The 144,179-nt window shown below is 40.9% G+C and overlaps 4 protein-coding genes and 1 long non-coding RNA gene across 5 annotated transcripts; 2 read left to right on the top strand and 3 right to left on the bottom strand.

Moving 5' to 3' along the window:
• The first annotated feature begins 30,223 nt into the window (after nucleotides 1-30,223).
• On the top strand, nucleotides 30,224-41,854 carry LOC117758366. Its single transcript, XR_004613269.1, has 3 exons — nucleotides 30,224-30,485; nucleotides 31,105-31,109; nucleotides 41,845-41,854. It is a non-coding gene; the product is annotated as an uncharacterized LOC117758366 (long non-coding RNA).
• Nucleotides 41,855-55,344: 13,490 nt separating this feature from the next.
• LOC117758231 (zinc finger protein 292-like) lies at nucleotides 55,345-61,344 on the bottom strand. Its single transcript, XM_034579742.1, has 2 exons — nucleotides 57,640-61,344; nucleotides 55,345-57,588 (listed from the first exon to the last, which is right to left on the bottom strand). Exons 1-2 carry the CDS (start codon nucleotides 60,181-60,183, stop codon nucleotides 56,743-56,745), a joined length of 3,390 nt encoding a protein of 1,129 aa, XP_034435633.1. The 5' UTR covers nucleotides 60,184-61,344; the 3' UTR covers nucleotides 55,345-56,742.
• A 140-nt stretch (nucleotides 61,345-61,484) lies between these two features.
• On the bottom strand, nucleotides 61,485-87,830 carry LOC117758232 (zinc finger protein 292-like). Its single transcript, XM_034579743.1, is given in 9 exon segments — nucleotides 61,485-62,052; nucleotides 62,054-62,275; nucleotides 66,870-67,011; nucleotides 67,357-67,493; nucleotides 68,114-68,316; nucleotides 80,943-81,078; nucleotides 81,394-81,472; nucleotides 81,646-81,800; nucleotides 87,487-87,830. Coding segments are annotated over 9 exon segments (1,464 nt in total). The 5' UTR covers nucleotides 87,652-87,830; the 3' UTR covers nucleotides 61,485-61,827.
• A 28,735-nt stretch (nucleotides 87,831-116,565) lies between these two features.
• On the top strand, nucleotides 116,566-117,655 carry smim8 (small integral membrane protein 8). Its single transcript, XM_034580035.1, has 2 exons — nucleotides 116,566-116,796; nucleotides 117,409-117,655. The coding sequence occupies exons 1-2, from the start codon at nucleotides 116,668-116,670 to the stop codon at nucleotides 117,565-117,567; spliced, it is 288 nt and encodes a 95-aa protein (XP_034435926.1). The 5' UTR covers nucleotides 116,566-116,667; the 3' UTR covers nucleotides 117,568-117,655.
• A 596-nt stretch (nucleotides 117,656-118,251) lies between these two features.
• Nucleotides 118,252-131,302, bottom strand: ddx51 (DEAD (Asp-Glu-Ala-Asp) box polypeptide 51). Its single transcript, XM_034580034.1, is given in 17 exon segments — nucleotides 118,252-118,522; nucleotides 118,705-118,839; nucleotides 118,920-118,983; nucleotides 119,111-119,212; nucleotides 119,899-120,015; nucleotides 120,096-120,211; nucleotides 120,323-120,459; nucleotides 120,462-120,514; nucleotides 127,016-127,161; nucleotides 127,839-127,947; nucleotides 128,158-128,264; nucleotides 128,346-128,417; nucleotides 128,526-128,671; nucleotides 128,926-129,076; nucleotides 129,192-129,358; nucleotides 130,390-130,628; nucleotides 131,099-131,302. Coding segments are annotated over 17 exon segments (1,902 nt in total). The 5' UTR covers nucleotides 131,122-131,302; the 3' UTR covers nucleotides 118,252-118,504.
• Between the last annotated feature and the right edge of the window lie 12,877 nt (nucleotides 131,303-144,179).

Genomic DNA, 144,179 nt, shown 5'->3' with positions numbered 1-144,179 from the left:
CGAGCAAGGAGGGGGTGGACATTTTTAGGGCCACACGTCTCTAATCTCAAGAAGAGGCGACACATTGATAAGGGGGTTGGCTATGGGGACACTGCTGATACAATGGCGCCGACGGACAAACAGTGACACCTGATGGGACGACTGGGATGCAGTTCGAGGGAAAAGATGTGTTCCCTGTTCTTCCCTCCGTCATGGTCGTCCTGCCACTGATGCGATGGCATGTGAAACCTTGGCAGGAAGAACAACACCAAAATTAACCTGAGCATCAAGAGAGAGTTCCACAGTGAGAGTGTCTCCAGAAGAAAGGATTTGGAGGGCTCTTCCCATGGGGTGTACTGTGAAGAACACACACAAATAGATGAGATTGCTCTGGAGTTGGAAGATTAACATTTTTAGAGGGGGGCTGGGTTTTCAACTCTTTCTCCCAGTGTTCAGGGCCTCAGGAATGTGGCTCTGTAACATAGGATGGCTTTGGACATGATGCTCGCCAGCCAAGGAGGTGGTTGTCACATAATCAGGACGATTTGTGGCACATACACGTATATACAATTATTGCTCAGGGACTTTAAATTTATGACCTCTTGAAGCCTGAAACTTAATGATGCCTCTGAGCAAATAGTGCATTCCAGGGGTCTTTGTTTTGTAAACGAAGCCATGATGTCCCCACCCTGATAAAACATCAAAGAAGGTGATAAATACCTTCTTTTCCCTTGTGGGAGGGGGGCTATATAAGAACACAACTCTCATGTCTGTTCTTCGCTCATTGTATATGTCACACCAGGTGATGTGTATTTTGAGTCCATCTGCAGATGTAGAATTAAACTTACCGAAAGACAGCTGTTTGACTTTGTGCTTGATTCACAGAAAATTGCCACTACACTAAATACAAAAGAAAATAAATACATAATGTCATAATGGCATTAAAAAGAAGGGTGTCTGGAGGAAAAAACTTCTCTTCTTAACTTATTTTTGCAGATGGTGCAACAATATGGATCTATCATTATAGTCTAAACAAACATTACATTTTATTGAAGGGGGGGTTCTAATCATTTACCTGTGGGTGGCTTTCTTATGAGGTGCCATCTTGTATTCCTCTGGAAACCACCGTCTGAAAATGCCCAGACCAAAAACAATCCCAAATTAATTTTCTCCATTAGACTTGTCATACAGGACGTGCTATACAATTTTTCCATTTCCTGATGTTAGGGATGTCACGATAATTATTTTGGGGCTACGATTGTTGTCAGAGGAAATATCACGATTTTTCACGATTATCGATACAATAGAAGGAAAAAGACACATCAAGCAATATACAGCCAATAATAAAGATAATGAACTAAAATATTTATTATTATCATCAACTATATCCCGTTAGTTAACATAGTCTAACGTTCGGCTATTTCAAAGTAATTTATGTAAGCTATTTTATTTAGTTGCCTTTTGAAGGGGGGTCAGGGGGGGTGCTTCAGAGCTGGTCAGAAACCAAAAGTAAACACAAGGCTGGACACCATAGATAGATATCGTAGTTTTTACAATTTTTACGGTTATGAAACCATGACGTTACGAAACCACGTTTATCATAAAATCGGTTCATTGCGACATCCCTACCTGATGTACTACCAAGTAGAAACACTAATCTCTGAGTGTGGGAATAATCACAAAACCTACTGAGCAATGCAATGTTAAAGTGGGCCTTTGATATTTAAACCCATGAACCAAGAGTCTCATTGGTCAAACTCAAACAAGGCCCAGAGCTGTCACTTTTTATTTGAAATTTAAATATTAATTTGAATGTGGTGGGGTTGGATGTTTATAATTGAAATGTATTTACTTGTTTGAAAACAAGATATACATAGATACAATATAGAAGTGCAAGCGTATTGGAGCGTCTGAAATTGTCTGAATACATTGCAAGAAAATTGAAAATCATGTCAAAGTCAGTTGAACTTGATTTTTGTGAAAAGTAACAGTCCAAACAAGGTCTTAATTAGATGGGCAAGGAAAGGTCCCAATAGGCATGCTAAAATAGGCTAGAAAAAATAATATTGTATTTATTATTGAGTTTTTCTGTATCATGAGGCTACTTAAAGAGGACAGGTGATAGATGAATGTGAATTCAAGTATTCAAATGCTTCTGAAGATGTACTGATCACTGAACACTGACTCTCTCACACACACACACACACACACACACACACACACACACACACACACACACACGACCAACATATTAAAATGATTAACATTTACAACTCATATAGAACTGTGAAATCTATGTGCCCTGTATGGTTTTCTATACACTTTACTTCAAGCCCCTGACCACATAGAAAGCTTACCTTTCCATGATGCTCTTTACACCAGTCGGACATCCCATCAAGCAATTCATCCTGCTGTTTAATTATCAAGTTGGGCCCCTGTCAATCGAAAACAAATGGGTTTAATTTACAAGGCAGTTAGAAGACAAGAGGGTCAGAAGACTTGCTCTACGGGCCCGCGGTGCTGAAACACAGGCCAGACACACACACTGAGTAATACCCTCCTCTCTGCTGGAGGACGGAGAAGCGTGAGAGGTGCGCGCGCTGCGCTCTACGGGCCGCGGTGCTGAAACACGGGCCAGAGACAGACTGAATAAGTCCATGCTCTTCGCTGGAGAACGGAGAAGAGAGAGAGATGCGCGCGCTGCGCTCTCCGGTTCCGGGCTCACTCTACGGGCCCGCAGTGCTGAAACACGGGCCAGACACACACTGAGTAATACCCTGCTCTCCGCTGGAGGACGGAGAAGAGTGAGAGATGAGCGCGCTGCGCCCTCCGGTCCCAAGCTCGCTCTACGGGCCAGCGGTGCTGAAACACGGGTTAAACAAGTGAAGTTTAACCAGTTAAGTTAAACCAGTGAAGTTAAAACAATGAAGTTAAAACAGTGAAGTTAAAGCAGTAAAGTTAAAACAGTGAATTTAAAACAGTGAAGTTAAAATTGTTAAGTTAAATCAGTGTAGTTTATACTGTTAAATTAAAATGGTGAAGTTAAACCAGTGAAGGTAAAACAATTAAATTAAAACAGTGTTGTTTAAATAGTTATATTAAAACGGTGAAGTTAAACCAGTGAAGTTAAAACAACTAAATTGAACCAGTGAATTTAAACCAGTGAAGTTAAAACCGTGAAGGTAAACCAGTGAAGTTAAAACAATTACATTGAACCAGTGAATTTAAACCAGTGAAATTAAAACCGTGAAGGTAAACCAGTGAAGTTAAAACAATTACATTGAACCAGTGAATTTAAACCAGTGAAATTAAAACTGTGAAGGTAAACCAGTGACGTTCAACCGGTGACGTTAAAACAATTAAATTGAACCAGTGGATTTAAATTACTTAAATTAAAGAGTGAAGTTAAAACAGTGAAGTTAAATCAGTGTTGTGCAATAATAGGTAGACTTGATGTTGGCTAATTATTAATCATAAAATATGATTATTAAAATAATAAAATTATTTATTAAAAATAATAATATTATTAATTAAAAACGATAAAGTTATCAATTAAGAATAATGAAATTATTAATGAAAAACAATAAAATGATCAATTAAGAATAATAAAATCTGTAATTATAATTTATAAAAGACGGGGCACCACCCTGGTATCAGGGACCAACAATCAATCTGTAAAGATCAGTCTCATAATCTGAAAAAGTTAAATTAGAAATCTCAATATTTACTATTGATGATTATATAATGAACCGTGAAGGTTTTAATTCAAGCACTGGCTATCATAATCCAGCTGTATTCACATACATATGCACAAACAATCACAAAAATACCGGTACTTTAAATACAATAGAATTTATTTAAGATAATAACATCAATGTTAATTAATGACTACTATCCTAACAAGAACCACTATATCAAAGATAAAACCACAAACACCTATCACGAATTTATAACACACATGCAATACCTGTGTGTAGGTCTATTTGTGTGTGTGTTTGTGTGAGAGAGGAGGGGGAGTCAAGATGGCGTACGAAGTCACGGGGGATGACGTCGTATTACTGAATTCAAGATGGCGGTTGTGGTGGCAGTTTCTGTTTAATAATGATACTCTATTGTATAATAATACACACATAACATTGTCTCTCGGAAAGTTCAACCAAAACACCTGCAGGTGGGCTCACCCCACACAGCCACCTAGTGTGACGTGTATAGAATGAGCACAGAGCACAGGAGAATCACTTCACTTATACAATCAGAAGCCCCTCCCCGCGAGAAGCCAAAAGGTATTCTTCAGTCTCTTGATGTCTGACCAGGTTGGGCAGAGTTCCTGTCTCAGATCTCCGTCTCAGACCCCTGGTGTGTCCTCTATCTTCATTTACAACATCAAAAGACCCCAGTCCTGTATACAATGCAGAGTTCCCCTCACCCATCTCTATCAGACACACTAAGTAACCCCTGCAGTGAAGCATTTGCTAAGACACACATGTGGGGGCCATAAACACTTATAGTCCCCTCTGCAACTTTTGTAAGTCACAGAAACACATTTGTTATCTACTTCTTCTAAATACATATCTGTTCTTCTATTAAACATTACACAAATGCAAAATCTGCCATTACACGGTCTAACCGCGTGGTGTCGTGTTACTGAATTCAAGATGGCGGTCTAACCACGTGATTTGACGTAGGATCGAATTCAAGATGGCGATATAAACTCGTGGTTTGACCAACAGGAAATGGAGAACAAAGGGATGCTTTGGTCTATCTCGTGGTTCAAAGCGCCGAATGGCGTCGAGATGCGATCGCACTATCTAAGTCCCCGAACGGGTATAACACGTGAATTATGTGGATGCAGGTCGGAACGTGTGTACAGGCGGGTTTAGGAGAAAAGAGAGAGAGAAAAGGAAACATGCAAGGAATGATCAGAGGAGATCTCAAACACCGCCAGAGCCAGTTTTGCGGGGACTATACCACTCGGTACCCAAGCGGACGAACTAAGATCCGTCCAGCTGTGTACCGATCTTTTAATGGGTTACAATCTCCGCAAAATAGGTCTAACGGTAAACAGTACGGCAACGTGGCCGGAAATGCAAACGCGTCATGACGCGCTGACACGGGAACAATGCGGACACAGCGGTCCTGCGCGAGCGGCGCGTTCCGAGAAGACAAGTGAATTTGTGTTCGTGGCCTCTACAGCTGATTCGCGCGGTGGCAGCGGGGATTGAGCTGGGCCGGATAGGAGAGAATTCGTCTCGTTCTCCTTGGCGAATGTTTCTTGCCCTTCGTGGCGAATGTTTCTTGCCCTTCTGCAGGGATGAACAGCTGAGGAGCAGCTGTTGTTGTGGATCTGGGAAAGGTCTGGGGAACTCGGCCTGCGAGTGAAAGACTTTTGTCTCTTCAAAATAAAAAAGAAGCTTTCAAAATAAAAACACAGTAACAGGAAGTTCACAAAAAAAGGGAAGAATGAATTTAAGGCAAAAATAAAAATACAAACGTTTGGATGAGTGCTCCCTCTGGGTGGCTGGATCGTCTGGAGTAACCGGGAGAGGTTTCTGGTCTAATCTTCAGCGCACGGGAATAAGCAATGATTTGAAGGGGGGCTCTGTATTTATTACCTGAGAAGTGTCCGGCCTCCCTCCAGGGGGGGCCGTGGGGTCTGTTGGCTCTCAGCCATTAATGGAAGGTCCGAGTTTAAACTCGGGCGGCGGTTAAAAAAACATGGAGGCCCCAAGGGAATTCTGGGGGTTTTGCCTCATGGCGGATACAAAACTCTAGGCAGGCTTCTCAAACCCCATGTAGGCCTCATCATTATCCTTTGTCTGGGCCTGATCCCCAACATCAGTGTAGTTTATATTGATAAATTAAAACGGTGAAGTTAAACCAGTGAAGGTAAACCAGTGAAGTTAAACCAGTGAAGTTAAATTTGTTAAATTAAAGAGTAAAGTTAAACCAGTGAATTTAAAACAGTGAAGTTAAAGCAGTAAAGTTAAACCAGTGAATTTAAAACAGTGAAGTTAAACCAGTGAAGTTATAAAAGTAAAGTTAAAACTGTGAAGTTAAATCGGTGTAGTTGAAATAGGTCAATTAAAACAGTGAAGTTAAAACTGTGAACATTAAAGTTAAACCAGTGGAGTTTAAGAAGTGAAGTTAAAACAGTGAAGTTAAACCAGTGAAGGTAAACCAGTGCAGTTAAACCAGTGAAGTTAACACAGTGAAGTTAAAACAGTGAAGTTAAAGCAGTAAAGTTAAAACAGTGAAGTTAAAGCAGTAAAGTTAAAACAGTGAAGTTAAAACAATTAAGTTAAATCAGTGTTGTTTAAATAGTTATATTAAAACGGTGAAGTTAAAACAGTGAAGTTAAAAGTATTAAACCAGTGATGTTCAACCAGTGAAGTTAAATCAGTTAAATTAAAAGAGTGAAGTTAAACCAGTGAAATTTAAAGTTAAACCAGTGAAGTTAAAACAGTGAAGTTAAACCAGTGAAGGTAAACCAGTGTAGTTAAACCAGTGAAGTTAAACCAGTGACGTTTAAGGAGTGAAGTTAAAACAGTGAAGTTAAACCAGTGAAGTTATAAAAGTAAAGTTAAAACTGTGAAGTTAAATCAGTGTAGTTGAAATAGGTAAATTAAAACAGTGAAGTTAAAACTGTGAACATTAAAGTTAAACCAGTGATGTTTAAGAAGTGAAGTTAAAACAGTGAAGTTAAAGCAGTAAAGTTAAACCAGTGTAGTTTATATTGTTAAATTAAAACGGTGAAGTTAAACCAGTGAAGGTAAACCAGTGCAGTTAAACTAGTGAAGTTAAAACAGTGAAGTTAAAACAATTAAGTTAAATCAGTGTTGTTTAAATAGTTATATTAAAACGGTGAAGTTAAAACAGTGAAGTTAAAAGTATTAAACCAGTGATGTTCAACCAGTGAAGTTAAATCAGTTAAATTAAAAGAGTGAAGTTAAACCAGTGAAATTTAAAGTTAAACCAGTTAAGTTAAACCAGTGAAGGTAAACCAGTGTAGTTAAACCAGTGAAGTTAAACCAGTTAAGTTTAACCAGTGAAGTTAAACCAGTGAAGTTAAATTAGTTAAATTAAAGAGTGAAGTTAAACCAGTGAACATTAAAGTTAAACCAGTGAAGTTAAATTTGTTAAATTAAAGAGTGACGTTAAACCAGTGACGTTTAAGAAGTGAAGTTAAAACAGTGAAGTTAAAGCAGTAAAGTTAAACAAGTGAATTTAAAACTGTGAAGTTAAATCAGTGTAGTTGAAATAGGTAAATTAAAACAGTGAAGTTAAAACTGTGAACATTAAAGTTAAACCAGTGAAGTTTAAGAAGTGAAGTTAAAACAGTGAAGTTAAACCAGTGTAGTTTATACTATTAAATTAAAACGGTGAAGTTAAACCAGTGAAGGTAAACCAGTGAAGTTAACACAGTGAAGTTAAACCAGGGAAGTTAAACCACTGAAATTAAACCACTGAAGTTAAAACAATTAAATTAAAACAGTGTTGTTTAAATAGTTAAGTTAAACCAGTGAAGTTAAAACAGTGAAGTTCAAACAGTGAAGTTAAAGCAGTAAAGTTAAAACGGTGTAGTTAAACCAGTGAAGTTAACACAGTGAAGTTAAACCAGTGAAGTTAACACAGTGAAGTTAAATCAGTGTAGTTTATATTGTTAAATTAAAACGGTGAAGTTAAACCAGTGAAGTTTAACCAGTGAAGTTAAACCAGTGAAGTTAAATCAGTTAAATTAAAAGAGTGAAGTTAAACCAGTGAAATTTAAAGTTAAACCAGTTAAGTTAAACCAGTGAAGGTAAACCAGTGTAGTTAAACCAGTGAAGTTAAACCAGTTAAGTTTAACCAGTGAAGTTAAACCAGTGAAGTTAAATTAGTTAAATTAAAGAGTGAAGTTAAACCAGTGAACATTAAAGTTAAACCAGTGAAGTTAAATTTGTTAAATTAAAGAGTGACGTTAAACCAGTGACGTTTAAGAAGTGAAGTTAAAACAGTGAAGTTAAAGCAGTAAAGTTAAACAAGTGAATTTAAAACTGTGAAGTTAAATCAGTGTAGTTGAAATAGGTAAATTAAAACAGTGAAGTTAAAACTGTGAACATTAAAGTTAAACCAGTGAAGTTTAAGAAGTGAAGTTAAAACAGTGAAGTTAAACCAGTGTAGTTTATACTATTAAATTAAAACGGTGAAGTTAAACCAGTGAAGGTAAACCAGTGAAGTTAACACAGTGAAGTTAAACCAGGGAAGTTAAACCACTGAAATTAAACCACTGAAGTTAAAACAATTAAATTAAAACAGTGTTGTTTAAATAGTTAAGTTAAACCAGTGAAGTTAAAACAGTGAAGTTCAAACAGTGAAGTTAAAGCAGTAAAGTTAAAACGGTGTAGTTAAACCAGTGAAGTTAACACAGTGAAGTTAAACCAGTGAAGTTAACACAGTGAAGTTAAATCAGTGTAGTTTATATTGTTAAATTAAAACGGTGAAGTTAAACCAGTGAAGTTTAACCAGTGAAGTTAAACCAGTGAAGTTAAATTAGTTAAATTAAAGAGTGAAGTTAAACCAGTGAACATTAAAGTTAAACCAATGACGTTTAAGAAGTGAAGTTAAAACAGTGAAGTTAAAACAGTGAAGTTAAAGCAGTAAAGTTAAAACAGTGAAGTTAAAACAATTAAGTTAAATCAGTGTTGTTTAAATAGTTATATTAAAACGGTGAAGTTAAAACAGTGAAGTTAAAAGTATTAAACCAGTGATGTTCAACCAGTGAAGTTAAATCAGTTAAATTAAAAGAGTGAAGTTAAACCAGTGAAATTTAAAGTTAAACCAGTTAAGTTAAAACAGTGAAGTTAAAACAGTGAAGTTAAACCAGTGAAGGTAAACCAGTGTAGTTAAACCAGTGAAGTTAAACCAGTTAAGTTTAACCAGTGACGTTAAACCAGTGAAGTTAAATTAGTTAAATTAAAGAGTGAAGTTAAACCAGTGAACATTAAAGTTAAACCAGTGAAGTTAAATTTGTTAAATTAAAGAGTGAAGTTAAACCAGTGACGTTTAAGAAGTGAAGTTAAAACAGTGAAGTTAAAGCAGTAAAGTTAAACAAGTGAATTTAAAACTGTGAAGTTAAATCAGTGTAGTTGAAATAGGTAAATTAAAACAGTGAAGTTAAAACTGTGAACATTAAAGTTAAACCAGTGAAGTTTAAGAAGTGAAGTTAAAACAGTGAAGTTAAAGCAGTAAAGTTAAACCAGTGTAGTTTATACTGTTAAATTAAAACGGTGAAGTTAAACCAGTGAAGGTAAACCAGTGAAGTTAACACAGTGAAGTTAAACCAGGGAAGTTAAACCACTGAAATTAAACCACTGAAGTTAAAACAATTAAATTAAAACAGTGTTGTTTAAATAGTTAAGTTAAACCAGTGAAGTTAAACCAGTGAAGTTAAAACAGTGAAGTTCAAACAGTGAAGTTAAAGCAGTAAAGTTAAAACAGTGAATTTAAAACAGTGAAGTTAAAACTGTTAAGTTAAATCAGTGTAGTTTATACTGTTAAATTAAAACGGTGTAGTTAAACCAGTGAAGTTAACACAGTGAAGTTAAACCAGTGAAGTTAAACCAGTGAAGTTAAATCAGTGTAGTTTATATTGTTAAATTAAAACGGTGAAGTTAAACCAGTGAAGTTTAACCAGTGAAGTTAAACCAGTGAAGTTAAATTAGTTAAATTAAAGAGTGAAGTTAAACCAGTGAACATTAAAGTTAAACCAGTGACGTTTAAGAAGTGAAGTTAAAACAGTGAAGTTAAAGCAGTAAAGTTAAACCAGTGAATTTAAAACAGTGAAGTTAAACCAGTGAAGTTAAAAAAGTAAAGTTAAAACTGTGAAGTTAAATCAGTGTAGTTGAAATAGGTAAATTAAAACAGTGAAATTAAAACTGTGAACATTAAAGTTAAACCAGTGAAGTTAAACCAATGAAAATAAAACAGTGAAATTGAATCAGAGAAGATAAAACATTGAAGTTAAAACAGTGAAGTTAAAACCGTGAAGTTAAAGCAGTAAAGTTAAACCAGTGAAGTTAAACCAATGAAAATAAAACAGTGAAATTGAATCAGAGAAGATAAAACATTGAAGTTAAAACAGTGAAGTTAAAACCGTGAAGTTAAAACTATTTAAAGAGTGAAATTAAACCAGTGTAGTTTAAATAGTGTTACGCCCAGCCTAGGAGCTACCAGAGCATAACATAAATGGCTTCCCTCTTTCCCCACACAAGTGTAACCAGTGCCACGCAGATTTTGCAGTCCAAACAAACGTGATTTATTTTTATAAATCCATTAGTAAACAAAACATCAGGAAGAGCACAGCCAAAATAACAAACAAAACAATCTATAATAGCAAACTAATTTCCCTACTTCAAAAGGAGACGAAAAGAAAATACAGGGATCTTACCTGCCTACCTAACCAAAAACAGGAGAAAAAGGGTACCAAAAACAGGCCATCCTCCAATCCCCTGCCGGACCTGAAACACAGACACAGGAAAACACAGAGCAGGGGAAACATAACCACCCCCAGGCAGGGAGGGAGAACAACACAAGACACAAACATATACATACACACAATATGACTCAGAGTCCTAATACCCCCCCACTTAAGATCAAACACTTCTTCTCCCAAGAAATGTTTGATACTTAAACCCCTACACGAGACAACACATCAGCTACGATATTATCAGTTCCTTTTATGTGGCGGATCTCAATATAAAAATCTGGCAACAACAACGACCAAGGCATAAGACGCTGATTGTTATTGCGCATACGGGACAGAAACACAAGGGGATCATGGTCTGAATATACATTAACTGGTGCTGAGCTCGAACCAACATAGATTTCAAAATGCTGTAGAGCCAAAAGCAATGTGAAGGCTTCCTTCTCAATTGTGCTATAATTCAACTGATGTTTATTGAATTTCTTTGAAAAGTAGCACACAAGGTGATCAAAGCCATGATCGTCCTCCTGTAACAGAACAGCACCTGCTCCACAAGCGCTGGTATCTACCTCCATCTTAAAGGGACGAGCAAACTCAGGTGCAGCCAGCACAGGCTTGGCAGAATCAAAAAAGATGTTTACAGAAACCACGATAATAAGCACACATTCTCAAAAACCGACGGAGTTGCCCCGCGTTTCTGGCACAGGAAAATCCAGAATGGCCTGGACTTATGCTGACAGGGGGCGCACCTGTCCTTGCCCTACTTGCTTTCCTAGGTAACGTGACCACAGCTTTACCAAACTCACATTTTGCCAGATTCAAAGTCAAGGACGCACCCTCTAAACGACTGAATATATCCCTCGCGGTTTCTAAATGTTCAGACCAAATGGAGGAATAAGCCACAATGTCGTCCAATTACGCTTCACAGTTTTTGACAGCTGACAGAACTGTATTCATCAGCCTTTGGAAGGTGGCAGGAGCATTTCTTAACCCAAAGGGCATGACGGTATATTATAGAAAATGGTCAGGGGTGACAAAAGCTGATGCACGATGTGACAGGGGCACCTGCCAGTATCCCTACAGTAGGTCTAACTTAGTGACATACTTGGCTGACCCTACACAATCCACACAATCATTCATACGTGGGAGAGGAAATTTAGTCTGGCGTAGTAATGGCATTCAATTTGCGGTAATCATTACAGAACCGAGGAGTTTGATCAGATTTCGGGACTTAAAGTGATGGTGAGCTCCACGGGCTGGAGCTTGGCACAGCAAAACTTTTGTCAAGGAGATATTCCACCTCCTTCTGCATAACGGACCGCTTCACTGGATTCACACGATACGTGTGTTGCTTAATGGGCTTGTGGTCACCAACATCTAAGTCATGCTGCAAAACTGTAGTTTGTGTGGGCTTATCACCAAAGAGAGGTGTGTGACGACGGATGAGATGACAAATTCACTCACTTTTCGCCAGCTCAGACAAATACGACATATGACACTCTAGTCTTTCCAAAATTTGGAATTTTCTAAGCGCACACCTGGATCTAAAAAAGGCTGCCCACGCAACCCGTCCTCCCGTAAGACGGGGACACCACAGTCGCCACAGGAGAAACACGTGACACTGGAATCACAGACAACACATTGGAGTCATCACGGGCAAGATATAGTTTCAACGTATTGACATGACACACTCGGGATCTCTGAGCTACACGTCAGCTTTCCCCTCTCCTTCTGCAGTGAATGGGCCAACAAACAGCCCCTTCACCCCCAGCTTCTCAATCAAGAGCTGTTTCAGCTCCTCTTCATTTGTATTTGTCGGCACTTGCACATCAAACACATTGGCCACGAGAACTAAATCTACTTTCCTACATGTATCCAACTGTTTTAATGTGGGGTTTGTAAAGAAACTGGGGGTTTCCAAATCAAAATCCATAATGCTACCCAAGAAGAAATTCTGTCAATCAAAAATATGAAAAAAAAAACAACAACAAAATCAATGCCGAAAATACCTACACAGTAAATGTATCAGAATAAATCTTACTCAAATTTAACAACATTTTTACTCTAAAAAAGACAACATTTGGTCCTAGTCTAAACAGAGTAAAAGTTGCTCTTACTCCAGGGTTAATTTTTCAGAGTTGACTCTTTTTAGTGTTTATATTTAACTATACACTGTATATGATGATAGTTTACTTAATGTAGTTTAAAAAGAAAACAACTCTCCTGCCATTTCACTCAACCTGGAGGTTTATTTCACTCAATATAGAATTGAAATGAACTAAATATGGAGTTTTACTTTACTCAATATAGAATATTGTGCATTATGTGTACAAGTTACTATAACAACTATAACATTGTGATGGCCGCACCAGCAACCACACACTGAAACTCAGTAACTTGGTGGTAACCTTGCTTTAATTTTCTTAGTTTGTTTCTCTTTGCACACGCACCCACATCACAGATAAATAACTGGACACAGATTTTGGTTTCATACAGCATACTTGATTTATTTATTTATATCTTTTTTTCTTTGATAATTAATCAAGTTTTCTTTGAGTTATCAGTTCCTGGGGGTTGCTGCTGGAGTGGTCTGGCCAGCCATCAAATGGAGGCCCAGCTGCAGCAGACAACCTTAAATGGCTTTAAACACTAATTGGACTGCACCATGTCTCTCGTAATCATGGGGAGGGACAGTGTCCTTATTTAGATTTTTAGATGTTAATCTTTGACTACTGTTTGATATTTATGTTATTTTTCCTTAGTTTATATTATATGACCATATACTGGTGTGTTATGTTGTGGCTGTAGTTTGTTTTCAATGTTAGTATGTTTAAGTCTATCCCCCTTTTGTGTTTTGAGTGGCTTGATCAGCATGTTCCCCTGTGTCAGTTGAGGTGCAGTTTTTTTGGTGCTGTTAACTTGTCTTTACTTGTTACCGGAGGCTAGTTTGGTTAGTTGACCTTTTACCGGCCCAAATTTGTGAAGTTTATCTTTTTGCATTTTTGTTAATGAAAACAAAATTTAAATACAATTATTTCAAAGAAACTATCTGTGGCTCTCTGATCTTCCTGCTCTGTCCCTGACATATGGTGGCAGTGGTGGGATCAGCCGGTAGAGAGCACAGACATTTTTTTTCTATCTCGTTACCCCCAGCTCCAGCTTGTGAACAATGCAACGTGGAGGACGGATTGGAAGAGGAAATCGTGTGGTGCCTAGTGAACCACAGACTGGTCAAGACGAGCAAGTCTATGGCACAGACACTGGAGCCTCTGGAGGGGTCACAGACACTGAGATTGAAGATGTCAGAGAACCAACTCTGGCAGACCTGGCAGGTGTTTTTCGTGCCCACATGGACCAGCAAGAGGTCCGTGATGCTCGACTGAAGGAGGAGTCTGCACACCAGGAGCAGCGGTTTAAGGCACTACAACATCAGTTCCAACTCCTGCAGATGGAAGTACAGGTTCGTATTACCCCGGCCCCAGAGCTCATTCCATCTGAGCCAGACACCCAAGGCCTGGAAATCAGAAGGATCAGAAGAATCTGATCCTCAGGCCCAAGCAGTCCTGTCACATGAGGGTCCTCCAGCCAGTCCCTCATCAGGTCGGTTTCGGTTAGAAAAAGAGCCCAGATTAGAAAAGCCTACAGACAGGGATTCCGCTCCGCAGAGGTTGAACCTGACGAAACACCCAAGGAGCTGTATGTGAGACTGAAGGAGCTGTATGGGAAGTGGATCCAACCAGCTGGTAAAACTATTAAAGATGTTGGTGAAATTATTATCTTGGAGCAGTGTTTGGGTATGTTATCCCCTGAGCTTCAGGTATGGGTCAGGGAACGTAATCCTTCAACAGCTGCAGAGACTGTTTCACTGGCCGATGTGTTTGTGGCTGCCCGGCTCAAAAGGACAACCATGGAGCTACACCACCTGGAAGGCTACAAAAGACAGCCGCAGGCCCACATCCTCTCAATACCACCAGGGAGCAATACCAGATGTGGGTAAGGCTCCCATGAGGGAGAATCAGTCAGCAATTACAGCAACAAAGCAGGTTAGCAAAGTTCCTATTTGTTACCTATGCGGACAGGAAGGTCACATAAAACCCATGTGCCCAAATAACCCCCCCAAGCTCACTCAAATATGTGTTTTACCTCGTAAAACTGACCTTAATCATAACAATGACCGATACATGAAGTTTGCAACTGTCAAAATTAATGGGAAAGCACTAACAGCCCTAATTGATAGTTGCAGTGATCAGACCCTGGTGTGCAGGCAGTTTGTACCATCTAATGTTATCTGTACTCTTGAAAGCGTCCCCATCTGCTGTGTGCATGGGGATGAGAAGCCTTATCCAACTGCTGACATTTATATTGAAGTTCAAGGACAACCCTACCTTTTAAACATTGGAGTTGCAGATTATCTCCCTTTCCCAGTGGTGCTGGGTAGTGACCTGCCAATCTTGTTTGATTTGCTACACCAACCTCAAAGTTGTAATGTTACAGTGACCAGAGGCCAAGCCAAGCTAGTAGATGAGCCCTCTGGAACCCTCAGTGCCCTGCCTTTTTATGATGCTGACCTAGACATCCAGCCTGAGAAGCCCAGAGAGTCACGCAAGCAAAGAAGGCAGGACAAATTTCAACTCACAGTTGTAACGCCATCAGATCAGGTAGCTCCAGATTTGCCACCGGGTTTCAAGGAGCCTTCCAACATAGCCCATATGCAGCGAGATGACCCCAGCTTGGTCACAGTGTGGCAGAATACTAAGAACAGTCCTGGAGAGGAGTATTTCCTGCGAAAGGGTATCCTCTACCATCACCATGGACCAGCCAAGCAGCTAGTGATTCCTAAGCCAGCCCGGCTCGCATTAGAACACTTTTACTGGCCTGGTTTGAAGACAGATGTTGTCCAGCTTTGTAGGACTTGCCCTCAGTGCCAGAAGACATCTGGAAAACGACCCTTGAGAGCTCCGCTTCAGCCTTTCCCTATTATTGGTATTCCCCATTGTGCATATGATACATTAAGCGTGACACCATGAAATGGTGTGCCTTTGGGCATTCAATAAATTTGGTTATCAGAAAAAATATTGAATATTAATGTTAAAAATATGAATATTAAATAATAACTTTAATTGATTAAAGTTACCTCGGGCACCACCCTTCAAAGGACGGGAAAAGATAGCCAATTTATTGATTAACTCTCATGAAAGTACTAATTACAAATTCGGAACTCTGATTAACAATTAAATTAATAACTATAACCAAAATTACCATATAGATAGTTAGCAAAGTTGAAGGATATAGAGCTTTTGACAGTGTAGCGGTTGGCAAAATTCACACTTATGCAACATTAATGAAGAAATTTGTTGAAGAAAAACATTTACTATGAAGATAATAAAAGTATAAAAACACAAACTACTAAAAGTGTACTTACTAAATACAGATGTGTATTTGAGTATTTTTGTATTTCTGGTTTGTGGCTCCTGTTTTTGTGGTTCTGCTGTGCGATGCAGCTCTTGTGCTGAAGTTCTTAGGCAGGCTCTCGCGTTGCTGCCTTTGGAAGGTTTTAGCGGTCTGCTCCAGGCAGGCCTGCTTGAAGGTTGGTAGACATTGGGTAGGGAGGAAGTTTCCCTGGCTGGAGAGCTGGAAAGCTACACCTCTCCTCCATGGAGAGTTGAGTAGAAAGAGTTGAGTTGAAAGAAGTCGAAAGAGAGAAAAGACACGGGGTACTGGGCTTATATTGGCCTGGTGACTTCATGGGTCATGGGGCCCAGAGTGACAAATAGTGGTTGTAAGTTGTGTCCAGGACGTGTTTTAACACCTCGGTGTGAAGTTGAAGCACCCTGGGAGACTGAGTTCTGGAGGCTCTGTTTTGTCTCCAGAACAAAGAAACATGTGGTCAGGGTTTGACTACACATGTAGGCCAAACTGTAGTTCATAAATACCAGGTCCCAACATCCCTTTGAACGTGTCGTGGATATTTATCTCAAGATTTTAAATAATGAGTTTCTCAGACCGGAGTTGTCTTAGAGCTTTAATTATTAGCTCTGCGGAGGGTTACACAGTCAGCAACATGGCTCAGAGTGCAACCACGAGTAGATAAAAGGAGGGTTTTATACAATGTGATAAACAGGAAACAAGACAGAAAGCAGACAGGAAATGTCTGCTGTCTGGCATCATTGCTACAGAAAAAGGAATCAAACCCAGCACACAGTTGCACAGATAAAGGTCCACAGGAGGTGACATTACCAAGTAAGCGCATGAACTTTGAGGTTGAATCAGCAAAGTGCACAGAAAACAGACAAAACAGCAGTAAGACATTCATCACAGTTGTAAGACATTGATCAGTGGAATTTTCCATTACAAACGACTTGGTATGGATGTTGTTGGTCCACTTGAAAGGAGCAAGACTGGAAACCGCTTCATGCTGGTGATCACAGACTATGCTACCAAATATCCTGAGGTATTTCCCCTAAAATCTGTTAAAGCCACGACTGTGGCATTGTCCCTAGTTCTTCTCCAGAGTTGGTTTCCCCTGTGAGATTTGAACTGATCAGGGCACTCACTTCATGTCCACACTATTGAAACAGCTCTACCAACTGCTTGGTATCAAGAGTGTGCGAACAACCCCTTACCATCCACAGATGGATGGATTGATGGAGCGGTTCAACCAGACCTTTAAAAAAATGCTACGTAAGTTTGTCAATGACACAGGTTCGGATTGGGATCAATGGCTACCCTACCTCCTTTTTGCATACAGGGAAGTACCCCAGGCTTCTAATGGGTTTTCCCCATGCTATGATAAGACAGCACGGCAGACGACCTTTATCGCGGGTCAGAAGGTTCTAGTCATGTTGCCAACCAGTGACAGCAAGCTTCTGGCAAAATGGAAAGGACCATTTGAGGTAGAGAAACAACTTGGACCCTCCACCTACCAGGTTGCAGCCCCAGGGCAAACACGGTCCAGCAAGGTGCTCCATGTGAACCTCCTCAAGGAGTGGGGGCTGAAAAGCCAGAGAAGAAGGCAGAGGTCATGCTGATAAGGGCTGTGAAAGAGGAAGAAGATGTGGATGATCAATACCTCCCCTCGCCAGCCCTCACTGAACTTGATCTTAGCCATCAGTCAGCTGATCAACAAAACAAGGTGAAATCTTTATGTAATCCTCGTATATTTCAGAAAACCCAGGTCGCACGGACATGGTTGAACATGTAATTGTGTTAAAAGATGAAGCTCCAGTGAAACGTATGAGTTACAGGATTTCAGAGCGTCCCTGAAAAGGGAAGTGGAACTGATGCTGTCTCTGGAGATTATCGAGCACTCATAAAGTGAGTGGTGCCACCCAGTAGTTTTGGTCCCAAAGAAGGATGGCACATTAAGGTTTTGTATTGATTTCAGATACCTTAATTCTGTGTCAAAGTTTGATTCATACCCAGCACAATGTATTGATGACATGATTGAGCACCTGGGCAAAGCAAAATGCCTGACTACCATTGACCTGTGCAAGGGCTACTGGTAAGTGCCTCTTTCTAGGACGTCCAGGGAGCGGACTGCCTTTCGGACTCCTTGGGGGCTTTTCCAGTTTACAGTCTTGCCTTTTGGGCTTCATGGTGCCCCTGCAACTTTTCAAAGGCTCATGGATCAGGTACTGAGTGTATGTGATGGCTATACCTGGGCCTACCTCGATGATATTGTCATCTACAGTGCTGGGAGGAGCATCTCCAGCATCTGAAAAAAAGTTCTGGAGTGCCTCCAAATAGCAGGCCTGACCATTAACCCTCCAAAGTGTGTTTTTGCCAAACCTAAGACTGAATATTTGGGTTTCATCATTGGGAATGGGGTGATCAAACCACAGGTCCACAAGATTCACACCCTCGAGTCCTGTCCCCTGCCTCAGACCAGGAAGCAGTTGAGATCCTTCCTGGGGATGGCCGGCTTTTATCACAGGTTCATTCCCAATTTTTCAGCCAGAGCTGCTCCACTCACAGATATGACTGGATCAAGGTATCCCAACCAGGTCCAGTGGACAGAGGAGGAAGAAGCAGCATTCCGGGACAATCAGCGGTCTGTGGGTAAGAACCCATTTCTCTACAGTCCTGATTTTGAGAAGCATTTTTTCCTTCAAACCGATGCTTCTGAGAGGGGCCTTGGAGCTGTCCTTCTGCAAGGACCACCAGAGGAACACCAGTTGCTTTCATCAGCCGCAAGCTGTTCCCAAGGGAGGTACGTTACTCTACATTGGAGAAAGAAGCCCTGGCGGTGAAGTGGGCCCTTGACTCATTCAAGTACTATCTCCTGGGGAGGGAGTTCACTCTGCAGACTGATCACAAGGCTCTCCAGTGGTTGCAGAGGATGAGGGATACCAACAGCCACATCACACGATGGTACCTGGCCATGCAACCCCTCCGCTTCAGAGTCCATCACATCCCTGGCAGAGTCAATATGACGGCAGACTACCTCTCTTGTTGTCACAGCGATATTTCTGAAGGGGGGGAGTATGTGATGGCTGCACCAGCAACCACACACTGAAAAAAGATGAAAATTGCAATACATCAAAACTCTGATGTTTTATTTTTAAAGCAGATACTTTAGGAAAAATACAATTCTGGCCTCAAAGAAACATGTTTTGCCTCTGTTCTTTCTTTGATAGTAGATGTAAATGTAGAAGCCAACATTGCAATCAAATACATCTGGATTTTAAAAAAATACCATTTTACTGTTTTTAATTCAAAGGAATGGGACAATACATAAACATGAATCATCACAACTGTATGACATCTGTATATCAAATGCTTTGTAACAGAAAAGCTCTTTGACATCAACTACATGAGGTCCGTCTGATGTACACACAACTTTAAAGACATGAAAATGCTCATCATGACATATTGTTTGTAGTGCAAACGTAACCAACAGTAATCTCTCATCTTTAACAACAACAAGATGGATTTTGTGAAAAACTGGCATCTCACACTGGACTTTAAAGGGGACATATCATGAAAATTCCACTTTGTTAGTGCTTCTACACGTAGACATAATCTGGCATGTCTACCAACCCCAAAACTCTGGAAAAAAAACACTCGCGCGTTTTGTTATGGTTCCTCTAAGTCAGAAACGTCATGCTTGAGTGACTGGAATGAGCTTCCTGTGTATTGTGTCGTCACAATACACTGGAAGTCTCCCTACATGGCCTTGGCCCACCCCCCACCTCATCCCCCCCGCCTCCCCACACTCGTTACGCCGGGTTTACACCGGACGCGGAAGTGCCGCGCAGCGCCATTCTCAAGCGCGCAGCCGCCTGGCTGTTCACACAGGACACGCATTTCTCCGCGCTGGTCAGCCCGCGATTCTGCTTTCTCCGCTTGTTGTTGTACCCGTTGAATGTCGGGGTTCGGGGGTAAATGATGGTCTTCATAGCCCCCCCCACCCCTCTCTTTCTCTCTCTGTCTATCTGCTTGTGTGCTTGTAGTGGATGGGCAGAGGGGGACATTTAATTATGTGATTGGGAAAATTAAAACTCCAGGACAACAAAAGGGAAATACAAAGTATGGGATGCATATTTGATAATTTATATCATATAAAATATGTAATTTATATCGTTTAAAATCATGGGGGGAGAGGGGGGAGCTGGCTCACTAGCATTTAAAGGAACAGGCACTCAAAACAGGTCACTCTGTGGAGGGCTGTTTTAGACAGGGTAAAAAGGGTGCTGTTTTAAATGATCCTTGTGGTATTTTGACCAAAGTATGTTACAGACATTTCATTAAGACCCCAAGGAACCATATCAACTTGTGGTAAAATGGGCATACAATGTCCCCTTTAAGACAGACAACTAAGCCTGGACGATACATATTTACATGGGGTTTTACCCATCTAACATTTGAAACCTTGGTGTCAATTGGTACCTGAAGAGTCTCAGCTATCTCACAGCCCCTGTTAATCAAATTTAAAGATAACATTTTACCTGGACCAATCATCACTCTGTTGGGGTCAAATGTCTGTCAATAGCAAATACCAGTGTTGATCATTTGGACAAACTAAGTCTCCAAAGATAAGTGGTAGATTGCAAAGTAAACACCAGGATTGGATCGCATTTAAGTCATTTGAGTCCTCTCCCAACTTCAGGGCAGGTGGTTTGTTGTTTTGCTCCATGTAACCATATGTGGAGGTGAGGGGGCTGGGAGAGCACCATTCACCTGCACCACAGAGGATCAATCAGCACAGGTGAGAGCTGTTAGCTGATTGGTCCTCACGCCTAAAAGGCAGCGTGTGAGCTGCCTCGAGACACTCCCGGACAGAGGACTGACAGGACTCAGTACTTGCACGGACTCTCAGCGACACTGAGCTACTGAGCTGGAGCGCTCAGGGAAGTTTAAGTTTGCGGTTTGAATTTATGTTGTTGTTATTAATAAAGTATGCTTAAAAGCAACAGTGGTGTCTCTGGCTGTGTGTGGGAGAGCCCCGTGGCATGGTCAACTGCCTGACCATAGTTAAAGCTCTTATATCTCCTGTCTATTTCCTTTGATGTTGTATACTTATCTATCAAATGCAGTATCAGCAGTTTAATTTTATACTGTGCCACTCCCTCCAAGATATCATGCAAAAATATCGACAGAGAAATTTTCAAATGTATTGAAGTAATGCAGGGGATTTAGAATACAAGTGTGTTTAACAACCATCACATATGGAAGAGTAGGATTTGTTTCCATTTTTTGGCAGTGTTCTGCATGTAGTGCTTGAGTTCGCATAATGTTCGGTGAATCTTCATTAAATTGGGTCTGAAAGTCCTCTTTTTCATCGAGACAAAAGCGGCAACAATATCTGGCACTGAATGATTCTACAAATCCAAATAAACTGACGACCAAGGTTGTCTCCTGTTACTTGGACTATAGTTCCAAACACTGGCTGATCATATAAGGGGAACCCAATTCCGTCTCTGTATTTTTATATTCTGCACAAGTGGATCAAGTATTTTTGAAAAGCCATACGTTTGGATGTCTTGGGCATGAAATAAAGCGACCAAATGAATATTAAGTAAACTTGAGTTGTACTTTGGAGAAAAATTACGCAAGGTGAAATAGATTGCTCCTAACTTAGGTTTTGATCCCAGAGGATTTGCAGTTTCTAAATCATCATAGAAAAGCTGAATTTTAAATGCATGCTTGTGTTTTGAAAACAGAGGATGGCACTTTAAAAGATCTCCATCACACAAATCATAAAGAAGATTTTTTTTTTTTTTTTTTTTTAGAATTAGTCTGCATCATCTCGTATATTAGGATGTATGTAAATAAACTAATGTTTTCAAAATTGGAATGTAAACAAATTTATCAGTAACAACAACCAGATCATATGCTCCAGTAGTCCGATTGCGCAGAGTCTCAAATCTTGTACCAAGAAGTACTTCCTCTGGGTCTACCCTTCCCTACTTCTCTGTAAAATACTGCCTTTTACTATTCAGAATTTAATTCAACAAAAGGATTTTCCATTTTTCAAAACACTGATCAATATTATCTGTCACTTTTGAAAGGCTCCTGTAAAGTTAGACAACTTTTCACAGATTCTTTTGCGCAATTATGGATATCGACAATCTCTTCAATGGAAATGATCAAAGAGTTAATGGTTGTTTCGCAAACACCTGACACTTTAAGGTCAGCTATTGTTGCCGCGCAGAGGGGTATTGTTCTGAACCATGCCAAGCAAAGATTGGCATGATCCGCCAATCGGGAGGGAGAGGAAGGAATGACGGCAGGAGCTGTTGGTTGAAGACAGGCCACACTACCATCCGTGGGAGCCAATCCTGCACCGGAGGCCTCACAGCCTACTTAGATTAAACAGCAATACATATCTCAAGGCAGCCGTAACACCCCTCCCCTTAAAATACAAACCCAAAGGTATTGTGACCCAAATGCCAATAATAATTACAATCTGGACAGTGCATCAGCCATGACATTCTTTGAGCCTCTTTTATGGCGGATTGTGAGGTTGTACTCCTGCACAATCAGCGCCCACCGCATGAGACGCTGGTTGTGATTATACATTCGGGACAGAAAAACGAGTGGGTTGTGATCAGTGAGAACGACAACTGGTGACGAACTAGAACCGATATTGACCTTGAAGTGTTGGAGTGCTAACAACAAAGCAAGGGTCTCTTTCTCAATAGTGGAGTAGGATAGCTAATGTTTAAGGAACTCGCAAGAGAAATAACAAACCGGATGATCAACCCGCTAACATCCTCCAGGATGGACAGGTTGGGAGCAGCAAGCACAGGAGCGTGGCTCAGGAGAGATTTCACACTCTCAAAGGCATGTTGACACTCAGGAGTCGACAAGAAATTAACTTTCGCACTGATTAATCTAGTCAGTGGGTGGACTACAGTTGAAAAGTTTCGACAAAAACTCCTGTAATAACCAGCCATGCCTAAGAACCTGTGCAGGGGTCTTCTAGTGGACGGGACATGAAACTCGGTTATACTGATTATTTTAGCCTCAACTGGGCGGACTTGGCCTTGGCCCAAATGTATGCAGTAATGTCATTTAAGATTGCTTGTGTTACGGGTCCCAGGATTGGTACCACAGCAACAAAGTATGTCTGTAAATTACAGCATGAATGCAGCAGCAATGAAGACACGGAGCATTCAGTTCATCATCCAGACTGCATCTTATTAAAATTCAACAGCTGCATTTTAAAGTGCATAAAACATACATTCAATTATCCTCTCCTTTGTAATGGAATGTGTTCTCAGTGTTACTCACACTTCTGGTGTACATCTTATGTCTCCTTAATTCAAACAACATCTTAATACACATTATCACTCATATATAAGTGAACAGGGCTACTATAATCACAGTGCAGGTTACAGTGATACTTAACTGTAGTGACATCCGAAATGAATTCTGGACATGCACACTTAATCATAACACAGCTTTCACTCAGGAAGAAATACAAACATTTTCAATATAAACCTATTGAACATTAGCTTATAACTGGTCTTCATAAGGCACAATAAGAATACATGACTTTATTACAACATATGTGCGTTTCGGAGCTGAAACACACACTGTGTAAAGTAAACATACTATAGCGGCCTGCCTGCAAGACTACGCGCAGGTAAAACAAACACCTATACTATTTATTTATTAGAAAAATATTTTTTAAAAAGACAAGTATAAACTATTGTCTTGACAATTAACTTTACATAATCAGGTCATTTACACTAATCAGCTTACTGTGTGCATGTTAACATATTTAATGCATATGGTATTTATAGCTCGCTGTGTCTCATTGCCCTTCTTCCTTGTCAAGTTTTGAATTCCATTCAATGCTAAAACTGTAAACAGTATATATACAGTCTATTGTAATCTTACTATTATTTTTATTTGTTTAATTTAAAAGACTATCTTGCTGTTTCTTTAGCTTACTGTTAACTTTGTATTTTTTCGAATGTAGTCACATTTGTTTTGTATGTACATTAAAAACCTTTCAAACCCAAACGCCTTGTGTGATTGTGTGAACTGCTGAAACCATTTGCTGATGGAATTGTTTGCTGAATTTTATATATAAATTATATGATTTATTTATCCCTTGCCATATACAGTATGTATATCATCTCTATACAGTTATACAAAATAAAAAAGTAAAAATTCAAGTAAGCAGTAAGCAGATTTGCGCTTGTCAACCGTGATGTCAACAGTGTTTTAATTCATTGCTATTACAGAGCACATGGAGATTAACAGTATGTATGACATTCACGCTCACTGAACGACATAACGCATGGAGGATGATTCAAACAGCACACTACGACGTGGTTTACGGCATGGCAGCGTCCACAGCAACCACCATAGAAACGATAAAAAGGTTACATTTCTACAATTTTCTGGCGAGATCTGAAAAAATATTCGGGACAACTAATAAAATATAGATCATAAGCATCAACTGGCTGAAGATTGTGGAAGCAAAGAGCATATTTCTCGCTAGAAATGGTGTCAGAATGTATTTTAATGCCCAAACTATGTTACAAAATTAAATTTTTATGGAATGTCTGCCATGTTTTCGTTTTCGCAGATGGGAATTTGAGAGTTACGTGACGTGGGCACAGGGCAATGGGCAGACAAAAATGTAGGCATCTCACAATTTGAGAGGCATAATTGTGAAATTACTACGTTTTGCCTTGCGGACCAACGTAGCTATTAGACGTTTTGAGATGAGACTGGGTTGTCCTGGGCCAGCATGGTCATTTTGTCCAAATTTTCCCTCATCTGGAGGACACAAGACACAACATTTACAGGCTCTTTGTCAACTTTGCCACCCTCCCACATTTCCTTCAGGGGGGTGAGGGGTCCTCTCACCTCAAGCAATTCAAATGGCGAAAAGCCTGTGGACGCGTGTGGAACTTCCCTATAAGCAAAAAGAAGATAGGGGAGCCACTGATCCCACTCTGAGCCAGTTTCATTGAATAAATTTCGCAAACTCTGCTTCAATGTCTGATTAAACCTTTCTGTGAGTCTGTCAGTTTGTGGGTGATAGGTAGTGGTCCTCAGTCTCCTGATGCCTAGCAGTTGATACACAACCTTAAGCAGTTTTGACATAAAGTTTGAACCTTGATCTGTCAATATTTCCTGTGGAAAACCCATTATTGCAAAGAATTGAATCAGGCAAATGCAACAGTCTTGGCTTTGACTGACTTCAAAGGGAACACTTCTGGTTATTTTGTTGCATAATCTGTGATAACCAGCATGAATCGGTTACCTAATTTGCTCTTCTCCATCGGCCCCACGATGTCCATGCCTAGGCGGTCAAAAAATGATGTGCAGGAACTTCTCTTGCTTACGCTGCCTGCGAGATTTGCGCTTTTTAGCTGGCTGTGCATTGATCTCAGCATTATAAAACGGTAAAGCACTCAGAGTTGGTTCCCCCTCACCTGGCTACTTTGCCTGGGCACGGGTCAGAGCAATATTTCAGCTGTGGGATTGTAACGGGTCCATTAATGCTGGCAGGTCATGACCTAGGATCAGAGAAAATGGTAAATTGTCAACGACACCAACATTCAACAGGTAGGTTTTTCCTTTCACCTTGATGAAGACATCCCACGGGGGGCTATGGTTTCTCATCTCCATGGACACAGATGATGGGAATGGTGTCTGAGGTGCAGATGGACTGTGATAAAACATACCTGCGTTGCACAAGGGTCTGGGTACTTCCCGTATCAATCAGTGCCTTGAGAGTCTGACCATTAACCTCCACAGATGTCTCTTTTAAAGGCTTCATATGTTCTGCTGACTCAAATTTGCCCCTGGGCACAAAGCACATATGAGAGAGTTTAACTGGGTTCTGGGGGCACATCGGCTTGATGTGACCATCTTGTCCACACAGATAACACATAGGGGTTCTACCAGAGGCTTTTGAAACATTTTGGGTTGATTTTTCCCTTGCTGTATACCTACCCGGACTTGCTGGTCTTGAGTCATGTTGGACTGAGACTGGATTCTGAACGTCCCTTTCCCATCCTTTGTATGCCCATGAGAGTTTTTTGCCCCGAGCAGCCACAAATGCATCAGCCAGGGAGGCAGCCTCCGCTGTGGTTTCAGGTTCACGCTCCTTAATCCAAACCTGGAGTTCTGGGGACAACATTCGAAAATACTGTTCAAGTACAATAATTTCATTAATTTCTTCAACATTTTTACCTTGTTGCTGCACCCATTTCCAATAATGTTCTTTCAGTCTTATATACAGTTCTTTGGGTGTCTCTTCTGTCTTCACATGGAGGAAATGAAACCTTTGACGGTGAGTTTCCTTGTTGGTGTCATACTTACGGAGAACAGCTGTCTTAACATGATCATAATCCATTGATTTTTCAACATCCATGTGTACATAGGCACTTCTAGCTTTTCCTGTTAGCAAAGGAATCAAGTGGAAAGCCCAATCATACTTCTCCCATCTACAGGCAACTGCTATTCATTTAAAGGGGACATAGCATGCCCGTTTTACCACAAGTTGATATGGTTCCTTGGGGTCTTAATGAAATGTCTGTAACATACTTTGGTCAAAATACCACAAGGATCATTTAAAACAGCACCCTTTTTACCCTGTATAAAACAGCCCTCCACAGAGTGACCTGTTTTGAGTGCCTGTTCCTTTAAATGCTAATGAGCCAGCTCCCCCCTCCCTCCTCTCCCCCCATGATTTTAAACGATATAGGGGGATGAGGTGGGGGGTGGGCCAAGGTCATGTAGGGAGACTTCCAGTGCCTTGTTACGACACAAAACCCAGGAAGCTCAATCGAGTCGCTCAAGCATGACGTTTCTGACTTAGAGGAACCATAACAAAACGCGCGAGTGTTTTTTTCCCAGAGTTTTTGGGTTGGTAGACATGCCAGATACCCACATTAACGTGTAGAAGCACTAACAAAGTGGAATTTGCATGCTATGTCCCCTTTAAATCTGATAAGAACATTTTCAATATCATCTTCATCACTCAGCTTTTGCAGCTTTGGTTCTTTGAAATAATGAGAATGATCACGAAAAGAGCCATTTGGTTGTGGGTGGGGTGCAGCCTTCGAGGATGAGCCATCTATGTCCGCATAGAACCTCTCTGGTGGTGCAGACCTCACTCTGGGGGGTTGTGGGTTTGACCACAACTCAATTTAAGCTTTCAGTCACAGACTATCCCAGGTTTGTTTGTGTTTGACATAATTTTTGGTTACGGCCCACATACATCATAATAAAAAAAAAAAACAGACAAGTTTAGTTAGGTTTAGTTAGTGTTTATTGGTTTAGTTTTGAATTAATTAATCTGTTTCTTTGTTACTCACCTTTCCCACCAGGTGTTGCAGGATCAAAAGGAGGTAGTGGCTGAAATCGTCCTGTATTTATACCTTCAGTGACATCAGCAGTCTAAATATATCTTAATACTCTTTAGGAGTGTCACAAATTTTGTCTTTTCACACATATATTGATCTAATTATTTACAAAGGGTGCCTTTTTAGGAACTCTGGCCCCTGCCCCTCTGACATCCTCTGCATGTCCCTGCTGTCGACCTTGTAGTGACACCAGACAAACCTTTACCAGCTTCTTTTGTATTGATTCATTAGCAGGCAAAGCTAGACTTGATTATTGTAATTCCTTATTATCAGGCTCCAGCAATAAGTCGTTAAAGACTCTGCAGCTTGTCCAAAATTCTGCAGCACGTGTCCTGACAAGAACCAGGAAAAGAGACCACATTTCTCCGGTATTAGCCTCACTACACTGGCTTCAGGTTAAATCTAGAATAGAGTTTAAAAGTCTACTCCTCACCTTCAAGGCCCTTAATAATATGGCACCATTATACCTTAAAGAGCTGATAGTACCTTATCAACCCACTAGAGCACTGCGCTCCCAGAATTCAGGTTTACTTGTCGTCCCTAAAGTCTCTAAAAGTAGAGTAGGAGTCAAAGCTTTCAGCTATCAAGCTCCTCTCCTGTGGAATCATCTCCCACTTTCAGTTCAGGAGGCAGACACCCTCTGTATGTTTAAGAGTAGGCTTAAAACCTTCCTTTACGATAAAGCGTATAGTTAGAGCTGGTCCAGGCTTGTCTTGGACAATAAGTCCCTATGCCTTATCGTTCACAGATCCAGGGCCGCGACTGCGGCCAGATTGTGGTTAATAAGGATGGATCACGTATCAGAGATCGTGATCGTAATGGCGGATCCTGTATCGTGTTGGCATCTGATAGTGGTGCTGGACCAGGATCGAGGTGGCAGCTGATGGTGGATCCTGATGGCAGCAGTGGAGAATGACTGTGGACTATAGTGGCATCCGATCGTGATGGTGGATCCTGATCGTGGTGGCTGCTGACCATGGACTATGATTACAACAAGACTGCTTGATATATAATATTTCTCCTCAGATACTCGACCATTACTGACAATAATCCATCAATTCATTTACCTTCCATTATGCTACAAAGTGTTTATTCTAATCAATGCTGCAAATACCTTTGTGTTTCTGATGTTCTCCATTACACGTGGCATCTATTGCACTTCTGTCCGTCCTGGGAGAGGGATCCCTCACATGTGGCTCTCTCTGAGGTTTCTGCGTTCTTTTTACCTTGTTAAACATTTTTTTTTCTTCTTACTCTTGTTGAGGGTTAAGGGCAGAGGGTGTCACACCTTGTTAAAGCCCTATGAGACAAATTGTGATTTGTAAATATGGGCTATACAAATACAATTTGATTGATTGAAAGCTATATACAACCAAACATTAATGTTTTATTTATATTGAGTATCACCAAATCATAACAGAAGATATATCAGACCACTTTTCATGTATAGTTTATGTGATGGAGTGGAAGGTAAGAGAACACAGCACAATGCAGATTCAAGATGACAGTGTATGTCTCCATTTAGTTAGATAATCCCTCTCAGATATTGACTTTAAAAAACAATCTAACAGTGATGGAATATGACAGTTACACAACTGTTCCTGGTGTCTCTCTCTCTTCTCTCCCCACTTTTCCACCCACTTCTCTTCTCTCCTTCATTTTTCTCCACTTACCCCAACTGATCGAGACAGATGGCCATTGCATTGAGTCATTGAGCATTTATAAAATCATCAACATTTGGTACAGTAGAGAGAAAAACACTATAGAACATTTTGGTCTTGACTTCACATAAATTAAGTATGTGGACAAAAATAAAAATGTATAAATAGGTGAGGGTTTGTGTGTTTCCCACAGTCTCAACGTCCAGAGTTCAATCCCTATATTTACAAAGTCTGTTTAAGTCTCCACCACGAGCCCAAGACATTTCAGTTAAATCCAGTTGAAACAAGGAAACCGCAGATGTTCATAAACCAACAACTCAGGAAAATTTACAGAAAAAGAAGTGCTGTGTGTCAGTCAATACAACAGTGTTTCTACATACAATATGTAGAGGGCACTCACGGTACTGCCGATGGTCAAGACAGTCAGTCAGTCGGTATACGCCAAGGCCGGCAGTGGAAACACCATCGGGAATAAACAATCCACAGGATTATCTCCTGACTCCGATTTCCAAGACGAGGTGTCTGCTCCAGAGCGGTGCCAACACATTAGACACATTAGAACAGCTTTTGTAAAGGTTAAACAGATGGTCCTCTTAGACTCTCCTCTTAGACTCTCCTCTTAGACTCTCCTCTTAGACTCTCCGTTATTGAATGATTGTTGTTATGACTGTGGAAAACATGAATGAATTGTGGTTGTCATTACAGGTATAATGTGCAATATTTGCTAACTTTAAATATGATGATAATTTTGTGATAATTGAATGTGTTATAGTGTTAATTGTGACATGAAAGATAGGTTTTCCTAAATTAGTAACATAATGAGAGATCAACAGGCTGCACCTGCAGCGGTGGCAGCTTGTGGGGTTGGGCAGGTCTCAGTTTCCATGGACTTTTGGACCACAATTCCAGTCTCGGTTTGAAAATGGTTACAGCCCTAATATATGAGAGGCCTCATGAGAGATAATTCATACTTGGTCTCACACACAGTATTATAATCTCACACACGTACTAGTATACTCTTACACAATCACTACTGTACTCTGTTACATTTACCATCATACTCTCTTTTATTTACTTTCATACTCTCATATACACAACATGTAAGAGATATAAATAGTATATGTTGTGATGGGAGTTTTCTGGACGTTTTTCTGGAAGCTGATGAGAGGAGAACTCAGGCAGCAGCTGATGTCTTATGCAGAAGAGTTTAATGTAGACTTGATGCATCAAGTCTAGCAGAAGAGTTTAATGTAGACTTGATGCATCAATGAGATGAGAAGGTGGAACAATATACAAATGCTAACAGGGTAACATTAGCAATTATCACCCCCAAGTCTAAAGATGTCCCACACAACATCCCAATTTATCTCCCTTAGCTTTCGTCAGCCATTCCAACAGCACATCCACGAAAGGCTAGAATTGCTGTCACCTTCTATGTTACATGTAGGTGTTAGCATCCTATTGGACAGTTAAGCCTAAGGCATGCATACCTAAATTACATTGTCCTTACGTCTTGCCACTGGTTTAATAGACAAAGAGTTGGAGGTGATGCCTCTCTGTCTGGGGCATCTTAATTAGATATGAAAGTCCTTCAACGTAGACACTACAATGTACTGCTGGTTGGCCCTTTATCAATGTAAGTGATGCAAAAATTATGTTGTCATCCAGTCTCGTGGATTACTGCAAAAAAGGGTAGCAGCGGGGCTACATGAGAAAGAGACAACTTTAGAGAGATGCCATGTCATCAAGCACACGTTGGCTTGTAGAATAGGGGAACAGGACATTGTCCATGTATGTTTACCAAGAATTACCTCCTTTGTGGTTAGGGCACATGGTTAGTTTCCCTTACCATGTTTTAAACACACCTCATTTTATTAGTAGAAATACCATGGCTATCTCCCTGTCGTTTGAACAAAGTCATCCTTAAAAGTGTTGCTGCTTGATTTAAATGCTGCTTGTAGCTCCAATTTAGCTTGCAGTGCTCTGAGTGGGTGAATGAGAATTTGGGGAATGAGAATTTCCTGTTTTCGATCATACTAACTTCCTTTTGTTATACTCTCTCACATAGTGGTGTGCGTGTGAGTATGTTGGTGCATGTTAGAGAGTAGTGTGTGTGAGAGAGTATGAGTGTGTACGTAAGAGAGTATAGTAGTGTGTGTGAGAGAGAGTGTTGTGTCAGAGTATTGTGATGGAAATCTGGAAATACAAGAGGCTGGAAACACCAAATTTGTATTTGTGTATGTAGGGGCTTTCTGCAGAAATGATCAACACAGAGAGTCACAGGGATCTCAGAGTGAAGATGCAGGACAGTCAAATACAAGGATCTTATATAGGAGAACTAAGGCTGTCTCTCTGAGCAAGTTCAGACTGGTTCTGTAGGCGCAGTTTGAGAGAGGAATCATAACACATAAATCTGATTTACATATGTTTCCTTTGGAGATAGAGCAGACATAAATTCAGTTCTTTGGAGAGTAAATAAGTGATAAAAAAGGTCATAAAGGTTTCAGGTCATAAAAGTATTTAGACATGTTATATAGGTTTCAGGTCACAAACAGTTCAGGTCATAAAAGTCTTTAGACAGGGCTGCAACAACTTACTTTTCAACTACAAAATAGGTTTCAACCACACTTAGTTAATTTTTCCACTACAGTATACTGGTGTGTGTGTGTGTGACCAAATATCAAATATGTCTCATAGGGCCTCTCATACTCATAAAGGTTGAAGACCTTTAAAATTATATAGAAACCCAACAGTTCCCACAAAGAGCAAGCACCTTGGCAATTGTGGAGAGACAAATCTCTTTGTGTGTGCACGTGTGTGTGTGTGTGTGTGTGTGTGTGTGTGTGTGTGTGTGTGTGTGTGTGTGTGTGTGTGTGTGTGTGTGTGTGTGTGTGTGTAATACAATGGTGCATTTATTTCATTTCTGGAAATCTTATCATTTTAGAAAACTAAGTTGTTTATCTCTCAAGCAAATGCAACTGTTGCATGTAAACTTTACCAACAGCATAGTGGATGAGGCTAAAAACGCCACCTGACAAATCCAGCTCTGACTAACCTGATGAGCTTAAAGTCTTACATTTCAAAGCCTGTGTGTGTGTAAGTGTGCTTGTAAGCCTGTGACCATCTGTGTGTGCTAAAGAAGAGAGTTTTATCCTCTCAACTCGTCACCACTGCCCTGGTAGGCAGTCAGTCCACTCAACAAGTTGCAGGTGTCTTCGCTGCGCTGTTTGACCACTAAGGTTTGAGGAGAAGGCATAAAATGATCGAAGAAATATATGGATACAAACACATGAATGCTCTACCACCAACAGAAAGTTTTTGTTTGAGGATTCTAGAGGACCTTGTCTAACCAACTACAGAGAATACTTATGGACTTTTGGAGGTTTTTTTTGTGTCACATTTAAATTCAAAAATGGGCTGTTCTCCATCCAAAGGGAAGTTATTTTCAAAGCCAGAAGGACCTGGACTTCAAAAAGCTCTACTAGTTGAACCCTCAAAGGACAGTGTGAATTCTAGACCTGCAGAGGAGGTGAACTCATGTTTGAGGACCAAAGAGGAAGATAATGAACTTCCACTACCCACTGAAGAACATTCTACAAAAAATACAGCAGGGTGTCAGTTGGCCTCTGACACATCTGTCCAAAATATACTGGACACTAAAGAAGCAGAGGTGAATGTGACTCACCAAGAGGTAGAACAAAAAGACAAGAGCAAAGGGAAGAAAAATAAAGGTAATAGCAGAACTACTGAAAAGCAGAGGATGCCCTCTATTCTCCAGAAAAAGATGGATTTCCCCCCACCCATGGTAAGGGCTCACCAAGCAGCATATGCCTTCCTGAACCAAAATATCTCCAAATATGAGACCCTGTTAGGCCTGCTGGACCAGGCTGCCCAGACACAGTTGTCTCTCCAGCCCATGATATCTGCTGTGATGTTGCGATTTGAGGAGATCAACCAGGCACTAGAGGAGATGGCTGAGGAGGGGGAATTGATGTGGAAGGAACATGGGGACTACATGGCCATGCCTTCTGGGATGATGACCCCCCCTGTTATGTCAGTTAAACCTGGCACTGATGCAGCCAACTCTCCTGATCCACCTCCAAATCTATTACAACAACTGCTCCATCATTCAACCGAGAAAATTAGGCTTGTGGGGGGCTCAGTCCAGGCAATGGGTGATACCACACTGGACCAGGCAGTGGAATATTTTTCTTCTATTTCTAAACTGATGGTTGAGAAGCTCCAGGCCAAGCAGGACGCAGAACAAAGGTTGACTCATGTGTTGGCACAAGTAGAGGTAGCTGCCATGGGGAAGTCTCACCCTGAGGACTCCACACTGCACAGTGAGGACAGCGGCATTGGGGGAGAGAATGAGAGTCTGCTAGGGTTTGATAGGCACCACAGCTTCCATGGAAGTATATCTAGCCAAGTAGCCCGAAATAAAGATGGTGATAGGCTAAAAAGGAAGAGGTCAAACTCATCACCTTCAAATCTCAGTCAACCACTTCTCTACATGCATGCAAAAAACATGCAGGATAGACAGCCAGCAGTTACACAACCAATGACTGCTATCTCTTTAAACAAGTCTGAACACTCCACCATATGTGTCAACATAATGATGGAGCTACAAAAGAGCCAGAAAGACTTGGATCAGCGAATGAAAAAGATGGCTATAATTGAAGGAAAGAAAGTGTTGGTTGGGCCTCCCTATAATCTGTACAGAGCTGGACTGAGACGACATTCATTAAGCGCATCAGCGGGTGCAGAAAAAGGAAGAATAATTAAATCACCTTGTTGCTTACCAATGTTAGCACCCCAACCTCCGAAGCACCATTCTGTCAGAAGGCTAATAAATACCTTTAGCCAAGGGGCTGATGGGAAACCAGGGCAGAGCCTTGCAAATGTTCCATCTCATATCAGGAGGAACAGAAAACCTGGCATTGTTCTGTTAACTGACACAGTAAAGAGTAACGACAGGTGTTTAGTCATCAATGGCAACAATAACAACAACAGCTGGCCTGATGACAGGGATGATTTGGATGTGGACAACCTACCACCTCCGCCCCCAGAGGTTCTGCTGGACAACTCCTTCCAGAGTACTGAAAGCATACCAAGTAATGTGGAAGGGTTGCTGGGAGACTTGGTTCAGAGTCCCCCAATGATAAACCAAAAGACTGGAGTCTCCCAGCGCTTGAAGGCATCTGTGCACAATGTGGAAGTACTGCCAAACCGAGACAATTTGAGGCACAAATTGACCAGTGTCTTGCCTGCCCATCCTGTCAAGAAGGATGCTATTATATCAGCTCAAGATGAAGAGCAGCAACCAGAAAATGATCTTGAAGCGGCAATGGAGAACGCTAACTGGTTCTATGAACAATCCTGCAAGATCAAACACCTGTTCAATGCAGCAGAATCTCCTGACAAGATAAATATTGTAGAACTGAGAAGTCAAGGACCTCCACCCCATCAAGCCACAATGGGCCAGAGGTGTGAAAGCAAAGAATATTGTGAGGGTGAGATTTTCTCTTGTAGCCTGCCTGTGACCGCACCACCTGTCTCTAGAGTCCGCCTACCACCATATTGTCCCTCTGTCCACCACAGATTTCCAAGCCCTCCTGTGTTTAGACCTCTAACCACCTCTAAGCCCTCTTCTCGCCCAAGTTCTCCAAGAACTGTGACACGTGCCAACGACAGCAACACTAAAAAGATCATTCCATCTGTATCCTTCAATGATGCTCGTTTGGTCTTCTGTCAAAGTGAGTCACAAAACTCTCAGACATGCTTGTCATTGGAAAGTTCTGTGCCTCCCATACCTTGGGGAGAGGTCTCCCGTGGCAGGATACCCACACGAGAGAAAGACAACTCTACCCGCCGCACCCAATCAGAGCAGAGGCCTAATTTGACTTCTCATTCAAATTTTTCCGAAGATGGTAGTTCAGCCCCTGCTCAGGAAAACGGGAGTGAGCCTGATTCTACAAAATATAGGTAATGCTGTGGTTATAGTTATTTCTCTTTTCAAAAAGTACCACCTATCCTTACTTTTTCTAAGTATGACTGAATACGTATTAATACAATCAATAAATCAATATTAATTGTTAAAAAAATACTTTTTAAGTCTTTATTTGAACAAAGAGAGAGTTATTAATGTGGTGTACATAATTTTAGGTCTTTTAGTGTCTAAATTGTTGTCCCAATTTACTCCGAATTGTTAATTGGAAACAAAATAAGGATCAGATAATTGTGGTACAGGCATTATTGGTATATTTGAATTACCTAGTAAGGTTAGTTTATCAATGGGGGGTCATTTACTTTAAATTCACACATGCTCCTGACTCAAAACAGATTACAGCATACAATTGGTTTATCTGTCTGATGCCCAATAACAAAAGTCATACTAAATTGCAACAGTAGCTTGTCTTTTTCTTCAAGATTAGACTAAATGCATCTTGTCATAGTATATATTTTTTTAAATCACCTGACTAATCTTTTCAACTTATGTTGAAACTATATTAAGCACCAACAGGGTAAGACAAGATATACATAGCTTTCCAGTAATGTTTTATTGTAAGCAAGCCCTGGCTACTAATATTGTCTGAAACTGAGAGTATCTAGCAGTTCTCCTATGGAAAAGTGGATGCACTCACTGGCATGTAGGAAAAAAATGAAAACAAATTCTATTTATATACATCCACTTTTGTTCATACTTGGAACAAGGGAAGGATTTTTTTCATCATATATACTGTGCACTTAACTGGACAGCAGAGTAGACTTGGGACCTGAGGTGAGACATCTACTTGGACACACACAAGAACAAACAAAAGCAATAATTGTTTTTTCCAGTCATATGTTGATGCATTTATATGTAAGTCTAGTATGTCCTTATACCTCATGCATATAAATGTATATTCAATATACTTGTATGTTTAAAGACTAAAGTGAATAGGTAACAGGTAGAAAATAGTAAAAAGGTTGGCTAGTTAGAAGATCCAATAAAAATTACCAGGAACTGACCAACAGCACCTAACCCAAATAATGTGCAGCAGAAAAGAGAAAATAAAATAAATGTTTTAAGATGGGGTAGAGGCAATGCTGGATTACTCACTGTTTAAAGCAGGCAACTTCCCTGTACGAGACCCAAGAGTCCCTTGTTTACTATGTGGCATTTGTCAGCATAGAATGCACATTTTCTTTAACACCAAAGTTCAATATAAACTAAGGCATTACAACGTATTTCATTTCCATTAAGCTGGAAAATGAACTTTCAAGAGACAGATTTAAAAAAACAACAGCCAAAATCAGTGCAGAAGAAATCAAGAGTTTTGTTCCTTATCGTTGGTCAGGTTTCATCCTTACAGCATCTTTCATAGGACCCTCACTGTCTTACTGACTTCACAAAACAACTTGTTATGCAGACGTATTGTTGAAACAGCCCAAATTAAGATAAACCTGATGACATTAGTTCAAAATCATATTTTGGTGAGTATTTTCTCTGTATTTTCATGTTTTAGGGAGATGCCCTTCGTGAAAATCTGTTTTATTGTATTTTGTGCTTACTTGGTACGTATTTTTACATAAACCTAGATAAAGCTGTCTCTCCGTACAGAGGTCAAGAGTCTGCTTTATCTCAGGTTAATATTTCAATTTTAAAATCTAAGATTTATATTCTTGTAAATTTGTACTATTGGAGAGATAAAGTGTGACTTATCACTTTTTGTCAGTTCTTATTTAAGTGTTTACACTGCAGTTAAAGCTTTTTCAAACTGTTTTCCTTTTACTCAAATCTAGAGTGGTCAGTTTTATGTTACCTCCTGCCAATTGAGAAACCACGTGGCCTAATCCAGCTTAGATGAAACCTCCTACCCCACTCTCCTCCTCTAAAGTTAGATGAGCTCTTAAACCTGCTAGTCCACATAATCTAATAAACACTTAAAACTCCTTTTCCCCTCCTTTCTTGCTCACCTATAGGCTGATGACGGGAAATGATGCCCAGTTGGACCTAAGTGTGCTGTGACAACAGCCTAGAGCCCCGCTGTGATTGGCCAGGGTTTCTAAAGAGAAATATCATGTGGGAAGAGAATGGAGAAGGGGATTATGGATGAGCGGGGTAATCAAATTTAGCCACTGTCTCCTTTCCTTCTTTTCATAATAAAATAGGTTTGTTCCAACTTTGGTTTAAGATTTTTACGATATTGTATTAATTAAAGCAGTATATAAGGGAAGGAGCATTATTCTTTGATTGATTAGCAGGATTTCTTTGTGTCCTTTTTTAGAAGCATATCTAGTCTATATTGAATGTTAGATCTCTACATTTGATTAGTTTGAAGTTAAAGATACACAAACAAATTCTGCTCTAGCATCCCATTGCAACCCCAAATGTATTTTTTAAATAACATACCTGTCATATGTACTTCTTCATATCTGTGTAATCACATTTTCTACTTTTATTTTGTTCTGATACGAGTGAATATCTGTCCAAAGCCAGTCTTATCATTTTCTTGTTCTTTTTATTTATTTATTGGGGGTGGGGTGGGGGGTTGATTCTGTTCTAACAAAATGATAAAACAGTAGCTGAGAACACTTCTAGTGATGGATTTCTAACAAAACGCAGGAATGGCTTACCTAACAGCTGAGGACTGAGAAAGCTGTTATCTGGTGAATATAAATCAGGAAATTAAGTTTCTAGACAGTAAAGCTACCTTTCTGGATAGCTCAGTTCTTGACACATTAGAGTCCTTGGTCAAAGTAGTAATTGTAATAAAGATGATTTAAAAATCGTTTTTTGGCTACTAAGTGAATGTGTGTGTGTGTGTGTTTGTGAATGTCAATTGTACTGTAAAGTGTTTAGAGTTTTTCTTGGATTTTACCAAATAGTTGTATAGATTATGTAATGTGTCTATATGTTGTGCTTAAGCAGGGGCAGATATTTATAGTATATAGTATGTATATATATATATATATATATATATATACACTTTGCTGGTGCTGGCAATAGGGTCCTTGTGATGTGCTGGGCCCTTGTCACCTGGCTCTCTGACTGGATATGATCCTTCCACCCCTCCTGAACAGTCTGTCTCCTAGAGGAGAAATAATGTGTTTTCCATACTCATAACTACACAGTTCAACACAACAACAAGACTAATGTCTTTACTTTTCACAAGTCTAAATACGAGAGGGCTTTTACATCATCATTACTCAGAGACAAAAACGAACAAACTTACCTGAGAGTCTGTGCCTCTGTCTGACTGTCCCTTCCTGTCTGTGCCCAGCTCCTCTCTCTGAGTTGCCTTTGCCTGATGACACATTTGTGAAACATTTCCATAAGCACTTTATCACTTTCTTATATCAATTTGCATTTGATATTGATGGGGTTCTTTAACTTTGTTGTTGTTTTGGTGCAGTGAAAAAGGATTGTATATATTTTCTTACTGGAAGTAAAGTTTTTTACTGGAGTAGTAGAGAAGAAACATTATGAACATTATGAAGCCTTCCAGACACTGAACATATATAACAGCGTTTGTTGTAATTTGCACCATGGCAGCAATTTTATATGCAATAAGAAAAGATAATGCACTTAGAACCTATGTGTTTTGGGTAAGTTAATCTTAAATATTATAGAAATATTACACCATTATCCTCTACAAAAGATCACATGTTTTTAAATGAAAACATACATATGTATATACACAGTATATATACACATCTGGCATTTATAACAAAGCAAACAGTTTCCTGTCTTACATGTGTTGTAGAAGAGGCAGCTGCACGTACCAAGGTGGCCCAGGTTAGATTCAAGATTGTGAGTTAAAACAAACATAGTCCCATACTCCATACTCCCCTGTCCCCCCCAGGTAATCTGCTCTGAAGGTACATTGCTTCAACTGGAGCACAGAAAAATGGGGAAGAGGGGAGAGGTGGGTAGAGAAGAGGGGAGAGAAGAGAGAGAGAGGGAGAGGGAGGGGAGAGAGGCCATATTTATAACTTAAAACGGCCATATTTAAGCTCAGTCAGACTGGTTGTAATAATGACAATAATAATAACAACGGTATTTAGAGATATAATGATATCATTAATGGTAGCAGCATGTGTGAATAATATTAACAATATTTGTAATAGTTGAGTAGAGAGAGAGAGAGAGAGAGAGAGAGAGAGAGAGAGAAGGAGAGAGCACAAAAAAAAAACATATACTCCAGGAGGGCTGAATGTGCAAATGATAATATCTGAGTAGGAGCCTCTGGACTTTAAAACTAAGTTCAGGTTAGCCCTGTACCAACCCTAACTATAAGTTTAATCAAAAGTGAACATTTTACATTCAATCTTAAATGTAGAGATGGTATCTCAGGTGTCAAAATAATGAAGACCTCATGTTTGGAGCAGCCTATTTTGTGCCATTCTTTAGGATGTGGAGGAGAGAGACTGGATAACAACATCCTAAATTCTTTAATGAGATGTGATGATCATATCAATAAAACACCTCCAGTTCAGCTTCCTCTGATGAGATGACAGTACAACAGAACTTTGTGTGGGATTCTTTATATTCTCAGGTTCAGTTTCTTTCCATTTACTTTAGTTTCTGCTGTTTTTAGAGGTGGTAGTAAAATTTTTAAAACATAATTTGAAAACTATTAAATTAGAATTAGGTGATGTATCAATTTCTGCTGTTAACACTTCAAAAGATAATATTAGATATACAAACTCTTAAGGGTTTACTTAAGCTCTGATACAGTTTATGTGATTGAATAGTTTATGTTTAACACATACCCAACATGATTTAACTGTACTGAATACATTTTCCATTGACTACAGAAGACTTGCCTGGTTTTTGCACATTTTACTTATAATTAATTAAACATGACATTTTGGTGAATTAATGTTTTGCGGTCGTCTCTTTACCATAAGAGTTAAGTCTAAAGCCTGGGTGGAGGAACAGAAGCTGCTCTTACAGTCAAAATGTTTAACAGTGTGTAGTTTGACTGTAATGACAGTGGTGGAGGTCAGAGGCAAACAGTCCAGGAGACATTATTCATCACAATCCATGTAGCAGCTCACATCTGTTCTAAAATCTCTTCATGTTCTGCAGATTAAAACACAGTGTTAAAAAATGTATTTAGACAACACTATTTAACGTAAGCGTACACTCTAACTTCAGCAACTCTTTACTCCTCTGAAATATGTGGACATGTGTACCACTGGCTTTTCAGATTACTTAAACATTACGAACTTTACTTTGTATGATGGAAACTAACTGTGTTTACTAGCTGTTCTCAGCACAGTCGGGAGCTTTGTGTAGTCAGTAGTCGGTGTAGGTAGGCGTGTTTATAGTCCTGGGTTTCAGAGGTCTGACCCTCCTCTTTAGATCATCCTTTTTCTCCAAAACCTCCCTACCACATTAAGTGGAAGTTAATGTGTTGAGTTCAGTTCACTCCATGTGTTGTGGGTGGCGCGTGATCAAAGTCAGTGTTCATGAGGTCCAACAACATCTGACAAAAACCTGACCTACAAAAGGTCATGAGGAATAGTAATACATAAATAGTTCAAGCTTTGTTGTACAAAATTAGTAGTACAAGTAGTTCAAAATCTAATTAAGATAAGTAAAGATTATTATTCAAACTAGGGTGCAGCACTGTGCAGGGCGGAGCACTTGTGAACTCTGGGCGTGATGCAGCCGTGGGGCAACGAGCGGACAGGGACCGGACGAAACGGATCTGTATTGCGTGCGTTTTGCGCGCCGCAGGAAGGATAAATGCGTAACTTTCTTGGTCAGTCATGTGCCGCTGGATCACCCCCACTAATCATGCAATATGGTCCATGCCATCAAGTGTAACCCACACGGTGAGAATTTCATGTTAATATATGAAAGTTGTCATACGATGCTTATTTGCTGTTACCAGTAGGTATCACTATAACTAAATAAAGACTAATAGATTTGTTCAGGTCAGGGCTCTGATGAAGCGTGACAAATTTTGGCCGATTGGACAATGTACAGTGGAGTTACAATAACTTCCTTTTCATGCCAAATCAGTAGGTGGCGCTATGACCCTGAGTAATTTTGACAAATGGATCTTTTCAGGCTGGGATTATACTGTAGGTGGGAATTTTGGTGCTGATTGGACAATGCACAGTACAGTTATGATAACTTTGTCTCCTTTGGCAAAGGATCTACCTTCACCGCACCTCAATGTTTACATAGTTTGAGGAAAAGTCACAATTCTAACCATGAAGTATCATGTATATTGTAAACCAGCCAGGAGCAGTGCATCAAATTATAAAACACTTACTGTCGCCAGCATGTGGCGCTATGACGATGAGTAAATATCGACATATGGATCTGATCAGACTAGGACTTTGATCGTGTGAGAGGAGTTTAGGGCTGATTGGACAAAGCACAGAGGAGTTATAACAAATGCCTCTTTTTTTGGCAAATCATCAAAATTTGATGCCACGCCACAGTCACAGTGTGACGAACAGTTAAACTTTGACTTAGTTTTAATCTCCATGGAGTTAAGAGGACACACTTACTGAATTTAAAGTTGATCGGATTAAAGCTCTAAGAGGAGTTCGTCAAAATACAAAATGTAATTCAAAATGGCTGACTTCAATCAATCAATCATCAATCAAATTTTATTTGTATAGCCCATATTCACAAATCACAATTTGTCTCATAGGGCTTTAACATGGTGTGACATCCTCTGCCCTTAACCCTCAACAAGAGTAAGGAAAAACTACTAAAAACCCTTTTAACAGGGAAAAAAAGAACGTAGAAACCTCAGAGAGAGCCACATGTGAGGGATCCCTCTCCCAGGACGGACAGAAGTGCAATGGATGTCAAGTGTAAAGGAGAACATCAAGATAAAGGTTTTAGCAGCATTGATTAGGTTAAACATTTTGAAGTATAACTGAAGGTCAGTGAATTGGTGGATTAATGTCATTAATGGTCAAGTGTCTGAGGAGAAATACTATGTATCGAGCAGCCTGTTTGATCTTGTTCCTAATGACATGACACATGTCCCTACAGATTTTTGTGCATGTCGTGGGAAACATGGTGCTGGGGCTGCTCTTTAGGGGGCGTTTTTGAGCCCTTTTGCCACGCCCATTCCTTAAAACCGTATTAATGTCTTCGGGGGGGGGGGGGGGGGGGGGAGGGGTCTGTTGTTACACACATGAAGTTTAAGGGAGATTGAACAATGTGCATTGAAGTTACAGCAATTTACGCCACGAACACGATGTTTGATGAAAACACACAGTTCTCAAACTGTTTCATCATCAATGTCTTGAGGTCCTTCTCACAAAGTTTGACATGGTTGTGGTCAATGGACGAGAAGAAGTATATTAAAGTGTAAGATGTGCAAAAAACAAGACACTTCCTGTTGTCACCAGACGGCACTGTGATCATAAGTCAATATTTCAGTGTAGATGTCGTCAGGCCAGGACTCTTGTCATACATGTGAAGTTTGGAGAAGATTGGACCATGTATGTCCGAGATACAACAACATTGTGTTTTCATGGGGAGTCATACAAATTTGACGCCACGCCACTGGTCATACCGTGTGAGGAAAACTCACAATTTGAGTTAGATTTAATCTCCAGCTTGCTAAGATGACACTCACTGATTTTGAAGTTGATCTGATCAAAGCTCTAGGAGGAGTTTGTTAAAATGTGTCAAACGGCCACTAAATTCAAAGTGGCCGACTTCCTGTTGCCTTTATCATACAGAGAGAGAGAGAGAGAGAGAGAGAGAGAGAGAGAGAGAGAGAGAGAGAGAGAGAGAGAGAGAGTGAGTTCAGGTAAGCCCTGTACCAACCCTAACTATAAGTTTAATCAAAAAGGAACATTTTACATTCAATCTTAAATGTAGAGATGGAGTCTGCCTCCCAAACCCAGAGTAGGAGCTGGTTCTACAGGACAGGAGCCTGGTAGCTGAAGGCTCTACCTCCCATTCTACTCTTACAGATTCTTGGAACCACAAGAGAGCCTGAATTTTGGGAACGAAGTGATGGACAATATGGTGTTATGAGCTCTTTGATATATAAAGCGGCTTGACTGTTAAGTGCTTTATATGCGAGGAGCAGGATCTTGAATTCTATTCTGAATTTGACATGAAGCCAATGCAAGGACAGGAGTAATATGATATCTCCTTCTAGTTCCTGTCAGCACTCGTGCTGCAGCATTTTGTACCAGCTAGAAGCTTTTCAAAGACTTACTATGACATCCTGATAATAAAGAATTACAGTAATCCAGTCTATAGGTAACAAATGCAAGGACGACTTTCTCAGCATCCTTCTGAGACAGGATGTTCCTAATTTTCATAATATTGCGCAGGTGGAAGAAAGCTGTCCTAGAGACATGTTTTATATGTGGGTCAAATGACATGTCCTGGAGCTAGGGGCCAAACTAACACCATCCAAGTTTATCTGAGATGTTTAGGGCCAATTACAACAAACTCAGTTTTTTCTGAATTTAAAAGTAGGAAGTGTTGGGTCATCCATGCCTTAATGCTCTTGAGACATTCCTGAAGTTGAACTAAGTGAACTAAGTGACACCTGGGTGTCGTCTGCGTAACAATGGAAGTGTATGTGGTGCTTTCTGATGATGTTGCCTAAAGGGAGCATATATAAGGTGAAGAGTATCGGTCCATGGACAGAACCATGTGGAACTCCACGACTAACTTTTGTGCATGGAGGAGTCATTGCTAACATTAACAAATTTAAATCGATCTGATAAATATGATTTAAACCAGCTTAATGTTGTTCCTTTAATCCCAACATGTTGTTCCAGTCTCTATAACAGAATCTTGTGGTCTATGGTGTCAAATGCTGCACTAAGATTCAACAGGATGAGTATAGAGACAAGTCCATTATCTGATGCCATGAAAAGGTCATTAGTAACTTTTCATAGTGCTGTTTCTGTTCTGTGATGGATTCTAAATCCTGACTGAAAGTCTTTCAACAAACCATTACTATTTAAGTAATCACATAGCTGGTTAGCAACAGCTTTTTCAAGGATTTGGGAAATGAAGGGCAGGTTTATTATGGGTCTATACATAGCTAAAACCTCTGGATCAAGAGTGGGCTTTTTAAGCAGAGGTTTAATTACCGCTACCTTAAAAGCTTGTGGTACGTAGCCGGTTGACAAAGACATATTAATCTGATTTAATATGGAACTGTCAACAAGACAATAGACAAGTCGTTGGTTTAGAAGATGAAACTAGTGAGGTCAGTTCAGGAAGATCAATTGAAGAAAAGTGGTCCAAATATAGATCTGGTGCCAAAGGTGGTTCTATGGTTTCTAAGGAGGCTGAGGATTTTCTTCCTTGATGGTTATAATTTTATTTGTGAAGAAGTTCATGAAATCATTGCTTCTCAGATTTAGAGGAATAGATGGATCAGTAGATCTATGACTCTCTGTCAGTCTGGCTACAGTGCTGAAGAGGAACCTGGGGTTGTTCTTATTTTATTTCTATTAATAATGAATAATAGGAGGTTTGAGTGCTTTCTTGTAATTTATCAATGAGTTAGGCATAGCAGAAATGTACGCATGTGTTGGCATGGATGTCAACCATGAGGGGTTTGAGGGTTGGCAAGTTTGAGCAGAACTATATACTAAATATATTTAAATATAATTTAAAAGCTCTCATATATGATTGTTTTTTGCTACCAATAAATCAGTTAAAATCAGCTACAGTTGTGGAATTTCATGGCACTATATTGTTGAAATTGACCGATGAATTATAAACCAATAAACAATTTAACGAAAGCCAAAACTGTTATATTTCAATATGAACATTATCATATACTCTATTGTCAACTAAGTAATCTATCTCAACTGTTATAGTTGAAGAATTTATGACAATAAATGATGAGGATGAAAGGGCATTTTTATGGTTATTTAATACATTTGGTAAATGCATTAGAAAATTAAATTATTGTTGTCTAATAAAGCCTATTTTTATTTAAATAAATGGAGTTTTAATATATTGTGCTTTAAGTTAAAAGGGTGTGTGTTTACATTTTCTAGAACAGCCGGGCACAGCCTAGTGATTAATTGCTGACGCACTGTTTGTGAATGAGGCCCAGTGTGAGGTCCCTAACCAGTAGCACAAGGTATTCAACATCTTTTCCTGTTTATAACTAAAATTAAAAGGTTACAAATGTAACTGGTACCTTTTGATCTTCAAACAAATTGATTATTTCTTCCGAGACACCACAACCTCACAAGAAATTGACAATATCTGTCAGTTGTTCTGCCATCATGGACCTGTAGAGTACTGTAAGGGTTTTGTATTCTGTATTCTTTATTAAGAGTGTTTTCTGTTTTGTCATTACCTCGTGTTTCTTGATTTCCTTGTGTTTATGTTTGTCTGAGTTGTTTCGGTGTCCCTGTGTTCGGTTTCCTGTTTTATTTTGTAGTCTCTGTTCATAGTGTGTTTTCTCTCGTCACTTCTTGTTTTATTTTGTTGTCTGGGTTCTTGTGTCTAGTGTCTAGTTTTACTTCCTGTCTGTGATTGTCTGCACCAGTCCTCATGTGTTTCACCTGTGTCCAATTGCCCCTGCCTTCCCTGTGTGTGGATATAAGTCTCTGTGCTCCCCTTTGTCCTTGTCGGATCGTCGTCATTATGTCCTGTCCTGATCTCCTGTGTTTCTGTATCCTGTGTCTCCTGAGCTCCCGTCCTCTTCTCCTGTGTAAGCCTCCTGTGTTTTCTCCCGTGTGCTTTTGTTTTTTTCAGTTTGACTTTTGAGATTCCTGCGTTTATTCTTATTTTTTCTGTTGGACATTTCCATTAAAAATACTCTTTTGTTTAAACTCTGCATCCTGGGTCCATCTGCCTCACCTACCCTGACAGAACGATCCGACCAAGAATATAGACCCAGCAGAGATTCGTTTTTTTTGCAAACAAGTTTTTTCTTTGGATGCCCTGGTTTACAAGCTTTGTTCACCGGGCAACCAGCACCAAGCTGAGACCCTGAAATAAATCTCAGTTCTTCAGGCATGGCTGGAGGACCGACCTTGGGTGAGCCATTTTGTCCCGCACCTTCTGGTGGTGCAGACGTTGGAGAGGGGGCGTCCACAGCGGGAGCCTCTCTCCTCTGAAGCAGGCTCACAGGCACCAGCCCCCAGTCCTGGCTGGGTCCCAGTCTCCTCCTGTCCGCTCCAATTCCGGCGTCGGGGGTCCCGGCTCTCATCACTCCCATTCCTGTGCCGCGCCGGAGGGTCCCGGCTGACGTCACTCCAGTTCCGGCGTCGGGGGTCCTCGCAGCGTCTACTCCAGTCCCTGTTCCGCGCCGGAGGGTCCCGGCAGACGCCACTCCTGTTCCGGCGTCGGGGGTCTCGGCAGACGCCAATCCAGTTCCGGCGTCGGGGGTCTCGGCAGGCGCCACTCCAGTTCCGGCGTCGGGGGTCCCGGCAGACGCCACTCCAGTTCCGGCATCGGGGGTCCCGGCAGACGCCACTCCAGTTTCGGCGTCGGGGGTCTCGGTAGAAGTCACCTGTTCCGGCATTGGGGGTCCCGTCAGCGGCTACTCCGGTTCCTGCCCCACGTCCGGGGCTGAGGTCTACGCCCCTTGATGTTTCTGGACAGCTGCAGAAGCGGCTATCTCCTGAGTCCCCGTGCTGCGTCCCTGACTGGCCTCCGGGCCGTCCGCCTGAGTCCCAGTGCCTCGTCCCTGATCGGCCACAGTGCCGTCCCCCCAAGCCTCTGTACTCTGTCCCTGATCGGCCACGGTGCCGTCCGCCCGAGCCTTTGTTCTCTGCCCCTGACCGGCCTCCGCGCCGCCCGCCCGAGACTCTGTACTCTGTCCCTGATCGGCCACGGTGCCGTCCTCCCGAGCCTCTGTTCTCTGTCCCTGACCGGCCTCCGCGCCGCCCGCCCGCCCGCGCCCCTGTGCTCTGTCCAGGATTCCCTCCTCCGGATCCCCCCTCCTCCCTCCCGTCTCTGTTTTCGCTTTTTGGCCGTCTAGAATCCGGCTCTTGAGGGGGGGTGGGGGTTCTGTAAGGGTTTTGTATTCTTTAAGAGTGTTTTCTGTTTTGTCATTACCTTGTGTTTCTTGACTTCCTTGTGTTTGTTTGTCTGAGTTGTTTCTGTGTCCCTGTGTTCTGTTTCCTGTTTTATTTTGTAGTCTGGGTTCTTGTGTCTAGTGTCTAGTTTTACTTCCTGTCTGTGATTGTCTGCACCAGTCGGATCGTCATTATGTCCTGTCCTGATCTCCTGTGTTTGTCTCCCGAGCTCCCGTCTTCTCCTGTGTAAGCCTCCTGTGTTTTCTCCCGTGTGCTTTTGTTTTTTCAGTTTGACTTTTGAGATTATTTTTTCTGTTTGACATTTCCATTAAAAATATATATATATATTTTTTTAAATATAATTTCTTTGATTTCATGCTTTCCACCATGGGGTTTGCTTACAATCTTTAACCAACAAAATGATATGATAGTACCATGGCATCATGAGTCAAGCTAAATTAAACATTTAAGTTGAGTTTTTATAAAAAGATTAAATGATGGATTGTGGAGCAATATGGGCTACACAAATAAAATTTGATTGATTAACTTTATGGTCTATAATCTGATAGGGTGTGACCCTCTCGTCCTGGTCTTGGCATCACATTAATAGTTGCTTGGTACATTGTTTGAGGGAGAGCATGATGTCTACATGCATTGTTGATTACATTTAAAAAATAACTAATTAAAAATTTTAATTTAGAAAGGGCATTGGGTTAAAGGTCATTGTTATGCCAGATTTATATACATTTTCATAATATGCTGCAAGTTTCTGATAATTTTTTTTCATTGTCTGTTTCCTTCAATGTAACTGTCTTTTTTACAACTTTTGACTGAGGTATTCAATTGTTTATCAGTTGTATTTGCCGAAATATAGGATATTTTATTTGTATTGTGCTTAAAGTCTTGAACTTTTTTAGGAAGAGATTGTCATATTACAATTTCTAATTCATGCAATTTTTCTAGGTCATTCTCGGCATTGGTTTGTTTATGAATTTCTCTGAGACAACTGATTGATTTTTCTACTCTGTCAATCTCTTTATCTAGCTTCTTTTTCACTGAAAATGACACCATGACCAGAATTGGATTATGACAATAAATGATGAGGATGAAAGGGCATACATTTTTTAAAAAAAACCCACGATTAAAGACCCACCAGCTCACGTTTCAAACAGATTCTCTCCACTCAACGATGCACCCGTTGAGAAGCAAACTCTGATCATTGGTGACTCGGTTCTGAGAAACGTGAGGTTAGCGACACCAGCGACCATAGTCAATTGCATTCCAGGGGCCTGAGCCGGCGACACCGAATCCAAACTGAAGCTGCTGGCTAAAACTAAACGTAAATACAGCAAGATCGTAATTCACGTCGGCAGCAACGACTCCCGGCTTCGCATGTCGGAGGTCACTAAAGTTAATGTGGAGTCGGTGTGTGCTTTTGCAAAAACGATGTCGGACACTGTAGTTTTCTCTGGACCTCTTCCTAAAACAACAGGTGATGACATGTTTAGCCGCATGTTCTCTTTTAACCGCTGGCTGTCGAGGTGGTGTCCTGTAAACGGTGTGGGCTTTGTAAATAATTGGCAAACTTTTTGGAGGAAACCTGGTCTTGTTAGGAGAGACGGCGTTCATCCCACTTGGGATGGAGCAGCTCTCTTATCTAGGAATATTACCCAGTCTATTAAATGACAACCCAGGGTTGGGACCAGGACGCAGAGCTGCAGTGCTACACACTTCTCTGCGCTCCATCTGGATCAGTCACACAACCACAACCCCATAGAGATTGTGTCTGTCCACCGTCCCATTACATTATTTAATTCAAACAATAACAGAGGTAGAATTCCACACAAAAATCTAATACAAATGAACACAACCGCTGCAACAACTCAGGAAACAAAGACTTTTAAATGTGGTCTTTTAAACATAAGATCATTATCATCAAAGGGTATTTTAGTTAATGAAATAGTCTCAGCTCATAAAATAGATTTATTGTCCCTCACTGAGACGTGGCTGCATCCTGATGAATGTCAGTCTAAATGAATCTACCCCCCCCCAGTCATGTAAATACACACGTTCCCAGAGAATTTGGTCGAGGAGGTGCTGCTATTTTTAACTCCAGTCTATCAATTAATCCTAAACCTAAACTAAGCTACAACTCATTTGAATGTCTTGTTCTTAGTCTTCCACGCCAATCCAAGAAACACCAACAGCCAATCATATTTGCTGTAGTTTACCGTGCCCCTGGGGCTTATTCTGAATTTTTAACAGAATTCCCTGAGTTCTTATCAAACCTAGTCCTAAAGACCGATAAAATTATTATTGTTGGTGACTTTAATATTCATGTTGACAATAATAAAGATAGCCTTAGCGTAGCATTTATTTCGATATTAGACTCAATTGGTTTCAGTCAGTGTGTACACCAACCTACTCATTGTTGTAACCACACACTTGACCTTATATTATCATACGGTGTCAAAATTGAACATCTAACGGTACTTCCGCGCAATCCAATTCTATCAGACCATAATTTAATAACCTTCAATTTTTCACTATCAGAATATATGCCACTAATAATAAACTAATTTTCTAGATGTAATCGGAAATAATTCCGATTACATTTAAACCCGTACTATCCGTCGATATAAACAACAAATTCATTAAAAACCCTAGCTCCACTGAGATTGACCATCTCGTCGATAGCTCTGTAGACTCATTACGATTAACATTAGACTCAATAGCGCCTCTAAAAAAGAAACATATAAAACATAGTAAATTAGCTCCGTGGTATAATTCCAAGACACATGAGTTAAAACAAGTATCAAGAAAACTAGAAAGGAAGTGGCGCTCCAGCAACCGTGTTGAATATCTCCTAGACTGGAAGAATAGTGTTAAAGCATATAAGGAGGCCCTCCACAAAGCAAGAGCTGCCTACTATTCGAAACTAATAGAAGAGAATAAAAACAACCCCAGGTTTCTCTTCAGCACTGTAGCCAGGCTGACTGAGAGTCACACCTCCACCGAACCCAGTATTCCTCGATCCCTAAATAGCAATATCTTTATGAATTTCTTTAATGATAAAATTCTAACTATTAGAAATCAAATCAAACATCTCCTGCCCTCAATTGGCACTAATACCCCATCAAGCACAGAAATCTCAGAAACGGCTGAGAATCCTACCGATTATTTAGACAGCTTCTCTCTGATCACCCTTGATCAGCTGACCAAAATATTCAGCTAGACCATAATGTTCTAAACCAACAACTTGTATCTTAGACCCCATTCCTACAAAATTACTTAAAGAAATTCTGCCCCTAATTGATAGTTCGTTACTGAACACAATACATCTGTCATTATCATCAGGATATGTACCACAGTCTTTTAAAATAGCTGTAATCAAACTCCTTCTCAAAAAAACCACCCTAGACCCAGAGGTTTTAGCCAATTACAGACCAATATCTAACCTCCCCTTCCTGTCTAAAATCCTAGAAAAAGTTGTAGCCAATCAGCTGTGTGAGTTTCTCCAGGAAAATAATATATATGAAGACTTTCAGTCGGGGTTTAGAGCGAATCACAGCACAGAGACAGCCTTGGCAAAAGTCACTAATGACCTTCTAATAGCTTCAGATCAGGGGTTTGTGTCTGTCCTCGTTCTGTTAGATCTTAGTGCAGCATTTGACACAATTGACCATAACATTTTATTACAGAGACTAGAACAGTTAATTAGCATTAAAGGAACCGCCCTAAACTGGTTTAAATCCTATGTTTCTGATCGCTCCCAATTCGTGCAAATTAATGATGAGTCATCTGTGCGCACCAAAGTTAACCATGGTGTTCCACAGGGCTCTGTGCTCGGCCCAATTTTATTCTCATTATATATGCTTCCACTCGGAAACATTATCAGGACACACTCTGTAAATTTCCACTGCTATGCGGATGACACCCAGTTATACTTGTCAATAAAACCTGAACAAAGTAATCAAATAACTAAACTCCAAGCATGTCTCAAGGACATAAAAACCTGGATGACCCGCAATTTTCTCTTATTAAACTCAGATAAGACAGAGGTTCTAATACTTGGCCCTAAACACCTTAAAGATACATTATCTAATGATATAGCTGCGCTAGACGAAATGGCCCTTGCTTCCAATGAAACAGTCAGGAACTTGGGAGTGATCTTCGATCCTGATTTATCCTTTAATTCTCACTTAAAACAAATTTCTAGGACCGCCTTTTTCCACTTGCGTAATATCTCCAAAATCAGACATGTCCTTTCTCAAAAGGATGCAGAAAAACTAGTCCATGCCTTTGTTACATCCAGACTGGATTATTGTAATTCCTTATTATCAGACTCCAGCAGTAAGTCGTTAAAGACTCTGCAGCTTGTCCAAAATGCCGCATCACGTGTCCTGACAAGAACCAAGAAAAGAGAGCACATTTCTCCAGTATTAGCTTCGCTACACTGGCTTCCAGTTAAATCTAGAATAGAATTTAAAATTCTCCTCCTCACCTTCAAGGCCCTTAATAATATGGCACCATTATATCTTAAAGAGCTGTTAGTACCTTATCAACCCACTAGAGCACTGCGCTCCCAGAATTCAGGCTTACTTGTCGTCCCTAAAGTCTCTAAAAGTAGAGTAGGAGCCAGAGCTTTCAGCTATCAAGCTCCTCTCCTGTGGAATCATCTCCCACTTTCAGTTCGGGAGGCAGACACCATCTGTACGTTTAAGAGTAGGCTTAAAACCTTCCTTTTTGATAAAGCTTATAGTTAGAGCTGGTCCAGGCTTGTCTTAGACCTGCTCTTAGTTAGGCTGCTATAGGTTTAGAAGGTCGGGGGATACATGACACACGGAGCTTCTCTTTCCAGCTTCTCCTTCCTCTTCTCAATCGTTATCACATCAAAGTAATTCATATCCCATCACTACATGTTACTGACTTGACTTCTTCCCCAGAGTCCCTTTGCCTTATCGTTCGCAGATCCAGGGCCGCGGCTGTGGCCACATCATGGATTAGGATCTATGGATCACGTATCAGAGATCGTAATGGTGGATCCAGTATGGCGGATTCTGCATCGTGCTGGCTGATCGTGATAATAAAGGCAGATCCTTTATCGTGTTGGCATCAGATAATGGTGGTGGACCACGACCGAGGTGGCAGCTGATGATGGATCCTAATGGCGGCAGTGGACAATGACTGTGGACTATAGTGGCATCCGATCTTGATGGTGGATCATGATCTTGCTGGCTGCTGACCATAGACTATGATTGCTGCAGGACTGCTCGATACATAGTATTTCTCCTCAGACACTTGACCATTAATGACATTAATCCACCAATTCACTGACCTTCAGTTATGCTTCAAAATGTTTAACCATTATCAATGCTGCTAAAACCTTTATCTTGATGTTCTCCTTTACACTTGACATCTATTGCACTTCTGTCCGTCCTGGGAGAGGGATCCCTCACATGTGGCTCTCTCTGAGGTTTCTACGTTCTTTTTACCCTGTTAAAAGGGTTTTTAGTAGTTTTTCCTTACTCTTGTTGAGGGTTAAGGGCAGAGGATGTCACACCATGTTAAAGCCCGATGAGACAAATTGTGATTTGTGAATATGGGCTATACAAATAAAATTTGATTGATTGATTGATTGATTCTCTAGAGGGTAAACAGCTCAACTGTTTATGGCCCTGGCCGTATTGTGTTTTATTTCTATGTTTTTGTGTGTCTGTATTTTGGGGTGAGTCTGTGTTCCTTTCAGGAGAAGACCTTTGTAGTGCCACCGGCAGGTCCCCTCCTGATTGGCTGGATGGGCTGATTCTTGCTGGGAGCTGTGCTCTGCTGATTGGCCCCTCCGCAACAGGCTGCAGGTTAAAGCATCCAGGTTTCCCAGTCATCAGGAGGACAGCGACTTGACAGCAGTGGCCTTGGTTCTGTCCTCGTCTTTTGGTTTATGTGTTTATTTCAATAGGGTTATCCAGCAGTTTACTTTGAAGGGAGAGATTCCTTTGTTCGTTGTTTTGGGCCTGGGTTCACCCTGAGTAATACTTGTTTCAGTTTACCTACACTTTTCACTTTTGTGTGAGTAATAAATTATCTTGTTATTGGATTATTTGTGTGTTCATTCTGGTTTTAGGGACAGGGAAGAGAACCAGTTTTTGTATACTTTTATGCTGCACTCCTACCCTAGACGGGAGCGTAAAAGCAACAGTGCTACCCAGTGGTGCATAAAGGCTACTACCTTACATCCACCCTATCTTTAATTGATGGCATCCCAGCCATCATAACAGACAAGATAAAACTAAGACCAGTGACAAAGAAACGTGAGATGAAAGAAGGACCACGTGGTATAGAAAAATGTATGCGTTTAGCTGTTATGTAGGTGAGTGCATTTTTGCTTTAAATATGTCCCACAGCTTGGGCATAAGCCTGTGACAGACAGTCATGTAGAGTCTAGACATACTCGCTGTATCCACATGGCTGGTCATCATGGGGGAGCGTGTGTGTGTGTGTGTAGGTGCCAGGTTAGAGAAAGTAGCTTGCATGCAAAGAAAGACTGTGAAGAGCATAACATAACTATCATTAACTTTCAAATAACTTGTAACCAAAATATCACAGCAACACAAATCAAACTTATAAACATCACACGGAATCGAATAAACAGTCTTTGCTTAGCCTAGTATAATTATTAAGCCCAGTTGTGTTACCTGTCCATGGAAAGGGAAAAAAAGGTTGGTCTCCAGAACAAAGAAAAGCATGTGGTCAAGGCTTTGACTATACATGTAGGCCGAACTGTAGTTCACAAATACCAGGTCCCAACAATCCTCATCTACACAGGAAGGGGTCAAGGTCAGAGTTACTCCCAAGTGCCTTGGAGACAGTACATTTCTTCTGCTGGGTGAGGTGAGAGGTGGTAACTACGAATGCCTCACCTTATGGCTGGGGGGCAGTATGGCAGAAGGGGTCATTCCAAGGAGTTTGGAGCCCTTAGTGGAGAGGGCAGCACACCAATGTCATAGAACTCTGTACTGTCTACTTGCCTTCAGCTCTGGGCATGGCTATTGAGAGGGATAAGCTGTGAGCCCTCAGTTTGTTCAACCATCAATGAGGATCGTTTGTGGAAACGGTTGGGCTGTATTTTCTTCATGGTTCAGAGATGGTTCCATTACCTCCAGATTCTATTTGGCTGCCTGTGAAGTCAATATCGTTAGGGTCACGTGTTTGTTTTGGTGCCTCTGTGGGAAAAAAGCGGTATGTTCTAATCTTCTGTCTGGGTCTGACAAGCATGTGCACATGGTACACAGGGCTGTTCGGTGGGTGTTAAGCAATGAGGTAATGTATCCCCTTTGTTGATTGATAATTTTATGACATTATAAATTTGTGTTAGTACCATTCATACACTAACCTTGCCATAACTTGTTTCGTCTGACCTTGTTGGTGGTCCGAGACAACTTTTCTTGAAAAAGCCTATTTCTTCCTAATTGTCTCTTTTGCTGTTGCAGGGAAAGGAGCTTCAATGCTTCCCAACATATCTCCTTTAACATAGGAAACATCAGAAAATGCCTATCCACAATTCGTTTTGGCAGCAACATTTAAAGCAACGCAACCTTGTTGCGTCATCTGGTCACACCCACTTAATATAAAAAACGTAGCGGCTGTTTTATTAACATGACATGATCCAGAGCTGATGTGAATCCTCACGATTGTCTGAGCACCTGATTTCTTCTATCTCATCTGTCCAGTGAAAAAAAAACGATTGAACTTATAGTTCACAACATCACCAGTCCTTTTTGTTTTTTCATTTTCAATTAAATCTGTTAGATTTCCTGTGAGTAGGTAATGATTAAATATCTTCTCTATATAAACTGACATCTTATCTCAGGACGTGTCATTCTGTTTTGGACAGGAAACAATTTTAACTGTCAGTGCACAGGCTACAGCACATAGTATGGTACAGTCTGTGCAAAAAGTTTTCTTTTCTTTATTTAAAAGATGAGTGTAAGTGGAGTCAGACTTTCTTGCCACATGGTTCTCCTTTCCTAAAACCTTACTGCTCCTCCTTCACAAGGAAAGATGTAGTGGTGGTTAGGAAAGTAGATTACATAACTCCAAATGCACCCCAAGTCTATATGCTAAGATGACCTACCCACTAACGAGATAAGTATTTTCCTAAATGTTTGCAGTATTCCTTTGAGAAAGATTCAACATTTATTAGCAGTAGTGTATGTGGTATTTTAACTGGTGAGGTATACAAGTCTGTACATGAATAAATGCTGGGCTCAATGAATTGGTAAACCTGCAAAATTACCAACAAAATGCAAAGATAAAAAGGTTACTGGTTCAGCTCATTTGTTTAAAACAACTTATCCATTCAGTTTGCATGCAAAAGTGTTAACTGAACTAAATGGTAAATGATGGAAAACAAGTCAAATGGTTAAAAAAAGTCCAGTTTAATAATAAGACTGTTTGTGGCAGTGGGTGGTTTCAAGATATATACACATACACATAACATCTTTGAAATCACAAAGTATGCACAACAACACAATCAAGTCTGGAAGTCCCACAGGGATAATTAGGAGACCTAAAGCTGATATCGGCTTTTCATTATCAGCAAAACATTTTTTAACAATCTATAAATAAAACATGCTATACACATTTTATAAAAAAAAGACTAATTGTACAGATATAACTGTGTCATGTTAAACAACTGCTTTTTATCTGGACATGTAAATAACGTTTCATGTGTAGGGCTCCAGTTGCAGCAGATTGTACTCAATCAATTCCTGAGATTCTGCTTTTAAGAACAAAAGTTAGACTATTTTTTTTAATACCACTGTGGTCTGCATGGTCTGTAGCTGTTTCAACAGAAGGTCTGAAACACTTGAAAATGCAGCATCTATAATAATTTTAACCTTACTAAGTGATTTCAAATTCTGATGGTTACTGAACCTGACACAGATGTCACTGGTGTTAATACCAGCTGTTTTTCTCCATGCTTGTAGCACATCAGCCTTCCTCTTGAGGCCATGTTGAGATTATTTGACTGTTTCCAGAAATTTTAAGAACGACATTTCAAATCCCATAGGTTTAAAGGAGGCCAGTGGAGCGCTCTGTTCAGCCATTTCCTCTTGCAGTACTGCAGGGCAAGATGAGTCTGATTCATCGCCCTCGCTGTAAACTATGTTGATCTTTGTCGTACGTGGTATTTTCTTGCGCTTCACTATTTTTTCGATTAGTTTTCGTGGACGCCCTCGTTTGCGTTTGATCACCACAGAACCATCAGAACTTTCCTCATTAGATAATTTGCTCTCTAACAATTCAGTAGGGATTTCTGCAGTGGTCCTTTTGCGTAGGACAGGCTTTGAATATCCATATTCTCCTCCCTTTAGTCCAGCATCTGCTGTCAGCTCATTGTCTGACATATCAGAGGTGTTGTCAGATTTTGAGTCGTCACTCCTGATGGACCGGTATTTCTGCCGGGGAAACTTTTTGCAGAATATAAAGTGACTCCTTTGTTGTTCCAGGTACTTCTCTGAGAGCCCATGCCCCATGTAATGTTTCAATATACCCCGCTCTGATTTCATGACTGACTCACAACCTTTGATCATACAAGGATATTGTAGAGGGAATTTCTTAGTGCATATTGCAGATGCCTCCAATTTAGATTTCAAGGAGGGTTTTCCATACTTTGTCCAGTGATTGGCTTTTGACTTGCCAACTCTCCTTATGTCACTTCCCTTCTGTAGGATCTTTTTATTGCTCTCAATATTTTCCTTTCCATTACTTGTCTTTGTAATTTGGTGATGCAATGTTTTTGAGTTCTGTTTCATTCCATCCTCTTAATCAGTTGATTTTTTAGTTTAGGCTGGTACAAGTCCTGGTGCTTTTTCATGACATGTCTGAGAAGGTTTGACTTCGTTGCATATGAACGGTCGCAGCCTTCAATTTCACACTTGAACGAGCCATTTAATTGTTCAGGTTTGGCTAACTTTATATCTTTGTGCTTTTCTTTGACATGCCCAACATACTTCCAGAAAGCAGTGAAGGATGCTGTGCATCCTTGATGGCCACAAGTAAACTTGCCAAGCTTGATGCTAGAAAATAGATTACCAACCTTATCAAGACTGAATTCATGCAGCTGAAGGTAGTGCTGCAAAAGGTTGGGAACCTCTTGGAAAACTCTAGAGCAGTCTTTGACTTGGCATCTGAATTCACAAATTTGGACGATCTCTGCCTCTAGATCCTCCTCATCATGTTCCATTATTTCATGAAGTCCCTCTCCTGGGTCCTGCTCCTTGTTCACCTCCAATGCTGACAAAGCAGACTGATGAACAGCTCTGTAGTGGAGGATGAGATTATGCTGGATAGTGAAGGCTGCCAAACAGTGTTGATGAACGCAGCGATATGGTCTGTATGAACTCATGGCATCATTTGAGTTTGACTTGTTCTCTTTTGACTTCTTGGTAATATCTATGCTTGGCTTCACTATTGGCTGCCTGTTGATAGATAGTTTGTTTAAAGGCTGAGGTCCTGTGAAGGTCTGGGCCAGTACTTGTGGATTTGGATATTGGTTGTGCATAGGGGCGGTTTGTAAGGGATGAATGACTGTGGAACGGTTGTCATTTTGAAATTTCTGTTTAGTTATGTCCATGTTAATATGTGGCAAACATGCATGTGATGAAGAATAACATTTTGCTACATCTTGGGGCGAGCACAGTTGGGCCCTGTTCACCAATGCTGGATCAGTAACCACTTTGGTTTGAGCCAAAGGGGCCTGGTTGGTATTAACAGGACACTTTTGAATAGCAGCAGATGCACATGCTTTGTCCTGCCTGCGCTTCATATCTAGATCTGCAATTTCTTTAGCTGATAGGTTGTGAGCTGAATGATAGTGAGAGCGAAGGTTTGAGTTACGAGTGAATGTTTTACTGCACCTTTGGCATTTGAAGGGAGCATATAGGCCATATCTTTTTTTCACCAAATTCACCATCTCAAGTGTGTAGTTGTGAATTTTGGAAAGGTGTTTCCATAGCGATTCACTTGACATTGAAGTAAATGCGCAGGTTTCATTCTCACACGTAAACGGTTTAACATAGGGGGACGATGTCAAGCTATCGGACCATGGGACCATTGCAAGTTCTGTCTGGCTGTTGACAGTATTGGTATTTTGCTTCATGGAAGATGACATCTGATCAGATATTTCTTTGACCAAATTCAGCCTTTCAAATGCACTTTGAATTTCTGTCATCCATAGTTGCTGGCTGGCAGATAACTTCTTGGGTTCCTGATCTGTATCATTTTCAGCAATTCCCGTGGGGCTCAAAACCTCCTGTGGCAGCGTGGAGGTCTCTCTGAAATAAGTAAAGCTGTGCATGTTTAGTCGTATTTTGCCAGAGGGTTCTGGGATGATTACAGACTTTTCTTGAATTACATGTCCTGTGTCACTCTTTGCATTAGAAGGAATCTGATCAAGTACAGAGTCATTGAAAGGGCTACACATTTGACCAAAAGACATGAGATTCTTTGTATCGGCATTGGGATCAGTATTGTCTGAAAGACATGAGCTGTTTCTACGTTGAAAGTCACCGGCCAGAATCTGCTCCCGTAGTCTCTTTTTAATATTTTTCTCTGTTGTCTTCCTTTGTGTCTCACACTGCTTGCCACTAAGCTGACTATTAGGTAACTCTGTTTGCATTATTGGGTTTGAATCTGTATCTAGTGACTGAATGGTTGTCCCAGAGTAATAGACTTCACTGTGGGTTGGCCCAGCAGTTACGTAGTTTGTGGGAACACTGCCAGAATCAGCACGGTTTTCTGTGAGGATTGGAGAAAGAAGTGGGTCAGGGAATTCACTTCCACCAAATGTATCAATGGTTGGCTGAGGATAATGAGCTGTACTATACGAGTTGACCTCCTGCCTCTCCTCTCTCTTTAGCTGGACATTTTCTGTATGCAGTATGACTGAGTTTTCTGGCAATTGCTCATTGGCTCCAAAGCTAACACAAGGGTTTTGAAACAATGGCTGAGGAGTAGGTGTGTGAACAAAAAGATCAGCCATTTTTGATTCAGTCATGATTTGTTTGAGAATGTCATCATTTGACTTACCATTCCCACATGCTGTCAAATTATCTTGTCGATAACTGGTAGTAGGGTAATCTTTTGTGGCAATTGTAACTGACTGATGAGGCTTTTCTTGATACAGAGCAGCCTGATTATAAGAAAACTGTGGCTGAGCGGTGCTAACTGTTTGCTCTGAATTAAGGAGGTCAAGAAATGATGTGGGCATATCTGTGTTCAGCTGCCCCTCTTCGTACGGTTTGCAGATTGTACGCTTTGACAAGTGGCCTCCAAGGGATTTGGGACTATTAAATTGTCTAAAACACCTGCAACAAACAAATTTTCCATCCTTCATAATGGCAGGCCATTTGGTTCTTTTGTTTCTTCTGGCTCGTTTTTGACTTTCAGTGATGACCATACCATTTTGAGGTTGGTTGCTAATGCTTTTCTGGCTTGCAGAGTGTGGAGAGAGAAAATTGGACTGTGCATTATTTTGCATCGATTTATTTGCTGCCTTGGAACCTGAGAATAAACTGCTTTGCACCTTTGATGTATATGCTGGAAGACTGTCTTCCACTTTCAGTGACACTTCATTTGCAGCATCTAAGCACGAGGGGAAAACAGACTGGGACCCATTTTTCATAAGTGGTGACTGCAGGAACTCAACTGGTCTGTTAATGGTTGATCCCATCATTGAGGAAGTTGGCAGAGCCACACTGCTAGAATTTACCTGCAAATTAGATAGATAAACCTGGGAAGAGCCACTACTTTGAATTTGTTCACTTCCAAGGACTGAGTGCCAGTTTTGACTACCTAAAACTTTGGACTGCATTGTTATTGGACTTGTATCACTTTCTAATTGAGATAGAACAATAGGATTTAACACATTTTCCATCAGGAGTGAAGCATTCTGGCTGGGGGCAGATGAAGAACGGGAATGCGGAGTAGTATACTTTGTGCCCAGGTCAGTATATGGAGGTGATTGGATAACATTCTGCCTCTGAACTCCATGAACTAGTGCTTGGTTGCTGTCCTGACTGGGAAGTGAGGTGACAGAACTCAGATGTCTAACAGATGATGTGTTTGGTGCTGAAGGGTGGGTTAACTTGATTTTAGTTCGAGCGACTTTCCATTGCTCATAGAAATCAGGGTGAACCGTTTTCATGTGCTTGGTAACACTTCTGTATGAGCTGTAGTGCCTTGTACACATTTCAAATGCACATTGAAATCGTTCCCTCTCTCCTGGAGCAGGACCTGTGGTAGTGAAGATGACACAGAGTTCACTGGTCTTTTCTCAATCAAGTGGTTGGGGCAGTGATACTGATAACAGGCTGCTGCTGCACATTTGATGTTGCTGTCCTGGCAATGGTAAGCTGCAGTCAGAGTTGCAACCTTACCAATTCATTATTGACATTACAGGGAACATTTGTGGTGGTCCTGTAAATCATGTGTATTACAGCTAAGTGGCACATTACCCAAATTATGTTCAAATACATGTATGGGTTGATTCTGCTGAGGTGGTGTAATATAATCCAAAATAATGACCACCTGAACCTTCTCTGTGTCCATAGGATCCAAAATGTGGGAATCAAAGGCTCAATCACAGTATGGTGTAGACTCTGTGTCTGACAGCTTGAAAAACCCCCTCTGTCTTTGGGAAACCACTCTGTGCTCTTCTAGGGTTTCCACAGGTGCTTTGTGAAGATTTCAGGCAAACTTTCAATTGACACTGGCAGCGTTTCCATGATCTGGATTAACTGCATTTTCAGTGTTCCAGTTCTCTTGGGAATTATCTTGTAATTGTGCAGTTGTGATTTGAAAGCATTTGTTCAATGAGGTGAAGGGCCAGTCTGCATATTTTGTGAAGTCTGTTCAGAAGCTGTATTGTCCTCTTCAGTGTCATGCTCATCTTGGTGCAAATCCAGCTGCTTTTGTGAATGGAATACCATCGCACAGTCCACAACTTTACAAGTGAAAGTATTATAATGCTGTGCCTCATGGTCATACAGTCTGAAGGCCTCATTGAAAATCTTTCCACAATTGGGAAACATGCATCTAGCCTTGAAAACAGAATGTGTTTTCCTGTGGATAAGGAGCTCAGTGTTAGACAAGAAACTTGCCTTGCAGTTCAACTGTATACAGATATAAGGCTTCACACCCACAGTGGACCTGTAAATGATCGTTAAGATGTGTGACATAACAAAGTGGCGGCGGCAGTACTGGCAAATAACCTTTTTCCTTTGCAATTCAAGGAAAGTCTTGCTTCCTCGTTGTCCCCATGGGCTTTTACATGTGCAATGAGGATTTTTGAAAAATTTAAAATTCCTTCTGCATTTTCCAATAGGGCATACATTTTCTTCACTTCTCTCTGTGCTACATCTGTCCACTCTGGCCTGAACATTATCAACAAACCCCCCCATTTTGCCCAAGGGAGGCACCTTTATCATAGATTGCATTTTCTGTCTTGGCCTTTAAATCTGCAAAAACAGGAGAGGCCATTTTAAGATTAGAAGATTTCTTGTTTGTTTTTAGTGCAGTTAGCCTTTCCTTGCTCGATTGTTTAACATGTGATGTTACATGGGGAATCAATAAATCTTTTGAGGAAAAGGTTTGAGCACATATAGGGCAGCTGTATACTCCACTGCTCAGATGAGTCTGTGCATGGCGTACGATCCTGTGGCCAAGAAACTCTTTGTCACAAAGCACACAATACTGCATATATGCCTGCCAGTTTCTGAACCTAGCTGAAATGAAACCCTTCTCCCTCATTTTCTTCATTTCTCTGTTCTTCTCTCTCTTGTCTGTGACATCTTTTAGTTCATAAGTGCCACTAACTAAATGGTCTGGCATATTCTTAGACAACTCCTGACTGAAAAAAATCTTCTTCTGGGCTCTCTGTATCATTCAGCAGGTCAATTGACGACACAATTGAAGCTTCTTCACCCATTAATGCAAGACAATGACGCTTCAGTGCTTTCCAGTCCCAGAACTCCGGGTCAAAAGGCCACTGGGTTTTAAAAACCAGTAGGAGTTCGCAGCGTAGTGAGTTGGGAATGGGCATATATTCCTCCTCTAGTTTTTTGATCTGGTTCATTGTAAAGAGTCTCAACAGCGTAATATGAATCCACTGTGGGCTCCAGGAGGAACTCTGTCAGCTGACAGGCTCGCTTGACTTCTAGGTCAGTAGGAAGCAAACAGGAAATTGTTTTACACACTGTGGCCTTGGTGTTTCCATCATCTGATTCCATTTGTAGAGCCCTTATGCACATTTCAATGCATACTGGGAGTCCAATGCTGTCAATCTATAGAAAAAAGGAGAAAGATTTAAGTCAAGACAACTATTCAGAAACACTTTTAAGACTTTCATCATTGTTAAAGCAATTTTATATTTGACAAGAAAAACAATATAAATTGTAAAGGATTATATACCTTGTTCAGCAAAGCAAAATTTCCAGCAACAACTTAAATAACAGCTGTTTATTGATGTTAATTCCTCAAATCAATAGCATCAAAGTTTTGAAGCAAGGTCACCCTACTGCAAATAGCATGGATTAATCAACAGCTGTCTGTGGCTGCTGTTGACTGAAAGCCTCATTTATGCATTGTGCATTTAGTATAATGCAAAAGGGACTTTAAAAGTCTTCAGATTGCACTACAGTCCACACTACATGACTTTCTGTCATGTGATTGGGAGTCTGTCACCAGACTACATTTGATCACGAAAACACACAAGTAGTAACACAGTGAATCAGAATGCTCCCTCTGGTCTTGTGTTCTGCTAAAGTGGTGCATTACAATCAAAATAACAACCACCTGAACCTCCTCTGTGTCCAATAGGATCAGAAAGGTGGGAATCCCTAGGCTGAATCCCAGAATGATGTAGAGTCGGTGTCTGACTGAGAAACCACTCCATGCTGTCCTATGGTTTCCTCAGGTGCTTGTGAAGATTTCAGCAAACTCTCAATTGACACTGGCAGCGTTCCATGATCTAGATTGACTGCATTTTCAGTGTTCCAGTTTTTAATGGGAATTCTCTTGTAATTCGTTGGTGTGATTTGAAAGCATTTGTTCAAATAGTTAAGGGCCAGCCTGCATATTTTGTTAAGGCTGGTCACTAAACTACATTTGATCACCAAAACACACACAAAGTGAGAGGTTGAGTCCGGCTGATCCCCCTGGGCTTCCGTGTCATTCTACTCACAGACTAACACATTACGCTAGAAAAGGGGTTCCCAAACTTTTCAGCCTGCGACCCCAAAAATAACTTTGATTAATTAATACAACACAAAAGAACAACAGCCTTACAGCCATGATATTATTTTATAGTACTTTAAGAAATAGAATATAACCAAAATAGGGGGGAATCTCCTACACACACCAATACAGTTTTCCCAAGATAGTCCCTCTTCTTTTAGTTTTATAAAAATGTCCTCATCCGTGCACGTCCACTCCAGCGCGGAGCAAAACAGCATTACGTTTTCCATCAAAACTGTATCTGACGAAAACAAGCAGCTGGGCAGAGTTTAATACATCTGTGGATTCATCTAACTGTAAAGCATATTTCCCTTTCTTAACTCTATCAACCAGCTGGCACTTTATGACCTGGGCCATGTCGGTGATGCGCCAGGCAATAGTCCCGTTAGACAGCGGCACTGATTCCAGCTCACGGGCTAATTTATCCCCATGCATGGCCCGATTTATAGCTACAGCAGCGGGTTTAATTAATGTTTCGCCGATTGAGTGTGGCTTTTTTGGCCTGTGCAATTAAATATTCCACCTCATATGATGCCCTTTGAGCTTCGGCTGGGATGTCTGTTTGTTTAGTATAAGTACTTTCTTTTAGCCTTGCAACTCTCGCTCCTTCCGCTAATCCGTGTCGTAATAACCTCAAGGGTCAACAAAGAAAAAGGAAAAAACTGATGGAAATGTTTTATTTGCATGGTTTTATTCTAATTTCAACTCATATTTATGTATATATTTATACAATAATGGGTTCAATATTCAATTTTAAATTATTTTAAAATTTTATATTTTTTTTGGACGGCATCTCGCGACAGCCCCTCTGTGTCTCGCGACCCCCCGGGGTCATAGTATACATAGTATAGAGCGTCTTTGGCCACATTTTATACCTCGGTGGCGTTGACAGCCAGTGGCTGGAGGCATTTTGCTATCGGGTTGTCCGTCCCATTCTCGTGAATGAGACATCTCAAGAACACCTTGAGGAAATGTCTTCAAGTTTGGTAGAAACATTAACTTAGACTCTGGTGGTCAAAGGTGAAAAGGTCAAATGACCACACATTGTTGTGACCGTTATATATCAGGAATGACGAATGGGATTTTTATTACGTTTGGACTTAAGGATGACCTGATTAGATTTTGCTGATCAGGTCAAGTTTTCTTGTCACGGTAATACGGAACGCCTTATGCGTTTTTGCTGTTAATAGTGAGTGTTTGGGTTAATTAGGACTTTTTACAACTTTAATTAATTTACATCAAATTTTCACTGTGTGGTTTATACTTGATGGAGTGGACCGTAATGCGTGATTAGTGGCCGTGGTTTGGTGTTGCATGACAAACACAGGTAGTGAAGCATTTAGCCTTCCCGCGATGCACAAAACGCACGCAACATGGAGCCGTTTCGCTTAGTCCCCGTTGACCCTACCCCGCGGCCGCATCTGTTCCCGAGTTCGCAAGTGCTCGGGCCTGCACAGTGCTTCGCAGCACTAGTTTTACACTGAAATTGAGCTCAAAAATAGATTTTGTTGTACAACAGAGCCAGTTTTAGGATAAAAGTGATTTGAATCATGAGAAATATTATTTGTTTAGCCCATATTCACAAATCACAATTTGTCTCCTAGGGCTTTATACCTGTCTATAGGTTACGTTTCAGTAAACGACGGTATGGTGAGCCAACATATGGGTCCTTGAGAAGGATCATACAGACAATCCACTGAGGATGCTTCTTCTTCATTTCACGCTGCGGTCGGATGGAGAACAATATTAACATCGATTTGGCCCCAATGATCGATCCACTGAATTGACACTTAAAGAGTGGACTCATGGACATTAAAGGGCCCATATTTTACACCTTTCTGGGATGTAATTTGAGGTATTGCCTCTTGAGCCCCTCCTCTGATTGGCTGACTGCACTTTGAGTGACACGCGACCAGGCCTATCACCGGTCTCATTCTGGCGCATTTACGATCTCTGGCTGTAACAGAATTTCAACACCAACACGGCACGTCAGAAGAAAGAAAGCGTAACCGCTGGTCTCGAACAGTAACTTTCTTAGGAGGAATGTGCATGGACACATTCTCTTCCTTGCATCCCTCCACGCTGCAGTGTTTCTTCAGTGTTGTTTGTTGTGGTGAGCCTGTAGTAGCTAACAAGCTGCTAGCTCAGCAAAATGTCTGCTTGGTGTCGCGTTCGGTGTGGAGGGGTGGTGGGTTCAGAGGCTGGACTGGTACCGGCTGGTGTCGGTGGGGCTGAGAGACGAGGAAGGAAGTACGAAACGAGACGTTTGGATAACTTATTTCTTAGAATGGACTGAGTGAAATAGTCCGCGGAGTGACTGTTTTCATACTTTGAGGGTACCTACTGACCCCCCTCAAGTAATTACGGATAGTAAAAGCCCAGAAAATGTATTTTACACAATATGGGCCCTTTTAAAGGGTTAATTTCAATAAAAAAAATTCCTAATCTTTCTGATACTGGTCCACACTATCTTCTTTGTCATTTCTTTAAAGTGTAACCAGGGTTACACACACATGATTATTATTGCTTGTTTTCCCCGTTTAAAGATATGTTGCTGTGTAAAAAAATCCGTTGGCACCTCACTGCTACATGTGTCATCACCAGCTTGTCCTATGCATTGATTGGCTGAAGTTGTCGCCACCACGTCTAGATATTTAGCCCGCTAGAAATCTAGTCACAGTCTGTAACATGTCGGCAAGCCCACTCTAGTCTAGACGATTCCATTACGATATAGCAGTCAATGATTCGATTCACAACGATGCATCGATTCATCTCGATGCATTTCAATGTATCACAGCCACAATTTTCTATATCACTGCATTTGGCTGCTTTTTCATCAATTAATACAATCAGTCAGACAAACATGAACTCCGTTTTATGAGGAAAGTGCTTTAAAAAGTACTATAGACTGTTGCTGTTATCACAATTTTGCCGTAATTTAAAAAAAATATGGTTTTCAATTTAAAAAAAATCAGACAACAATTAGTCTATGACAGCGGTCAGTGCTCTCCAATCTGATTTGACATAAATTCAGTTTAGACTTGTGTGCTGCACCTAAGGCTTAAAGGACAACCTCTGATTATAGCCTGTACTGCATCAAGGTGGCTCCGCCTGGCCCCCCTTAGCAGCGCCACTGCACTAAGGCACATTACTCCGCTGGTCAACAAGTGACTCTCCTACTCTGGTTTTCTAATCATCGCACTTAGAACTGATCCATATAAAAACCTGCTGTATTCATGTTTATGGATAAACGGGGCGTCGCTTCTTCTGCAACAATGAAGTTAAAACACAGCGGTGTGTGGTAATCTGCTGAAAAAACTTCTCTTCTGTTGTCAGGAGTGTGTCTGTGTGTCCCCGCTCGTCTCTGGCCCTCTTCACACACGAACTGATAATCACATGTATGTAATTATTAATCGATGTCGGATCATGACTCCGGATCGTCCCTCTGACTTCAACACTGATGTCGTGACTTTGTGCGTCACATTACATTACATGTGTCTCATAAACTCTAGAGCGACTCAAAAAAACACAGTGGTTGTGAATCCTATATACACATGATAATAGAAAGGTAAAAGGTTAAACGTTATGTTTTATACAGGACCCACACTTTGATAATTCCATCACAGTTGACTGTTTACTGACCTCTGATTGGATGACCTTGATGAGGAACAGGATGTGGTACACAGTTTTAGAAAGTAGGGATATCTGGCGGCATTTGTCAAGGAAAGCCTGCTCTGATGGCTCCAATCGCTTCAGCAGCTTGCTCCAAAACAGAGTCAGCTCCCTAGCGTGAAGAAGGAGAATTCACAGCCCAATTATTGTCCCATCATTAACAAGAGGCATGCTCGGAGAGCTCTTACCTCTGCCAAAGCTAATCCCCTTCCTATCATGTTAAGGAGTGAACAAAATCCTGGATCTGCCCAATTCTGCTTACTGGTGTAATTCTTCATCAATTCCTGATCAATTCTCTGTGTGTAAAATAATATATGCCCTACGCAGTTTTAAATATGGAGGTAAATTATATAATGTATGGATTCTGGGACTAATGCCACATTTTTAGGGTTTGGTCTGAAAAGGAGTTATCTTTTTTCTCCCTCCACGAAACAAGGAAAATGGGGGGCTTTCTTACCAAGCACAGTATGTATCTCCTTGAAGAAGCTGTCGGTTGAGGAAGGCGGAGCATAAACTGAAGGCAGCCACCTCATCGCCGTCTGACTCCAAGTTGCAGATCATTTCCAAGGCATCACGACAGTCCTCCTTTGAAAGCTGTAACAGATTGATGCCATGTATACATTGAGTTTCATGCATTACGCACTTAGTCACACACACGCACTCAGTCTCTCACACACACACGCACTCAGTCTCTCACACACACACACACACACACACACACACACACACACACACACACACACACACACACACACACACACACACACACACACACACACACACACACACACACAAAGATATAGGACGAGATGGTGAATATCCCTTGTACATTTGAAGGTCTTCTGCACAATTTAAGTAACCAACTACCAGTAGATAGTTAGCAAGTGTTAGTTGCCGTCAGGGGATGTTAGAGACATACAGTAACCTTGGTTGTGTACCTTAGCGTCATCAAGTGTTTTGGCCTTGTAGATCAGACATATTACCAGATTACCTCTATGCCTTTTTTAATTAAACGCTGTACCATTTTAGAACATACAACAAGATGGAGAATATCCAATGTATGTTCTACCGCACTCATTAATCCCTACCACCAGTTGATGTTAGCGGATGTTAGGGACATATCTTCAATTGTGTACTGTCATCAGGTGTTTCTGTCTTTTAATCACAAGGCAGGCCTTCTAAGGCAGGCCCACCACAGATTTGTGTATACTTACCTCTTCCATGAGCTGATCCTGTTCAGGGCTGGAACAGAGGCAGACAAGGTACATCTGCTTGAAAGGCCCCTTCCCTTGGAAAACAGAACATTCAGAGCACGTCTTTGCTAGCCGTGCAGCCTCTCCCAACTGCTTCTCCTTCATCAGCTGCTTCACTCTCATCTCCAACAGGACCTGCCCCTCCTGCACCAGGAACTCCTCAACTGAAAAAAAATAGATGGATGGATAGATGTAGATACTTTTTGATCGCCAGGGAAATTTAGGAAATATAATTATAGATTATAATTTCGTTCTGACAAAATTGTGTTTTAATGTTTTTAAATGTGCAACTCTGGCTAAATGTAAACAAATACTGGAAGTGACACACAGTCTTCTTCCTAGCAGCAACTACAGACCTGTTGATAAATAATATTTTCGCTCAATCAAACATAGAAATTAATACCAGCATTTCACAGGTTTTTCCAACAGGATATGGAGTAGCCAACAAGTAGGAAAAGGTAGTCAGCTAGGGGGTTCGGGGACATGCCCTTTGGAGAAATATTTTGGCCACACAATTTCAAATTTGGTGCATTTGGGACATTCCAATGGCACTATTCTTTTATACACACCAAAATTAATTTTCTTTGTGATTGTGAACATGCATTGAGTTATTCAAATGAAAAATCAGGAATTAGGAAACTAGGAATAAACATTCACTTTGTTTTACACAAAACAGGGGAAAATAACAAGATCTCCTAATGGAGACAAAGATGTAATGGAGACAAAATTGCAAAGCATAGTGTACAATGTTCAGGACATACATGAACATGGCACGTCTGCATTGCTGTGTACATCCATCTCTGGCTGGAGAGGAAAGGAATGGCTGGAACTAGGTACAACATACTGCATACCGAGAATGTGCTGAAAAACTTCCAATAGAATGTATATTTCCTACTGACTGGACTGACCATACGCCACATGTCAGTAACTTATAACTGTGTCTGAAACTCTCAAATAGCCATGAGGTACCCCTATCAAATGGAAGAGGGCCATTATGCCACCAAATTCAAAGTTGGTCTGAAACGCATGTGTCAAAATTCTTTTAGGAGTGTGAACGCAAATCTGTCCTGGGCCACATATGAAGGACTTCCTAGTCAGCAGATGTCCTCTGACCCGCTGCAGTTTCACTATGAATTGAACGTATTTTTTCTCTTCTCATTGATTTGATTGTGACCACCGCCACAATATCAACACTGATCACCATATAATGATTGATACTTTCCATAAATTGTTAAAATCTTTCTTCACAGCGGAGCAGCACGAGATTCAAACTCGTCTCTCCATGTCTTTCTACCACTGTTGCTCTCTTTCTCACATACACACACCTTCATGAACAGATATGACATACGTGTTTGGTTGTATCGAGCAGGACGGTGAGATCCGACCTAAGACGCTTGTGGTGCCACATGTTAATACCAGGTGTGTAGACAATTTAAGTCTCCTTCAACATTAAGATGACCCTTCGGAGAGCTGATAAGATAATCAGCTAAGATGCGTTCGGTGGATAAACATTTACAAATGTGATGTTCTGATTCTGTGAAAGTAAATTTAATACTATATATCTCCCCTCATGGTCTGAATGTACATTGGACAGTTTAATTGCAATATTTTTCAAAGTTAAAATGCTTACACCTCCATTATTCTGGTTAGCTGTAGAGGAGAAATGGGTCTCTTCTAACATAGTAATATGACATTTAAGCGATTTGAGATATGTCTGAATTTTGTATGTTTAATAGGTTCCTGGATGCCATTTACATTCAAAGTCACAAGCCTGACACGATTTAACCGTGAATCCATCTAGGGTGTAAAAGAGATTGTTCAGGCCCCAAGCTTTCATTAACCCACAAACGGGGATGGAGGGTGATTAAAAAAAACATCAGAAAAAGTCACAATAAAACAATTGTCAAAAGACCTGTCCGGCAATAAGGCCAGACAAAGACGTGCAGTTGTTGGAGCAACTTAAGTTCATCGGCACACCCTAGTAAAAGAAAAACAAGGCGCATAAGAAAAAAGTCTCTCACTTAAAATTGTCTGCTAATATCTCCTAGAGGCCCACTAGCTATGTGTGCGCTGGAGAAAAAATCCTCAGGTTGGGAGGAGCAGTGGGAGCAATACAGAGGTCTCTGAAAGTGATTTTTGATTTAATGTGGAAATATCACCTATTACACCTCAAACAAGACAATGTAATCATTCCTCTGCCTCCAACTAAGGACGACCTGGAAAAAAAAAAGACCTCAAATAACGTACATTGCCACTGTTTCAAAATGAAATAAATACTGTTAGCCACTGGAAATGCTATTTTCACAGTTGCACTCCATATGCTAACTGCTTAGGAACCAGACTGCAGCTAACCAAAGGAAGATGACAAAATAATGAAAGGGCAAACCCCACATTGACATCAGTGTGCCAGTGTAGAGACCACTAGAAGTTGCCTCTGGACTGCGGCGACCACACACTGGTACGTAACGTCCTCCAAGCGGGAAGCTGCCAGTCAATTTCACCAGTGGTACAGAGGTACTGTACAATTATTGTCACAACAGATTCTGATGATTTAACATTTATCTTATCTAAAGATAATGCTAATGTCTATGGTGGCTAATTCCAACTTGTTGAGATCAGTAGTGCACCATGACAATGCATGAATGAGGGGGCTGGACCTTCTGAAGAAACAGTGAGGGGAGGGGTGTACTTGTTTTCAAACATCATCATTCCCTAAAATGAATAGCTCCATCTTTAATTGTTAATATTTTCACAAATTAAAGCCTTATTCTCTTAATAAAAAAAACAATCCAAAAATTATTCTGACATATCAGTCTTTTCATATATACTCATTATATCCCAAATACCAGCTTACAGCTCTATAGTACGCAAAACTAGGGTTATGTAGATCATACTCTTAATGTCAAGATTTATAATATTTTGGGACCCGCTTCCTCAGGTCTTTTGCTGCATTATCTCTGGTAAAACCAAAGGTCGCAGTCCGGACGATAATACGCAGAGTGATCTGGTCAAGCGGTAGGATTGGGGAATGGTCTGAGGGCAGGGTGCGCTCCATCAATATCTGGGGGTCTCTGGTCCAGCAGTATCTGTTGTAGCAGGTTTGACAAAGGTGAATAATATGGGGTGCCAATCAGAGTCAAGTCTGAGAAAATTGAAAGAAAAACCTTTTGTTAAACCATATAAAATAAGGAGCAAATAACCCTTTATATTTAATTGAAAACTGCTCCGGTTGCGCTGTGAGATGGCTGCACTGACAAGAGCTCCGAGCCAGTTCAGCATACTTTTGTTCTTTAACTTTTTCGCCCTGGCTCTTTTTGCACACACATTGCTCTCACACATTCACTATGGCCGTTAATCAATTTTGGAGTTACGCTCGTCAGCCAGTTCGGACTTTAAACCGTGTTTTGACACCGCGCACGACAACTCCCTTGAGTCTTTTGTTTACTTGCGGGACGAAGGAGGAAAACAGAGGGGGAAGCGTGTCGGGACCCGACAGAGGAACAACAAACGACTGGAGAACAAGCTGGACGACCTGCACATGGATTAAACACCAGCGGGACATTAGAAGCTGCTGTGTTCTGTCGTTTACAGAGACCTGTCTGGAGCCCAGCTTACCCGACTATGCCATCACTCCGGGGTGTGCTTCATGGTTAACTCTTTGAGGGCCACGGATGTCAGTGTTTGAACAACGCACTGCTCTACCGTTCTGGAGCTGCTAATTATTAAAGTTCGACCCTTCTATCTACCCAAAGAGTTTAGCTCAGTCATCCTAACAGCTGTTTACATCCCTCAAGTGGACACATTTTTAGCCCTGGAGGAGCTGTATGGGATGGACTGGAGAACTCACCCTGAGGCCATTTTCATTACTTTGGGAGATTTTAACAGGGCCAACATGAAGCTAGTTCTCCCTAAATACTATCAACACATCGCCCTCCCACCAGGGGACAACAAACACTGGACTACTGCTTCACCCCAATCAGAGAGTGTTATAAACCTATCCCCCTCCCTGCTTTTGGCAAAGCAGAGCACTGCTCCATTCTTCTGCTGCCCGCATATAAACAGAAACTTAAACATGAAAAAACGGTTTCCAGGGTCATCCACAAATGGAACAAAGAGGCTGATGAGACTCTGCAGGACTGTTTTGAGACAACTGACTGGCAGATGTTTGAGGGTGCAGCTGGTGGAAATATCAGCGAATACTAGGACTAATGGGTGCATCAACAATATTGTTTCAAAAACTACCGTCCACATCTTCCCCAACCAAAAACCATGTGACCCATGGTTTTTGGTCAGGAAATCTGTGCTAAACTCAAAGCACGGATCACTGCTTTCATTTCAGAAGACCCTGAAGCCTACAAAGCAGCCAGATACGACCTACGCAAGTGTCAAAAAGGACTACAGAGACAGAGTGGATGTGGTCTTGATTACGCTGCATCACGGACTACAAAGGGAGGACCAGGCTCATAGCTGTGCGCTAATAAAGTAGCAGAGGTGTTTACCAACATCTTCAACCTCTCCCTGAGTCCGTCCGTATTCCCCACCCCCTTCAATGCATCCATCATTCTTCCGGTCCCCAAGAAGCCAGTGGCCTTATGCTTAAATGACTGTCACACTGACATCAGTCATCATGAAGTGCCAGTCAAAATCCACATCTGCTCCTCCCTTCCGGACACCTTGGACCCTATTCAGTTTGCCTACAAACCAAACAGGTCCACAGACGACACCATCTCCTTGGCAACCCACACAGCCTTCACTCACATGGGGAAAGGGAATACATATGAGAGAATGCTCTTTGTTGGTTACAGTTCAGCGTTCAACACCATTATTCCCTAAAAAAACATCTCGAAGCTCAATGATCTTGGCCTGGAAAACTCTATTTGGGTGGGTTCGGAGGCTGGAGTGGTACCAGCCTCGGTGGGGCTGTGTGATTCCAAGATGACATCATACGGAGAGGAAGTAGAAAACGTAACGTTTCAATAACATATTTCTTAGTGAAAAAGTCCACGGAGTGACTGTTTTCATACTTTGAGGGTACCTACTGACTGAAAAGCAAACTCTGGTCATTGGCGACTCGAAACCCCACTTGAGAAACGTGAGGTTAGCGACACAAGCGACCATAGTCAATTGCATGCAAACGGCCAGAGCAGGCGACATCGCATCAAAACTGAAGCTGCTGGCTAAAGCTAAAAGTAAATATAGTAAGATCGTAATTCACATTGGCAGGAACGACTCCCGGCTTCGTATGTCGGAGGTCAGGCTTTAAACCCAAAATGACAACCCAGAGTTGGGATCAGGACGCGGAGCTGCAGTCCTACACACTTCTCTGCGCTCCCTTTGGATCAGTCACATGACCACAACTCCATAGAGACTGTGTCTGTCCCCTGTCCCATTAAATTATTTAAATCAAACATTAACAGCGAAAGAATTCCACACAAAAAACTAATAAAAATGAACACATCATCTGCAACACCACAACAAACAAAGACAATTAAATGTGGACTCTTAAACATAAGATCACTGTTGTCAAAGGCTATTTTAGTAAATGAACTAGTCTCAGATCACAATATTGATTTATTGTCCCTCACTGAGACCTGGCTGCATCCTGAAGAATATCTCAGCCTAAATGAATCTACTCACATATAAATACACACACTGCCCGAGACTCTGGCCGAGGAGGTGGAGTTGCTGCTATTTTTAACTCCAGTCTATCGATTAATCCTAAACCTAAACTAAGCTACAACTCATTTGAAAGTCTTTACCTTATCCACACCCATCCAAAAAAATCACAACAGCCAATCATATTTGCTGTAGTTTACCGTGCTCCTGGGGCCTTTTCAGAATTTTTAACGGACTTCCAGAGTTTTTAATCAAACCTAGTCCTAAAAACAGATACAATTATTATTGTTGACTTTAATATTCATGTTGACAATAATAATGAGCCATAGCCAATTACATTTAACTCCGTAATATCGGTCGATATAACCAACAAATTCTTTAAAATCCCTAGCTCCACTGAGATTGGCCATCTTGTTGATAGCTCTCTAAGCTTATTACAATTAACATTAGACTCCATAGCACCTCTAAAAAAATAAGCTTGTAACACATAGTAAATTAGCTCCCTGGTACAATTCCAACAAACATGAAATTAAAACAAGCGTCAAGAAAACTAGAAAGGAAGTGGCGCTCCAACAACTGTGTTGAAAATCACCTGGGGTCTCAATTATCACCGTTGCGTACGCACAAAACGGGGTCTGAAACGTGTGTACGCCACTTCTCACGCAAACGTTGGGATTTATAAAAACAAACATGACGGGAAAATTTGCGTATTTCCACGCAAACTCTGACCCATGTGTACGAACGTTTTGGAGACGGGAAAGTGGCGATGCAGACGCGAGGTGGTGAACTGAAGCCAGATTATTGATCCAATTCATCATTTACATTAAAACCAACAGCTTAGTTTTGCTCACGCGACATTTCTGTTCCACACAAACCTTTTAATTAAAAAATATATAAAACAACTTACAGCAAATTACGTTTAGATTCCATTAACAGCGGAGTTACGGAGCCGAGTCATTAATAGGTTTTAATAATATCTTCTAACACTGTGCGTGTATCATCAAATCACTGCAGTGAACGGGACGGTTCCATCAGGCGCACAGAGGCACAGCGCGCACAGGAGATCACTTACAAGAAATGAAGAAACTTTCCAAATAATATCCCAGAGTGGAGGTTAGGATCCACTGATGTGAGGGAATCGGTCCGATGCTCTAAATAAATAAATACTGCCGTGACACTGGTGCGGGGTTCTGCGTGATGTGTGCATGCGAATGGAAGGATGAGGAAGAATAGAGGGTTCAGCGATGCCTGATCAGCTGATATAGATTCTATTGATCTGTGATCTTTTTTTAAACTTCAGGCTCCGTTCTATCGTCTTCACTCTCACACGTATTATCCACAGCAGTAGCAGAGTATCAGTGTATTTTCTTTATTAGTGACATCACTGCTGTCCCATAAAATCGCTCTTCACCTCCACCTCGATGTCAGTGTCAGAAAGTTTTGCTTCCTCTTCTCATCGCTTGATGCCGTCAGGACTCACGGTGGAAACCCATTGGTCAGCAGCATAATTTAATATTCATGCTGTGCTTTGCATTGACCATTTATGGTTGAAAGTGGGCATGTGGAGGGCGGATTTGGAGGCAGATCCACGTACGAACGTTTCCAGGTGGACTGTGATTTATAAAGCGAACATTGCGTTCAGGTGTGCGTGCGCACGGTTTTATAAATCGGAATTTCCTTTGGCGTACGCCATTTCCGGCTTTTGGGCGTACGTACACTTTTAGTATGAATCCTACGCAATGTTTGATAAATGAGACCCCTGGCCTGGAAAGATAGTGTTAGAGCATATAAGAAGGCCCTACTCCACATTAATAGAAGAAAATAAAAACAACCCCAGGTTTCTTTTCAGCACCGTAGCCAGGCTGACAGAGAGTCACACCTCCACCGAACCCAGTATTCCTCAATCCCTGAATAGCAATATCTTTATGAGCTTCTTTAATGATAAAATTCTAACTATTAGAAATGAAATCAACCATCTCCTGCCCTCAGTTGGCACTAATACTCCATCAAGCACAGACATCTCAGGAACAGCTGAGAATCTTACCAATTATTTAGACAGCTTCTCTCTGATCTCCCTTGATCAGCTGACCACAATAATCTCATCATCTTAACCCACAACTTGTATCTGTTATACATGTTTCCACTGGGAAACATAATAACAAATTTCCACTTCTATGCGGATGACCCCAGTTATACATATCAATAAAACCGGAACAGTGTAATCCAGGAGTCTTCAACTAAAATTGAATGAGGTCCAGAAATCAACCCTCCTCCCCTTCTGGGGTCCGAATAATAACGTACAAATAAAGGACCATGCTTTTTACCAGACTAACTAAGTTTAATTAACATTTTTATTGCACAAAGTTGATTTTGTAACAATCAAAATCATTCTAAGACAAACTGGCAAAAATACAATGCCTTTGCTGGACAAATAAGAAACAAGGTGCAATAAACATTTTGTCTTGGAATTTGCATAGGCCTACATTTATTTTATCCATACAGATGTTACCTCCTCTGGTGTGTGTTGTAAGTGCTGTGATACCTAAGATGTCCTCACAGAAGTTTCCTCTCTACCTCTCTTTAACTGAACTGCAATGATGTCCCTGCCTGTGACTGTGACACTTGACAAATAACAGTAACTGTACATTTTCCACAATCCCTCCAGCTTATAGTATTTTTTATTCTGCTTATAGTTTTATTAAATTTTTAAATGAAATTTTTGTTTCCTGTTTTTATATTTTCTATATTTATAATAGCACAAACACACCACAGCAAATTCCGTGTATGTGTAAACTTGCTTGGCAATAAAACCCGATATGATTGTGATTCTGCGGGGTAAAATATGACATATACCAAAAGCTAGGCATTGTCACTAATATCAGTCGGTTCATCAACTGCTTTATGTTTATGTTCCAGTTCCTTACCTCGGACTGTTGCGGGTAGGAGTCTTCAAAGTGTCTGTGTTTAGTTTCGTAATGGCGTTTTAAATTGCCACTTTTGACAACCGCAACAGACTGAGCATATGAGACACACCAGTCTCGTTGAGCTCACTGCAGGAAGAATAACCGCATACTTTTCTGTCCACTCTGCTCGGAAGACTCGGGTTTCAACATCAACTTTCCTGATTTCGCTTACATATACGAGTGTCTCCATCTGCGTGCTTCTCTCTACTTAGCAACCTACATCCTTTATCGTGTTGTCATCTGATCGTGGATAGTGGTGGTAGACCATTATCGCGTGGGCAGCTGATGATGGATCCGGATTGCAGCAGTGGATCATGACGATGGACTCTGGACTATGGTGGCATCCGATCGTGATGGTGGATCCTGATAATGGTGGCTGCTGATTGTGGACTATAAATACAAGCTGAGACAGCTGTGATTGTCCCCAATCTATAAAATTTAACAGAATTATTTTTGTATGCTTGTGTTTGCACTGAGATGGTTCGGTTCTGTCGGGTCAATCTGTATAATACTGGATTCAGTTCAGCACAAAGATCCAAGATCACAGATCTATAGAATCTGTATCAGTTGATGAGTCATCATGGGAAAAAAAAACCTTTGTGATAGCTGAACCCTAGTTTCCTCCTCATCCTTCCATTCACGTGCATCCATCGCGCATTACGCACAAATGTCACCACAGAATCTATATATTTAGAGTCGGCAACCAGCGGCTCTTCAGCCGTCTGCAGCGGCTCCCTGTACAGTGTTGTGCATGTCGCGCATATTTTGCGCAAACGGTTAACTTAACGAATCAGTTTTCATATGCTGAACGTGAGTGAGGGTCACGATTAACGTGAGTGAACGTCACGTTCACTTTTTAAATCATCATCGTATCAGGCCAGCATGAAATACCAGGAGCGGGCGAATGTGTGTGTGTGTGTGTGTGTGCGCTCCCAGACAGTGCACACACAAACAGGCCCCGCCTCCGCCCCCCGCCCCCGCTCACAAAGATACACACAGTGAGATCATAGCTCGTTCACGTACTTACCGGCTGCTTCTTATCTGTGGAAACACAGAGTTTCTCTGGTCACAGCTGCTCAGAGATCAGCGCTGCAGCTTCTAGATCAGAGCAGAAGCTGCAGTTGGTTTGTACCGAGCTTCAGTTTCTGTGTGTGCCTCCAGTCTGACCTCCAGTCTGACCAGCCTTAATATTTCGTCAACTAAAATATATCTTTATAAGCTATTAGGCTGTAGCTATATCTTTTTATTTATTTCTAAGTGGACTACTTCTTATTTTATACATTTCCCACAAATATGGGGAGGACTCTAATAGGCCCGCATAGTTCTGTGTTTAATTTATTTTAAAGTAGGCCTTCACATTGCCAGTGTATTTTGTTCTCCTCTTAAGAGTTTGGTGTTTTCCTTTGTTGTAACAGTTAAAAATAGCAATAAAATGTCAACAGTTTTCTTTATTGTCATTCTATAATTTCATAAATGCAACAAACTAGAGTTTTAATATATATAGTATAACTATATATAAAACTTTATAAGCTGTGTTATCAAATATGTTTTGCGGCTCCAGACAAATTTTATTTGGGGGAAGAGGGGGCAAAACGGCTCTTTTGATAGTAAAGGTTGCCTACCCCTGATTTAGAGCAATCGGACCAATTACTTCACACATCAGTGGACTGTAACCTCCATTCTGGGATATTAGTTAGAAATAGAAGTTTGAAAGTGAATAGTTTCTCTTTATTTTTTGTGAGTGATCTCCATTGCGCTCTGTGCGCCCTGATGGCACAGACATGTACCCTGCAGCGATGTTACACACATTTGTCCTTGATGATACACGCACACTGTTAGAAGATATTAAAAACTATAAATGACTCAGCTCTGTAACTCCGCTGTTTAAATGGTATCTGAACGCAATTTGCTCTAAGTTGTTTAATAACTTTTTGAATTGAAAGTTCGTATGCAACAGTTATGTCGCGCGAGCACAAATAATGCTAGTTATAATTTTTTGTTAGTTTTAATGTTAATGAAGTGGATCAATAATCTGGTTTCAGTTCACCACCTCACTTCTGCATCGTCATTTTCCAATCTCCAAATGTCAAGTACACATGGTTCAGAGTTTGCCTTGAAGTGCACAAATATACATTTGTGTGAGAAGTGGCATACGCAAGTTTAAGGCCTTGTTTTGTGCGTACGCAACAGTTATAAATGAGGCCCCAGATTCTTATTTCCTCCCTTTAGGATCTGGGTGTCTCAGACTCTGCTCTCTCCTTGCTTTCATCATACCTCAAAGATCCTACCTCTGCCTGTCTGACATATCTCAGTGGATGTCAGCACACCACCTGAAAATTAACCTCAACAAGACCAAACTACTTTTCCTTGCAGGGAAAGACTCTCCCACCCATGACCTCTTGGAACCTGGGTGTGACACTCCACAGTCAACTCTCCCTAACTGCAAACATTGCTGCAACAACACGCTTGTGTAGATACATGCTGCACAACATCAGTAGTATACGTCCCCCTTCTCACTCAGAAGGCTCCACAGGTTCTGGTCCAGGCCCCCTGTCATCTCATGCCTAGACTACTGCAACTCCCTCCTGGCTGCCTGCTAGTGCTTACCGACCCCCACACTCATCCAGAATGCAGAAGCTCGACTGGTCTTTAACCTACCTAAGTTCACTCACACTACTCTGCTCCCTTCACTGGTTACCAGTGGCTGCCTCATCCGTTTCAAGACACTTGTAATTGCGTATCTTGCTGTGAACGGATCGGGCCCAGTCCACATCCAGGACCTGGTTAAACCTTACACCCCAGACCGTCCACTCCGCATCTGCCAATCAGCTTGCTGCTCCCTCACTGCGAGCTAGCCACTCAACAAAATCACAACTGTTTGCTGTTCTGGCTCCTAAATGGTGGAACGAGCTCCCCATTGACATCAGGACAGCAGAAAGTCTCCTCATCGTCTGCCGCAGACTAAAGACATATCTCTTCCGACTCCACCGTGGTAAAGAAGATGATGTCTAATAAACCTACGTCAACTCTAGTGTTTATATTTAAAAAAGTATTAATAAAAAAAAAAGCTATATATATATATATAGCTAGCTCTGGAAAAAATTAAGAGACCACTTCAAAAGGATCAGTTTCTCTGGTTTTGCTATTTATTGGTATGTGTTACCTATGAAACATGAAAATGTTTGTTTTATTCTATAAATTACTGACAACATTTCTCCCAAATTTCAAATAAAAATATTGTCATTTAGAGCATTTATTTGCAGAAAATGACAACTGGTCAAAATAACACACACACACACACACACACACACACACACACACACACACACACACACACACACACACACACACACACACACACACACACACACACACACACACACACACACACACACACACACACACACACACACACACACTTTGGCTTTGTTGGGACCTAGTATGTGTGAACAATAGTTGGGCCTACATTTGTAGCCAAATTCAGTTGTCACATGTCTTCTTTGTTCTGGACACAAAGGAGAGCTTCCAGAACTCAGTTCTCCAGGGTTCTCCATCTGATTGGCCAAATACTTTGACATGCAGAGCGTGAATGCGTGCTGCATGGAACACCATTCATCGCAGTTTTGCCATCTTTTGCAAGTATCGCGTATGAAACTAAAGCCAGACTCAACCAAAAAAACACAACACGCAATATGCCAGTCCTGTAGCCTGCATCTAAAATGTAGCCTCATGGTGACTGTGGCAACTTTGATGCCGTTTGTATTTTTCAGAAAGCTGTTTTAGGTCTCACTAAACAGCAAACAGGGGAATCAAGAGCAGCAGAAGCCCCGGGTGTAAACTCGTCATCACTTGCTGCTGAATCTGTAAATCAGGTTGGTCCGGATTAAGCTCCTTTATCCTATTTTTATCTTGTGAAAGATTGTTTTTGTGTCTTCCCGCAGATTATCACACAACTTTCAGCTGATGCTTTTATCCAAAGTGACTTACAATAAGTGCATTCAACCACGAGGGTACAAACCTAGAACAACAAGAATCATGAAAGTAAAATTTGCTTCAAAAAAGCCAAACGCAGTGTTCCTTTAAACTTAATTGTTACAGCAGAAGCAAAACATAAATATTAATTATCAGGGATTTATAAAGACCAGCTCTACATGCAGGTGATTAGAAGAGAGCAATAAGGGGTGGGGATAAAAAACAGTGCAGGAACTCACCTTGTTTTGTCGGTAGATTTCCGTTGGACAGAAGGCTTTGCAGGACATCATTTGTCCAAACACCATCATACTGGCCAAAAGCACACAGCAGGGACAGCTGAGCGAGTCCATTCTCCTGCAGCTTACTGTGAGCAAACTATGGATACCAGGAAAATTCCATTATTTAAAGTCACATGGTTTTGCGACAGTCTGATTTTTGAGGCTATTTAGTCAGACTTAGGTAGACTGTGTATTGCCAAAGAAAAGTAAGTGCAAGTAATTAGTTAAATTAAAGGTTGTGAACCATGGATATGATAGTTCGAAGTTTGATTTCCTTAGCTTTGCACAGGTTCTGGACAATCTAAGACATTTCAACTCCATACACTTTCATACACAAAGGAAATTATTGGGTGGAGTGATGCCTAGTTTTTTAGGGCCATGTCTTTCCCAAAATAAGAATCTAAATCTTTACCTTCACAGATGACTTGAATTTTTTCCATAAACCATCTGGGATGCTCTCCTTCAATGACAACAATAGTTCCACAAAACTCCTGAAGAACAGACATAAAATAAACAAAATTGATACTGGTTCTGCACTTCAAATTTGAAAACATACAATGATAGGAAATATGTACTGTAACTTCTATTTCAGGGTTTCATTCAGCATAATAATAATTTGACCCCATATATTGTATGAAGTTTAACATTTCTAAATAGTACTTACAGTGACAGCCTCTCAACCACAAGAGGAACATTTTCACACTGCAGGGAGAGGTACGGAGAGGCCTGGGCATAACTCAATAAAGCGACGATGTACACTTCCACCAGTGGTAGAGGCTCTTCTTCTATCTTCCAACGACCTGCGTACTCCAGCAGCATCTACCGAGAGGTAAGAACATTTACTTCAAAAATAACATTCAAAGAGTGTTGTCCTGAGTCAGTGATAGAGAAGGCTGGCTGGCCATGATGAGGTTACACCACCCATTGGACTTTCTGCCTGCCTGTCAGGAATTACATGTCTCTCACAGGAACATGCACAGCTGAAGCTGCAACTACCAGTATCATAAGTTAACCACAATGTTGTCACAGAGCGTGACCATTTTGGTCGTACATAAAAGGTGTATTATTCATGTGCCAAAAGGCACAGTGAAACATTTTGGGTGCACCTGAATTATGTGCTGATGCATCTAAATGGAAAAGTTAGGCACACCGGTGCAACCTATGTAAGTTAGTCTGGAGCCCTGTCAGCAGCCCAACAGGAGAGACACAGTGCAGACTCAAGACTCAATCATTTTATACGCCCATCTGCAATCCAGCCATATACTGTTTTTACCAAGTCCTGTTTGAATTCACCTTTTTTGGAAATATAATTAATCTTAGATTTTAAAAAAGGGGTTTTATATCTTAACTTTCAGGGCTATAAAATTGGGTTAATTAATCAGATATTCTTTTGGAACCAAGTGTCCCGTCTTTTACAGTGTTGCATTAGGGTAGTTTGGGTAGGGTTCCTTTATTATGTTGCTTGGCTAGTGTTTTTGTGTCCGCCTACAGTAAGTAGCCTTTCAGAGTTACTCAACCGTAAGGCTAGTTCACACATGATTTTCAAACGGATCTGACGCATTGCACACAAATCTAATTTCCAACCTGCCGGAAATCTGGTCAGAGTCATTGACAACTCCAGCTACTCAGGGGGCAGTACAATTTGAAAGTGGTCAAGGGACATCCATACATAGTTTAGGAACCAATTGGGGCTTTCTCTTAAGCTGCATTAATTAGAGGATTGCATCTTCACTAGCCTCACGATTCAGCAGTCAATGATTCGATTCACAAAGTTTTCAATGTATCCCATCCACAATTTTCTATATTGCTGCACGTTGGTGCTTTTTCATCAGTTAATACAATCAGTTTAAAAGTGCTTTAAAAAGTATTATAGACTAACTGTTATAACAACTGTGCTGTAATTTACAAAATAAGGTTTTAAATTCAAAAATCTGACTACAACAGTAAGTAAATGACAGTGGTCACTGCTCGCCACACTAATTTGACATCCATTCAGTTTAGACTTGTGTGCTGCACCTAAAGCTTAAAAGGACAAACTCTGATTATACCCTATGCGGCTGGTCTTCTATAGCTGTATCCAAACATAACTTGACTTTCAGCTGTGTTTACCAGAGAGATCATCACTGCGCCAGAATGAGTGATAGGCCTGGTCGCGTGTCACTCAAAGTGCAGTCAGCCAATCAGAGGAGGGGCTCATAAATAATTCAGGCAGGCAAAACAGCCTTTTCTGTCTGCAGCACCAGAGAGAGGCAAAACAGTGGACATAGAAATACACATTGCAGCAGTTTTTTCGACTTTAAAACCACTGATATATCATCTTAGGGGTACCAATACTTCAAATTAAATCCCAGAAAGGTGTAAAATAATTTTAATCGGCCGTTTAATCGATGATGTTGTTGTCACTTTAACCCCGATGTCCTGGCTGTCTCGTATAGCAAGTTTAAACATGTCTCACAAACTAAATCAAACAAACACAAAGTAATTGTCAGTCCTGCACGTGTCCTGATAACATGTGATAAGTAATCGTGTTCATTGTTAAAGTGTACGCAGGTCAGCGGTAGAGTGAGGAGGAAGCAGACTCTGAAAGAGACTCAGACACGTACAGGACGACCAGACTTTTAATGTGCATCTGTCCTGGTCTTGAAGCAGCAGTAGTTATAATTATTCAGTGGTGGAAAACCCGCCGAAACAATGAATGTAGCAGAAAGCATGAATGGATCATGTTCAGTCACTGCATCCATGCAGAGTGGTTCACCTCTATGCAAGAGCCCACACATTAGCAAGCCCAGGGCAGAGTGGGCACTGCCCGTCCACTGCGCCACCAAGCCCGGGGAAGACACCCAGGTAGCCATGCATAGCTCCAAAGTAATTTACTGCGCCTCTCTGTGACTCTCGTTCTGTGCACTGCCAACATAAACGAGTGCGCCCCACCATCTCCTCCGGTTCTCCACACATTGACTGCTAGGGGTGTAAGGGTACACAAAAATCACGGTTCGGTACGTACCTCAGTTTTGAAATAATGATCTATTAAGGTGCAGCATGTAGATAATTAATTCTACTTAAACTACACCATTAATGTATTGTATGATTATCATTATTTAATGTATGTATTTTTATTTATTTTTATTCCAAAAAATTTACTTCCACATACTTTGCAAAGAGGGTGACCCCCCCCTCCCCACTAAGAATGTGTTCACTGTGGAGAATACGCTCAAGCTAGGGACAGAGGTTTATAAGCGTGTGTTTGAACAGCCCTTATTTCCAATGTCAGTGGGACATCACTCAAGTGACTCCGTTGTAAACAAGTACTACCAGCAACATATTCGATACCAGTTGCGCAATGTGGGCTTTTGTTCGATCCACTTGTCTTTGTCCGTCGTCATTATATTGACTGTGAAACTGAAGTGTTCACACATTGTGGACTTTACTCATAAAGAAATGAGTCGATCATTATGTGGTTATCAGTGGTGATATTGATGCGTCATATCAAACATATCAACATTTAGTGGTTTGAGTTTGAGGAGCAGACTAGTTTGTTTACGGCACGCTCGCAGTGGAACTTCCAAAAGGGGACCCGCCTTACAAGAGCATTGATGTGTCAAAATAATAAAAAATAAATACATCACTATCGATTGTATTATTTATTAAATGATTTGTTTGTCATTATGTTTTGGGATGGGGGGTGCCGGCCTACCTCTGATGCTAAAAAAATCCAAGAGGAATGCTAAACAAATATCGTACAGTTAACACTGTACCGTGATGATTTGGCTGATACCCCTAGGTCAAAGGTAGGCAACCTTTACTATCAAAAGAGCCATTTAGCCCCCTCTTCCCCCAAATAAAATTTGTCTGGAGCCGCAAAACATAGTTGATAAGACAGCTTATAAAGTTTTTTATATATATATATATAAAAATATAAAAACTATAGTTTGTTGCATTTATGAAATTATAGAACGACAATAAAGAATACTGTTGACATCTTATTGCTATTTTTACCTGTTACAACAAAGGAAAACACCAAATGCTTATGAAGAGGAACAAAATACACTGGCAATGTGAAGCCCTACTTTGAAATAAATTAAACACAGAACTATGCAGGCCTACTTGAGTCCTCCCCATATTTGTGGGAAATGTATAAAATAAGTAGCCCACTTTGAAATAAATAAAAACATATAGCTGCAGTCTAATAGCTTAAAAAGATATATTTTTGTTGATGAAATATTAAAACAAAAAGTGAGAGCAGGTCAGACTGGAGGCGCGCACACACACACACACACACACACACACACACACACACACACACACGCACACACGCACGCACGCACGCACCAGTAGCCAGTCAGATTTACCTTAAGCCTCAACGTACCCTCAGGTTCAGCTTTTAATGTTATTGCGGTTAAAAAAACATAAACACCTCACAATAATATGAATTGATATTTAGAATCACCCCAAGGTTGGAGTTTATTAGTATCTGTGTGACTAACGTATTTTTAGCTCCCTTCTGGGTTTGGATGGGGCCGAAGACGAGGCTTAGAAAAGGCAATCAGACCGAGAAAGAACCGAATAAACTTTCAAACGACGCTGCACCTGACGAGAAGCACATGGCTGCAAAGCCAACACCTGTGAATCTCCATGCAGCCGTGCCTCAGCCTACACCAATGATCATATTAGCTGCTATAGAAAATCAAGGTATGGAGATGAGGAAGTTGATAGAAGATACCAGACACTCCATTACTACCCGCTTGGACTCCCTTGAAAACTCCCTTACTCTCGTGCAAAAGGAACAATCAGCCATTGCGGAGAAAGTAGAGGGGCTGACCAGCACAGTAACAGAGCAGGACACCTGCCTGGAAACCATAGAGAGGGCCTGCCAGGACCTACAGGCTACAAACAGCGTTCTCCTGCTGGAAGGTGAACGATTTAGAGGGCTGCTCCAGATGGTTGAATTTGAAGTTTGTGGGAGTCGCAGAATGCGTGGAGAAGGGACATCCTACGGCCTTTGTGTCTGAACTGATCATAAAACTTTTCGGCCAGACTGCGTACTCCAGGGTGGTGAAGGTGGACAGAGCCCACCGTATTCCAAAACCCAGACTGACCTCAGAGGGAGAACAACCAAGGACAATTATTGCAAAAATACACCGCGACCAGGACAGGGAGCTGATATTGCGATTAAGTCGGGAGAGAGCACCCTTGTATTATGATGGTGCTGAGGTGCACATCTTTCAGGATTATACATCAGAGTTCCGTAGGCTAAATGGTAGTGTTGTAAATCACGCACTCCTCCCTACTCACTGTATTAGGAGTTCCATGAAGAGGTCTATATAGTGGGAAAAACCTTTTGGACACAACTCAGAGCATTTTCTCTGTGTCGGTAAGTACGTTATTATTGTCACACAATTGAAACGTGCCATATAAATGTCAATCTGTAAAAAGGTATATGGAGCATATTATTCCAATAAATACAATATTTGGTGAATACTACAACTTTCAGTCTCCTTCAACATAGCCTTTTCAATTTGCTGCTACTTTCTTTAGCATCACATCTGGGGATTTGTTATCATTTCTTGTTATTCAGACATGACAATTTTTTGTTTTCAAACAGTGCTGTCCTCTTTTCTGTCCCTCGTTTTTTTCTCATTCAGGGAGAGCGCAGTGCATGATGGTCGGTTAGAGACCATCAGTCGTACACAGATTTTCCAAATGAGTTGTGAAAGGCAATGAGTCCATGTAGGATATTAAAAAACATTCGGGCAACACTACAAAATGGGGAACTAACTAAACAGTGGACTATATGATGAGACGTGAGTGATTTCGGACACAGAGACAAATCCTTCCCGTTCTCCCATGTCGTCCAATCAACTTCACTACATTTAACACAAAGTTTAACGCAAAATTAAAATGTCAAGCTTTTGAATATACCTACATTTGTGGAATTAGTTACAACTAAAAACTTATAGGCGGTAACCCGGGGGCTACGTTACAATCGGAGACAACTTTGTAAAACCAAGTCTCACGAGAAAACGCACGTAGCCACAGGAGCTAACATTGTGCTACCTGCAAGATGATACAGCTTGGTGGTGCTGGCTAACTTGTAACTGGAAATTGCCACCACCTGGGGGAAACTGTCGTCTGTCTGATACTGCAAGTCTATCAGAACCATTCAATGAGCGATAACTATAATGGTAACTTAACTGTTTAACGAGGTAACATTTGGGTTTAACTGGACCCTAAAAACACTACCATGCGCTAGCGTGTTCCAGAAGCTAGCTGTATAAGCTAGCCATGTCAACGGTCAGATCACTCTAAATTTCTGAGTTAAACCGATTAATTTTCGTCGTAATGACTGGGCCTTTTTTTATTACTAGTTTAAGGCAACAACAAGGTCGAATCCACTGAAACATAGCTTGGCACTAACTCAAACATCCACTGGATTCTCCAGAACGAAATGAAATTACGAGTGCAAAATGGCTAGCTTGTTGGTTTAAGACTTGAAGGGGAAACTCACCCGACAAAACTCTTGGCAATACTCAGAAGATGACTGGATCGGAGACTCGCCTCGTTCTGTAACTACGACTTCCTGAAGCTCTTGCAACCGTTGTCTGAGTTCCCATAACGTTCCATTGATACCGTTCTTGGGACTACGGTCCTGTTCGGCCTCCTCGTCCGCCATCTTCACACTCAGCTCTAGCGCGTACCACTACCGCGTCGCTACGTAACAGCTTAAAATACGTACATAGTGATGCAAACGTCTACCACTGGGGAAACATCCTCCCGCAGAGCCGGATAGCCCTCATTGTTCCAGACGTACGCATGCGCGAATCCCCCAGCCACCGTTTCAGACATACGCACACAAATTGCTTAGCAACCGACACTGCCAATGGCACCGTGCGTTCAGGCTGGAACTAGAGAACTGCGCAGGCGGGCTGGGCGCTTTCTCATGGGCTTGGTGGACTGCAGTAAAAGTGAGCCGTCATGTGTGAATGTAGCCGCCCCTTGGATTTTTGTTGCGCGTCTACTTATGCCTTGTACGGTAAAGCGGTATAGATGGTTGGAGCGACCAAAAAGTACGAAAACATAACTATCTTTTAGTCTCTCATTTGATATATACTTATCTTCATAAATTTTCATGGCTTTTTACTGCAGAACAACTGAGTAAATTTAAAGGGCAAGTCTGTGAAAATGGCCCAATGTATACATAATGTAACCATATTTGGAAGCTGATTAAAATTATTCCTTGAGAGTTTATGAGTAATTCCCAGTGGATTCTTGTTCGTGGTGTCTCTGACTATGCAATTTCTGGATTAGAATTGAGAATTTTCACACACTCATTCCACTTCAAAATGATTCAAGATTCAAGATTCAAGAGTTTATTGTCATATGCACAACAATTACATTTAGCAGTCGCTGGCAATGAAATGCTTGGGTCACAGGCTCTCTTCTAGCAATGCTCAGAATATTACAAGCAAAACAAATATTGAATAAAATAAATACAAAATAGAATATCAAAAAATGTAAAATAAAAATAATATATATATATATATACATCTAAAATATATATATACACCTAAAGAAAAAACAATAGTGCAAATATGCTAAGGTGCAGAGTTAGTGGAATTATTGCAGATTGGAGGAGTTTAAAAGTCTTATGGCTTGGGGGATGAAACTGTCTCTGAGCCTGGTGGTGCAGGCCGATGGTCTCCTTGATAGTAGACAACCTCTGAGTTTTACTGACATATCAGGAAAGACTGATCTCAATAATCAAAATTAAGCTCCTTTACACTGTAAAAAGGCTTTTTTTTAAAAACAATTATTTATTTGTAAATGAATATCATTTAAGTGTCTTACCTCCATGTTGTTTGATGTAATCTCAAAAAAGCATTTCCAAATACACCTACAAGGATATGAGGTGGAGTGTGTCAGCTTTAGATTTGTCAAATTTGATTGCACTAGTTGAACTTGTTACCCACATTAATGGTCTGCAAGAGGAGCTACAGAGACAGAGTGGAATAAATAAAATGCAAAAGAAACAATTAAACCACTTGTTTGTCACTGTAGATATTCAGTTTTTTAATCACACTTCAAAAATTGCATTTCACACTGCCCTTTGTTTCTTTATCACAGTAAATAATAAAATAAATCCTTAAAAAACAAAATAACAAAATACATACAAATATACACTAATAAATAGAGCTAAAACTACAATCGTTTGCAGTTGTCACATTGAATCTATAAAATGACAATCTGGAAATCTCAAATATGATTTTCAGAGTGTTCTCTCACATTTAAGTGTAAATTGACAATTTTTCCCAATAAGAACTGTTGAGATTGTATGGACACCGCAGGGAGGCCACAGACCCAGTGGCAGATAGAGTTGCATTTTAAAAGCAGAGACTTAAAGGGAACCAATCTAAATCAAGATGGTCATTTTTGTCCTTGAAGTTGATGTGTTGTAAGCAGGAAAAATGGGCAAACGTAAGGATGTGTTGGTTAGACGACTGGGTTAGAGCATCTCCAAAACTGCAGCTCTTGTGGGGTGTTGGTCTAAAGTGGTAAGTACCTATCAAAAGTGGTCCAAGGATGGAAAACTAGGAAACCGGCGACAGGCTCACTGATGCACGTGGGGAGTGAAGGCTGGTCCGTGAGGTCTGATCCAACAGAAGAGCTACTGTAGCTCATATTGCTGAAAAAGTTAATGCTGGTTCCGATAGAAAGGTGTCAGAACACATGCATTACACCTGAAAATGCTACTATAAATGCTACATGAGTTTTAAGGCAATGGAACTAAAATGGCATTCAGTTTAATCCTACCCCATTTTCCAACTTGAAAAACCTAAAAGCAGCTTGTTTTGTGACACTGTCATTGTTATTCAAAAAAAGCATCAATCAAAACAATTAAAAAAGAAAAAGAAATTAAAATACTCACCCAATTTCTCAATGGAGGCCCTGATCCAGGAGGTTTTGCCAGAGCACAATAATTGGCCAAATCAAACACTAAAATATAAGCACAAACTATATTAAATTAGAAACACCAACATGTGACATTTATTCTTAAATGCAGTAGTGTATATACTAACACCTCCACCCCTTGTTTTGTAAGTAAGTATAAGTACAAATAAGTTCTAGAGGCAGCATTTTTACATTATGTGGTAAACATAGTTCTTAAAATAGTCCATTGTGTGCTGTAACAATAACAGTCCTTTTAAACTGTATCAGGATTTAACCGGATGTCCTTATACATCCAATTTGTGTTGATTTGTCTTTGCCCTGCAATTTTGTCATTATAGTTCTGTGTGGTTGCTCGGTGCAGATACCATTAAGCTTGTCTGACATGCCTGTATCCATTTACTGGTTTCTCCTATTCCACACTGCCTCACTGCTCCCCAGCTAATCATCCAATACACTTAACCATTGTGTAATTACAGCCTCTTTGGACATGTATTACACCTCTGTCTTGTGGTCCTAGACTTCCCTGTGGAACTTTTTTATGCACTTCTGTAGGATATTAAGATCTGTGCCGATGGACAGTATTTCACATTGATAAAAAAGATGGCCTTTAAGAAGCTATCTTTAACTTACTTGTTAATTACAATACCTGACAACCTCAATACACACGAGTGACATTGACATAAATTGTTAAAGTGACTTGGCAAAAGGCATATTGACAGATTGAATCAGACTGTAGTGTTATTTTTACCTGGAAAGAATTTCTGGAGCTTTATTCACCTTTGTTGTCACCCAGACCTATGGAGTATCATAGCCCATAACTAAAGTTTGTAGGCTATCCTTAATCAAAAGCTACATTGTAAAAGCACTGAGTGTATATCTTCAGAGGAGATTTTATGACTGCTGTGAACCCTCCCTTTGCTCTACAGTTACTATCAAAATCGAAATGTAACGTTTTTATCGTTGCTATGGTGGTTGCTATGGACGCTGCCATGCCGTAAACCACGTCGTAGCGTGCTGTTTGAATCATCCTCCATGCGTTATGTCGTTAAGTGAGCGTGAATGTTATTCACGTTATTTGATATTACTAATTGATGATAGATTACACCTCTAATTCCACGGATCTAAGAATTCCCCGCAACTACATTCATACAGAGGTGGGCGAATGCGCATGCGTGAGCGGATCTGTCGTCTTGGACGGCTTAGTATGGCGAGTGCACATCTCAGTTTTTTACAGTATATATGCCTATTGTGTTTTTGATAAATTTGATATGGACTGATGATGATGAACATTAAGAATATTTTTCGTATATCATTAATTACTTTTTTATCATTACTTTTTCTTATAATTTTGTATTTGTATTTCTGCTATGTAAAGAGTTGTTTTTACATACTGTTAATATTCATGTGCTCTGTAATAGCAATGAATAAAAAATGAAAACTCCCAGCATACGGTTGACATCACGGTTGAGAAGCGCAAATCTGCTGTGCACAGATTTATTTTGTATAACTGTATAGAGATGATAGACATACTGTATATGGCAAGGGCTAAATAAATTATATAATTTATATATAAAATTCAGCAAACAATTCCATCAGCAAATGGTTTCAGCAGTTCACACAATCACACAAGGCGTTGGGGTTTGAAGGGTTTGAAGGGTTGTATGTATGGGTACCATACATACAAAACAAATGTGACTACATTCCAAAAATACAAAGTTAACAGTAAGCTAAAGAAACAGCAAGATAGTATTTTAAATTAAACAAATAAAAATAATAGTAATATTACAATAATATTATTAATATATACTGTATATATATACAGTATATATATACTATACTGGAGGACAATGTAAAAACAATAATACATCTTGTTTATATAGAGCTTTACTTCGAAGTGCAAGTACTTCATTGAGGGAAACCTAATAAAAACAATATAAATATAAATTTAAAAAAAATGTAACTAACTAAATGACTTACATTTCTGGGTGTGATTTGAGGTTTTGACTTCAAGGAAGACGATTTTAGACTTTTTCTGAAATATGCAGGCCTACATACCTCAACACCATCCACTGTTCATACCTGGACTATATCTTAACTCCAGGTGGTGGGACAGCCTCACATTTGGATGTAAACCAATTTTAGAACATATTTGCTTATACTGGAGATCTTTTAAATTAATGTCCCAGAAATAGCAATTTCTGATAAAACACCTGCCTCTCTACAGAATGTAATGGGCCCATTATACTTCAAATCCATTTGATCCTTTTGTGTGTTTATTTTGCTTATAGCAGGGCATAAATGTTCATAAATGGTTAATCCAGTATCATATATATATATATATATGATACTGGATTAACTATATATATAGCAACTATATGTGCTATATATATATATATATATATATATATATATATATAGCACAAAAAAACTCCTCATTGGAACCTTGTGCAGGATCCACGAGATAAACAGTCTGGTTGACTGCATTTATGTACTAAAAGTTAGAAGATTAATTCAATTAACTAAATATTTAATAGACCTTTAAAGTAATACCAAAAATCTACAGGGTTATATAGTAAGTTCACATACTTACCAAAAGATTCCAGTGTACATTTGCAATATTTACAAAGGAAACAATGCCCTGGAAGTTGTCAAAGTTCACCTGTGAAAGAATAAAAACATTTTTTTTAGTTTCAGTATGAATCGTCATTAAGTATTTTTTACATATTTACAGTGATATAAAATTATGCATTTCACTATTCAAAAATAATACACAACAATTCTTGCCTTTATTACATTTGTAATACCTAAATACTAGGGATGCACCGATATGGAAATTTTTGGCCGATACCGATATTTAAAACAACAATCTAGCCGATAGCCGATACCGATATTTGTTTATTACTTGCATGTGGCCTTCTTGGTGTGTAACGCCGGGTTTACACCGGGCGCTGAAGCGCCGCCCCGCGCCGCGCAGCGTTATTCTCAAGCGCGCAGCCGCCTGGCTGTTCACACCGGACCCGCATTTCTCCGCGCCGGTCAGCCCGTGATTCCCGCTTGTTGTTGTATGTAACCCGTTCAATGTCGGGTGTCGGGGGTAAATGACGTATTCTCCAAGCAAGCCTTTAGCCCCCCCTCTCTCTCTTTTTATCTATATGACTGCTTGTGTGGCTGTAGTGGATGGGCAGAGGGGGACATTTAATTATGTGATTGGGAAAATTGGGAAAATTAAAACTCCAGGACAACAGAAGGGTAATACAAAGTATGGGATGCATATTTGATCATTTATATCATATAAAATATGTCATTTATATCGTTTAAAATCATTTTCCAGTCTGTTTCCTGGCGCGATACGCTCGCTCGCACGCCGAAACCATCGGTGAAGGGCGCTGGCGCGGCGCGGCGCATCGCAGCCCATGTGAACCGCACAAAGGTTTAACAGGGGGGGGGGGATGGGAGGCGCCTGGCTTTCCTTGGCGCTGCGCTGCGCGGCGCGGCGCTTCAGCGCCCGGTGTAAACCCGGCGTCAGTGTACCATAATCTGGATGCCAGATTGGCAGGCTGCAGAAAACATACCAATGAATATCGGCCAATGTTATCGGTGAAAGTCAAGTTTATTACCGATACGCCGATAGCAGTAAACGAGGCGAATATCGGCCGCTACCGATATACGGCCGATACATCGGTGCACCACTACTAAATACCTATTGTAATATTACTTCTTTGGTCAAGGATATTGTGTAAAGTATTTTAGGATAAAGTGGGAACCTTGTTTCTTAATAAATTGCTTATTGACATTAATTCTTACCTTCTTTCTTGACCTTTCCATGTCAGCATACTCAAGCAGAAGAGCATCATGCATTTTTTGGTAAATTTGGACAAAGTCGTCCAGTCTTGAGAGTTGTCTCCTTGTAACTTTATTGCCTTCAGGTCCCACTGACTCTTTTCCATGATGCCCTGTGTATATATATATATATTTATATATACAGAAAATCATATCATATATATTGAAGACATAGAAATAATGGAATGCTAGGTTTTACCTGTGTCTTTGACTGCCTGACCTCATTGTGGCACTGACTGAACTGCTGGTATGCTGGTGCTGTCCCATGACGTCCTAGATCACATAAAGGCCATTAGGACATTTAATATTTAGAGGTCACTGTTAGCATGAGATAATTGACATTTAGCTTCCTTAACTCACAGCAATAGTTTACAACTTTTATTTAAACTAACCTAGCATCAGTCCAGACCACAAGGTGGCATGTGGGAGGAAATGCTTTGCCAAACATGGAATGAAAATTGGTGCATAGTACATGTTCACTTCACCAGTGAGATCAAGTGGTGCCCTATCTATAGTACCTTGGAAGTGTCATATCAAGGGTGTGGTTCCCACATCCAGCTATAAGAGAAAACATTCACATTTGACACAGTCAATCAAAAACTTTTAGGATACTATTTCATGGAATACCACATCCACCACAGTGTATTTAATATCAACAATACATTTAAAAAATGTACTTTTAGAGAAATATTTGATCATAAGTACAATGTTCAAAGTCGTACATATTAGTAGACATCCATTTATGCATTCTATTTGACACTCCAATTCACGGACATATACTCGAGGCTGTCTTTTGTTGTGACACAGAATATGTCCTGGACAGGTCTGCATTTGATGAGATAACCTTACTGGTATGTAGACTCTGTCTGTTTAAAATTGGTACCACATCGCACTAAGGTCTATGTCTTTTTTATCACCCAGCATTTATACCTGTCAGCTTTATCAGGTTATTGTCAATGGGTTGCACTCAGAAGAACCTCATCCAAGTCTTTAAGACTTGAACTACACGCAAGTAGCCCAAATATGTGCATTGCCAGCTTGTAGTGTTTTGGATTCCTAGAAACACAGTATAAATAAAAAAAGTTATTATCATCAGTAATTTCTGTTATAAATTCCTTATTTATAAAACAATAACACATACTGTTTTTTGCAGAGATCCTTGGCATTCTTCATGATGTGACTGAGACGTCGATGAAGAATGGGCAGGTCCATCTTGTCAGTGGGATGTTGTCCAGTGACAATTCTATAGTACTTCTGCAAAAGATCTTCCAGACTTGACTTGCAAAATGTCATTGCAAGCGATTGCAGAAGTACCATAGAGCGATCACAAACAATCATCACAGTCCTTTTGTTTGATTTCCCCCCGTACATCCTGACAAGATCGGTCTGAAAAGCTTGCAGGAAGTAGATCACGGATGCTGTGGTGTGGTCACATGTGACATATGATGCAACAGGAAGAGGTGACGCCCCCTTGAATGGGTTTCTCACCACTAACTTATACACATAGTATGGATGACTTTGTGAAGTTTCTTTGCGGATCACACTTCCTGTTGCATCAAAGTAGACAATGTCATCCCTACATCTTTTGTAAAAGATTCAGTGTCTTCTTGGACCATAGCATCACTCCTTCGGCATGCATGAGGACCTTCTGCAAACCTGATTGTCTGTCTGTTGTTGTTCCTCAATTGTTTTTTGGAGACTTAAAATCTCATTTGAATGAGGTCTATGCAGCTGTCTTTGGGTTGATGATATTGTTTTCAAAACATCTTTTGTTGGGGCTTCAGCCCTGCAACCAGATTCAATGACCCTTTCCGATATTGTCAGCATTGACTCCAGATAGACACTCCGGGGCAGTTTAGTTTTAAGAACCTCTCCAGCAGACCTGCGTGCAGCAGCACGCACTGGCCTTCTTTTGAGCTCCCTAACGTTGTGAAAAACATCTCCCCAGGAGAAAACAACAGTTGCCTTCAGGGTGCTGTCGTCGTTCAGTTCCACATTCACAGCAACTGGGCAATCCTCGAAACGACAGTGGCCTTTGCACTTGAAAATTGATGCCTCAGTCTTTGACAGCAGGGTTTTCACAGAGTGTCTTTTGAAGCCAAAGCTGCAGTATGGATGAATTGTCCTGAGTCCTCTGGCAATTACATTTGTCCACTGCAGTCCTTGGAAAAGTCTGCCCTTCTGACTTTTCCTCAACCCTTGCCATTCGTTTCTGTCAATAAAAAAGAAACAAGGCTGCTGTGGCAAACAACATAGAAATAATCTCTCCTCTGTCTCTCTGCTGTCTGTGGAGTGACCTGGTGAGTCAGTGCAGTCCAGTTCCTTGTCACTACCCTGTAACATGGGAAAAATAGGAAAAAATATCATAGCATCATTGAGCGAATTCTAGATGTTTTTGCTCAAAAGAACAGAGAAGGTCAGTCTGACAAAATTAAAGGCATGAGCATGATCAACGAGTAGGTTAAAGACGAGCAAAGACGAGCAAAGTCACCTTATCTAGTTTGATTCAGTTTAAAGAAGTAATGAAACTTATTTGATTGTCACAAAGCCTACAGCATTTCAAAATTTGCACTCAAACTTAGACACTGTGTTCCACGTTCATTGGATGTGAAGGAAACTGAGGATATTTCAAATAACTTTAATCATGATTGCTAAAAGATATGTTGAGTTGTGAGCAAATATGTGTGAAGCTTCCACTTTCACTGATCAATATGACGATATTGACTAATCCTAATAATATTGATTGGCACAAGTGATTGTGCAATTACCAGATTCGGACTTAAGATATGTACTGAGATTACTGATTAGATGGGATAAATTAGATAAATGATCAGCCAACTTCCTGATATGCCCTGCCCCATAGTGATGTTTCTTTGAGGACCATTGTTTTCAACTGCTGTTGTTTATATATAATGAAAATGTGTTCAAAAATGGGGGTAAATGTATCAGAGCAGACTTTAACAATCCAATGATCTTTTTGGTAGATCACATAGAGATGAACTTGAGTTTGAAAAGTCAAGTAAATTGGACTTACTTGTGAATGGCTTGGGTTTATTAAATTTGAGTTTCTAGACCTCGATTGCAGTGCTACCATGAAGTCATTTGAACTCATATTTCCTAGAAAGCATATGGACATTATTTGCAGTTGCTTGACAGATTTTCCTGTTTTTATGGGTCGAGTGGTGTCGATTGGCTCTCGTGACGACTCTGGCTTGTGTGAGAAAACTCCGACTGTGCATAATTAGCTGTGATGCGCTGTACACCATGTGAGTCTGCTCTGTTTCAGTGGTGCCTAAACATGGGTCACTACGAGAAGAATGAGTGCACAGTGTGCAACTTTGGAGGCTGGCTGTAGACTGCCCATCCAATCAGTAGTTAGACATGGTAATAGTATTTTGTGTGCTTTCTTTCATTGGCTAAACATTTTGCCCTTGAATTCATTGACTGTATGGGCAAGACACCCGTGTGCCTGGGCTTATACCCGGACTGTCACTATGTAAGGTTAACATGTTGGTTACAAAAACACATGCAATTATACCTTTGTACATGTGGACTGTAGCGCTCACCTATGTCACCAATGATGTCACATTAGTGGGAATGTCATTATCAATGTCTTTCTCCACCACTTCCTGGAAAGACAGATGGGGTGGGATCATTATTTAAAAGACTACAAGGAAGTGCATCGAAACACATTCGAAAGTTGAATGAAAAATTACAGTTTCATCATCTTAAGGTTCTTATCTCTCAATCAATTTAAGTGCATATCAATCATACACCAATTGCAAAATAGACCTGCTAACATGATTCAGTTTGCATGTTACAAAGTTCTCTGTAAAACATTACTGGATAGACCTATTTTATAAAAAGTACCGCCAAACACAATAGTAAAAACTTTACCCTTTTTACTTTCGATGAAATGTAACAATACTTACCAAAGAGGATGTTTCCTCTCCAGTGGGTCTCTCCTCTACACTGCCATCCATCACTTGGGTATTTCCTGAAGTGCTCTATAGAATGTAATACAAAATAATTGTATAAAAAAATTACATATATTACACATCACAGTTCAATATTCTATTAATAAATTAAAAAGTGTTGCATTCACTTGGGCCCAAAAATATATGTTTTATTAGTAGGAGTAAAAATTTAAGAAGAATTACCTTCTGGTCATCCAATACTGCCTTAAGGAGCTTTACGCGATTAACAAGTGTATTGGAAACCTCAAAAACCTTGCAGACATTTTACCAAAAACCAGCTGGACTGTGCACACTGTAGTCCTTCCAGGCTTTTATTCAGTCGTCGTGCCTTTGAAATTAAATAAAGCAATAAGCATTTGTATGAACAAATATTTTGAAGCACTAATGGATGTTGTATCAGTGAAATATAAACAATTTACAAACATATTGACTGTTAATGCTATAGTATTATTAAAAGTAAGATCAAAAGTAAATACTAGTTTTATTGTGTGCATGTATTGTGCTTAAACACTTGCCTTTCCAAAGGTGGCAAAAGTGCAGAATCTGAAAACAAAATAAATAAGTAAACAATAAATACTTAATAAAAACAGGAGAGAAAAAATTATGATGCATTGAGCATGTTTAGGACTGTAGCTCATATATTATTCTAAGAGATATATTACACAAACAAATCAAAGACACAAAATCATATAAGTATGACAAACAGGAATGAACCTGAATCTCCAGAAAGGACATCCTCAAAATGTATTTACATGTACCAAAATAACTACAAGGTTGAAAATCTTAGACAGCATGTCAAATCTACCAGACAATAATCACCAGTCCAGCCATTTCACTCACAATCACAAGACAAGAAAGAGGGTGAATCATTCTAAAGCAATGTATGAATCTAGACTATGGAAGCGTCATCCGAATCCACAGGTAGCATTTGGAAAACTAATCGCCTACTTATTTTATTTTCAATTTATCCGACATTACTTTTGCGCCGCACCTGAGGAGCAAGAGCTACCATGTACAACGTCAGTATATCATCTGATGGCGTCCACCATTAGCCTATAGCTATAGGTAGTGGACGCTGGTAAATGTATGGCTACAAACAGAAACTTCGGAGTGAAATAGCCACATTGTTTTCCACTGTCGACTCGGCTCTCCCTTCACATAAACTTTTTCTGTCACAGGGAGTTATTTTTGAAAAGACACAGCTGATTGGATTCTTACCTGTCCTTTGCAGTTGGCCTACTCATCCTTTGAGAAGGATAGTAGCCTACTTGCTCAACAATTACTTGAAACGTTTAAAGGTAATTGTCTAGATGCATATACTGTATTAATCAGTCAATATCCAAGCCTACTGTTGTTTTCGCAATTATCCGCCACATGAGTCCTCACCACTAATCACTCAGGGTCAGCGGACTGTCGCGATAAGTGATTGATTTAGCCAATCACATTCTGTAAAAGACTATCACCTGCAAAATTGGGCCGTTCCACTACTCTATTTTTTTTAGATCAAGCGTTTATCAAATTTGTGCAGGGGAAAGCTACACCAAGGTACTGAAACATGACAAAGTCACGCTAACTGTATATCAGTGCAAGCCCAGGAGAAATGTCGCGATCCTGAGCACGAAGTATGAGCATATGACCATCTCCACGGAAAACAATAGGAAGCCAGGAACAGTGACATACTACAATAAAACAAAGGTTGGGGTTGACGTGCTTGACCAAATGGCTGGCCATTACTTCGTGAAAGGTTATTATTATTATTATTATTATTATTATTATTATTTAATTCAAAGGTGCTTTATTGGCATGAACATTTTCAAAAGCATAAAAAATTATTATTCTATAATCTCTCTCCCTCAAGGTGGCACCCGTAGATGGCCCGTTGTAGTATTCTATAACATGCTGGATTTTTCTGCCATCAATACATACTTACATCAATACTGTATCAGAGCTGCATGCGTGACAACGGCCCTAGAAGGGACTTCATGCTTCAGCTGGCCCAAGAGCTGTGCGCAGAGTGTATGGCACCGCTCATGTCCCTGCCCCTTGCTGGTACAGAGAAGCGGAGGAGAATGACCTGCATGGTGAAGGCACATTGCTGTTACATCCAGCCCTGCGTACTAGTTAAGTTGGCCTTATGTTTATCGTTTATTCTTCTGTTCTGGGTTGTGATTGGTTACTCATCTCTCCTCTCGTTTCAGACTCCTCACTCCCTGCCTTGTGTGTGTGCTCCACCTTGTTGATTGTCTGCTCCTCCCCGATTGTTTGCACCTGTTCCTCATCACCTAGTGTATTTAGTCTGTGTGTTCCTGTGTCGTGTTGCCAGTTTGTCTTTGTTTCCCCGTGTTTCAAGCGTCCCAGCGATTTCCATGTTAATTAAGTCTCTAGTGATTCCGACCCCGGTCTGTGTAATCGACTCCGCTTTTGCTTCCTCCCTGTCGGTACCTCTGCCTGTTCAACTTTTGTCTACCCGTGTACCGAACCTGGACTGGATCTTCACCGAACCCTGCTACCGCCTGACCCTCATTGAAATTGTGTGTTTGTTATTGGACTGCCTCACCTGTGTATCGAACCTGGACTGGATCTCCTTCGACTTCTGCTGCTGCCCGACACTTATTGGAATATTGTGTTTGTTACTGGACTGCCACTCCGTGTACCATAACCATACAGTAAAAGTTATTCTTGATCATCTCTGTCTCCGAGTCGAGCATTTGAGTCCAACACCTCTCAGTACATTACACATTGCTAACAAAACGCCATCCAAATATGCAAATATTTTCTTTTACGGGCCTTCAAAGCGAAAATAGTCCCATTTTTCGATTTTTGTTTTTCACTTCAAGAGCACTGAACAACACAAGGATAAACACAAATTAAAAAAGTAGAAATTAGCTATCAGCTGGGCATGTGAGCGGTCCTCTGACTTCATGATCAGTATTGTGTTTAACATATAAACTAACCATTAGCCTCCTGTGCCACTTTTGGTGTCAAAGAACTTGATCAAGTTACCTCCATGTGTGCTGAGCCTAAGGATGAGACTGATGAGATATATACACATACTGTGTTACATGTACCAGACAAGAACATTGAAACCGCTGATATGCTGTCCAGAGCACCAGGGTTGTAGCTGGCATGTGGAGACAAAGATTAATCTGTATGCACATCAAGTGACGTTGTGTCTTCCAGCCACAGAGTGAAAGCTAAAATAAAGAGCACTAAGAATCTAAGAAAATCATTCTTCTTGAATCGAGTATAGTCAGAGACACCACGGACAGGAATCCAATGGAAATTACTCATAATCTCTCTTGGATTTGTTTTAATGAGCATCCAAATATGATTTCATTATGTATAAATTGGTTAATTTTCACAGACTTGCCCTTTAAATTTCTGAGTCATTCTGCAGTAAAAATACATGAAAATGTATCTGAGTATAGTCAGAGACACCACGAACAAGAATCCATTGGAAATTACTCATAACCTTTTTTAATGTGCATCCAAATATTTGTAAAGACTTGCCCTTTAAATTGCAGTAAAATCCGTAATCAAATGAGAGACTATAACTAAAACATAGTTGTGTTTTTGTCATTTTTGGCCGCTCCAACCATCAATACCGCTTTACCGTATCAGGCACAAGTAGACTAATTGAAAAATTCAAGGGGCGGCCTGCTTCACACTTGGTGGTGCTGTGGCCAGGCTATGCGCACTATGGCTGGGCCAGTTGAGCTGTCCAGGGTCCTTGGTTCCCTGCCTCGGAATTAAATGCAGACGTATTTTTACCAACATTGATAATTAAAATATATTTCTTCTGTTTATTTTATTAAATGAGATTCCCCTCTCAAATGCTTATGTGTGTGCGTGTGTTGCTGTGCAATATACACTGTCTGCAAAGTGTTGTGACATTTCTTTGGATATGTGAGTGTGTCTATTTGAACAGTTAGGGTTTTCTTACAAATAAAAAATTATATTTATAAAAAAAAATATTTACCCAAATATTTATTTATTTATTTGGCTGGGGGAACCACAGAGCAATTATGCCTAGGGCACTCGAATTGCTAGCACCAGCCCTGCATATGGTGCTTCTATATGCAGCACTTTCACTATCACACATCATTTATACACTGCCGGCACAGCCTTCAGGGGTAATTTGGAGTTAAGTAGCTTGTCCAAGGACCCTTTGGCACACAGAATGGGACATACAGGGATTGAACCTGATGTGGAAAATCTGCTGATCAATGTTCAGCTCATCAGTGAAGAAAGTGTTCAGGAGCACTCTGATGTCTTATGCTGAAATAATTATTGAAGCTTGGCCAAGGAGAAAATCAGAATCTATCAATACAACAACTGTGCATGATGTCCTCTCATATTCTCAAATCTGATCTCCTGTGGTCACACTTTAAACCCCTAGAGATCATTTGGTCTATTGGTTTTCTAGTTTCTAAACAAGTAAATGTATTTTCTAGTTCTGGAGACAGTATTGCCTGCTTATGCAGTGTCATATCTGTGGTGTCTACGGAGTGAAGCCTTTGACCTTGGCCATGCTCAAACATGAAAGAAAACTGCACTATGTCTCAAGGACAGGAGACAGTGTCTCTAAAAATTCCATAACAGAACCGTTGATCCTCTGGTCAGAGGACGCCCATTGTGCATGTGAGTTGATTTTGTGTTAGGAACTTTGTGTTATCTTCATTTGTCTTCCTTTTATTTTCTTTGTGGATTCCTACCACACCATAAGTACAATGGAAATCTCACTTTCTCGTAATAGGCTTTGACTACTACAACTACAACTATTAATACTACCAAGAAAATGTATTTGATCTGTAAACTACTTTTCAACACTCTAGAACATGTTTGACACAAAGCAGGAAATTTAAAACTGATCATAAAATCATTGGGTTTTATGATAGAAAAAGAAACCTGACAAAGCTCTCAGATAAAATTGTGTTCACTTTTTGATAACTTTAATTTACAATAAACTTGTTTCGGCATAACTTAGTTGTTGTTTGACTCCTCTATGTTTCTTCCCTTGAGCCGGGTCGTAACATATTGGGGGCTCGTCCAGGATAAATTCCTAGTTTTGTAGTTTTTTTCTCCTAGATTGTGTAAGATTGAGTTAGTGGTGTGTTGTCTTAAAAATGCGGCTGTAGGCTGCTGTGTTTCTGCTGGTGAGTATATGGTGAATATAGTGTCTGAGTGTTGTTGATTTGAAGATGTCAGTGATCTCCGTGGTTAGTTAGGGGAGTGTGCCAGCTGGACTGATTTATCTGTCCTTCCTTCGGTGTACTCATTTGTTTTTTTGCCTTTGTTACTTTTGGAGGTAATCCTTGGTGGAGACCTGTTTCTCTGGCGGGGGTAAGCATTTCAGGTCCTTGGTCGTATAGCTAACGTTTACTGAAGTTTTGCTTTTAAAGACGCCTCGGGCCCGGCACGCCTCTGAAGACACTTAGGTTTAGTGAAAGTTAGGCAGGAACCAGGGGGTTTGCTTTAAAGGGGACATAGCATGCCCATTTTACCACAAGTTGATATGGTTCCTTGGGGTCTTAATGAAATGTCTGTAACATACTTTGGTCAAAATACCACAAGGATCATTTAAAACAGCACCCTTTTTACCCTGTATAAAACAGCCCTCCACAGAGTGACCTGTTTTGAGTGCCTGTTCCTTTAAATGCTAATGAGCCAGCTCCCCCCTCCCCCCTCTCCCCCCATGATTTTAAACGATATAAATTACATATTTTATATGATATAAATTATCAAATATGCATCCCATACTTTGTATTCCCCTTCTGTTGTCCTGGAGTTTTAATTTTCCCAATCACATAATTAAATGTCCCCCTCTGCCCATCCACTACAAGCACACAAGCAGACAGACAGAGAGAGAAAGAGAGGGGTGGGGGGGGGGGCTATGAAGACCATCATTTACCCCCGAACCCCGACATTCAACGGGTACAACAACAAGCGGAGAAAGCAGAATCGCGGGCTGACCTTATATATACAGTCTATGGGGCTGACCAGCGCGGAGAAATGCTCGTCCCGTGTGAACAGCCAGGCGGCTGCGCGCTTGAGAACGGCGCTGCGCTGCCTCGCAGCGGCGCTTCCGCGTCCGGTGTACCCCGGCGTAACGAGTGGGGGGGCTCGGTGTCTTTGTGCCGGTGTTACAGTAGTGCTGAACACTGCGGAAGTCTTCCACACTGCTGGCTGTGTGGCGCTGACACAAATTCCAGCTCACGCATGGGAGAGCGAGCGGTCGCGCTCGAGCAACTGCTGCAGCCTCCCAGTCCCAACGATCCAGACAAATGCCACATGTGAGTGAATCGCGGGCTGACCAGCGGAGAAATGCTCGTCCCGTGTGAACAGCCCGGCTGCGCGCTTGGGAACGGCACTGCGCTGCCTCGCAGCCTCGCTGCGTCCGGTGTAAACCTGGCGTGACGGGGGGACGGGGACGGGGGGATGAGGTGGGGGGTGGGCCAAGACCATGTAGGGAGACTTCCAGTGCCTTGTTACGACACAAAACCCAGGAAACTCAATTGAGTCGCTCAAGCATGACGTTTCTGACTTAGAGGAACCATAACAAAACGCGCAAGTGTTTTTTTCCCCGAGTTTTTGGGTTGGTAGACATGCCAGATACCCACATTAACGTGTAGAAGCACTAACAAAGTGGAATTTGCATGCTATGTCCCCTTTAACTGTCACTGCACTCAGAGGCTTGCTCACTGTGCTCACCAGTGAGTGATTTGATAAGTTAGGTGAGTTAAAGTTTGTGCTTCATTGGGCACAACTGTGGTAATGTGTCCAGGATCCTAACTTTGTAATGCAGTTTTTGATTTGTCAATTGATGTTTAACTTGACTTTAGAGTTTTTAGTTCTCCTGTAGTTGCCTTATTGATTACAAGCAGGTTCAATTGTGGTTATGGGGTTTGTATGGGTAATATCTTGTGGTACTCTAGTAGCTTGATGGGTTGTTTCTAGGCCTATTTGTGATTATGGTTTTGGAAGCCATTCAGTAGAGAGCATTTTTTGACTTAGCTGTTTTGTGTTATTGGATACTTTGTGCTGTGCATACTGGTTTAGTCTTATGGAAAGACATTTGGTGCATCTCAGTTTGCTGTGTTGGATGAATATTCTAGTATGGCAACACTTGATGACTTTATTAGTGCACCTTCAGAGGAGTTGCTTGGTCAGTTTACAAAAGACCAGCTTCTTAAACTTGCGAGTTATTATGACATTTAGATTGTGAGCAGTGAGAAACGAATTAACGATAGTATTAAATATGCTCTTAAAGCTATTCTAATAGAAAATGGTGTCATCAAGCCATCACGATCACAAGCTTCTCATCAAAGTCCAGGTCATAAAATGTCAGATCCTGTGATTGAGTTGATGTTAAAAGAACTTGCTTTACAAGAACAGGTGCACCTAGAACACAAGCATTTCAATAAAGAGCTGGAATTCAAGCATGCTGCTTTTGGCTAGTTTTATGTTGCTTAATCTGAGTTTAATGCCGTAAGGAACATTAGATTGGTACCTCCATTCATAGAAAGAGATGTTGAAAAATATTTCCCTCATTTTGAACGTGTGGCTACCATCTCAAAGTGGCTTAAACATGCCTGGACGTTACTTTTGCAAAGTGTTTTGGTAGGAGAAGCACAGGAAGCTTACTCAGCTATAAGCATTGAGGATAGCCAGGAGTATGAAACAGTTAAAGGGGCCATCTTAAGAACTTATGAGCTAGTTACCGCCAACGCTTTAGAAGCCTCATTAAGCTTAACACTCAAACTGATGTTGAGTTAGCAAAGGAAAAGGAGACCTGTTTTAGTAGATGGTGCAAGTTACAGACGGTAGAAACTAAGGAAGACCTTACACAACTAGTCTTGCTTGAAGAGTTTAAAAACTGTCTGCCAAAGGTTGTTTTCATTTATCTCAATGAGCAAAAAGTGACAACTCGTGACAAAGCTGCTATTCTAGCAGATGAGTTTGTGTTGACACACAAGATACATTTTGATAGTGGACAATGTGAGCAAAAGGGAAGATCTATGTTTAATAGAGCTTGCTCTTCAAAGCCTCTTCCCACTGTCTCTACAGCTTTCACTAAGAAAGTCGGCTACTGTAAGAGCTCGCTCAGAAAAGGCTTGTTTCTATTGCAAGAAACCTGGTCACCTGATTGCTGATTGCCCTGTCTTGAGCAAGAAACAAAAGTCTTTTAAGCCTGTTGCCTTGATAAAGACCGTTAACTCTGCTGTAACCCAAGATATGGAGCGTTCAACCCAAAAGTGTGAGTTGGCTGGCTCTTCATCTTTCCTTATGGATGGTTTTGTTTCTCTTGTCTCTCATTCTACAACCAGGTGTAGCGTGAGGGAAAGCGGGGAAAATGAGGGATTGCAACAACGTCACCTGGGGAATTTCACCTCCAGGAAATAACTAAACTCTTGTGTGCAACAGCACAGTTTCGTTTATATCACGGGGCAAGAGACGTGTTTTACTTGTAGAAAAGAACTTTAATTTAACTCAATAAATGCATCAACAAAAAGCACAATGCAACAAACAATCAACAGAACACAAATTAACACATGAAATTAAACACTTTAGACAAGAGCAAAAAGGACAGGGCTGGGACTTACATGGCGACGAGAACCAAAGGAAAAAGAGAAGGATTAATAAACTAACCGCCTGTGACACTGCAAACCAACAAAACGGGTCGTGAAGAAAACGCCACCACCAGGGATTGGGTCGCCGCCTCAGGCCCACAGCACCTGTCCAACAATAAAAAGATAATTAAAACATGTCACAGGGTTAAATCAAATGCTGGTAAAAACAAACAAAACATACAAAACAAAATAACAAAATAAACCGAATCCAAACCAATATAAACAACAATTTAAATGGAATTAGAATGTTAATAAAAATCAGGCGTCCCCCTGAGGTGGTCACTCCACGCTTCAACTCAAATGAGCGTGGAGAGCCACAGTGAAAGAGAGAGATAGAGAGAGAGCACTCCATTAAAAGCGGAGCACTTCCTTAAAAGCCCAGACCGTTCTTTACAGCCAGAACAGTTTCTTTATAAGCCAGAACAGTTTCTTTATAAGCCAGAACAGCAGGGTCGTCCGAAGCGTGGTGGCCAATGGCGGCTGACGAAGGAGCAGGGCCTCTAGAAAGGCGAATAAACAAATTTAGTAAATAAAATGACAAATACAGAATTGTCCAAAAGTCCAGATGAGCTTGAGAAGCAATATCCTGAGACTTTTCCGGTTTGTGTTGAGATTGCACTTTCTGACACATTCTTTACAAAAGATGAAATGTTGGGTTTTGGTAAAGTGTTCACCTCTTGTGAAGAGCTAAAATGTGAACAAGTGAAAGATGTAACCTTGTCCTCCCTTGTTTCTGATGATAAAATTACAGCTGTCTTTATTTTGTGAACAATGGCGTGTTAATGAGGAAGTGGACTTCTCCTGAGATGTCTTGTCAGAATGATTGGAGTAGTGTGTTTCAGGTTGTTGTTCCCAGTGTCTATCACTGTGATATCTTGCATTTGGCTCATGATCATTGCCTTGCTGGACATATGGGGATTAAAATAACATGAGAGATTTTTTCTGGCCTGGTGTAAAATCTGATGTTGCTGGGTACTGTAGAACATGTCATGTGTACCAAACTGTTGGTAAGCCCAACCAGAAAATCCCACCGGCACCGTTTCATCCTATTCCTGCTATAGGAGAGTCCTTTGAGTGCATCTTGATTGATTGTGTTGGTCAACTTCCTCGTGCCAAATCAGGTAATCAGTACTTACTGACCATTATGTGTACAGCTTCTCGGCTTCCTCAAGCTATCCCTCTATGCAGCAGTTGTCCATTGAGCACTGCACGTCATCTGCTCACCACCCAGAGTCTCAGGGAGTCCTAGAGAGGTTTCACCAGACTACTGTAAAGAGTTTGAGAGAGATTGGGATGATGGAACCCCTTTACTCCTCTTTGCAGCTAGAGAGATGACCCAAGAGTCCCTTGGCTTTAGCCCAGCTGAACTGGTGTTCGGCCATACTGTGCGGGGCCCTCTGAAACTGTTGAAAAATGGTTGGCAAACAGTCTACTGCCACTCATCTGTTATACTTTGTTTGTCACTTCCGGTCTAAGCTTAGCAGGGCATGTGAACTGGCCAAGCAGAACTTGGGGGAAGCCCAGGGAAGAATGAAGAAGTGGTACGACAAAAAGGCAAAGCATCGAACGTTTTCTCCAGGTGATAGGGTGTTGTTGCTGTTGCCACTTCCTTGTGAAATCTCTGCCTTTGTGACTCCAGATGACTTCTGTCAGTACACAGTTATGGCTTTCGGGATGCGGAATGCACCTTCCACATCCTACCGTCTAGTATATAAGGTGTTAAAAGGAGTTACTGGTTGTGAAGCATATCTTGACGATGTGGTCATCAACAGCTCACCCTGGTCTCAACACATAACTCAGCTGGAGGTGGTGTTCCATAGGCTTGCTGCTGCCAATTTGACTTTGAACCTTGCCAAGTGTGAATTTGGACAGGCCACTGTCTCTTCCAGTCAGGACCTGGTGCTCTACACACACCATAACCCAAACCTTGTTTGTGTCAGCAGGATGAAAAACTCCAATCACCGTTTAATGTGATGGAGTTTGTTTTTGCAAGGGTTTAACCTGAAGATCCAGCACATTTGTGGAAAGAACAACGTGCTGGCAGATGTCCTTTTCAGGTCGTGAGTTTACTCCATTGTAGCAAATATTCATTCATCTTTGTTTCATATTATCTTTGTGTTATTTTCTCTCCCCGCGATGCCGTCCCTGAGAAAGACCCTTCTGCCCCTGCTGCCTCCTCTCTCTCACTCTCCGCCCAGCCTCCACGCCTCATTGAGCCGTTCATTCCCACACCTAAGCGTTATTTAGGGGAATTGGGGGCTTGTGGTCGGTTCTTGCTCCAGTGCTCCCTTTGTGTTTCAGCAGCAGCCTGCGACTTATTCTAGGGATCCATCCCGTCATCGGATTACTATCAGGTAAGGCAGCTCAGTGGGCTACAGCTTTATGGGAGAGAGGCTCATCTATTTGTAGTTCATATTCCTCCTTCATAGCGTAGATGAGAACACAAGAACCACGGTCTTCTCTCCACTCATCGCCAGATTGTTCAGTCACCTCAGTCGTATACTCTCTCTCGATTGAACTACTAATGAAAAGTTTATTTGTATGCTTCTTGTGAATCACCTAATGTTAATCTTCTCCTGTGCCTCATGATCGCCAGAGCCAACTCGCCTGCCTCTTCTCCAGCTCACAGGATCCCATGCACACCCTCAGCCAGTCATTGGCCTGCCTTTGCTCAACATTAAAAACTCTTATCCTTCACACCAATCCCTCTCTGTGTCTGCTGTCTGGTCCAGTTAAAACTAAAACGTCACACTAAGCCCTCAAATGTTTTTAAGATTTTAACAATGTCTCTGCCCCAGCAAATCCATATTGAACCCTTAATTGAAAATAATTAAACTCTGTATTGTCTTTCTCTGCCTCAGAGTCTGGTCACTTTTCCCATTGTCACCATTATCTTTCTGCCGCATTCTTCAAGCCTTAGTCGAGAGGCTTTTCTGTTAATAAGGAGGCTGAGGGCAAGGCTGGTAGTTTAAACATTGACACACTTCTCCATTATGTTACAAACTGTTTCTTCTAATTAATGTTGTAAATACTGTTATCTTGTTGATGCGTTCAGTTACATGCAACATACATTGCACTTCTGTCCATCCTGGGAGAGGGATTCCACACATGTGGCTATCTGAGTTTCTGCATTTTTTCCCCCCCAACTCTCTTCTTTCCTTACATTCAAAAGCACTTGAGCATGCTATCTTTAATCAACTCTCTTCCTATCTTCACCAGAACAACCAGTCTGGTTTCAAGGCAGGCCTGTCAACTCCTTGCTGTCTCTGAGCCACTTCACACTGCTAGAACAGCCTCTCTCTCCTCTGTCCTCATCCTTCTAGACCTTTCTGCTGCGTTTGATATGGTGAACCACCGAATCCTTATTTTCTCCCTTCAGGATCTGGATGTCTCAGTCTACTCTCTCCCTGCTCTCATCCTACCTCAAAGACCGCACTTAACTTGGAGAGGATCTGTGTCAGAACCTTTTTCTCTCACTACTGGGGTCCCTCAAGGTTCCGTCCTGGGTCCTTTCCTCTTCTCTCTGAACACCAACTCTCTCGGCTCTGTTATTTACTCACATGGCTTTTCCTACCACAGCTATGCAGATGACACCCAACTAATTCTCTCTTTTCCCCAATCTGAAACACAGGTAGCAGCACGAATCTCTGCCTGTCTGACTGACATCTCTCAGTGGATGTCTGCTTACCATCTGAAATTAACCTTGACAAGACCGAGCTACTTTTCCTTCCAGGGAAAGGCTCTCCCATCCATGACCTTACTATCTCCATCGACAACTCCATGGTAGCCACCACCCAAACCGCTAGGAACCTGAGTGTGACACTCGACAGTCAACTCTCCCTTACTGCCAACATTGCTGCAACAACCCGCTCGTGTAGATACATGTTGCACAACATCAGGAGAATACATCCCCTTTTCAATCGGAAGGTGGACTTCAGACAACTCTTGTGATTCTTCCGATCAAGATCAGACTGATTCCCAACGAGCAGAAACCCAGCCAATAGATGCTCGACCAGTGGGTGTAAAACCAGCAACAATTGCAACCAAGCCCTTGAGGAGTGAGCAAGAGTTAGATTTTCAGCCCATGGAGGTGGGAAAAAGATGAAGAAAACAAAACATGACCCGATTAGAGAGTTTGCTGTACAGCTTCTTCCTTTCCCTCCAGAGGCTAAGCAGTTTACTCACCATAATTGAATAACTGTATATCATTTGATCAGAAGCCCTTGGCAGATTAACGGAGATGGGTTGGTGGTTTTCAAAAATGTGGATTTGAGAATTCACAACAGAAAGTATCACCAAGAAAAGGACGAAAAGCGGCTTGGACAAGTTCGCACACCCAAACAGGAGAGGATGGCGAGAGTAACCAGTGGAACTTATTATGTCATAATACAATTATCAGTAAACTGCTTTGCATAGGGGGAGTTGAATGACAATCACTAGGTGGTGATATTGGAGGCTCTAGAGAGAGGATTTTTGAAAGTGAGAGAAATGGCATGTAGGAGAGTTATAATCTATGTCGACGGACCGAGAACAAAATCCCTGCCCTGGAAGGAGGCTGAAAAGGCCTTTGTGGCAACTCTATCTGAGAAAGCCTCGGTTCGGGGGCAGTAACAGAGAGATTGTGATCATTACTGCTCTGGAACCTGATGCAGAGAGACAGAAAAGAGAGATGATCAGAGCAGGATTGGCTAGATCGAGGAGCAGGTCAGTGATAGACCCAGGCAGAGATCACAGACTGTGAGTAGAGATGAAGGAATACAAACAGAGCCAGAAGAACTCCCACAGATCCCACGAAGCAAAGCCAACACCACCACCCTGATGTCAACGCAGGGACAACGATGGTACATCCAGCGTGACCCTTCAGAGCGGTGGATGACGACAGGCAACACAGATGGGAGCTACCTACACCGGGAACATTGCACACAGTCAATGCCAATCATCAACCAAGTGCCCAGCAGAACCTAGACTGGTCCTACTGACTGAACTACGAGTCAAAGTGAGACGATGGGGAGAAGCTATCCTCCTGTCCTGATCCAAGATGTAAGTGACTCTGAAGGGGAGAGGGATCAGTCCAGAGGGGATGACGACTGTGGCAGTATCCTGTCCCCTGCATGTCAATCCGAAGGTGATTACAGAAACCTCAGAGATGGATAGTGTAAGGGTGTGAAGAAGAAAGAAGAGATTATGGACATAAAAACTGTCTTAGAGAGATTTGCTAGAGATGTGCATTTTGGTCCCATAGCCACCACAGATAGGGGAGAATTTTTCATTCCAGAAGCTGGACAGACATTGTAGATATTCCTGGAAAGTGGCTATAGCACACTGCTTCCTAATGATATCCATGTACCATACTCTGGTTGAACATCGAGAAATGACTGGTAAATTTCGACTAGTTTATGTAGGGGGAGTGCATGATGTTATGCTGGGAAGATTAAATAAAACTGCTTTTAAGTATTAACAAGCAGTTATAAAAGAAAGAATTGAAGAAAGAGACAGAGACTGAGTTTTTGATGATGAACATGTCGGTCAGCCACCGACATCTGAGCTTGACGGCGTGGGGACTGATTCCACCCCCAGCACCAGCAGCATTGGGTATTATGCCAGCACCTTCCCCTTTTCCAGCTGTACCTGCTCCTGTGGATCCTGTTCCACCACCGGCAGCTGGTTTGCCACCGGCCTCAACTCCAGCTCCTGTCGCCGTAAATGAGCGGCAGGAGTTCAAGAAACTCAAGACCATGATAAGAGACCAGAGGCCTGGGGAAATCATGCAGGAATACCTGGGTAATGTGTGGCCAATGCTTGAAAGAAGTACTAGATGTGATGCAGCTAGGAAACTATGGTTGCAGTCTACAACATTGCATGCAATCGAAACTAATGAGACTGCTCAAGATTATCTGGACAATGAAGATTGCATACCTACAGCGAGCCCAGGCCAGACTGGATCAGGGAGCTATGCTGACTCAGGTGTGGAGAGTGTTAAAGTCAGCAGTAGAACCTGCCAGATACGTGAGGGCCCTATGGGCCATAACTCAGGGCTGACGAGGAGAGGTAACTTTTGCAGAGCAGATGATGAAGAAGAGAATTTGGAGAGGCTGTAGAAATTGATCGAGAAGATAATGGAGGCAGGTTTGAAACTTAACCTGAAAAAGTTTTGGTTTGGACAATTTCAAGGGAACTATCTGGGGTTTCAGGTCTCAACTGATCTGGGACTCTTGGAGGGTTACAAAGAGAAGCTGGAACAAATATCTCTGCCAACATCTCAGAACTAACTGCAGAAAATCTTGGGACTGTGTCACTATGTGAGAGACGATGTAACGAGTTACCAGAAATATGCCAAGCCATTGTGTGCATGTCTAAAGAAGAGAGAAGGTTCTAGCAAAGACTGGATATGGACTGCTACTGATCAACACCATCTTGACGAGTTGAAAAAGGCCATCAACAAAGCTGTATGCTTGGAACCAAGAAGCCTAACCACCAGGCTTATGGCAGAGCTCAGTTGTGATGATGATAATGCTATGGTGAAGGTGAACAAAAAAGGTAGGGTTATTGTAGCTATGTGGAGCTATATGCTGTCCACGGTGGAAAAGAAGTATCCACCGGAGGAAAAAGAACTGCTGTCCTGGCTAAGTACTGGAGCGCCCTGAAAGATTGTGATGAAGTGTGATGACTATCCTGAGGAAAGGAACCCTAGAAACCACCAAAGCTACTAATATGCGGTGGGGGAGATGGGAAGACATCATCTTGGAACCTGATCTCGAAATCGGACTGGCACACCACCCACCAAAATGCCAGTGAAACCACCTGAACCTGAAGAAAATCCCTTTGAATGGATTCTTTACCCTGATGGATCAAAAAGGGACATGACAACACGCAGGTGAAGGCATAGCTGTGATGAATTGTACAAGCGCAAGATAAAGAGAGCCGGAGTTATCACAGACAGTTTTTACTGTTTTCAGGCTCTCAAAGAAGACCTGTACACTTGGGTTGAAATGGTTTTGAGGGTGCCAAGGGAAGAATGGTTGCCCATCAAGACATGTGGAAGGAAATTGCTGAGCTACGGCTTAATATGGATCTAGATTTAGTGGTAGTGGTGCAGGCTGTATATGAAGTGCTAGGCCAGGGGTCGGCAACCCGCGGCTCTGGAGCCGCATGCGGCTCTTCAGCCGTCTGCAGCGGCTCCCTGTACAGTGTTGTGCATGTCGCGCATATTTTGCGCGAACAGTTAACTTAACGAATCAGTTTTCATATGATTAACGTGAACGTGAGTGAACGTCACGTTCACGTTAATTTTCTAAATCATCATGAAATACCAGGAGCGGGCGAATGTGTGTGTGTGTGTGTGCTCCCAGACAACGCACACTCAAACAGGCCCCGCCTCCGCCCCCGCTAACTCCCTCAGAGAGATACACAAAGTGAGATCATAGCTCGTTCACGTACTTACCGGCTGCTTCTTATCTGTGGAAACACAGAGTTTCTCTGGTCACAGCTGCTCAGAGATCAGCGCCACAGCTTCTAGATCAGAGCAGAAGCTGCAGTTGGTTTGTACCGAGCTTCAGTTTCTGTGTGTGCCTCCAGTCTGACCTGCTCTCACTTTTTGTTTTAATATTTAGTCAACTAAAATATATATTTATAAGCTATTAGGCTGTAGCTATATCTTTTTATTTCAAAGTGGACTACTTCTTATTTTATACATTTCCCACAAATATGGGGAGGACTCAAATAGGCCCGCATAGTTCTGTGTTTAATTTATTTCAAAGTAGGCCTTCACATTGCCAGTGTATTTTGTTCTCCTCTTAATAAGAGTTTGGTGTTTTCCTTTGTTGTAACAGTTAAAAATAGCAATAAAATGTCAACAGTTTTCTTTATTGTCGTTCTATAATTTCATAAATGCAACAAACTAGAGGTTTAATATATATAGTATAACTATATATAAAACTTTACAAGCTGTGTTATCAAATATGTTTTGCGGCTCCAGACAAATTTTAATTGGGGGAAGAGGGGGCAAAACGGCTCTTTTGATAGTAAAGGTTGCCTACCCCTGTGCTAGGCCATGCAGGTACTCCAGCTACGCGGAATAAATTGGAAAAGCAACAACTCTGGATTTCTGAGCGCCAAATCAGTCACCATAAAGGGCACCATATCCTGGGGATCAGTATGAATGGAGCAAGAAGACACTGGAGTTGGGGATGGCCCTGAATGACAGGCATCGACCTGATAGGCCCTCCCCCTCAGTTGAGCTGAATCGCCAACAGTTTGTGTCTCAGGAAGTGGGGCGGGGTTCTGGTGACAGGAAGACAAACCAGACCCCAAAGTCCCATTCCATGTTGGACAGCAGGTATGGGTGAAGGCGCATGGCCACCCTACGGACACTGCAGTTGAAGCCAAGTATGATATATCTGACACAATCGAACAAAATGACATCAGGCTGGCCAATGTTAATGGGGCAGTTGCCCTGAGAAGAACAATTTCCAGGGTCTCTGTAGGAAGAGCTATAATGAGTCTGAATTTTGCCAAGAAAGGATATGTGTCAAATGATTCTGAGATTTCTACATGGAGACAAGCTAAGAACACTTGTCTACTGTGTATGGCACCCACCACACTAAGCATCCAATGGAAACCACTGGTGATCCTGAGGGCGAAAATTATGGATGCTTATTTTTGTGGCAAGAGTAGGGTGCCGATAATGCCAAGAATCGTCGTAATCCAATTGGAAAGGCCAATGTACACCTTCACAAACACAGTGAGAAGAACGCACACTGTTCTTTACCTGTTGATTAAGTGTACAACGTTTCAGTCCCGTGGACCTTCATCAGGCAAATCATGTAATGGACATTTTTTCATTTGCGAATGTGATATTGCATGAGCAGACGTGTATGTGGAAGACTGACCAAATTGTTTATCTAAAAGGGCAACTTTAGGGTTACGATTATTTCTTAGAGACTTTAACTTTAAGCCTAAACGTTATGGTATCTCTTGGCATATGGTTGGGATCTCACATCTGGGGTCGTCCACAGAACGTGAAGTCAGGATGTCTCCTCCACACTGATAAGACATCAGGAGGGTAATAAATACCTTTACATACCCAATGGGAGGGGGCTGTGGGTTATAAGAACACAGATTTCTCCTCTGTTCTTTGCTAATTTGTACATGTCATCCAGAGTACGTGGATGACATAGATAGAACTGTTGCTATCATTAAAAACATCTTTACTTCCATAAAGAAGTCAGTTATAGCTGAAACATGATGGTACACAACTGTACCTGATCTCTCTCTCCTCTCTCTACTTTCCTTATCATTTGGCGCATGTAGTCTTTTCTAATTAGTTTAATGGAAACAGACTGTGGGTCTGAGAGCCTGATAGTTCCTTCTCTCTGATTGGCCACTCTCAAGAGGTTTAGCTTATATATGTGTTGGAATATCCTTTGTCTCACTCTTTACCTGATGAAGGTCCAGAGGACCGAAAGGTTGTACACTTAATAGTTTTTTTTGCAAGTACTGGACAGTGTGTGGGATTTCTCTTCTCTCACCTGCTCCAAGAAGCAGTATCTACGCACAGAAAGGACTGAAGGCCTAAAACATAAAAATTAAAAGAATTGTTTTATTTTATTTGTTTGATTAAATGATGTTAAATGTGTTTATATGTTTGTTTTGGAAAATAAATAAAGTTAAAGGCTCTTTTATTATTTTTTGGTAATTGTTTAGTTATAAACTCAAGACAATTACGGGTCGGTGTGTCTTAGCCATTTATGTTAATTTTTGGCCATTTTGTTTTGGTTATTTGGGGAAATATTTTGGTTTGACTTACTTTTGGACACTTGGTGGCAGTCATTAGAGGCACTGGGTGATATAAGTCGGGCATAGGTAACAGGAAGTGTAGGACGCAGGAACTGGGAGAGCACACAGTTATCACCAGAGTACCAGACAGAACAGACAAACCCTCAGACTGACAGATAGTCATACTAAGAGTGAATCTCCACAGATCCAACCATAGATCATCTAACTGCACGCCAAAGTTCGCCTCATCAATATTTGTTATTTCAGTCCATGATTATGAACACATCACACGCATTAGCCACAATGGAAAGAAATGTGCCAGCAGTGGGATGTCTCTCATAACCAGTCGGGGGCGCTGTGACCGTGCACACCACGTACTCTTCTCCTATCGTGCCCTCTCATTTTAGTCTTCCCTGACTCTGACGCATCGTTGTGCACAAGAAGGCGACATAGTTCAGTCTATGTGGTCCATGATCATCTAGGTAACCAAAGAGCTGTTGTGCATACGTCTGAGCAGACATGTCACATAAAGAGGACTGTAAAGCGAAGGAGAGTCCCGTGGAAAAAAGCTACAGGACGCCAGGGCTTAGGGGTGCTAGGACTACCACACTGTTCCGAGCGGTCAACCCTGAGCTCTTCATCAAACCTGTAAGACGCAGTGGCTGTGTCCGAAATTACTAACTAATCAATATATACTTAACTATATAGTGAATTCGCCTTTTTGATAGTAGTTTCCGAATGTTTAGTGATTTTTTTATTCCCTATATAGTGCACTCAGTGTTTCACATAATGCATCATGAAAAATAGTGTACAACCGATGCGGAGAGACGAGAAGAGTGGGGGCAGCAGGAACAGCCCAACCTGTCAGACAAATGTAGCAGAGCATCACAGCACAAACTGCAGCAAACAAGTTTATTCCTACATTTAAAAAAGTCAGTTGCCTCATCACGAGACAAATAAACATCAGATTCTCAAAGTCAGCCATGTTTGTTAACGTTTGACGTCATGCCCTCAGTGTGCATTTGAACGCTGGGAAGTCGGAATATCCGACTTGCATTGAATGTAGCATTACTGTTGTTGTACGTCATAATCCTGCGACAATGACGTCATTATCGGTGCACAGAAAATGCGTTTTTTTTTTTTAATGGAACAGTGAATTATTTTGGATTAAGCACGATTAGCATTATCACTAAACATCAGGCTGATGGATGATTCCACTCCAAAGCCGTCTTTGTAACATAAAACTATGTTGTTTTGTAGAATAAACCAGTGATGATGTTTGGACTGGTGACCATCACTCTATGTATTGGATACCTGGGCTATCTGCACGCAATGAAAGAGAATGACCAGCAGCTTTATGAAACCATCAACAGTGAAGGGGAGAGATGCACGAGGAGGAAGACGTCCAAATGGGAGTGATGGCTCATCGTGTTCTAAAGTACTCTTGAGTGTGTTTGTGGGTGTGTGTTGATGTGCTGTAAGAACAGTGAATTAAAACCTGGCTTGACTGAACCAAGGACATGTCTCTAAATGCTTCCATCAAACAAAGTTCACACAAGCTCAAAGCGTCTGATAAGCTCCTTTACTGTTTGTCATGATAAATCAAACATTGTTTCAAACTGTAGGCTGGATAAAACATGTCTTCTGGCAACTTGTCAAGGACAGTTGTCATTAATTAAATGTATGTTACAAGTTTACTAAAAGTTGATTCAGATGATTAATAAAAAAATATTTGCAGCCTTAATTTGTTTAATTCGAACCTGAGCAGTGGTCTGTGGGTATGCAGAAGCCACTATAATACATGTACAATTTTAAATACTAATATTGCATTTAGCCTCACTGAAGAAACCAGAGCCTGCTCATTAACATTACTTCTAGTTCATTGTTTATTAATTAGCAGATGCTAAATCATGGAGTAAGAAATTCAAAAAAATACTTTGAGAATGAATTACATGAATCATAGTATATCACTCTCCAATCACAAAAACACTGACATATCACTTCATATTTATTGAGTTCTCTTTATACACAAACTGTAAATTGTTAGTTTGTGGATTCATTATTTGGGGCTTATTAACTTATTTGACTTAAATTATGTTTTTCTGCTGCCATTGATGAACTGATCAGTTTGTCGATTGACAGGCTAATGAGCCATTTCATGGACTGCATGGTGAAAATGACGTCAGCTCCTTTCCAATTGTTGAGATCTTCACATGGGAGCTGTCAGTGTGAAGCTAAAATCAGCAGCTTCACCATACAAACTTCATGTTTTATTAAACATTAGTAACAACCAACAGCAGATAAAATGCATGGTAAGGCACAGATGTTAACAGCAGAAAATGTTGGTGTTGATCCATTATTTGGCTCTCTCATCCTGTGGAGTGAAACAAAAGGCAGTGATCTGAGATTGTGGGGCTTCAAATGTCATAAGCAAAGGGCCTAATATTGACTGCTTGGTAAGTACATGAAAATAAAATCATTGCTATCCATGAAATTTATGATTGAAGATTAATTAGTTTTATTCAATCATACTTTTAAGTTTGTCTGAGGTGGTACCTTAATAACCATAGCCAGCTCCTGCAGTGTTTGTTCATATCGGGGTTCCATACTCTGGAGGTTCTCAGGTTTAACAATCTGCTTTTGAATCCCAGGGCTTCCTGCTTCCACCACCATCTGAAGGAAACTCTTCTCCTGAGAAGGCCAACATAAATCTCACTTTGCACTGCCTTCATAGTTTGTTTATAATGCTTATTTATGTACAAGTGTTTCACCTGAACTCGGAGTAGAAGGGTGAAGGCCAGGCCTGTTTTTCCTGCTCTTGCTGTTCTTCCAATCCTTCAAAAAAAGAAGTCAGGACAGATTCGTTACACACTGGACAATACGAATGATCTCTTATTCTACACACGGCAGTGCCTTAAAAAAAATAGTAAGCAGTTAAGTACCTACAAGAGGGACAGCTCACCTGTGAATGTATGTCCTGATGTATTGTGGTGCATCGTAATTCACAACACATTTGACTCTGTTAATGTCAATTCCTCTGGCAGCTGCATCGGTGCAGACCAACCTTTGAGAGGACACAAGTCATTTATCCTTTATGCCAAGGAGTTCATCAACGGTTGACAACAAGCTGGATTCAAAGTATCAATATTCCATTTAGTGTTCTTTATACATTTACAACATTGAAATTAAGGTCCTCAACTACTAATGTGTTTACTTAGAACCTCCCAAATGATATTTGTTTCTTTGTTTTATAATGTTGCCTTAAATTTATTGTTCAAAGAATTGTGACCAAGACATGTAGTAAGTGTTACATTTTCCAGTGGACTAAGTACTGAATGGACGGTTTCTAAGTTACCAAAAACATATTTTTGACATTACAATTATTTTCACAACAACATTGTTTCTTAGGGAGAGTGTTCACTGCTTAATGTACTCTGTCCCCATGATTCCTCTCTATCTGTTGTCAACTGTCACATGCTTTTATCACTCAGATCACACAGTCTCTCTGGAGGCCTCTTCCCAACGGATTTTGCAGCTCTAGAAATTGTGAAATAGCAACAAACCCTCAGCATTTTTGTACTATATGTTTCATTGAATTATTGATTTTTGGGGTGTTCCTCTAACATACACAATCCTTGAGGAGGTTGCTGGACCAAAATATAATTATTTGCAGCATTAGTGTACAGGAAGTGATCTTTGATACTTTTGTGATCTACTATTTTCTTACACAGCACACACAAGTACACTCACAGTTGGATTTTTCCTTGTTCAAATTCTTTCAGCTTCTTCTTTCTCTCTCCAGGAGAGAGGCGTGAGGAGAACTCGGCAGCATTGATTCCACCAAAGAGCTGTACTAGGAGGAACAGTCTGAGGAGGAAAGAAGGGCAAATAAAAAGTATGAACAGCCTTGAAAATTCAAAACAATTTACGCAACAGCTCTCTCCCACCTGTGTGCAGTCTCTCTGGAATTGGTGAAGCAGAGGATGGGGCTGAGCTTCATTCGTAGGAGGAAGTGAAGGATGAGAAGGGGTTTGCTGCTTAACGTACAGGGAACATAGTGCTCCTAAAAACACAAAGGTGCAGGTGTTCAAAAGGTCACATATTTGCTCCATATTTCTCTCCACTTACATGTTTGCCTGTGCTCACTCCTGAAGGTTAATTTGTCATCTCTTACCGTCAGGCCTTGGGGGAAGTCAAACCGCTCTTGTTTGTGGGTGGGGACTGCAGGTGTGGTGATGTTGCTGCATCTGTGGAGGGAGCTAAAGAGTCTGGGCTGGTGGAGGCCAGCTGCTTGAAGCTTTTCTGGGTTTGTGTGAGTGTGGCAGAAAACAGCAGCTTCTGTAGTGGCATCTGAGGTGGAGACAGACTGAGAGGAGACATGGGCAAGGTTACTAATGTCTACAGCATGGCTATTAAACAAGTGAGCTGCAGGCTTGATAATGCCTGTAAAAAATTGTTATTGCCTGCAAGACTGCTTATAAATCAGACTGGCATGTTTGTGACATGCAGCAGAGCGGCAGTGGACATGGACGTGGTGAACCAGATAGAGTTAACGAGTTCCAATGCTCCTTAATATTTTTTGCAGTAAAAAGTAAAAGGCAAATTAAGATATGTATCAAACCATCCATTTAACAAATGCAGTCTGCAGGTGACATGTTTTACATAAACACAGTGCGTTGGTTAAGGTTATTAGTAGGGCTGTCAAATGATTAAAATTTTTAATCAGATTAATCACAGGGTAGAGATATATATATATATATGCGTGTGTATTGTTTGCAAGTATTCTGTGTGGCCCACAACCCCCCAGTGATGGGTTAGGGGCGCATTGGTCAGGTCCCGTTTTCAGAACATCAAGGATATGGATGCTCCCTCTAACTTTTTCTTCAACCTGGAGAAAAAGAACGGGCAGGGGAAAGTAATCCACACAGTGCTCTCTGACACGGGGCAGGAACTCATGTAACCAAGCCAGATAAGAAGACGAGCTGTGAAGTTTTGCAGTTCTGCAATGAACTGCCTCAGGTCTCCAAGGAGACCAACTCACAGCTCGAGGCCCCCCTCCAGATGCACGAGCTGCTGACCGCTCTGCAGGGCATGCATGGACACCTTGCTCCTGGCATTGACGGCCTCACAAGCAAATTTTATAATGCCTTCTGGGACATCTTCGCAAATTACCTTTTAGAGGTTTTTAATGAGTCTGGCCTCTGGTTCTATGCCAGTGTCTTGCAGGAGGGCAGTCCTCGCACTGCTGCCAAAGAAGGGGAACCTGGAGGACATCCAGAACTGGCGCCCTGTGTCATTGCTCTGTGTGGATTACAAACTCCTGTCCAAAGTATTGGCCTCCAGGCTGGGAAGGGCTATGGAGCAGGTCATCCACCGGGACCAGACCTCCTGCGTGCCCGGCAGGTCCATGGTGGACAATGTCCACCTAATTCGAGATGTTTTGGATGTCTCTAGTTCATTGGGTGTAAATACTGGTTTGATTTCCCTAGACCAAGAAAACGCTTTTGACCGCGTTGAGCACAACTTCCTGTGGAAAGTAATGGAGAAGTTTGGGTTCAGCACTGGTTTCATAGCTAAGATCAAGGTACTGTACAGTGATGTTGAGTGTGCTAAAGTTAAACGGCAGTCGTTTTAGAGTGTGTAGAGGCGTCAGGCAGGGCTGTGCTCTGTCAGGGATGCTCTACGCACTCTCCCTGGAACCTCTCCTCCACAAAATACGTTCCAGCCTTCAGGGTTTGTTTTATCCTTGTTTTATTAAGAACATGATTTTATCTGCCTACACAGATGATCTTATTGTTTTTATTAAAAGCCAGATAGATGTAGATCTTTTAGCAGACATCAAAGATTTTAGCTTAGCCTCGGCAGCGAGGGTTAACTGGAAAAAAAGTGAAGCCCTCGCTGTTGGTAAGTGGCGTGACAGTCTCCCAGTTCTCCCCCAAAATCTGGAGTGGAAAAAAGATGGAATAAAGTTCCTGGGGGTGTTTTTAGGAGCTGACGACATAGTAAAGAACTGGGAGAACGTCACAGAAAAAATAGAAAGCAAACTCAAAAAATGGAAAAGGCTGCTCCCTCACATGTCTCTCAGAGGTAGAGTACTGCCTTTAAACAACCTTGTGGCATCCCAACTGTGGCACCGATTAACTTGGACCCCCCCAGGCTTACTTGCTTATATACAGAAAAAATGGTGGATTTTTTCTGGGGAGGTCTACACTGGGTGCCACAAGAGGTGCTGTTTTTAGCCAGAGACGAGGGGGGACAGGGCCTCGTCCACCTGGCCAGCAGGACTGCCACTTTCAGACTTCAGTTTATTCAAAAGTACCTCACACGTCCGGTAGATCTGGTGTGGAGAGATGTGGCCAGCAGCACCCTTAGGCATGCCAATAACCTGGGGGTTGGATGATGCTCTGTTCTTAACCGATTCTAAATTTCTAAAATTAAGTGGGTTGCCTCCTTTTTATCAAGGTGTTTTTAAATCACGGGCCCTTTTTTACCATAAAAGGTGCCCAAAAGCTGACTCTCTGTACTGGTTGTTGAGAGAACCATTAATCCACGGAGCAAGACTTGACGTCAGCAACCAAACCACAGCCAGCCTGATGAGGTTTGATCACTGACCCGGTCTGGGACTGTGACCCTGAAGCAGCTGGTGGATGCAGTGGGGCCAGCGCTGGGGCTGGGGCTGCTGTCTACCCGGGTGGCCCAGAGGATCCTGGAGCTCTGGACCCAGAGGCTCTCTGGGAAAGAGAAGGGCCTCCTGATGGCCTACCACAGCAAGGAATCTGAACCTGATGCTTCAGACCCCTACCCTGAGATCATCCTGAGCCCAGGGCTGGGGGAAAAGACCGGCCCCCTTCGTACTGTAGTGAATGAACTAAAACTGACCCTTCACAGAGGTGATAAGGAAACCCTCTACAGCAGGGGTCTTCAACATTTTTCAGGCCAAGGACCCCCAAACTGATAGAGCAGGAGAGATGGAGCAGGGACCCCCTTCTATATATATTGTATAAAATTGTGTTTTATATTAAACTGGCCCTAGTGCCATGTATAAACATAGCTACCCTGTTATTGTGCATTCAATACTAAGCTATTCAAATAATACACAGGTTCATATATTCATGTTTTTATTATTGTGTCGCTGAATGTGTGCATTGCTGACTGAAAGATAACGTCTTCTGCCTCCATTTATCCGTTCGCTACAATATGTTGGATTCATGTTAATGTGTATTTAAAGACATTTAAATTTGTGAAAAAAAAATTGGTTGACATTTTTTTATTTTTATTAAAAAAATATAAAAATTTGTCTAATCAACCAAAAATTTCGCCACCCCCCTGCAGTACCCCCTGTTGAAGACCTCTGCTCTACAGGAACTGTGTGAAGAGCATCCACCAGTCCAGACTAAGCAACAGGCCCCCCTCTGTGTGGTCACAGAGGTGGGGCGAAAATGGACCCAGCCCACAGTGGAGGATTTTATATAAACCTCCCCTCAAAAAACGGACTGGCGACCTCCAGTGGAGAATTTTACACGGTGCCGTTGCTTCCAACGCTTTTATTTCTTTTCTTAATCCAACTGCTCTTAATAAGTGTCCATTCTGCAACCTGCGTGAGACCTGAGTGCAAGACTAACAAGTCTTTTTCTCTCTTTTAACAACGGTTTTTAGTCTCTTTAACATTGTTTTTACTGAGTCTCTCTCTCGCTCTCTTCCATGGTACACAAATTATGTTTTTTGTTGATTCTGGTGCTACAAGCTCCCGATTATACACACGCAAGATTATTTCCCTGTTACACCCAAAGAAAGTGCTTGATTCACACACTACATTGGTGCTTCTGGCAAAATTGTTAAAGAAATATATATTCTGTTCCTTTAACTTCTTCTGATGATGGAACTCATGACAAATTCAGGGTGTTGTCCTATTAATTTATAAGGACGAGACCTCATTTGTAGTCTAGGGATAGGATTAACTTCCAATCCTGATGGCCTGCAGGTTGAAACAAATTTGGATCAACATCAGCCTTTGTAAAATATGACCCTGACCTCTTGCTGAATGTTTATCAGTGGAAATTGCCAACTGGAGTAGTAAGTGGTGCTCTTCTGAAGGAATCCAGGAAATACACCTCCACTTTGCACACACACACACACAATACATGCAAGAGGAATCTCTGCATTGTACATTACATATGGAAAAACTTTTAAAAACACATTTGTGCAGGGAAACACACCAATGTGCGAGTTTAGTTTGCTTATCAGAAAAATGTCTAAAATGTTTCAAGTCTCAGTCTCCAGCCTACATATATCACTCATTAAAGGAGAAAAACTACAATGGGGTGCATTGCTCCTCTGATGTTTCACATGTAAAATTGATCTTATAAAAAGCTGCTGAATTCATATGGATATTCCTGGATAAATAGGGCATCGCTTTCTTTGCAACAATGAAGTTAAAGCACTGCGTTGCGTCTTAACCCCGATGTCCTGTCTGTGCACATCACGTTATGTCTTATGTTGTGTAGCAGGTGTCTCATAAACCCTAGAGCGAATCAAACAAACACAAAGTAAACATCAGTACTGTTTGTGTCCAAATAACTTCTGATCAGTGATGGTGTTTATTGTTTAAAGTGTAAAGTGAGCGCAGGTCAGAGGGGGAGTGAGGAGGCAGTAGACTCCGACAGAGACTCTGACACATGTCCTGTATGTGTATGGCTGGACGTTTAATGTTGCTAAAAAGAACATGAATCGATTATGTCACTGCATGGAAATGTCCACTCTAGTTCACTCTAGCTCTAGTGCTCACCACTGAGCAGATGTTGAGAGAGGAACTGTAGAGAGGCATTGGAACGCGACAAAGTCTAATCTATCAAGCTGATATTATTATTTTTTATGCAATCAGTATATTTGTTTGACAGGGAAGCTGTGCACAAATATACGGATTCATAAATTCATTTATTTCAACATCAAAAAAAAAAGCACCCCAGAAAAAGGGCACTTTGTCGCAAGGAAGAAAAAGGGCAGGGGATCAAGCCCCTTTTGATTCTATGTGTACATGTGCCAGCTCTTAGCTATGCTGCTATAGGCCTAGATTATTGGGGTATACTCACATATTCTACCATTACTGGCAATAACTCCTGCATTTCAATTGTCATAGCTATCTATCAGACATTTTTGGATTAATGGTCTGTATTTATGTAGGACAAAATATGTTTTGTGAGGCCACCATGGTCTTAAGCTTTAACACTCACAAGTTGACGATGTCGTATAAGACATCTAAGGACATAGCACACAAAAGACTAAATATCTCGGGAACGATTGATGGTAGAGACCTTTCAGAACGTTTTTATACTTTTAGACTCCTGAGGGTTAACTTCCAAAATGTAATTAGTTAATCTGTGAGTCTAGGCCAGGAATCGGCAACCCGCAGCTCTGGAGTCGCATGTGGCTCTTCAGCCCCTCTACAGTGGCTCCCTGTACAGTGTTGTTCATTGAACGCGTTCATCTCTTTCGTGAACGATGAATTGAACGAAACAGTTTTCATATGATGAACCTGAACGTGAGTGACGTTCAGTCCAGTGAGAGTAAACGTCACTCACGTTCACTTAAAAAAATATTATTGTATCAGGCCATCATCTGAAATACCAGGAGCGAGAGAAAATGTGTGTGTGCTGCCAGACAACGTACGTACACACACACACACACACACACACACACACACACACACACACACACACACACACACACACACACACACACACACACACACACACACACACACACACACACACACACACACACACACACACACACACACACACTCGCTCACTCGCTCGATCAGAGTTCGTTCATGTGAAGCAGCCGGTAAGTGACTTTGTTGAAGAACATAGTTTCTCTGGCCGCCGCTGATCAATGATCAGAGCAGAAGCTGCAGTTGGTTTGTACCAAGCTGGAGTTTCTGTGTCCTCCTCCACTCTGACCTGCTCTCACTTTAACTAATAAACACTCATCACTAGTTATCAGGACCTGATCAGTACATGAAGTAACTTAGTGTTTGTTTGATTCGCTCCAGAGTTTATTAGACTGCATTTACACATCATGAAAAATGACATGTCAACATTTTGTGCTCGGTACAACACGAGACGTGATGCTCACAGCCAGGACTCGGTGTTAAAATGAGCAGAGCGACACGCAGACATGATCTGACACCATCGATTTATAACTAAACACATGATTTAGTTTGTCACCTAAATTATCCCAATAAAAAATTGAAAAAGTTAACATGAACTAGTTAATTTCTGGAACCGTGAACTTAGTTAGAATTTTTTGAATGAACTATGAACATGAACTAGTTCATTTTCATCTGCATGAACTGAACTTTGAATTAGTTCATTTTAAGTGTGAACTGGCACAACACTGAGTATAACTATATGTAAAACTTTATAAACTGTGTTATCAAATATGTTTTGTGGCTCCAGATGAATTTAATGGAGGAAGAGGGGGCAAAATGGCTCTTTTGATAGTAAAGGTTACTGACCCCTGGTCTAGGCAAACATTTTTGTCAAATTTAACAGGATTCTCTCAAAGTGTTCTAAAAATAATGTGCTCACCAGTCAAAAAGGGTTTTGTGAGGTCACCAAAATCTAATTCAGTTAATCTCCGAGTCCAACTGAAGATTTGAAGAAATTCCCTCAAGGCTTTCATGTTCACAAGAATGGGAGGGCCGGACAGACGTGTGTTGCTAACATTGGTAGAGCAGATAACTGTACAACCCCAAAACATAATGCCTTTAGCCACTGGCTGAATGACAATTTCTACTGGTGGAAAATCAGTTTCACCACTAAGACGTTGGTCTTGATATTAATTGTAAGGAGACAATCTGACTCACCTGGCTGCTGTGATGTATGCAGGTTCAGTTCTCCTGAAGATGGACATTGCTCTTTGTTCACTTCCTGATCTGAAAACTGCCCTCACCACATGATTGAGCCAAGACTGGTGCATGCTTTCAATCATCCTATCAGCCTCATCAATTATCTGCGTTGGATGAAAGAATGAAATCCACTTTAAAGAGGACACTAATGATAAATAGCAAATTCACTTCACTGTACATTATATCTGCTGTTGTTTGTGAACATTAGAGCAGCAACTAACAATTATTTGATAATAGATTAATCTTAATCTCTCCCCGTTTCCAGCTGTTCCAGATGCTTCCTGTCACCAAAATACCAAACAGCACAGTCATGCTCTCTGCGCAATTGGTCATTTAACTTGCTTTGTATGGTGCATCATGGTGCACGGAAACAGGCCACTACGTTATTGTCTAGTAATTGCAAACCTTTCCACCACAGTGTGGCCTCAATTAGTCCCTGCACACAGCGTATGTCAAACTAATGCCCATTACATAGGCTACATCATTTGAGTAAGTGAAACTTTTCATATCTCATCCAAGAGGCTTCTTCAGTTTGGTTCGCCAGGTCTTGAACAGTTTCATATCTCATGGCCACTCTATCTTCTTCCTACGACTTATTATGTTTATCTTATTCCCCCCGACTTCAGAATCCAGCCACCATCGGAACTCGTAGCCACAATATATATCACTAGAGGGGCTCCATAGTTGCCAACAATTTATTGATTATAATTGATTAAATCAAGTAGTTGTTGCAGGCCAAGTAAAGATATTGGTTCAAGTTACATAAGTATTAAGAACTCACAAGAAACCTCAGATGTTTCAGACATAAGCCTGAATTCTTGTTGATGTGATCAACCAGTCGACCTGGAGTGGCCACAACAATGTCTGCTAAACTGCGTCTTATGCCTCCCCTGGGGAGAAAAAAACAAATTCAGGATTAAAAGAAATCTTTAAAAAGGGACAGTTCACCCAAATATCAAAATTCACTCATTATCTACTCACCACTATGCCAATGGAGGGGTGGGTGAAGTCCACAAGTGTTTTGTGGACTCAAACACTTCACCCCTCCATCTGTATAGTGCAGCAGAAAGCACAAAGTGTTATGTTCTTTTTGTACTCACCTTTGCTCAGAGAGTGAAGCCTGCTCTGCAGCAAAGGACCTCTGTCCAGCCAGCATCACCACTTTCAGAGTTGTTCCCTCAGCATATGATGTGAACACTTTGCAAACCTGCCCAAGAGAACATGTCCGCTTAGCTTATTCGTAATCTACAGCAAACACACAAGGGTTTGAGTTTGAAGACATTCTGACCTGCTGAGCGAGCTCTTTGGTTGGCAACACAGCTAAAGCCCGGACTTCACACACCACCCGCTCCATCAACATCTGATGGTGGAAAAATCTTACCACATATTACACATGCTTCAATCATGCCATATAGGTGTACATACATGTGTACTCAAAGGTACTTATTAGAGAAAGCAGGCAGCTTACCTGTATGACAGGTATCACAAATGCAAGAGTCTTGCCACTGCCTGTAGGCGCAGACACACAGATATCTCTCGGCTTGTAGCCACCGCGTCCAATAAGCAGCCCTAGCTGCATGCTCTCCAAGATGGCCGGAATGACCTCTGCTTGCACTGTGAAAACATCACAGTAACTATTCACAACTTTTATTCTGTAAGTGTATAGTCACTACAGTCATGGTTCAAAAACATGAGGGCCTTAGAGCGCAACAGAATATTTATCTATTATAGGGCCTTTTTTTAAACACACAAATATAACATGTGGAATTTATGAACTAATATCAGGATTCATGAATAATACAAATTCTCAAAAACGTAGAACTTGAGAAACTATTGAATACACGGATTGATTCAGCAAGTGTCATTACCAGGAAAGAAGTGCTGAATTCCATTATTCTGTAGTTTTTTCACAAGTGGCGCACACAGTTGGGAGATGTCAGAGATGGGGACCTGGTTGTTTTTAATGTCTCTGTGAATCACATCAGGCTGAGCAAGCCACTGTGGCAGGACTCTTTGTATCTGTAAACACAGGAATAAACACTATATATGATGTACAAGCGTATATGGTTCCCAGATGAGCACTGCTAATCATATTGTTGACTCCTACTTCAGCACCATCAAAGTAACACCTTACCTTTTGGAAAGGTTTGTTTTCAAATCCTCCCACAACTGTGAATCCAATTGGAGTGGAAGGCATCTCTGTGGTTTGCTTTAATAGGTCATTTTCTGCCTCTGCTGCTTCACTCTCCGGTCCATCTCTTCCAGTCACAGGAGGCTCTGACAGACATTGAGGTGAACTGTCTAACAGATCCAAACAAAGATTTTTACAATATTGAATCAAATTCAAGCATTTCAAGTCCAGTATAGAAATGTGTTAACTTGCAGCTTCCCAGCAGCAATGGAAGTAAGTAAAGTCTTGAAAGACAATGCAAAGATTTCCTACAACTTTTCTTGATTATTTTGTTGATGACTTACAAACGAGTAAAAGAAAAAGACATTCATTCTACAGCAACATCAGAGTCATCCTGACTCACCCACCCAATAACCACAAAACATGGAAAGAGCAGATTAATTAGACAATAATACAGTGATCAATGACTTGTCGGAGCTGAATAATGACACTCACATACAGTATGTTAACATGAACTTAGATTAGAATTAACATCTTTCTAATGATGGGAGGCACATTATATACAAAACGAGTGCATGATATTACTGACTGTTGGGTGCATTAGAGGATGACACTGGACAGTGACCCTGAGGCAGCTGTGTGAAAGAGAATACGTCTATACGAGTCTCATTTCAATAAATTTTGGCTTCTATTTTCAGAAATTGAATATAAAACAATCCCAGTGATGTTTTCACTTGTGTGTAATAATCTACATTGTACAAATTATTGTTTTCTTTACTTAGAATGAGCCCTTTATATTTAAATACTTCATATTTACATCGGGAGCGGGTCCTCTCTACAGAAGCCGCCATGTTTTTTACAGTATCCCAGTCAGGATAAACTAAACACATTTCGAGTTTTTATGACAACTGAAGGCTACCATAAGTTTTCCTTAATGCTTGGAAGGGGGAGGGTGAGGTGAGGGGTATTCAGCTGCAACATGCAACCTCACCACTAGATGTTACTAAACCCCACACACTGAACCTTTAAGAGCAGTTCTTCCATGAGACCCAATAAGGTGAAAGACAAAAAGCAGAGAGGGACAGCAGAGTCTGTGTACACACCTGTAGGATTCTTTTTTTCTTTTTCGGTCTTGCATTCCACACCTTTCTTATTAATTTTCTCTTGACAGGCTCATCATGGTTTGCAGAGTTCAACTCACACAAAGGAGCTACTTCTGAATTCCTCTTTTTATGGTGTTGAGGCTCCTGACTGCTGTCCTTGTCAGCTCTTCTTTTCTTTTTGTCAACCAGCTGTAGTGTCTGCTCCTCAAACAGGTCTGGTCTCTGTTCTGTCAAACTCTGTTTCTGCTTCTCTTTAGCCTTCTGCTGCAGTTTAGCAAGCAACGCCTGAGACTGAGATTCTTTTGAGATGCTCCCATCTTCCTCCACTCCAAGATACCTGTGAGCAACAAGACAACATTTTTCAAAGCCCATATATCTGTAAAACAGAAAAGGCTCTAGTCTCCAACATGATTTTCTCTATTTATTCAAGAGGGTTTTCGCCTTTGAAGGGTCAGTCACTGCTCTGTGAGGCTTTGAAACCTCAAATTTAAAATCATTTAAAATTAATCAAATATTTTGTGAATGACTTGTTAAGATGCCGTCAAAACGAAAGTCATTTAAAAAAATGTCTGAGCTTTAACCGTGTTCACACAATGTGGTGGAAAAGCAGAAATGAGACCAGAAAATCTTGTCGACGAACAGGACAGTACATTCAACTTGAATCTACCAGATATAAAACACAATCAAAATTTTGATAGCTTTTCGAACTTCTTAAAAAAACCTTTAATGTAAAATAGTTTTAACCGCCAGTATCATGCAGTAAATGATCTGAAAAACAAGCGATGTGAGCACAGAAAACAAGCCTACCTGTTCACAAGAAACAGAGACATGTCTGAAGCGAGATGAAACGCTCCTAGTGCTTGTTTCAATTACTTTGAAAGATTAGTATTGACTAAATATTCTCTCCGTCCAGATTCGAAGTCTTTTAAGTTCTGTAACAGTCAGCCTTCATTGCCCCACATTTCCTCGTGTGTTGGGTTGGTTCGCTGACTGCGCAGCATGCATTTCTTCTTTGAGGTTTATTGGCTGTTGGCAAATAACGAATTGGTGCATTACCTCCACCAACTGGTAGGGAGGGCCTCATGCGGTTGATGCTGTTGATGTTTTTTTACTGGGTGCGTATGACTTAAGGTGGTTCTCCGCATCAGGTTAACATCGGATAATAATCATAATTATTTTTGCTAAATAAAAACGATAAAAACATAAATCTGTTCAAACCAGAATTGTCAAAATTGGTTCTTCCGTTCGGGGTGAAGAATAAAAGGGTCCTTTTTTTTCATTTTAAACCATAGGTGAAATTTGTAGTCACGTGATCTTCTTCTTCTGCTGCTTCTTTTATGGTGGTTGGCAATCAACATTTAAGTGCATTATTGCCACCTTCTGACCTGGAGTGTGGATCAGAATTGTTTTAGTCTACACTATATTCTTTTGATTAGTCTTGGTCAAGATAAAAAATACATTAAAAAATAGCCTTAAAATCAAAGCAAATCAAGTTTATTTATAAATCAAATTAAAAAACAACCAGGGTTAACCAAGTGCGTACAATCAAAATAACTTTATTATACCTGATATGCCCTGAGTTCAATGTCAGCATTTCGTCCATTTGTATGCTGATATAATTTCCTGAAGATATTGATGGCAATGAATCATTAGATGTTCTATGGATGTACTCACAATTTTCGGTATCATGTTTACCCATTATTCTTAGTGTGCTTTTTAATCCTGTGTGTCCAAATCTCATTTCGCTTCGCAGAAATGTCACTATAAACTTCCAAGGTCCCATCTCTTAACTCTAACCAATACAAATCTGTGTGTTCGGCAAATTCTTGGGATTCTCACGGTCTCTTTATTTCACAGATAGGACTAGTTTTTGAGTAAGAAGCAGTTGTTCTAGGACTGCGCTAGAGCATAGAGCTGTCTCTTCCCCATTGGGTCTAATGTTAATTTTGAGAGGAAATTTCTGGAAGGAGCCACACTTTTCTAATTCACTCCCACGGTCAAACGTTTTGGCTCTAACCAATAAAAAATATATCTCTAGGTTCGGCAAAGTCTTGGGATTCTCACAGTGTTTTTATTTTACAGATAGGACTTGTTGTTCGAGGGCTTTACTAGAGTGTAGCTTTCTCTTTTCCAGTGTGTTTAGCCAGGAATGATTCCTTTGATGTCTTAGATGTTGCGATTCAAGCTTGAATCTCTCTCTCTCTCTCTCTCTCTCTCTCTCTCTCTCTCTCTCTCTCTCTCTCTCTCTCTCACACATATTACTCACATGATTATGTGAGTAATACATGGAGCTTTAGCTACAAACAGACACCGAGCTCACCTGGACCCGAGCACTGGGGAGGTGTCTTGTCCTCAACTAGAGGTTTTATTTAGACAGCTGCAGCTTTTACATCTCAGTGGGGGATCAGACAGGTTTTATGTTCACTAGAGGAGGACGGTTCACTGGTCCTTCATTTTTAAACTCCGTTTGTGTGTGACATGTAGTTTTCTTTTGTAAAATATGATCTGATTGAAGTGTTATTTATAATTTTTTTGCTGATGCTACTATTGGAAAGATCATGAAATGTTATAAATAAAAGTTATCTTAATAGTCCAAAAAAAAGTCTCTCTCTCTCTCTCTTAATCCTGGTTAACTTTGAAGGACGCATTGGAAAACTTGCTCTACTTTTCCTCCCTTTTTATTTTCAATCCACTTAAGTGAAAAATGGAGGTTTGATATTGATTGTAGAGTTTTCACAGTTTTTGTTTTTCAGGGTTAATGAGAGTTTTATTTCAGGTTGATAACCTTTAAACACACAAATAAATAATGCTCTCAGTTTTAACTCAACACCTCCCACTTGAGCTCCTGGTTCTTGAACCCAAGGAGGTCACACCACTCTAACCCATGTCCTGTTGTTGGAAGGGCTGAGCTAAATCCTCTTTTCCCACATCCTCTTCACCATCTGTAGTCCCTGCATTATTTTTGCTCTTCTAGAGGTAGCAAGACAACTACAAGCCCGATGTCTCTGTGAAGAACTGTAGCAGGGATTTTACTTGAAAGCTTCTTTTTTTGTTTTGCCAACCTTGCTCGTGATGCTTTCTTGGACAGACATCACAGTTGAAACTGGGCAGAAAAAAAAGAAGAAAAGAAAATACAAATACAAGTTAAATTCGAATGCTTCTTATATAGATACTACTTATCCGTGTCTTTTAATTTACCAAATTACAAGGTTGCCATTCTGTTCGCAGCAGAGGAGCATTTAATCAATCTTTCCAGATTCATTCTCTTAATCCAATATGTTTTCCAAATCTGTAAATTCTAGATAATTGAGAAAAGGACCCCAAGGTCCACTGGATAGAATAGGTGATTTTTTCTAAGGGTATACATGCAGACAATTCTTTCAACCATTTACCAGTACTTAGTTTATTTACATTTTTCCATGATAGTGCTATCATCCGTTTTGCCTGTAGCAAACATAAATCCCCAAAAATGTGCTTTTCCTTCCTTAATTTATGTTCTTTTGAACAGCAACCTAAGATGAAAAGCTTGGTCTCCATTGTTAATTGTATCGACAAAATAACTTCGATATATATTTTACCTCTGCCCAGAACTTTTCTATCTTATCACATTCCCAGACACAATGAAAGAAGGTTCCCTTGGATTGTCCACATTTAAAACATCTGGCATATTACTATTAAATTTATTTAGTTTTTCTGGAGTTATATGTGTTCGCATCAGCCAATTATATTTTAAAAGCCTAACACGGGTGTTTGCTGTTGTTATGATCTGTTTCTTGCGGACCCAAAGTGCAGAACACAAACACAGCAGATAGGTGGTAGTAAACAAAAAGGTTTATTGCTCGATAGCTGGAGCTGGGCAGGTGGTGGCAGGCAGTGGAGATCCAAGGGTGCCGGCAGGGTGAGGCCGGAGCAGATTAAGGTGAACAAATGGGCGAATGCTGCGCAGCTGGTTTTCTGGCAAAAAAGGGAGCACGGGGTAAATAAGCAGTAAAAAGCAAGAGAGGTTAACAGCTGTTTGTGTTTGAGCTGCTTTGCAAGCATTTTCCCAATCATCAAATGAAATAATGTCATGTAAGTCCTCTCTCCAAGCTCTGAGTTTAGCTTCAGAAGATTCAGGGGACCCAGATATGAATAAATCATAAAATCTAGATATTAGGTTTTTCCCAGTACTGTCTTTTAAAACAGTTTTTATCTAATGGTGAAAAGGAAGGAACAGCTAGTGATTGTTTTTAGTTTGCTTCAATAAAGCTTCGGAGTTGCAAACATTTCAAAAAGTGTGTCCGTGGAATGTTGTATTTACTTACAAGCTCCTCAAATGACATCAGTTTATCATCATTTAATCATAAATCCTGCATTTGCTGTAGCCCCTTATCTAACCAGGTCCTAAATCCACTATCAGCTCTACCAGGAGTGAAATTATCATTTCCCCAAATTGGACTAAAACGTGAAATACAAAGTGGCTCATCCAAATCTTTCCTTACCTCATACCAAACATTAATCATGTTCCTGGTTATGGGGTTAGTGGTTTTACTTCTGAGTTTCTTTAGACTGGTAGTACATATATTCAGGAAGGGATAGTTCTAGGGATTGAGAATGCATCTCTCGCTAGACAGGAGAATTATCATTTGTAAAGTAGAACACAATAGTTCTTAGTTGAGCTGCCCAACAGTGCAGTACTGAATTAGGACACTGAAGCCCCCGTCTATCATAGGGTGAGAACAGAAAGAGACATCTTTAGTCTGGGTCGTCTGTTATTCCACAAAAATTTTAAGAATAACTTTTTTAATTTAGAGAATAGATTTGAGGTAGGAGGCAATGAGATGTTCTGGAACAAAAAGAGTAGTTTGGGGAGTATCTTAATTTTCAAGATATTAACCTTTCCAATTAATTCATGTAAACTGACTAACAGAATTAAACAGAGAAACTTGTGCAGACGGATTACCTCTCCCTTTAGAGTTTAGTAGCATTATAGAGGATTTGGAGATATTTATTTTGTAGCCTGAAATATCACCAACATTTTTAATTATTCCTAACACAGCTGGTATGGATTTCTCCAGGTTACTGAGAAAAATAATTACGTTATCAGCATAAAAAGCAATATAGTGATCAGTTCGACCTATGGTTATACCAGCTATCTCTTTAAGGGATCGTACGGCTATGGCAAGAGGCTCAATGGCCAAATAAACAACAGTGGCGAAAGGGCACCCTTGACAGCATCCTCTATGGATCTTAATTTGTTTTGATATTGTATTATCGTGATTACTTCAGCACAGGGGGGCCTTATATAACAGTTTTATCCATTTACAAAAGTTTTCCCCACATCCGAAGCGTTTAAGAACGTCAAAAAAATAGGGCCATTCGACCCTATCAAAGGCTTTAAGAGATAAGAGAGCCGTGTCTGGTGTGTCCTTCTGGATGTGTAAATTGTTCAACACCCTCCTGACATTATGCAACCCTTGTTGACCTTTAATAAACCGGTTTTGATCTTTTTCAATTATTTTTGGGAATTAGCCTTCGAACCTCTTGCCAGGACTTTACATTGCACCTTTACATCCAAATTTAGAAGACTAATTGGTGTTAAGTTTTCACACCTATTGCAGGGTTTCCTGCTTTGGTATCAGTGTTATCAAGGCTTCCCTCAAGGATGGTGGAAGGATTTCATTTTGAAAAGATTCTAATAACATATCCCATAAAGGGGTCTGTAATTTGGTTTTACATTTTTTGTTAAATCTATAGGTAGGCCATCAGGACCCGTCGCCTTTCCAGATTTTATACTATCAATTGCATCGGAAATCTCTTTTAATAATAACTCAGCTTCCAGGCTGGATCTAGGTTCCTCTGGGATACTGGGTATATCGAGCTAATATTTTTACAGGTTTTTCTCCTTGATCGTAAAATGTTGGTTTAAGTCTTAATAAACATGCCCCTGCTTTAGTCACTGACAGTTCATTATACTGTGACCTCAATAATAACAGTTGTTGTTGAGTTTTAGAGCAATTTTCTGAAATGCTTCATTCTCCAGGGCTTTTATTTTTGATTCCAAAATTGTCATTATCTTTCGTGATTTTTTAGATTTCGAGCTTGTGAAATTGATCATTTGGCCTCTAATAAATGCTTTGAAAGCTTCCCATCTAACACATGCTGATGTTTCAGAGGTATTTGTCTCAAAATAAAAATCAATCTGTTCGAATAAAATTTAACTTAAAATATAGGGAGTGAGACCTCTTCATTCGAAATTAAGCTGGAGTGAACTCCGGTGTACAGAAGACACAGTGTACAGACGAAAGAGAGCATATCTCTCTGCAAAACAGGAGCTCACTTTTAAAGAATTGTTAACGAGCTTACATCCCATTATAGAGAATCAAATTCTTTACATTCAACAAAAGACTGCATTTAACCCTTTTAAGTGCTGGTGTGCTATCCAAGCGTTGCAGGACTTAATACTTATATAACTGATAGGAGCACCTAGAGTTTGCGTCTTCCTAGCAGGTAGCCATAACCGGAAGTCTATAATAAGATCTTTGATTCATTTTCTGAAAGCTAATTTTCCTCTTCCTATTCTCTTGACTGTCCCAGGGGAGCTAATAGGTATAGATTACCTGTACCATCAGACTGGAAGGGCCCTGAAGGATGTACATCCTGACTCAGAGGAGACCGACCAGATGCTGGAGGATGTTGACAGTGAGGAAGAGCTGGAAGATGAGGGCAGCTTGGACCCCACCATTGAGCTGCTGGCCCTGTCCTCAGATCCATCACCTATCAACACCAGCTCTGCTAGCTATTCAACTCCCTCTTCTCTCCACGCTACTGCTGCTCCTCCTAGGCCTGGATGTAGCCCTACTGCAGCAGCAACTGAGCATCATCTGGTAATATTCTCATCACATGTCTATTATCATACAATGTCAGTGGATTTCCAATTATTTCATGTTCATTATAATTGTTACTGTGTTACACTAATAGTAAAATTTGTAGCAGTGCTATCAAGAAACCAACACAAATAAAAGGCAATAAAAACAACAATCTGGAGAATGAATGAATTAATAAAAGCATAATACCAAAAAACTCTAATTAAATTCCATTTTATCTCTAGATTGCGTATGAGAACACAGAAATGCCCCCTGGCACATCAGCCCCTCCTGCTACTTCTCTTCTTGTCCTCCCAAGTCCCACCAGCCTTTCAGCAACTGTTTCTCCTGCTGCAAGGGCTGGTCCATCAGTATCACCACCAGTCACACCTGCTGTAGCACAACAACTGTACACAGCACGGGGGAGGAGGCATTTAGGAGGGACGGTACACTACAGCGCTGTAGTGTACCGTCCCCCGAAATTCAACAAGGACTTTATGCAAGAATTTGTTGAATTCATAGCGGGTATTTCGATGGATTATGACCACTTTTTAATTTGTGGGGATTTTAATGTACATATATGCTGTGAAACTAAACCTATGGCTAAAGACTTCTTAAAGGGGACATAGCATGCCCATTTTACCACAAGTTGATATGGTTCCTTGGGGTCTTAATGAAATGTCTGTAACATACTTTGGTCAAAATACCACAAGGATCATTTAAAACAGCACCCTTTTTACCCTGTATAAAACAGCCCTCCACAGAGTGACCTGTTTTGAGTGCCTGTTCCTTTAAATGCTAATGAGCCAGCTCCCCCTCCCCCTCTCCCCCCATGATTTTAAACGATATAAATTACATATTTTATATGATATAAATTATCAAATATGCATCCCATACTTTGTATTCCCCTTCTGTTGTCCTGGAGTTTTAATTTTCCCAATCACATAATTAAATGTCCCCCTCTGCCCATCCACTACAAGCACACAAGCAGACAGACAGAGAGAGAAAGAGAGAGGTGGGGGGTGGGCCAAGGCCATGTAGGGAGACTTCCAGTGCCTTGTTACGACACAAAACCCAGGAAGCTCAATCGAGTCACTCAAGCATGACGTTTCTGACTTAGAGGAACCATAACAAAACGCGCGAGTGTTTTTTTCCCAGAGTTTTTGGGTTGGTAGACATGCCAGATACCCACATTAACGTGTAGAAGCACTAACAAAGTGGAATTTGCATGCTATGTCCCCTTTAAATCTTATAAATTCCTTTAATCTCACCTAGTCAGTGTCTGGACCCACACATGAAAAGGGCCACCCATTAGACCTTGTGTTGTCTTATGGCCTACATGTTCATGTCATTGAAATCTGTGATACTTGTATATCAGATCATCTGCTGGTTTTATTTACGATTACTATCCCTGGCTCTATAGTCAAGCCAGCTCCCCCTGCACGCTGCCGCCGTATAATTAATTGTCAAACTCCGTTGCATTTCTCTGCTATTTTTAAAGACTCTGTGCTCTATAACTTGGATTGTAGTGATGTTCTCAGTGCTGATGAGTTTATCTCTCTCTTTAATTCAACCTGCACAAGCACTCTGGACTCTGTTGCTCCTTTGAGGATGAAACGCACTAAAGCACTTTCAGAGCCATGGCTAAACGACTCTATCCACGGTCTCAGATGTGCATGTCGGCAAGCAGAGAGAAGGTGGAAAAAGGACAAACTCAGAGTATCATATGAAATCTTACAGAGCCGTCTATCTGATTACCAGAAAGCGGTAAAATCGGCAAAAACTAAGTTTATATCTAACCTGGTCTCCAATAACTATCACAGGCCTCAGGTTCTTTTTAATATTTTTAATAATATCATAAACCCCGGTAGTCGTACTCCTATTCTGCCTACACCTATCCTCTGTGATTCCTTTCTTAAATTTTTTGTGGAATAAATTTCGCTTCTTAGATCATGTCCACTGACCATCAACCCCCTATCCCTCCCATGCTCCCAGCTGTCTTTGGTCAATTCGAGCCGATATCAATATATCCTCCCTATCCGAGGTGGTTCACCATCTGCGACCCACAAATTGCCCTTCTGACAGCATCCCCGCCAGTCTTCTTAAAGAAGTTTTCAACACTGTTGGCTCATGTATTCTGTCATTGATTAACACCTGTCTTCTCTCTGGTAGTGTCCCAGCTGCCTTTAAACATGCTGTTGTACAGCCCTTGTTAAAGAAAGAAAACCTTGATCCCTCTGTTCACTCTAATTTCAGGCCAATTTATAAGCTGCCTTTCCTGTCCAAAATCCTAGAGAAGGTAGTTCTCACACAGATGCAGACATTTCTTATCGACAATAACAATCGACAGAAAAGTTCCAGTCAGGTTTTAAACCGCATCACAGTACCGAAACAGCTCTTTTAAGAGTTTTTAACGATTTGATTTTAACTGTTGATTTAAAGTTTCTCTGTCCACCTGGGTGACTACTCCTCTAGGAAAGCCCCAATTACATGTGGGGTACCTCAAGAATCCATTCTAGGCCCTGTCCTTTTCTCCCTATATATGCTCCCCCTAGCATCAATTTTTGAAAAATATAATGTCTCCTTTCACTGCTTTGCAGACGACATTCAAATATACTTGCCCCTGAACCATAAAACTAAGACATCACCACAGCCCCTGCTTGACTGCTTAAATGACATAAAATCATGGATGGATTCAAACTTCCTCAAATTAAACAACAATAAGACTGAGGTTATCATATTTGGACAATCGTAACTGCAAGATGTGGACAATCTTGGGCCTTTGGCTCCAAATACTCACTCCACTGTAAAGAGTCTTGGTGTTCTTTTTGACAGGGCTTTTAATTTTGAAAAGCAAATTTCTTCAGTAGTCAGAGGTAGCTTTTTTCAACTGCGACAAATAGCCAAGGTAAAGGCCTACCTCCCACAAAAAGACCTAGAGAGAGTTATCCATGCGTTCATAACCTCCCGTCTTGATTATTGCAATTCCCTGTATGTAGGTTTAGACAAATTCTCCATTAAACGCCTGCAGCTAGTCCAAAATGCTGCTGCTCGCCTGCTGACTAGGAGAAAAAAGAGAGACCATATCACACCCATGTTGCGCCTCCTACACTGGCTTCCTGTTTGTCACATGATCGTTTTTAAAATCGTACTTTTAACTTTTAAATCTCTTAACCGACTGGCACAGTCTTACTTATCCGAACTTCTCTTTATGCACACTCCAGTAAGGGAACTGAGATCAGCCACTCAACTGCTCCTTGACAAACCTCAGACAAGGCTAGTAACCAGAGGTGATCGCGCCTTCGCAGTAGCCGCCCCAAACCTGTGGAACAACCTACCACTTCACATTAGATCTGCCCCGTCTTTAACACACTAAATCACTACTAAAACCACACCTGTTCTCCCAGGCTTTCTCCTCGAGTTGAGTACGTTTCATTACAGCTGATTTTATTAATCTTATATCTTATATCTTATATTTCATTTTATTTTAATTTTAGTTATTTTACATTAATAATTGTATTTTATTTGTATTACTTGCACTATGATGTATTACGTTTTACTGTCCTTTTGTTGTACCATTACACCTGTAAAGCACTTTGGTCAACCAAGTTGTTTTAAATGTGCTATATAAATAAAATTGACACTGACATTGACATTGACTGTGACAGATATTTTACTTTTCTGTATTTGCTACTGTGTTATATATATTTTTTTCATTTTGATATACTCTTATATTTACCAGGCTGTTGATGAGTGTTGTGTTCCGGGAATGCACCTTGTGGACAGCCTGGCGGAGTACTTGGTGGGGCTGAGAAATGAAACAGGCCAAACCCTCAACAACCTGCAGGCCAGTACCATTATAGGTCATCTGACAAGATGGACTCTCATCCTCACAGACTATAGCAAGATCAGCCCCCCCCCCCTATTTTGTCACTGCTGTCTGTTTGTTCGTGCGTTAACTTAATCCATGTTTCTTCGTGCACTGAAAAAACTACTACTGCCCGTCACCTGAAGTTCTTTGTGAACTTTAAATATAACTACATGCATGTATGTCTCGTGATTTTCATCAACCCAACTTCCCCCCTCTCTGTTCATAATTCCCTGTCTACTTCTAATAAAGCTTTGAAAGCATTCATTTCTGATGTAATTTATAAATGCTTCAAAGTAATGAATAATTGCTTATCAGAGAAATATCACATTTGCTAGAAAATAGTCCAGAAGTCAATCAATCAATCAAATTTTATTTGTATAGCCCATATTCACAAATCACAATTTGTCTCATAGGGCTTTAACAAGGTGTGACATCGTCTGTCCTTAACCCTCAACAAGAGTAAGGAAAAACTACTAAAAAAACCTTTTAACAGGGTAAAAAGAACGTAGAAACCTCAGAGAGAGCCACATGTGAGGGATCCCTCTCCCAGGACGGACAGAAGTGCAATAGATGTCAAGTGTAAAGGAGAACATCACCAAGATGAGGGTTTTAGCAGCATTGATAAGAATAAACATTTTGAAGCATAACTGGAGGTCAATGAATTGATAGATTATTGTCAGTAACGGTCGAGGATCCGAGGAGAAATACTATATATCAAGCAGTCCTGCTGTAATCATCATAGTCTATGGTCAGCAGCCAGCAAGATCATGATCCACCATCAAGATCGGATGCCATTATAGTCCACAGTCATTGTCCACTGCCGCCATTAGGATCCATCATCAGCTGCCACCTCGATCGTGGTCCATTATCAGATGCCAACACGAAACAGAATCCGCCATACTGGACCCACCATTACGATCTCTGATACGCGATCCACAGATCATAATCCACGATGTGGCTGCAGCCACGGCCCTGGATCTGCGGACGATAAGGCAAAGGGACTCTGGGGAAGAGGTCAAGTCAGTAGCATGTATTGATGAGATATTAATTTCTTTGATGTGATAAGGATGGAGAAGAGGAAGGAGAAACTGGAAAGAGAAGCTCCGTGTGTCATGTGTCCCCCGACATTCTAGACCTATAGCAGCATAACTAAGAGCAGGTCTAAGACAAGCCTGGACCGGCTCTAACTATAAGCTTTGTCGTAAAGGAAGGTTTTAAGCCTACTCTTAAATGTACAGATGGTGTCTGCCTCCCGAACTGAAAGTGGGAGATGATTCTACAGGAGAGGAGCTTGATAGCTGAAAGCTCTGGCTCCTACTCTACTTTTAGAGACTTTAGGGATGACAAGTAAGCCTGAATTCTGGGAGCGCAGTGCTCTAGTGGGTTGATATGGTACTATCAGCTCTTTGAGGTATAATGGTGCCAAATTATTAAGGGCCTTGAAGGTGAGGAGGATAATTTTAAATTCTATTCTAGATTTAACCGGAAGCCAGTGTAGCGAAGCTAATACAGGAGAAATGTGGTCTCTTTTCTTGGTTCTTGTCAGGACACGTGCTGCAGCATTTTGGACAAGCTGCAGAGTCTTTAACGACTTACTGCTGAAGCCTGATAATAAGGAATTACAATAATCAAGTCTGGATGTAACAAAGGCGTGGACTAGTTTTTCTGCATCTTTTTGAGAAAGGACATGTCAGATTTTTGAGATATTACGCAAGTGGAAGAAGGCGGTCCTAGAAATTAGTTTTAAGTGAGAATTAAAGGACAAATCAGGATGGAAGATCACTCCCAAGTTCCTGACTGTTTCATTGGAAGCAAGGGAAATGTCGTCTAGCGCAGCTATATCATTAGATAATGTATCTCTAAGGTGTTTAGGGCCAAGTATTAGAACCTCTGTTTTATCTGAGTTTAATAAGAGAAAATTGCGGGTCATCCAGGTTTTTATGTCCTTGAGACATGCTTGGAGTTTAGTTAATTGATTACATTGTTCTGGTTTTATTGACAAGTATAACTGGGTGTCATCCGCATAGGAGTGAAAATTTACCGAGTGTGTCCTGATAATGTTTCCTAGCGGAAGCATATATAATGAGAATGAAATTGGGCCAAGCACAAAGCCCTGTGGAACCCCGTGGTTAACTTTGGTGCGCACAGATGACTCATCATTAATTTGCACAAATTGGAATCGATCGGAAAAATATGATTTAAACCAGTTTAGGGCGGTTCCTTAAATGCTAATTAACTGTTCTAGTCTCTGTAATAAAATCTGATAAAAATTGAACGAGGACAGACACAAATCCCTGATCTGAAGCTATTAGAAGGTCATTAGTGACTTTTGCCAAGGCTGTCTCCGTGCTGTGATTGGCTCTAAACCCTGACTGAAAGTCTTCATATACATTACTTTCCTGGAGAAACTCGCACAGCTGATTGGCTACAACTTTTTCAAGGATTTTAGACAGGAAGGGGAGGTTAGATATTGGTCTGTAGTTGGCTAAAACCTCCAGGTCTTGAGAAGGGGTTTGATTACAGCTATTTTAAAGGACTGTGGTACATATCCTGATGATAATGACAGATTGATTGTGTTCAGTAACGTACTATCAATTAGGGGCAGAATTTCTTTAAGTAATTTTGTAGGAATGGGATCTAAGATACAAGTTGTTGGTTTAGAACATGAGATTATTGTGGTCAGCTGATCAAGGGTGATCAGAGAGAATCTGTCTAAATAATTGGTAAGATTCTCAGCCGTTTCTGAGATTTCTATTCTTGATGGGGTATTAGTGCCAACTGAGGGCAGGAGATGGTTGATTTTATTTCTAATAGTTAGAATTCTATCATTAAAGAAGGTCATAAAGATATTGCTATTCAGGGATCGAGGAATACTGGGTTCGGTGGAGGTGTGACTCTCAGTCAGCCTGGCTACGGTGCTGAAGAGAAACCTGGGGTTGTTTTTATTTTCTTCTATTAATTTGGAGTAGTAGGCAGCTCTTGCTTTGTGGAGGGCCTCCTTATATGCTTTAACACTATTCTTCCAGGCTAGGAGATATACAACACGGTTGTTGGAGCGCCACTTCCTTTCTAGTTTTCTTGACGCTTGTTTTAATTCATGTGTCTTGGAATTATACCAGGGAGCTAATTTACCATGTTTTATATGTTTCTTTTTTAGAGGCGCTATTGAGTC

This window comes from Hippoglossus hippoglossus, chromosome 24 (genome assembly GCF_009819705.1).
Source record: "Hippoglossus hippoglossus isolate fHipHip1 chromosome 24, fHipHip1.pri, whole genome shotgun sequence".
NCBI classification, from domain to species: domain Eukaryota; kingdom Metazoa; phylum Chordata; class Actinopteri; order Pleuronectiformes; family Pleuronectidae; genus Hippoglossus; species Hippoglossus hippoglossus.
Note: the sequence above shows the minus strand (reverse complement) of the source record. Positions and strands in the feature narration are given on the sequence as shown.

Coding starts and splice junctions, on each gene's coding strand:
- smim8 (XM_034580035.1), top strand. CDS start 116,668: ATGTCACATAAAGAGGACTGTAAAGCGAAGGAGAGTCCCGTGGAAAAA. Junction 116,797..117,408: donor CTGAGCTCTTCATCAAACCT/GTAAGACGCAGT, acceptor GTTGTTTTGTAG/AATAAACCAGTGATGATGTT.
- LOC117758231 (XM_034579742.1), bottom strand. CDS start 60,183: ATGTGTACAAGGCACTACAGCTCATACAGAAGTGTTACCAAGCACATG. Junction 57,589..57,639: donor ATCCAGCATTGGTGAACAGG/GCCCAACTGTGC, acceptor TCTTCATCACAT/GCATGTTTGCCACATATTAA.